Raw genomic sequence first — 144,179 nt, forward strand, 5'->3', positions numbered from 1 at the left:
AAGCCAGCCTAGTCTACAAAGTGAGGTCCAGGACAGCCAGGGCAACATAGAGAAAACCTGTCTCGAAAAAAACAAAAACCAACCAACCAAACAAACAAATCTTTTTCTCTGCGTTGAAGATATTGAAATTATAGATTGGTTTCAGATGTTCAAAAAATCCTTTCAAGCCCTAGTTATTCACCAATTAGAAACTTTTCCCAAACTCCCTCAGCTGACTATGATCATCATCTGTACCTGGACAATGCCCTTGTCACCTGTGGGAATGTGTTGTTTTGCTATCAGTGATACACACACACACACACACACACACACACACACACACACACCTACACACACACATACACACACACATACACACACACATACACACACACACATACACACACACATACACACACATACACACACACATACACACACACACATACATACACACACACACACACATACATAAAATAAGGTGGCCTTGTGGTGCTTTGCACTGGTTGTCAGAGTTCTATTGAGCACAGTGTATGTGTGCTCAATAGATAAGTTTGATTCAATTTATTGTCAGCCATATTAATTCAGTTAGTTGGCATGAGCGTTGCTTACACTAGCTCCCCACCAAGGAGATCTTGGAGTCCCTTCTTCCACATTCATATAAATCCCAATGTTGTGCAATATTTGCTTGAGATCTAGTGCATTCTTTAAAGACTACACTTCTCCTTCTCCCCCTGACCCACCCTGGAACAATTCTACCCTCAGATTACAAGTGAATTTTGAGAATCAAAGCATCATTAGAAAGGGGCTAGATGAGGACATCACTTAGCCATCAGGCACTGTCAATTTCAGCATTCAAAAATGGACCATCTTGGGGCTGGAGAGATGGCTCAGGGGTTAAGAGCACTGACTGCTCTTCCAAAAGTCCTGAGTTCAAATCCCAACAACCACATGGTGGCTCACAACCATCCATAGGAGATCTGATGCCCTCTTCTGGTGTGTCTGAAGACAGCTACAGTGTACTCACATTAAATAAATAAATAAATCTTTTTAAAAAAAAAAGAAAGAAAGAAAGAAATGGACCAGCTTGATAGGTCCAAGAGAACAGGAGTGAAGGAAAGGAAGGGCAATCTTCTCTTTCTTTCTATCTTTCTTTCTTTAATTTTTTTTTTTTTTGGTATTTTTTTTTTGTTGTTGTTGTTGGTTTTGTTTTGTTTTTTCCGAGACAGGGTTTCTCTGTATAGCCCTGGCTGTCCTGGAACTCACTCTGTAGACCAGGCTGGCCTCGAACTCAGAAATCTGCCTGCCTCTGCCTCCCAAGTGCTGGGATTAAAAGCGTGCGCCACCACGGCCTGGCTTTTAATGTTCTTTTTATTGGATATTTTCTTTATTTACATTTCACATGTTACACCCTTTCCCAGTTTCCCCCTCTTCTGGAACCCCCCATCCCATCCACCCTCCCCCTGCTTCTATGAGGTTGTTCCTCCACCCACCCCACTCCCACCTCCCGCCCTCGACTTCCCTACACTGGAGCATCTATCAAGCCTTCACAGGACCCAGGACCTCTCCTCCCATTGATGCCTGACAATCCTCTGCTACAAATGCAGCTGGAGCCATGTGTACCCCTTGGCTGATGGCTTAGTCCCTGGGAGCTCTGGGGGATCTGGTTGGTTGATATTGTCCTTCTTCCTGTGTGGTTGCTTTCAAAGACCAAACGAAGAAGCAGAGCACTTGGACTTGAGTGTGTGCTGTGTTAGCAGCAAAGTAAGATGAACAGGACTCCTTGTGGTCCTGAGTGAGATGTCTTTAGTATCATTTGCTCCATTGAGTTAAATTTAGAATAAAATAATCATTGATAACCACATATTAAATTTGTTAAAGAGAAAACGTCTAGTTTGTTTTTCTGTGCCTGGGTTACCTCACCTAATGTCTAACCATCTACCGGCAAGCTTCAGGGTTTCATTTTTCTTTACAGCTGACTAGCATTCCAAGATGAATTTGCACTACATTTCCATTATGCACTCACTCATCTGCTCAAAGACACCGAGGTTGTTCCCGTTTCCAAGCTATTGTGAACAGAACACCAATGGAACGTGCCGAGCACATGTCTGCGCCTCCTCGTTGGTTATCCAATACAATGTGTGTAACTACCCCAGGCCTGCAAAGCTTGTGACACCATACAAGCAATGTATAGGGCTGTTGCCAAGCTGTGGGGAGAATGCCGAGTGCCCTACTCTATGACTTTCCATCTTATGCCCTTGAGACAAGGTCGCCTACTAAACCCGAAGCTTGCTCTTTTGCCTTGATCCACTGACCAGCAAACCCTAGCAACCTTCTCTTTACCTCCAACAATAGGAGTGAATGTTAGCATTTAGTCTAGGCTCCGCCCCAGTTACCTGGCAACAGCCAGCTGTGCCTGACTCACCATAAAAGGTGCTGCTTGCCCCCTCCTCTCTCTGGCTCTCGCCTCTTGCTCCCGCTCCCTTACCCTCTTCTCACTCCCCTCCCCCTCTCTCTCCTCACTCCCCTCCCCCTCTCTCTCCAGGAGCTCTTGGCTGCTCTTGGCCGGCCTCTACTCCCCTCTCTCCCCTCCTACTCTCTCGACTCCACTCCTCAGGTACCAGTCACACATAGAATAGACTGGTCCCTGGGGGGTGGGGGTGGCGGTGGCGGGCAGTAGCGGTGGCCGTAGGGGCGGGGTGGAGGTGGACCTCAGCATGGGCCCACAGAGGCATCCCCCTTCCCCCACACCTTACTGCGCCTCCAACAAACATTCCTTCTCCGTCTTTTTATAAAACACAACAGCTACAGGCTAGGCATGTGAACATGCCCAGCTTTTCACAAGGGTGCTGGGGCTTGAACTCAGGTCTTGCGGCTAGAAAAGCGAGCGCTGTTATCCACTGAGCCGCCTCCCTACCCCTACACTGTTGTTTTCTTGATATCATTAGCAACGCAAATAGACAGGAGGAATTTATTTTCTTCAAAACTCGAACTAAGAGCATTGGAACTCAGAAATACTTGGCACCCCTGCATAAAAGATGTGTAGTGTCAATTATTTGTTCAGTAAATGGATCTAGAATCCCAGATTAAATTATTCACAGTTTGAGCCAATTAGCTTTTGATTCAATGGCTATATCTTTAATGACAAAGTTATTCCAGGAAAAGTTGGGCACCCACCGGAAAGTTTTTTCTCCCTCAGATTTCCCTGAAGGGTAGATCTTCAGTGAGTCACTCTGTACTTATATTAGCCAATAAAACCACGGTGTGGATCTGCTTCCTGCAGATTTTAATTTGCAGCAACAATAAACTGCAAGTAATGGGCCTTAGGTTAAATGATGGAACATAAAGTTCAAATCAGAACTGGGATAAAAGGTGCCTTGGCAAAAGGTGAGGTAAATGTCATGGGCCACGTGGCCTGAGAAGCCTTCCAGAAACCCTTCTCCCATTGGGTAGCCCGATTAACAGCCCCGCCCCTGGTCTCATCATGTATACTTGCGCTGGAGTTCTTCTGACTAAGATTCCGTGCTCATGGCATCTCCGGGAGAAAGATGGAAACAGGTATTTTGGCATTGCAAAAACGTGGACTTGCCGTTGACTGCCTCCCTTTAAGTTATACTTCGATTCTCCAGTTGTACCAGCTGGGTTTGTGTGTCAACTTGACACAAACTGGAGTTATCACAGAGAAAGGAGCCTCCCTTGAGGAGATGCCTCCATGAGCTCCAGCTGTGAGGCATTTTCTCAATTAGTGATCAAGGGTGGGAGGGTCCATCGTGGGTAGTGCCATCCCTGCACTGGTAGTCAGGGGTTCTGTAAGAAAGCAAGCTGAGCAAGGCAGGGGAAGTAAGCCAGTAAGCGGCATCCCTCCATGGCCTCTGCATCAGCTCTTGCATCCAAGTTCCTGCCCTGTGTTAGTTCCTGTCCTGACTTCCTTTGGCAATCAACAGCAGTGTAGGAGTCTAAACTGAATAAATCCTTTCCTCCCCAACTTGCTTCTTAGATATGATGTTTGTGCAGGAATAGAAACCCTGACTAAGTCAACAGTGTTTAGACTGATTTCCCCCCTTTATCTATTCACAATTTTTGATGTTCTTTTCATTATTATACTTACTAATTTTAAGAAGTTTAAAAGGCAATCTAGTTCAGCTACTACAAAGGCTACTCTCCAAGCTTCTGGTAACTCCTTTGCACGCTCTGGCCTTCATCGACGAGAAGGACAGCAGCCCTGGCTGTTTAGTGAGTGACAAAAATCTACAATCCGCAAATAAGAAGCAACAGCATGAAAGGTAAACAGGACCCAAAGGTAACATAACCAGGAGATAGGCTGGCAATGATAAACATAGAGCTAGTTAGTTATTATCCTTGAATTGTAGGAGGCAACTTCTAGCTAACAACCAGGCTAAACAATACTATGGTAAATCATGTCCCCCTTCATGGATCCAAAGGAATGGGGTCCTGCTCAAGGCTCGAGGGCCCGAGGAGGAGAACAACTGTGCTCCATCAATATGGACTATGAAGGCCAGTGTCCCTGGGTATCCTTTGGTTTTTCTTCTCCTCAGCGTGTTTTCGCTTTTCCCTTGTGCTTTTGGAGTCAGTTTCCCATCTCCATCCACCTAGAACCCGCAGCCAACTCCAGCTTGCTCTGTAGTCCTTGCTGGGTTTTTCTTGATGAGTTGCTTTTGGGTTTTCTTCTGTGTCTCTTCTTATGCTCTTGGAGATATGCTCATGTCTTCTTCTATCATGGAGATAAAGACATGAAAGGGGACTCTAGGCCCCATGACGATGACACAGGCCCACGTGGATTATCCATGGACTCCTTCACAAAATAGTAGTCAGTTCCCAAACAACCTGGCCACTCTTCCCCACTTTCTCCTCCAGAACTTGCCAAACAATTCACTCCACAATTTGTATTTCCCAGCATCGAAGAGGAGCACTGGGTAAGGTCCACAGCCCCGGATTGAGGAAAACAAGACTCTGAACTCAGGAACCTCACAGGGAAGGCAAGTAAGTAAACATGCAGCAGGGTGATGTAAGACCGTTCTCAGGAAAAACCACTGACTCACAAAGGTTTCAAAATGGCTTCTCAGAAGAAGAAATACTTGAGCAAGAAACTGTGTCAAGCCTTGAAGAAGAAATAAAAGTTATCTTATCAAAGATTCAGACTCAGGAAAGGCCAAAAGATAGACAGAGGTTCAGATAAATGGTTTGGAAGAGTCCCAGGAAACTCCTGGAAACTAATCAGTGAAATTGGAGTGAGGGAATTCATGCCTTGTGAAATGCTGGAGAACAAACCAGAAAAATCACATAGACAAGAACATATTCTGAGGCAGTTGGGGCAGGAGATGATGCTATCAGAGTCTCAGAAACATGGTTCTGGCAAGGAACATGGACATGGCTTAGAGGAAATAAATCTGGGTAAAAGGAAAACCATTTTTGTAAATATTTGGGTAATGCAGAAAAGGAGTGAAGAGCACAGCTACGGACTTCAGAGAGAACATAGATTCAGTAAGGATAGAGATAATAAGTACTTTCTGGCAAAAAAACACACCAAGACTATACCTTTAGTTGAACAAGTTGCCTTCATTGTTCATTGCAAGAGGGAGGCTTCTTGTCATGAGGGACTAAGGTGTTTCAAGGAGATTGTAGTAAAAGAAACTTATTTGATGGGGCTGGAGAGATGGCTCAGCGGGTAAGAACACTGACTGTTCTTCCAAAAGGTCATGAGTTCAAATCCTAGCACCCATGTGGTGGCTCACAACCATCCGAAAAGAGAAAAGAGATCTGATGCTTTCTTCTGGTGTCTGAAGACAGTTACAGTGTACTCACATGTAATAAATAAATAAATCTTTAAAAAAAAGAAAAGAAACTTATTTGAGTAATTTGGGACATAGTTTAAGGACATGGGGCAGTTCTATGTTTGGTAATCTCAATAAATCTTACATCTATTAGCTGGAGAGGGGCTGGGCCCATTTTCGTACAGTGAACTTTTTTTTTGGACCCATATTTTTCATAGTTTACATTGTGTAATGACATGGAATGTTTAGTTGTATGTAAGTGACGTAGCAATCAAAAGACAATGATTCCATGAGAATTTCTATTAATTTTTTTAAAGATTTATTTATTTATTTTATGTTAGTACACTGCTGCTGTCTTCAGACACACCAGAAGAGGGCATCTGATCCCATTACAGATGGTTGTGAGCCACCATGTGGTTGGTGGGATTTGAACTCAGGACCTTTGGAAGAGCAGTTGGTGCTCTTAACCACTGAGCCATCTCTCCAGCCCCCTCTATTGACTTTTATTATTAGAATTTTTGGTCAAATGAATCAGATGAAGAAAACCACCAAAGAGAGAGTGGAAGTGAGAGGGAGAGATCACTAGAGCAGGACCGACCCTGTTGGAGATGATGACTTCAGTGGTGCACTGCATATATTATTTGATGCCTTCCTTTAATATGCGTGGGCTAAGATACAAGGAAGCCAAGGAATGTGCTACCTATCTACGGCATCGCTCCAGTCTGTCCAGTGGCTACTGGTCTCCATTTGATTCCCAGGAAATTATTCCTTTTTAGCTCCTATGCTGATGTAAGGCTGAGTCTCGGTTTACTTTCATGACCAGAAGAAATAGTTCAGTGGTGGACACATGACCTATGACATTGACTGTGACTATTAGAACATGCCTTTTGCATTTTCCTCTTTAGTGTGAATAAATAATTTGCTAAGGGCATCTTGAGACCATCAGGGTCTGATATGAAAGCAAACCAACCCCAAGAGAGAAAGTGGAGTGGAAGCTCATCTTGTTTATATAATTTGATCTGGAAGAATAGAACTCACTTGAAGCGAATTTTAACATTGGGATTTTCACTGTAATTACATTTTTCTAATTGAGAAATCTAAGTTCCCTGTTCCATGGTTTATATCATTGTCTCTAAAGCATTCATTGTATTGAATGGGTAGAGGTGTCTGTGGCCAAGCCTGGCAGCCTGAGTTCAATCCCTGGGACCTACTTGATGGAAGAAGCTGTTGAAAGATGACCTCTGGCCTCCATATGCATGTACTCATGCACACATTCATGCATGCACCCTCCAATAAGACGAGATAAATAGAGTATAATAAAAAGAATGATCAGGATAATGGGATCAGACTTAACAGACAGAAGAGCACTTGGCCTATGTCACCAAATGACAGAATCAACCAAGGTGTCCTTCAGCAAGGAACAGATAAGATGTTTTGAATCTTCTGAGGGTCAAAGTCTTACTTACATTTCTATCATATCACGTACTTAATTTAAAATTAAAAATGCCAATCCATTTCAAGTTACATTGTGCTAAATTTTGTGAGACTGTATCTAGACTTCTACCAATGTAACCAGAAACTCAGTCTCTCTCTCTCTTCCTTTCTTTCCCTCCCTCCTTCTCTCCCTTCCTTTGGTCCTTTCCTCCCTCTATGTATGTAGTAAAATGTTTAAGGAAAGCATAAGTGAATTTTTCAGATGGCAAATGCAGAGGAGTTTGTGAGGTAGAAGGCAGTTTGCCAGTCAGCTAATGTGGAGCAATTACAGAAAATTCCCCAGGGCTTTTCTCTGATTCAGTGATTTCCCTGCCTTCAAATGGATTGTATAGCATTTCTGTTTTCCATTGGAGGATCTGCACGCTTACATATTAGCTGAATGTGTTTATATTCCTACCAATGATATATGAGACTCTCCCTTTACCCACATTCTCACTAGCACCTATTGTTCTGTGTCTTTTTTTTTTTTTTGATGTTTTCTTTTTTTTCATTTCTTTTTTTAATTTTAATTTATTTTATTTTCTAAATTCTTTGTTTACAAATGCTTTCCCCTTTCCTGGTTTCCCCTCCCCCCCCCCCCGCCCCACATGTCCCATAAGCCCTCTTCTCTCCACCCATTCTCCAATCACCTCCCTCCTTTTTCTCTGTTCTGGTACTCCCCTACAATGCTGGATCAAGCCTTTCTAGAATCAGGGCCTTCTCCTTACTTCTTCATGGGAGTCATTTGATATGCTAACTGTGTTTTGGGTATTCAGAGCTTCTGGACTAATTAATATCCACTTATCAGTGATTGCATTCCATGTGTATTCTTTTGTGATTGGGTTACCTCACTTAAGATGATATTTTCCAGTTCCAACCATTTGCCTAAAGCTGTGTCTTTTTTTTTAAAACTAGGTTACTAAGTGGGTTGGGTGCTAGCTCCTTAAGATTTTGGTTTGCCTTTTCCTAGCAATTACTAATGCTGAGAATTTTTTGCATATCCCTGTTGACTGTTTGGGTCTTCTTTGGGAGATGTGGGAGACCAAACTGTGGAAAACCAGACCTTCAACAGTTCTCACCTTGAGAGTTCACTGACCTTGCAGTTTACAGCTGAATCACCCCCTTCTTCACACAAGGCTGATCAACTGGTTCTTATCTTGGCTGAACACCTGGGGTTATCTAGGTGGAAACAGCATTCCAGAAAAGCTGCTGGATGCTACAGCCAGCATCTGCCCAGATGACCTTTCCTCCTTCTGTGCTTTTAGCATTCCCCTCAGATAGTGCATTCAAAACCAGGCGTTTTGCTTTTCATTAAAGAGGCTTTGACAAGACACCCTTTTTGCTTGGCCTCGCTCTTCTTTCCCGCCCATTTCTCTTTCAGGCTTGCGTTCCCCTTGGCTCCCTGAATAACTAGGTCCCGCGGGATGGGATAGGGAGAGATGTCTACTTCAGTCATTTACTCTGTTTTAGTTAAGTTACTTTTTACTGATGCTCAGTTTTTGAATTCCTTATTTATTCAGTATATTAACCATTAGTAACATGAACAATTGGCAAATGCTTTCTCCCATTCTGTAGATTGTCCTTTCACTCTGTGTTATTTCATTTGTCATGTGTGATCTTGTTTAATGTAATTCCATTTGTCTGTCTGCCCTTCCTTCCTCCTTTCCTTCTCCATTTTCTACTTTTTCCCCTTGAGAGATAACATTCCACTATATGGCCCAGGCAGGAACTCAGAATCCTCCTGCCTTGGCCTCTTGAGAACATGATGATGATGATGGTGGTGGTGGTGGTGGTGGTGGTGGTGGTGGTGGTGGTGGTAGTGGTGATGATTTTGCCTTTATGATCTTCTAAAATTAAGTTTGCTTATAGTTATGATTGAAGTGTTGTCTGTGTTTTATCATAGTGGTTTCATAGTCTTATGTCTTTCCCATAGTGCTTCAATCCAATTTGAGTTGGATCTTTATATGGTGAGAAATAGGAGTCTGGTTTTATATCCATTTCTCCCAGTACTGAAATCAACAAGCCCATCCTTCTTCAATGCATGTTGTTGTTGTTGTTGTTGTTGCTGCTGCTGCTGCTGCTGCTGCTGCTATTTTTGTGTGTGAGACTGTCAGGCTTCCTATTCTATCCAGTTGATTCCTTGTTGGTTTTTATTCCAGATGCATGCTGTTTGACTCATGATGGCTTTATAGTACGTTTTGAAAATGTCCATTCTACATAAAATGTTGTATAGGGTCAAGGCAATTCCCATCAAAAGACTAGCAATTTTCTTCTATGAAAGTTTTTAAAAATCATGTTTCATTAAAAAAAGAAGAAGAAGAAGAAGAATGCTGAATAGTCAAAGCAAATCCAGTGAAAAGAAGAAAGCTGGAGTTTCCATGATGGCTGACATTGTTTCAATCCCTTTGAAAATATTTTAAAAGCAAATTTCCTTCCCATAGCTGTTATAGAAAAGCATACCCATAAACAGGAAACAGGAACTCAAGCATCTCATAACTGGAAAGTACTCAAGAGAAACCTAGAATCACAGCAAGCATTGGCCTTCGGCTGCATAAAGCTGCCTCAACCTCTCTGTCTTTTTTCAAAAAATCTAAATACCCTATGGTAGAAACTTTGAGAAGATAGAGAAGAGACAAAACCCAATGTGTCGGGGATAGAGAGATGGTTCAGTGGCTAAGAGTACTAACTGCTCTCCCCAGAGTCCTGAGTTCAAATCCCCGGCAACCACAAGATGTCTCACAATCATCTGTAATGAGATCAGATGTCCTCTTCTGGTGTGTCTGAAGACAGCTACAGAGTATTCACATACATGAAATACATAAATAGATCTTTTTTTAAAAAAAAATGTGTCCACCCTGATCTGACATCCCCTTCCCTAACTCCATTTTGGGGCATCCCTGTTGAGATTTAGTCTATTGTTATATATTGTAATGCTAAATTTTATACCCAAAGGTTAGGTCTACTAGTGACTTCTCAAGATTACAAGCTTTTGTTATGCAAACCTTGTTCCTTGATTTAAAACTGTTAAATAAAATTGGCCTCAGCTAAGTACTGGAGAGATTAAAGGTAAGTGGGTTAGGGATGACCAGGTTGGAGGAGGAGAGATGGGGGAGGGGAGAAGGAGGAAGGGGGGGGAGGAAAGGGTGGGCTCTGAGGGGAGAGGAGCAGTGAGCAAGAGACCAGGAAAAACAGCAAGTATCTGGGGAGCAGCAAGGGGAAGGCAGCCAGGCCAGCAGTTAGAGGAGTAGATGAGCAGTGACCCCCAGGAATCATCAGAGCCAAAGACAATAGTCTGAATCTCATTTATTTGTAAACTAGTCTGGGATAAGCTTAAATTGTTCTTACTATACAGCCCCTTTGGAGCAATTATATACGGCTTTGGGAAGAGCATATCTAGACACCTTTTACAAACACAAAACTAGGACCAAGAGAAAGGGAAAATAAGATGGACCAGTTTTATATGGATCAACGTTAAGTTCTATTCAGGTTCTAGGTGTCTGTCTTCCTATTTTTTATAAAGTATTTTAATTTCTTCATAATTGTAATCTAAGTACATGTGCTGTAAAGTACCTACACCAATGCAGATTCTGTGCTGGATAGTTTTAATTTTCAATTTGACACACTGTAGAAACACTTGGAAAGAGATTCTTAGTAAGTAGTCATCTACATCAGGTTGACCTGTAGGCTAGTCTGTGGGGAACTGTCTTGATTGTTAGTTGACTCGGTCTATTGTAGGCAGCACCATTCTCTACACAGGGCATCTTCAATACGAAAGGAGAAAACTAGCTGAGAGTCACTAAGCAAGTATGTGTTTGTTATCGTTCTGTTGTTGACTGTGGATGTGATTTGACCCCATGCTTTTCTTCCTGTTGTTACCTCTCCAAAATGATAGTCTTACTTAAAATTGCAAGCCAAATAAACCCTTTCTTCCCAATGTATCTTGTGTTTGGAGTGCTTTGTCACAACAACACTGATTCCCACTAGGACAGATTCCTACCTCCAAAAACATTTTGTATAAAGTAATAATAAAGGAAATCAATAAAATGTAGATTGGGTGCCCTCTGACTTTTTTAATTAGCCCAAAATGATTTCTACAGATCCTCTTCCCTTTCATGTTTCATCTTTCCTATGCTTTCTCTCCTAGTACTTTGCCTCTTCTGAGGATCACTCCTTATCATCACACTGCCAAGGGCAAGGGTAAAGCTGTGCTCAGCATCCCCCTGTCCTATCAGAACTGTCCATAGAGTCTTCATCTAATACCAAGTGTGAGAATGAGGTTAGGGAAATGCTGTTTATTATCACATTAGTGAAAACAAAAACGACAAAAAATTATTGACCTGGGCACAGATATACACATGAACATTCCAGTGTCCTAAGGATTTCAGAATAGCACAGAAGACTGACAGAATGAGGGTTATCAATAACCAGAAGACAACATGGGCTCCTGCCCATTTGGCGGCTAGTGTTAACAATTCTGCTATCATTAGGCTCACAGAAAAGATGTTCCTGAGGCGTATTAACTATCCATTAATTAATTCCTTCCTTGTATCAACTCCCATCAGTGGCTTCAGTGGATGAAGATAAATTAGTTTTCCTTATCACTGTCCCAAATCTCTTAGGAGATAATGACAGCTAATTGAAGCTATCAGAACAAAAATTAGTCAGCATTCACATCAGCAGATAAGACACCACATTGTCTAGCTTAAGCAGATAAGTAACTAATTAAGATGTGAGACTCTTATCACATTTCCAAAGGAGCCTCACAGAAGGTAGACAGCCTCTTAAGAGTGGTTAGAAGGCTTTGGTGGAACTCTCCACCCCTGCTTCTAGGGAGGGGAAGGGAGGATTTCACTCTCACATTTGCAACAATGGGTTCATGGGGCAGTTAAATACAGAGGCCTTTAAAAATCCCATGTGGGCGGGCAGTGGTGGCGCATGCCTTTAATCCCAGCACTTGGGAGGCAGAGGCAGGCAGATTTCTGAGTTTGAGGCCAGCCGGGTCTACAGAGTGAGGTCCAGGATAGCCAGGGCTACACAGAGAAACCCTGTCTTGAAAAAGAAAAAAAAAAAAAACAAAAACAAAAACAAAAACAAAAACAAAAACAAAAAAACACACGTACTGCTTTGCTGTGTACTTTGAGATGAGTACAGATTCCCAAGAAGTTGCAAAAATTGCTCACAGACATCCTTTCAACCTGTCCACTAGCAGTTCCATCTTACACAAATATGTTACAGATATAAAAGAGGAAAAGTTATGTTGGTATATATGTGTGGGTACAGTTCTGTGTAACTGAATAGGTTCAAAAAAGCCACAACACAATCAGGATACCACACTGCTCCCTTGCTGTAATGAACTCCTCCATTATAGTCATGCCCTCCTTCTCCCCTCCCTTCCCACTAGCAATCATCAATCCATCTTCATTTTACTGTGTTCAAGGCCACATAAGTGGAATCATGTGATCTTTGGGCATTAGATTTTTGTCTCAGCATGTTACCCATGAAACCCTGTCAATGACTCCAGTGTATTAATGGAGTTCCTTCCTATGGCTGAATAGCATTTCATAGAACTGGTGGCCCTGGTGTAGGTGTATTCATTTATCCATGCTTCCGTGTGTGTGTGTGTGTGTGTGTGTGTGTGTGTGTGTGTATGTGTGTGGCCTTTCTTACATCAAGTGACAGGGTGTTGTTTCAAGTTTTGGACTATTACAAGCTAAACGTTTGGGAATATATCTAGGCAGATTCTCTGCCCAGCTTTTAGTGTTGTTCCATTCTGGGAGATTTTCTTCTCTTAAGTGACAATGACTCCTTACATAGCCCCAGTTGGCTTTGAACTCCCTATGTAGGCCAGACTGGCTTTGATCTCCTGATGCTTCTGCCTCAGTCTCCTGAGTCCTAGAATTATTGGTAGGCTGTAACACACAGCCTTATAAAGTTTTTAAAATCACTGTCTTTCTTGACTGAGTTGCTCAGCAGAGCCCAGGCAGCAATGACTCATGCTAATGAATCTTTTGTCATCTTTGGTACCTAAGACATTTTTGAGTAGCTCTTCTCACATAGAAAGAGTGGACAGAAGTATATAATGAGCCCCCATGTCTAACACAGAGTTTCAGTGGCTGTTTTTCTATATACCTCCACCTGTTCTTCCTGCCAACTCTTGTATTTTGAGCTAAATATCCAGATAATATAATTTTACTTGTAAAAATTTCAGTGTATAATTCCAAAAACTAAACTCTTTAAAAAATAACTAAATGTCATTGTCTCCATTCCACATGTTGTCTTCCTTTAGACATGGGAATTAGGAAAAGGCTTGAAAGTCATTAGAAAGGCTTGAAAGTCATTAGAAAGGAGTGAACATCCTTAGTCATCAGGGAAATGCAAATCAAAACAACCCTGAGATTTCACCTCATACTAGTCAGAATGACTGAGATCAAAAACTCAGGTGACAGCAGATGCTGTCAAGGATGTGGAGAAAGAGGAATACTCCTCCATTGCTGGTGGGATGGCAAGCTGGTACAACCACTCTGGATATCAATCTGGTGGTTCCTCAGAAAATTGAAAATAGTTCTACCTGAAGACCCAGCTATACCACTCCTGGGCATATACCCAAATGATGTTCCAACATATAACAAAGACACATGCTACACTATGTTCATAGCAGCCTTATTTTATAATAGCCAGAAGCTGGAAACAACCCAGATGTCTTTCCTTCAATGGAGGAATGGATACAGAAAATGTGGTACATTTACACCATGGAGCACTACACAGCTATTAAAAATAATGACTTCATGAAATTCTCAGGCAAATGGATTGAACTAACCCAGATGTCTTTCCTTCAATGGAGGAATGGATACAGAAAATGTGGTACATTTACACCATGGAGCACTACACAGCTATTAAAAATAATGACTTCATGAAATTCGCAGGCAAATGGATTGAACTAGAAAATATCATCCTGAGTAAGGTAACCCAGTCACAATAGAACACACATGGTAGGTACTCACTGGCAAGTGGATATTAGCCCAAAAGCTCAGAATACCCACAATACAACTCACAGACTATATGAATCTCAAGAAGAAGGAACACCAAAGTGAGGATGCTTCAGTCCTACTTAGAAGGGAGAACAAAATAATCACAGGAGAGAGGGAGGAACCTTGGAGGGAGAAAGGAGGAAGTGGGAAAAAGGGGGACAGGATGAGGTGTGGGAGGAGATGGAGGAGGAGAACAGAGGGTCAGGAAACTGAACTGAGGTATGTAGCAGTAGGGGATGGGGAACTGGCAGTAGCCATTAGAAAGTCCCAGATGCCAGGGAAACAAGAGGTTCCCAGGACCCAACAGGGATGACATTAGCCAAAATACCCAACAAAAGGGAGATAGAACCTGTAGAGACTGGATACGCACCCTCCCCCGCCACCCCCCACCCTCTATCCCCCCACGCCCCGGTTGAGGGATGAGGGCCAATCCACCCATATCAAAAAATTTGACCCGGAATTGTATAGCTGTCCCCTGAGAGGTTCTGCCAGCACCTGACCAATACAGATGCGGATGCTCACAGCCAACAATTGGACTGAACACAGAAACCTGCCCTCCCCGCCCTCCCCCCCCCCCCACCCACCCAATGGAAGAGTTAGGGGAAAAGACAGAAGGAGCTGAGGGGTTTGCAATCCCATAGGAAGAGCAACAATATCAACTAACCGGACACCCAGAGCTTCCAGGGACTAAACCACCACCCAAAGAGTACACATGGAGGGACCCATGGCTCCCGCAGCATACGTACCAGAGGATTGCTTTATCTGGTATCAATGAGAGGAGAGGCCCTTGGTCTTGAGGACGATCCAGCATAGGGGGGTACTGGATCGGTGGGGCGTGGGTGGGTGGGTTGGTAGCACTCTCATAGAGGCAGGCAGAGGGGATGGGTTGGGGGTTTGCGGAGGGAAAACCTGGAAGGGGGACTTTTGAAATGTAAATAAATGAGAGGGGGGTGGGGAGGGGAAGGAAGGAAGAAAGGAAAGAAAGAAGGAAGGAAGGAGTCAAAACAATAGTTATGAACAGTGGGGGAGTAAGGCTTGAATGAAGGGGTCTGGGTCCTGGGGCCCAGAGAATGCCTTTCGGGAAGGAAATGCATCTGGGAGTGCCTGAGCTCAGAGTAGCCCACTCTACAGTATGAAGGTGGTGGTGCTGGGGACCCACAGCGTCTCCCACATAGGCCTAAAGATAATGAGCTGGCAGTCATGCTCACAGAATCCCATAAATTAAAAATAATTTACACTTGATGTGCCCAAATCAATTCAAAGGCTATCTAGAGATTAAAAATTACTTTCATTTTTATTCTTTCTATGTTAAATTTTAAAACACAGAGGAAATTTAGAATGCTACTATATACAACTGGATACCCATCAAGATTAAACCACCAGCATCTAAACATATGTTAGGCCTTATCCAGCTACTTAGTCTCTTATCCCTCTTGGTTTTCTAGCTGCATTTCGTAGAAAATCGTAGGTATCCCCTTGTCCTTTAGCACGGTTGCCTTAAATAGATGCCATAACATTTTTTACTCAATTCCTAAAAGAAAGCATCCTTTTAAAAAATCATCCCTTACTAGTTCAGTTTTAAAGTTAGTAATGTACATGAATATGCAAGCACCTCTGGAGTGTGTTGAATTAGAATCGCTTGGGTACATACCCAAGAACCGTATAGTATAGTTGTTATATGATAGTTCTGGTTTTAGTTTTTTGAGAAACTTCCAGAGAGCATGTGAGGTATCCATCTTCAACTGCGTTCACGTTATTTCTGTAGGGTTTTTTGTTTTGTTTTGTTTTGTTTTGTTTTGTTGTTTTTTTCCCCGAGGACAGGGTTTCTCTGTATAGTGCTGGCTATCCTGTAACTCACTCAGTAGACCAGGCTGGCCTTGAACTCAGAAATCCACCTGCCTCTGCCTCTCAAGTACTGGGATTAAAGGCATGCACCAGCACCACCCAGCTGTTTTTTTTTTTTTTTTTTAAAGATTCATTTATTTTATGTAAGTACACTGCAGCTGTCTTCAGATACCAGAAGAGGGCATCAGATCTCTTTATGGATGGCTGTGAGCCACCATGTGGGTGCTGGGATTTGAACTGATGACCTTCGGGAGAGCCATTGATGCTCTTACCTGCTGAGCCATCTCTCCAGCCTCTCTGTAGAGGTTTTTAAACAAAGACTTCTTTTATGTGTGTGAACAGTTTGTTTGAATATATGCATGTGTAACAGGTCCATGCCTGACGCCCTGGGAGGCCAGATGGTTTCCAGTCACCATGTAGGTACTTGTCTTAGTCACTGTCCTATTCCTGTGAAGAGACATCAAGACTAAGGCAACTCTTATGGAAGGAAGCATTTAATTGGGACCTTGCTTATAGTTCTAGACGTTTAATCCATCATAATCATTGCTGCATGGCAGCATGCAGGCAAATCCTGGAACAGTATGAGAAAGCAACATTCTGACCCACAGGCAGAGAAACCGTGGGCCTCTTGCGGGATTTTGAAACATCAAAGCTTACCCCCAAGAAGGGCTTCCTCCAACAAGGCCACACTCCCAATCCTCCTCAAATAGTGCCACCTCCTGATACTGACTAAGCATTCAAATATATGAACCTATAGGGGCCATTCTTATTTAAACCAACACAGTACTCAAAACCAATCTAGGGCCTTCTGCAAGAGTTCATTTCTGAGAAGAGTGATAGTTCTTTTAGTAGTTACTAACTGTTGTAGCTCATCATCTAGTGGTAGGACCTTGTGAGAACTGTTCTGACCATGGTGGCATGTAAACTGGTATTATCATTGTGTAGGTCTTCTTTAAATGACTATGTTGTTAACAACGTTTCATGGTTTGGTGGTTTGAATGAAACTGACCCCATAGGCCCACAGGGAGTGGCACTATTAGGGGGTGTGGCCTTGCTGGAATAGGTGTGGCTTGTTGGAGGAAGTGGGTTACTTGGGGTAAGCACTGAAGTTTCAGATGCTCAAGCTAGGCCCAGTGTGGCAGTCTCTTTCCTGTTGCCTGCTGATCAAGACAGAACTCTTAGCCTCTTCTCCAGCACTATGTCTGCCTGCATGTCACCATGCTTCCTGCCATGATAATCATGGACCAAACCTCTGAACTGTAAGGCAGCCCCAACTTTTGCTTTCCTGTATAAGAGTTGCCATGGTCATGGTGCCTCTTCACAGCAATAGAAACCCTAAGACACATGGTACATAACAGTTGTTAAGGTATAACTCCTTGTCTTATGTAGAAGACACTATCTTGTAGCTTCTCCCTCATTCTCTGGTTCTTACAGTCTTCCCTTTCCCTCTCACGATCTTCCCTGAACCTCAAGAACAGGGGCTGTGTTTGGATGTATTAGTTGTGTATGAGCACATATAGTCAGTTGCTCTCTGCATTTTGACTAGTTATGAATCTCTGTGATGGTCTCCATCTGCTGCAAAACAAGACTTCCTTGGTGAGGCATGAGAACTACACTTATCTGTGTGTCTATAGATGGGTATTTAGACCTTGATGAATTGTGTCCTTTATTAATTGTAACCTTTAAAAATATCTACTTTCCTTAAGTTTACTCTATCATATATCAGCACTGCAAGACCAGCTGACTTTAACTTCCACTCACTTGATAACTTGATCTCCATCCTTTGACTCAGACTCTTTGGGTGTCCTTAGCAGTGAGGTATGTTTCTTAGAGACAGCAGATAGTTGAAACCAGTTTTTTTTTTTTTTTTTAAATCCTGTCAGTTAGTCTACATCTTGTTATTGATGAGTTGAGATAATTTATATTGGAATTCATTATATAGAGAGATAATTACTAAATCCTATAATTTTCTTATGGAGTTGTCTGGTGAATGCCTCATTTCTCTGCCCTCCTCCCCCTCCCCATCTCCCTACACTGTATCAGAAGTGTGCTGGGTTACTATGTTGGATGATCAAGCCCATGCCCACTCAGTCAATCAATAGGTTCTCCAGTGCAGGAGTGAGGATTAAAAAGAAAAAAGACAGCCGGGCGTGGTGGCGCGTGCCTGTAATCCCAGCACTTGGGAGGCAGAGGCAGGCAGAGGCAGGCAGATTTCTGTGTTCGAGGCCAGCCTGGTCTACAGAGTGAGTTCCAGGTCACAGGACAGCCAGGGCTACACAGAGAAACCCTGTCTCAAAAAAACCAAAAAAACAAAAAAACAAAAAAAACAAAACAAAAAAAAAAAAAAAAAAGAAAAGAGACAAACAGCATTGTGGTACGACCCCAGTCAATTCTGAGACTGAAGGCAGGCTTATTTTTTTCCCAACCCTCTCATATCATTTTAATTACATGCAAGTAATAAGGGCGAGTACTACATTAAGGAACAAGCAAGGCAATAAGCAAAGATCCGTAATTACTCCCAAGGCAGTTCTTTCCAAAGGCTAGCCAGAATCACCAAAATACCCGAGTCCACTTCCTTGTCCAAGCCCAAAATCAGATTCTTGCCAGAAGCCTCCTTTTGTTCCACCCTAAGATTAAGATTCTTACCTAAACTTACTTCTTTGTCATGCTCTAAAGTCAGATTCCTGCCTGAACTTACTTCCCTGTCAGGGCCTAAAGTCAGAATCCCACCTGAAGCCCATTTCCTTATCCTTGGCCAATGTCAGATTATTGCCAAGAGCTCCCCGCCCCCCAAAGGCTCCCACAGTAGCACATGCCAGATTCCTTCCTACTCTTCATTAAGTTATTCCTCTCCTGTTTTATCCTGGGCTTGAATCCATCTTCTTCCTCTATGTATAGACTTCCTTAAGTGTCCTTTGCAGATTGGTGATCTAGAAGCATGTGAGTTTGTGTTTGTCTCACACATCCTCACTTCTCCACGGATTTAAAGAGAGCTTTCCTGAAGAAAACAATTTTGGTCCATAGTCTTGGAGTCTATGGTTCATTTTCCTGGGATTTAGGGCTGCTCATCAGATAGCAGATGCAATTCTCATGTGCCTGCCCTTGTAGGTGATTTAGAGTATATCTCTCAACTGCTGTTAATACCGTTTCTTTATGTTTTCAACATGAATGACTATAACACATCATGAAGAAGTTCTACTCTGGTCACATCTATTCTTGTTTATAACTAACTCTTGTGTTTGAGAGTCCATTACTTTCTCTATAATTGGGAGAATCTCTGCTATAATTTCAATGAATAGATTTTTTTCTAGATCCTTAATTTTTCTATCAGTTTCCCCCCCCCCCACCCCCCCAGACAGGGTTTCTCTGTATAGCTCTGGCTGTCCTGGAACTCACTCTGTAGATCAGGCTGGCCTCGAACTCAGAAATCCAGCTGCCTCTGCCTCCCAAGTGCTAGGATTAAAGGCTTGTGCCACCACCGCCCTGCTCTATCAGTTCCTTCTAACAATAGAATTGATTGGATTCTAATTTACAATTAGAATTGGTGTCTTGATTATATTCCAGAGCCCTTGAACATTGTGGTCAGATTTACTTATTTTTGTTTTATTGATGTTTGAATGTAGTATATCCTCTACCTTGTCCTCCATCTCTTACTCCTTTCTTTCCCCCGTGCTCCTTTCTTCTTTATGCCCTAGATTGAATTCATCGGCTTGTTTGCACCCTCTTTAAGCTACTGGTAGGTTTTGCTAGCAAACTTTATAAACCTTCAGCTGACGTTGCACCTATTTCACCATCTTTGGATTCAAGAGTTAAGGAATTAACAGTTTCACGGGAGGGTTCTTAGAGAGTTACACTGCTGTGCTTTATCATGTTTCTTATGCTTTTGTGTTAAAGTTTTACATCTCTTCAGTGGAATATCGCTCAACTCATTTTAGCTGTATTTGAGTATTTTCCCATTGAGAATCTTTTCCCAGTACCCAGTACCGCTCATTGAGGAAAAGATGAACTCTTGTAACAACAACATCAAACTATGCAATATAAAAATATACCAACGCCAATTAAGTCTACGTAGTATATCACCAGTGACACAAAACAGAAATTGGCAAAACTAATGCGGAGTCTGGTATGCGATAACAGTCTCTTATGGTTAATACTATCATAGATATAGGAGTCAGGGTCTTAGAAAACTGGACTAGAAGCAAGGTTCAGTCAAGAAAGAAAAAAAAAAGAAGAAGAGAGGAGAAGACTAGTATGGAAGGAAAGAAAAATAAACAAGCCATTAGCAAGAAAGAGAAAATTCCTCAGTAATGAGAAAGCTCAAAAATAAAATTAGAAAACAGAAGGAAAATTAAATCAGAAGACATAAGCTTTTTTTTTTTTTTACATCTAATAAGATAAAATCCAAAATATTACTAAAAGTATACTAGGAAAGAACACAGAAACAAGTAGGAAAAAGTAAAAGATTGCCCAGAAATGAAACAAAATGCATAAAAGTTTTAGACAAAGGTGTGAAGAGGAAAAAAATACTTAAAAATATAATAACTCAGGCCGGGCAGTGATGGAGCACACCTTTAATCCCAGCACTTGGGAGGTAGAGGCAGGTGGATTTCTGAGTTCGAGGAGGCTAGCCTGGTCTACAGAGTGAGTTCCAGGACAGCCAGGGCTATACAGAAAAACCCTGTCTCGAAAAAACCAAAAATATAATAATAATAATAATAATAACTCACCAATATTGCTAAACCTATAGTAATGGAGAACAGAAGCAATGGGAGAAGAAAAAAAGAAGACGAGGTGGAGTGGGGGTCTTTCTGTCTCCTGCAAAGATAATGGAGACGATTTACCTTCTAGTATAACACGCTTAATTCTGCCCTTGGGGTAATAGTTGGACAGTTTGCTTTCTGTCTACAGCAAAAGATTAAGTTTTTATTAGCTTGGAACTTTCTAACTGATGTGGCCACCTAAGATTACATTTATGATACCAGTTGGTGGCACCAACTAGATTCCTTTTAAGCCAACAGTATATAAAAATATAAAAGTCATGCTGTTTGTGGAGAATAAATAACATTGTATCAGAGTTTCTCTCAATTTGCTCAGCACCATGGCAAGCGTGGTTAATAAGTTTTACTTTGTAAGCAGCTTTCTAATATTCTCTCCTCTGATACTCGGTGAAGCAGGACCAGCTCTGTCCCCCATCTCCAACTTCAAAGACATTCATTCCTTGGCATGATTCTGGCCTTTCTTTTTCTGCTTCACCTAGTTATTTTCTACTTATTACCTAGTTTGTTATTTTGGGGGGAAGTCATATGGAGCCTCTATATTCTCTCACAAATTCATCAAAGCTGCAATGAATTTTTGTGTATATGATCATGGCTATATGAACATTTTGTACCCCCAATGCGTACAGGCATTTGAGACATGACAACTTCAAGATGGTGTTACTGTGTGCTTGGCACCCTGCTAAATGCTATGTGTGTCTATGAATGCATTGTCGGGACAGCAAAATGCATTTCATTCCCACTTTGCAGATGAGGACGTTAAGGCTTCAGAAAACCTGAACGACTTAGCCAGATACAAAGAGGAGACAGGTAAAAGATGTGACCTCAGGTCAACACATTTATTTACATTATTAGCTTCCAGATCACTGAGCTGCTTTGACTGTGTTATTACCATACACAACTTCCTTCTGAGTCACTGTTTATACATTACAGAATGGATTTTGTTACAAGTCAGAGTAGGAAGTAAGAAAGCAAAGAAAGTCCTTGTACTGGGAGCAGGGCTGGGGAGCTAGGTCTGTTTTCAGTTCTCCTTCACTTTGATTGAGCAACTTACTTTCCCACAACGTCTACAAAACAGGCATTGGGCTGAAGCAGTGTAAGAAGTACTGAGTTTAACGCTGTTTCATAGATTACAGTGTCAGTGGCTCACACAGCAACACAAACAAGCAGAGGTTCAAACAACTCTAGGCTCCCAGTGCTATTTTTCTCTGAGTCATGCTACTCCTCCCTGAACACATGTTTACTAAGGCTCCTCTGTATCAGACTTCAGCAGGGGTACGTTTTCCATTCTGGACTGATTATTGGCTTGCTTTCCTCCCTAACAGTTTGCAACCTTTAAAATGGCCTTTAGATTTAGAGTTCAAGGAGAAAACCTATTCCAAGCCTGGTGTCAGGCACCGAGTGATGTGACCTGCTAGTCAGCAGCTGGTCGCACAGTGGCGATCTGACAATCCTATGGTGCCTTCTGACAAAGAGAGTGACACTCAGATAATACGGGTACAACAGGCGGGGCACAGAGCAGCAGGTTTGAGTCCTGGGGAGAGGACACCTCAGGTTTTCCAGTTATCCCACTACTAGTAATCCGGGAGGCAACTTTTCTAAGATGCCTACGTTTCTACGGAGTGGTGCCTGGGCAGCCAGCCAGCTCCTTGTTTCCTCCATCTCGGCCTTAATCTCTCTTCCGAGTCTACACCTGCGGGGAGACAGATCTCCTAGGGTGACATCTGGCACAAAGAGGGGCAGGACTGGTCTCTGAGTCTTGGGCGGCAGGCTGAATCGGCCGCAACAAGGCCGGCAGGGTCAAGCTTCTCTGGGACTCTAGGGAAAGGCCACAGCTGAGGTTCTGCCACGCTAGGCCTTGTGGGCAGGTCCTGACCAATTACTGTGGGGCATACACGAACTCCAGCCAATCAGCGCCCGTCTTATTCCAGAGTCCCGCCCGCTCTAGCCCAGGTTCCTCGAACCCCGTCCCGGCGCCGACAGTCGCGGCTGTCGCTTTCGCTGCAGCCGCCTCCGGAGCTGACTCGGGCATCCCGGCTCCTGGCTCCCTTCGTTGTCCCCGGTAGCTTTCACTAAGGATGAGTCCCTGCGCGGCCGCGCGCCTGCCCCGCGGAGACCGCCGGCGCACCTTCATCTAGCGACTGGTGAGGGCGGGGGCGACGGCGTCCTGCCAGCCCGGCGGGGGAGCGGGGCCGGGAGCCCGGGGAGGGAACTCGCGGAGGGGGAGGCTGCGAGCTTCGTGCCGCGTGGCACGGGCGGGTGGCCTGGCAGCGCAGCCCCGCTGCCCCTGCCAGCTAATGAATGGCCTTGTCCCGCGAAGTGCTACGTCGTCAAGCTGCCCGACACGCCCTCCAGCGACGTTGCATTTCTAGTTCCGAGGGTTGACTGGTGTCACCTCCCTTGGATCCCTTCCTAGAGGCTCCCAATGTCCCTGAAACCCTCCGTTGAGTTTACAAAGTTTGAGTTTACACGGGCCTTGCTGAGTTTGCAGAAGCAGGTTTCGCTTCAACATTTGCTCCTGGGTGGAAGTGGACAGGGGTTTGTTCTGCAGAGACTGCGATAGAGGGGTCTTTTGTTCATAGCTATCAGGTTGCAAAGGAATTCCGTTCAGAGGGGAAATGGCCAACCCTGATTTAAACCATCTCTAACTCTGTTATCTAACATAGTCATAAAACTTGAGTTGTGTTAGTCAGAGGGGTTCTTTTTCAAGGAGGAGAAGTTGAGTAGCACCTGTTTCCTTTTACCTCGAAGTAGGTAACATTTGAAATAGCTTTTCCCCTAGTAGATAGTGTGGCTACCTCCTTAATAGGCAAATTCGCAAACTTTTTTTTTTTTTTTTTTTTTTTTTGTCAGTTCTCTGTGGAGTTACTTTCATTTGTTTTTATTGTTTTAGAGACCTACTTCACGGTACCTGAGGACAGAACTATTTTTTAAAACGTGTTTTCTAAAAAAATTTTTTTTGCAAAACTTGAGTCATATGGCAGCTTTACAATTTTTCGATTGGATATGTTAATTTCCGTTTTTTCCCTTTTTTAGTAAAACTTGTTTGAAGGGCTTTCAGTGTGATAATTTCATTTTTTAACTTTCAAGATGCTTGTGGATTCTAAAATTCTAGACTGAATGAGTGCACCCATTAAAGGATGTCAGGGTGATTTGCTACTTCCATTGACCCAAACTAGTTTCTTATCACAGGGGAATAATTCTTTACGTCATCCAGAGATGCACTAATTCACTCCCTAAATTTTGGGCAAATTTTCTTTTATGAAAACGAGATAGGTATTGTAATAAAATTCTAGGTCTTTTACACAGAGACTACTTGAGAAAACCATTTGAATGTGATATTAGCAGTACTAAATTATTTAGGATCCTGACATTGTAAGTGCATATTTTAAAAATGGTTTTAGGGCTTATAAAACCTTCTCTTTGATTATGACTCATAATCTGTAGCTTGTAGCATTTAAATTAGTACAGATACAAGTGTTCAGGGGAGGTGTTTTGGTTTTAAAGCGCCCAGTAAGCAATAATTTTGCTGTACTGATTGTGAAGATTATGAAGAAGCATAACATTCTTCCCTTTCCTGTACTGTAATTTAAAATTCTTATACATGGGTAAGGCATATGTATGTCCAAGAGAGGTTGTCATCATTAGCTCACAAAGGAAGAAATGGAGGAATAGAGTTCATGTCACTTGTCTATGGTCTTAGGTATAGCAGTCCAATTTGATGACCTCACATGACAGTTTTCTTGATTGTACTGTATTACATCCTATTGACATTCCTGTTTTGAGAGCACCAACTGATATCCAGACTACTCCTCTCATTGAATTTTAAGTAAGCTACTTGTTTTCTCACAGTAAAGTGAAAGTACTCATATTTATAAGGGAAATAATGAAGTTGAAATGAGATATAGTTAATTTAGATAGTTCTGTATGTACAAGTCCATATGAAAGTATAAAAGATGGTGTTATGTTTTTAAGCATTGAGAAGTACCTTTTAAAAGATTTGGATGAAAGGCGTTTGAAGTAGAAAAGGCCCTGATACAGTATTGATGTTTTTTGACTTGTTTACCAAGATGTCCTATTTTCAACTTTTTTCATTTTTGTTAGATGCTTGTGCTATATGGATGAAATGTCTCATTTAGAACAAGTCAAGAGCTAGATTTTAATCTCATTTTTACAAATGAAAATATTGAAGCTTTGAGAGAATTGAGAGGTGTGCTCAGGGTCCTTAGGGAAGCTTCGAACTTGGGTCATGGTGCTGAGCACTAGCTCTGAGCTCACACCTCATCCCAAAGAGAGACAGAGACTGACCAGGCCACACCCCCAGTGACACACCTCTAACAAGGTCACAGCAACACACTGCCTTATCTCCCAGTCCTTCCCAAACCGTTCAACCAACTGGGGACCAAGCATTCAAGCACAGGACCTTTGGAGCCCATTACCATCCACACCGCCACAGATATGCATGTCTGTCTGGAACTCTTTATTCTTTTTTTTTTTTTTTTAATAATGTGCTTTTTAAAAAGATTTATTTATTTAATGTATGAGTACACTGTAGCTTTCAGACACACCAGAAGAGGGCATAGGATCCCATTACAGAAGGTTGTAAGCCACCATGTAGTTGCTGGAAATTGAACTCAGAACTCTGAAAGAGCCATCAGTGCTCTTAACCTCCAAGCCATTTCTCCAACTGGCCCATCTGAAAATTTACCTGGGCTTTGGGGGGAAAAATATATATATATATAAATTGAATTTCTTACATGCATTTAGTGTGTTTGATTAAACCCACTCCACATTTCTTCCTTTCTAGTTTCTTTCCTTTCCTTCTTACCTCTATTCCCTCCCACTTTAAGAGCGTGTGTGTGTGTGTGTGTATGTTTAAAAAAACCACTTAATGTGGCCAGTATGTACTTGAGAGTGTGGGTAGCCTCTTAGGAGCCATACCCCTGATGAAAACTAACTTTGTCTCTCCATTAGCCATCAGTTAGTTGTTAGTAACTTTTCAGCTAGGGAAGTGACTTCATGACGACCTCTCTGTTCTATGCTAGGATTTTGTCTGGCTTTATCTAATTTAGATCTTGTGCTTGCAGTCAGAGTGGCTGTGAAGTCATATTCCCAACCACCTTGTTGTGTCAAGAAAAACACTTTTGCTGTAGGCTACCTCTGGCTCTTAAATTATTTTATTTCCTCTTCCACACTAATCCTGGAAGGATAGGGTATGATACAGATGTCCCATTTAGGGGTGTGTCCTCCACAGTCTCTTCCTCTGCATGCTGACAAGTGGTGGGTGTCTGTTAATCACCATCCACTGCTAAAAGAAGCTTCTCTGCTAAGGGCTGAGTGATGCACTACCTATGGATATTATCAAGTCCTTAGAAATTAGTTAAGTTCTGTGTCATTTAGCAGAATACTAGTAGATTCTCAGGTAGGACCTGTGACCTACCCAACTATGGGTTCTTGGCCCTCATAATGGTGCTAGATGTGAGTTCTGTCTAATGGAGCAAGACTTAAGTCCAGTCAGAAAGTGTTTACTCTGTGACGTTTGTGATACTTTTGTGTATCCTTGCCAGACTGTTGTTTTAATTCACAAAGTTTACAGTTGGGTAAGACTATTGATTATTGTTTTGTAGTTGTTGTTTCTGGAAGGGGGTTTGGATGTATTAGGGGAGATTAGATTTGTTTTAAAGACAGAATTGCATTCTTAACTATGGATGAATATAAGGCCCTTGACCCCAGGACTCAATGTTGACTGGCTAAAAGCTAAGTTAGCTAGTTATACTTTGCTCAGTTTTCTTCAACATTTCAAATCTGTCATGTATTTTATTTATAACTTATTCGTTCCTTGGTTTAGACTTCTGTGTAGTTTCTTTTTTTTTTTTAACTGCTGTGATGAGACATGATGACTAACACAACTTGTAAAAGAGTTTATTTGGCGCCCTGGTTCCAGAAGGTCAGAGTCCATGAGCATGGCAGAGCTAAAGTGTGGTGGACCGAAATGCTGAGAGCTTACCTCTTCACCTGCAGCTCGGAGGCAGAGAGAGCAGTGGGAATGGCTAGTCTTGAAACTTTAAAGCTGGCCTCCAGATACATGGTTTCTTCACGGCCATACCATCCAAGGTCTAATCTTTCCTAGAAGAGTTCCCAACAACTGGGGACCAAGAATTAAAGACTGTGGCCTTATGGGGCCAGTCTCTTTCAGACCAGTATAGCTTGCCTGCCATTTCTGATTTTCAAACTATTCAGCCATGCTCTCCCCTCTTTTTCTTGCTCCATCACTGACCCAGCAGCTGTGCACTATTACCTTACCCCGCCCTTTAAGATTCTGAACATATGGGCATTGTCTTCTTCCAGTGCCAAGGCTGTCTAATCACTTCTAACCCATCCTGATAGGAAAGAGCAAGAGCAGTGTGGGTTCTGGAGCTTGGAAGAGTAAAAGGAAGGATTTGTTAAATGCCAGGGCTGTTTATTCTTTTCTTTCAGCTTCAAATGAGATTTGACATGAGTGGGATTTTTGGTTTTGTTTCCTTGTTTTTGTTTGTCTTTTGTTTGTTTGCTTTTGTGGGACTGTGTTCCCTTAAAGACTGCAGGTTTTCAGAAACAGCTAGAGTTAGATGCCGAGTTAAAAATCAAGTAGCTCATTGCTTCATCGCTCTTATTTCTAAACGGCGAATCTTAATAGTCAGAATCAAAGAGCCAGCTTAGATGCTAGCCTCTGACTTACTGTGATTTCAAGTGGAAAATAACATATTTGGACTCGTCTATATTATATTATATTATATTATATTATATTATAATATGATACCTGCCTAATGTATATATGTACCAGACTTTCCCCTCTACACACAGTACCTGTCCCTGAAGAGTCTTAGAGTTGCTTCCGCCCCACCCCCCAAAGATCAGATAGTAAGGGAAGGTTTACACACTACATAGCAGGGAAAGTTTTCCTTTTGTTTTCAAAAGTTTATATAGCCTTATTTGTTTGTTTGTTTGTTTGTTTGTTTGTTTGAGACTGGGTTTCTCTGTGTAGCCCTGGCTGTCCTGGAACTCATTCTGAGGACCAGGCTGGCCTTGAACTCAGAAATCTGCCTGCCTCTGCCTCCCAGTGCTGGGATTAAAGACGTGTGCCACCACTGCTTAGACAAGTTTAAATAGCTTTAAGAGTTATATTGAGTCTCGTCATTTCATACTTTGAGATTTCAGTTCAGTTTATACGTTTTGTACACATTGATTATAAAACCCTTTTATGTTTTCATAGTTTCATTTGTTGTCTTTGTCTCTGAGTTGTTTTGATACCCTTAGTTTAATTATTTCTCCTGTAACAAGGGACCTTTCAGGTGAGAAGACTCATTATCCACCATGCTGTAATAGATGAAGCTTCGATTGTTTTGGTAATGGTTAAGGTGCAGTTTTAGTTGGTGGCCATTTGGAAGAGGGTTCTCTTGAAGACAACAAGTTTGCATATCTTTATAGCTTCTGGGGACATAGCATGTAGAATGTAAAAATACAGAAAATAATGAATGAAGATATGGAGATTCTGGAAGAAAAGAGGCCTACATGAAAAGGTGGTGTGTGTGTATGTGTGTATGTGTGTGTGTGTTTTAATGAATTAAGGGCATTTAGATGTGAAGTTCTTATATTGTCAACTACTTCAAGTACTACAAGTTAGATTTGTAACTTTCCTTTTACTTTGTCTCCCTGCAGGTCACCCTCGCAATTATGGCTATTTGAGAGGCTCAGACAGCGTGGAGGGGGAGTTCCCCTCCTAACTCCCCCTTGGTGCTTGACTCTAGGAATAATTTATAAACTGGGATTTTTTTTAAATGAAGAACTTGTATTTGATATGAACTTTATAGAATTATTTATAAATTTTTGATTTAAGTGCCAAAAGATTATACAGAGATATATAGTTTTATATAATTGTTGTGACTACTTAAATTATAGCCCCCAAAGGGCCATCTCTTCTTGATAATTCTTCCTGAATAGTATCTTTGTGTCCTGGCTTTTTTTCACTTTTAAAATTTACTTCGGTGACTATTCTGAAGGAGTAAGCAATAGAAAGCAATTAGGATGGATTCTGCCACCCCCGACTGCACGTCAAAATGTAGATCCCTGAGGCATGCTCTGGATGTCCTTTCTGTGGTGACAAAGGGGAGTGAGAACCAGATCAAGACCTTTCTCTCCAGTTACTGCTACAATGCTGCAACTGTCAAGGATGCCTTTGGCAGGAACGCGCTCCACCTGGTGTCCTCGTGCGGGAAGAAAGGAGTATTAGACTGGCTCATTGAGAGAGGAGTGGATTTGCTGGTGAAGGACAAGGAGTCAGGCTGGACCGCACTGCACAGAAGCATTTTTTATGGACACATCGATTGTGTTTGGTCTTTGTTGAAGGTAGGCATCGTTAGTTTATTTAAACATGCGCTCTTCTTGCTTTTCCTTTTACTGAGAACAGATTTTTCCCCTCACATTATAGTGTCCTGACTATGTCCCTCCTCTCCTTACTCCCCCCACCTCCTCACCTCCTGTCCCATCCACACGCTCCCCCTTTGCGTTTCTGTCAGAAGACAAACAAGCCACACTTTTAATCCCAACACTTGAAGTGAGGCAGAGGCAAGTGGATCTCTGTTAGTTTGAGGCCAGCGTGGTCTACATTATGAGTTCCTGGACAGCTAAGGCTATACAGTGAGATTCTGTCTGAAAAAAATAAACATGTTCTCCTAGATAATGATAAAATATAATAAGATAAAATGAAAACTAACCCATTGCAGTTAGAACAAACAGAAGGAAGCCGGGTGGTGGTGGCACACACCTGTAATTCCAGCACTCTGGGAGGCAGAGGCAGGCGGATTTCTGAGTTCGAGGCCAGCCTGGTCTACAGAGTGAGTTCCCAGACAGCCAGGGCTATACAGAGAAACCCTGTCTCAAAAAACCAAAAAAAAAAAAAAACAAAAAAACCAGAAGGGAAAGAGCCCAAGAAAGGACATAAGAAACAGAGACCTACTCATTTCCACACTCAGCAATCCTATGACAATGCTAAACTAGAAGCCATAATATAGATAGAAGAGAAAATATAAATATAAATGAATAATAATAAAACATTGAGGTGAAAAAGAGTGCAAAGGTGACCCTCTGAGGCGGGGACCCTCCAGTCGTGCTGCTGAATTCACTGTCTGCTGGCCGTCTACTGCTCAGTGTAGCCTGCCCTCAAGAGTGGTTTGTTGCCCCAGTGAGATGCCCTTGGAGAAAACTAAATTGTTACTCGCAGGTGGTTATCAATTAGAGATAGCTCCTGGGTCAGGGCTGGGGCTTGTATCCGATGCTCCTTTAAGCTCTCAGACTCCATCTTGTGCAGGCCGGTGCATGCTGCCTGGGTCTCTCCGAGTTCACTTGCGCGTTGGTCTGCTGTGTTCAGAAGGACCTGTTTCATGTGTCCTCCAGCCCCTCTGGCTCTTACATTCTTTCTGCCTCTTCTTCCGTGAGGTTCACTGAGCCCTGGGGATCTGATGGAGACATCCAGTTTAGAACGGAGTGCTCTGCGGTCTCTCGGTCTCTCTCTCTCTCTCTCTCTCTCTCTCTCTCTCTCTCTCTCTCTCGCTCTCTCTCGCTCTGCACAGTGTCTGGCTGTGGGTCTGCATTTCCTCTTCTCCGCTGCAGGAGGAGGTGTCTCCAGTGATGGCTGAGCAGCCCCTGATCTGCTTCCCCGGCTGGAGTTTAGGCATGTGCTTTTCTTAATCTATTTCATGTTGCATTTTCTAAGAGAGGTTTATATTTGCTTGATACTTTTACTGTTATACCTCATCTTTAGATTTAAAATCCCATATATATTTATTTACACATTTTACGTAAAATTTCAAATTTACATTAAAGGTAACAATATATAATAAGCTATTGTGCAGTTTTATATTATGGGCACTACTATATGCTACTGGGATAAAAAACATTGAACAAAATTTATTTGAACAGAGAATGACTTATGGATTGGACAGCACCCGAAACGAGAGCGAGTCAGTGCGAGAACGTAGCTCAGGGGCAGAAGACTCACCTCACGTTCTAGAGGCTCAGACTCAGGTCCTACCTCCCCTTAGGTCCCCACTCACCCCTCCTCACCCTACAGAGGCTTACGGAGCTGTGTTGGCAGCTTGGGCAGAGTGTTGATTAGTGCCTGTGACTGGTCAGGTCTTCCGTCGGATTTTCTGTTTCCGTTAGTTAGGCTTCTGTGCGCTCACATTTAACTTAACTGTTAAAGTTACTCCAGTGTAACGTAATTCCACTGAAAACACTCGAATAATATCGTTGACTATTTAAAAGACTATTTAAAGGGTACTAGTTATTGAATGTCAGTTATGGGTAGGGATTATGGTTTTGAATAATATACCTACTTATTTAACTGGAGTATTTTTAGTTTAAAAATTTAGTAATTAAAATCAGCTTAATTTATATGAAATTTTTTCACTCAGTAGATTCTATCCAGGTTTCTTATACCTGGATAGAATGTGCATACCCAAATCAGAAAGTGTTTTGAGAAATACCAAGTGTCATCAGACTAATGAATACTGAGTCCGTGCATTCTAAATATATAACTATGCTTTATATAGGCACTATTTTCAAGTTTGTGCAGCCCAGAAAACAAAACAAGTCTTTCTATCCTCAAGCAACATGTAGCTAAATTAGGAATTTATCATTAGTATTTTATGTTTCACTTTGTTTGTTTATTTATTTATTATATGTAAGTACACTGTAGAAGACACCCTAGAAGGGGGCATCAGATCTCATTCATTACAGATGGTTGTAAGCCACCATGTGGTTGCTGGGATTTGAAATCAGGACCTCTGGAAGAACAGCCAGTGCTCTTAAGCTCTGAGCCATCTTTCCAGCCCTGTTTTATTATTTTTTTTAAAGAATTATTTATTTTATGTCAGTGAGTACACTGTAACTGACTTCAGACATATCAGAAGAAGGCATCAGATCTCAACAGAGATGGTTGCAAGCCGTCTGTAATGGAATGTAATTTGTTCTCTCTGCCCCCAGTCTTTGTGAAACTATTCTGGTAAAACTGCCATACACACTTAACACATTCCCTCAGTTAGATGTCACTTTCAAACATGGCTGCTTCCTTCTGCAAACCAGCTTTACCTTCATTCTTAGGAACTAAAGGTGTGTACTAAGGGGATCTGTATTCCCGCCAGGTCACACTGTAATCGGAGCATGTCTGCATTCCACCTGGATCACACAGACCTGGAAGGTCTTGGATGGGATCCCTTGCCAGAGCAGCCATGTTGCTGGAGTAAAATTTCTCTACAATTGATAGTGCAATATCTATTTTCTGTAGCTAAATTGTCTTAAGTGCCCTACTTAAGACGTCTTGGATAAGCTGGGTGGTGGTGGCACACGCCTGTAATCCCAGCGCTCTGGGAGGCAGAGGCAGGAGGATTTGAGTTCGAGGCCTGCCTGGTCTACAGAGTGAGTTCCAGGACAGCCAGGGCTATACAGAGAAACCCTGTCTCGAAAAAACCAAAACCAAAACCAAATCCCCCCCCCCCCCCAAAAAAGACATCTTGGATAAATTTCCAAACATAATTTCAAAACTTTCAGTTATACTTACAAAAGGGAGAGTAGTAGTCCTTCCTCCTGTCTGCCCCACTTCTTTAAGGAGCCTCACTTATCCCCTTTCTCTCCGTGTAGGGAAAGCTAGAGTTCAAGCATCAGCTGACTCCAGTCTTACCCTGTCTTACCTCTGTAACCTCACCTGCAATCATTTCTAATGTGTTGAGCTTTGGAGGGCCCTTCATTTTCTTCTCTCTGAAAGGTTACTAGTCATAAGTCTGCCTTTAGGGCTTCAGTTTAGACAGTTGGGATATGGCCTATAGTTTGGACTTTGCCTGCTTTAGATTTTCACGGTGGTGTGGGATGTGCACTGGCTATGAGAAGCTGGGAAATTGTGCTTTGACCCTCTTGCCCTTAGACTTATTGGTCACTGATAGATAACTAATAGCGAGTGAAGTTTACTGATAAAACTTTTCTACCAAAAAATTCTTCCAAAACTGTTGAGGATTTTCATTGTAAAATACCTGCTCAGCATGTCCTTTCCTGTGGCCTTGCAATTCTCCTGTCAGCGGGAAGGGGTGCAAACAAGAACGAGGCCTCATTGAGGGCCGTCATGTCAGCTCCCTCATGTACACCAGAGTACTTGAGGTGTCACATATTGGCAACAAGACACTATAATCATGAATTCAGGCTTAGTGAATTTGCATCTGCTAAAACTTGAGCTACAGTATTTTTATATCAAATGCCAAAATAAGTTGCTCAGTATATATACACCCACACTGTATGCATTGTCGGTCCTTGATTGTCAAATTCAGGAAACCTTGGCAGAGACTCTGCTGCATAAAGCGTCAATAGAGAGAGCAAGTTTCAGTAGCATGGCTTTGACAACTTTATTCCACAATGTGATGGGATGCCAAAGGCTTTATGTATAGAGGATTCTGCTACATCTGTTGCAGTGTATTTTAAATTGTTTGATTTGTAATATTGGGGTGAACCTAGGGCCTCACACATGATAGGCCAGAACTCCATGGTGAACTATACTTAGTCATTTTTAAATTTGGAGACTGGATTTTGCTCAAGGTGAATTCAAACTTGTAATCCTACTGCCTAGCTCGGATTGCAGTCAGGTTACAACCCTGTGCTATTGGCTTATTATACTGCTGTACTCAAGGGGTAGGAGGAACTTGCTCTGATTTTTCTTACTGTTATGGAAACTTCATCCCAAAGTCAGATGGGTTGAATGACACACTAACTGCAAAATATTTAGAACAAATATCTTTTGCATGTATAGTACCTGCCCATGATGGATGCATTATAGACATTATAGACATTACAGACATGCAGTGAACATGACTGGGCTCCTTTTTTATTGAGTTTTTATACTAATATAGGGAGATAGGCAAAAATAAAATAATTATAGATAGGAAACAGCTTTAAAATATTGTAGTGTTAGGATTTTGCACATAACAGAAACCAGTAGTAGTAACATAAAGCAAAAAGATCTTACGATGATGTCAGACATCTATAGAAGAGACAGCCAGGACTTCCAAGTGACCTTAGACCTATAAACAAAAACTACTTTTCAGACCAATATGGAATAACTATAAACATAATAATTGATCTGAAAGTTATCTTCCTCTAAATCCCAGTAATGTTAGTTTTTACCTTACAGTGTTTAGGACTATACAGTTAAAATTAAAACAGATGTTAGTGTTTTCAGTAGCATTAGTGCTCTGTAATGAAATGATGTATAAAGTCCATCTGTTACCGGTAGAAGACTATCATAAAATTTTCAAGCTCTTAAGGCTACTGTAGACTTAAACACTATTTTGTAAATTACATGTTTGGGGGATATATATGGAGAGAATTATCTTTAATAAGCGACAAAGCCTCTGCTTAACATATGGGTACCTTTAGCATTCAAGACAAATATTTTAGGAAGTAAGGAAGTCCTCAAGGTGGTTCTAAAGAACAAAAATCTAGAGTCTTGTACTTGTTGAGAAGCCACTGCATTGGACCATGCAGATAAATGTTGTCAGTGGAGTCTAGTTAGGGATACATGACAAGCTAAACTGAATTGCCGACTTCCCATTTGTCATGTGTATAGTTTGGAATATTATGCCCCTCAGCCTGCCTTTCTTACTCTTATAAGACCAGGACAGGTGAGATGAAGGAAACGGGCCACTGGCGATCACATTACAGGAGACAAATACTGACTGCTTCTGCCTTTGCTATGAAATCTTTGCAACCCTTACGTTTATAGACATGAAATAGACTATAAAAATCTAGTGGGTCTGTAAATATGCACTACATATATGCACATGTAGGTCCTTCCAGGCCATCAGATATACCTCTTCTGGTTTGTTTAGAGTCACTAACAAAATACTTGAGGTAAATTACCTTATGATGAAGAAATTGGATTTTGGTGTGTTTTTGGAGGTTTCACACCATTTCTCATTGGTCCCATTGCTTGGAGTCTGTGATGGCACAGCACATCATGGCCAGGAGCCTGGGGTGGAGCACTCTCCTCACCTTGTAGTGTTTGCAAAGCAACAAGAGGAAGAAGCTAACACTGTAGCCCCTTCAGTAGGGCAGACAGTGGTGGCAGACTACCTATCGGCCTACCTGTGAGCTGTTCCTTCATCTCCCGCAGTGCCACAGATGGAGACTCGGGGTGTCAGTGGAGAAGTATTTACCTTGAAAATCTGTCGTGTCTACTTCTGATGTAAATGTTACCTTGCGGTTAGAGAAATGGCTCCGCAGTTAGAGTGTATGCTGTACTTTAGGAGACTGGCGTTCATCTCCCAGCATCCATATTGGGTGGCTCACAAGGACTGGTAATTCCAACTCCAGGCGATCTGATGTCCACTTCTATGTCAGTGGATACCTGTTCACACATGCATGCACATGCGCACGTGTGCACACACACACACACACACACACAACACACACACACACACCACACATCCCAAAACCAAAATTTTAGAATGTTATTTCTTTCTTGGTCTATCAATAATTGAGTATTTGATATTTTTTAGTTCTTTTGTATATCAGAGAAAAATGTCTCTGGCTATGAGAGATAATGGTTATTTTCTGTTTTCAGTGTTTATGGGGTTGATCATTTGATTTTGATATTTAAGAGTAGACGCTACTGATTTGGAGTAAATTGATAATATGTACTTCTTTTTCTTAGCATGGTGTTAGCCTGTATATGCAAGATAAAGAAGGATTGTCACCTTTGGATCTTCTCATGAAGGACAGGCCGATTCACGTTGTGTTTAAGGACACTGGTAAGAACAGCTCCACAGGCATAGTCTAGCAAGGTGCAGCTTTGGAAACTCGTATGTTATGTATGTATGTATGCATGTATTCATTTATTTATATAATCTTTTTTTACAGTCCAGACTTTATTCCCCTCCTGGTCCATCCTTTGACTGTTTCATATCCCACACCCCCTTCCTCCCCCCCCCCCATCTCCAAGATAATGTCCCCATCAAACCAGATCTTCCCACTTGAGAGGCCCCAAGTCTCTCAAGGGTTAGGTACATCTTCTCTAACTGAGCCCAGACTGGCAGTCCTCTGCTGTATGTGTGTTGGGGGCCTCAGATCAGCTGGTGTATGGTGCCTGGTTGGTGGCTCAGTGTCTGAGAGATCCCGGGAGTCCAGGTTAGTTGAAAGTACTGGTCTTCCTATAGGGTTACGCCCTCCTCAGCTTCTTGCAGCTTTTCCGTAATTTAACCATATGCGTCAGCAGTTTCTGCCCACTGGTTGGGTGCAAATATCTGCATCTGACTCTTTCAGCTGCTTGTTGGGTCTTTCAGAGGGCAGTCATGATAGGCCCCTGTTTGTAGGCACACCATAGTATCAGTAGTAGTGTCAGGCCTTGGGGCCTCCCCCTGAGCAGGATCCCACTTTGGGCCTGTCACTGGACCTCCTTTTCCTCAGGCTCCTCCATTTTTATTCCTTCAGTTCTTTAGACAGGAACAATTCTGAGTCAGAGGTTTTGACTGGGATGGCAGCCTCCTCCCTCCTTTTGATGCCTGTCTTTCTGCTGGAGGTGGACTCTACAAGTTCCCTCTCCCCACTGTTGGGCATTTCATCTAAGGTCCCTCCCTTTGAGTCCTGAGAGTCTCTCACCTCCCAGGTCTCTGGTACAATCTACAGGGTCTCCAACCTGGAAACTCTTAATAGAATTCTATTCTGATTAAAATATTGAGCATTTGTTTGAATATGTACAAAGAACTTTAACTTTCATGTCTGTTGGGTTTTTTTTTTTTTTGTATTCACAAAGTTTGTTTTGTCTTTTTAAAATTGTATGTCTGTAAGAATTAAAATAGAACCCAAAGGGGTTGGCATTTTATAATTTTCACTAGTTTAAAGTCTTAATGTACTCAGGAAACAGCATCAGCATCTGAAGTTAATGAAAACAAAGAGTAGAAGTAACTATTTTACCCACACCTTTAAAACTTAAAAAAAATTATTTATTTTGTAGGTATCTGTGTGTGAATATGTGTGTCTGAATTTGTGTATGAATGGGCAGGCTTATGTAACAGTACATGTGAGTTCAGAGGGTGGCCCTGGGTGTTGGTTCTGGCCGTTCACTGTGTTTGAGATAGCACCTCTTTTTGTCTGCTGCATCTGCCAGAATAACTGTTCTACAAGCTTCTGGGATTCTCTTGCCTTTGACTCCTATCGCTTTGTGGGAGTCCTAGGATTACAGATGGCTCACTCCATGTCTGGCTTTTACATGGACTCTGGGGATTTGAACTTAGGTCCTTACACTTGTATGACAAGCACATTTGCCCAGTGAACCACCTCCCTGGTCTTACTTGCACATATAGTGTCACTTCTTTTGGTTTCTCTGCCCTCTCAGTTTTGGAAATGTGGATTTACAGGACAGGAGACAAGAACTAAATGGGAGTGCTGCGTAGTTTGTATCTAAGCCAAGTGAGAACAGTCATCACCCCCACACATTCACACTGCATTGTACATGGCACTCAGAGTTTTATCCTACAGTATTTTCAGTCTTCCAGAGTAAAAATGAAGACTTATCCCAGACTTACCTCTGATTAAATTTTATATCAGTTTGTATTAGTCATTGTGATTTTGTGTATCAACAGTGAACTGTGAAGTCTAAGGTCAGGTCTGTGTGTTAACTTAGACCTGTAATCCAGGACTTGGGAAGTGGTGTCGGAGGAAGGAAACCATGGCCATGCTTGTTACATAATGAATTCAGAGGCCGTCCTGCACTCTGGAAAGCCTGCCTCTGTCCCTCAGATCCCTGAAAAAACATTCATGCCTGTATGGTAGCATATAGTACCAGTGATGCTGTGCTCACTTTTATAAACACGGGTATAGTCAGGAGTTTTATATTTAGAGTTTCTTGGAAACAAGGTAGACATGCCAGGTGGTGGTTCCCTGCTGTTACGTGTTAGCTCTCAGTGAGGACTGAGGGAGGACCAAATGCTGTGATTGCTCACATCAGAGCCCGGCTTTAACTATATTCATATTTATACTTTACTGCAGTTGTTCTAAACATGGGAGCTAAATCAGTTTCTATTGAATCATGTTTCAGGTAAACTGATGATTATTATGTATCTATAATTAGGCTAAGTTGTAATTTGCTTAAACCATAACAGTATGAAAAAAATCTTAATTTTTATTTCAGATCCCACAGAAGTCTACACTTGGGGAGATAATACCAACTTCACCCTGGGCCACGGAAGCCAGAATAGCAAACTCCACCCGGAGCTGCTGGACCTGTTCTCCAGGGGCGGGGTGTATGTCAAGCAGGTATTTTCAAGGAGTACCTGGGTACTTTATATTTTATAAGGCAAACTTGAATTTTATAATTTGGATTTTGTACTTTTTTACTCTTTTGAAGGGCTAATGATGCAATCCATTAGGGATTTCCTACTTCCGTTTCTTTCTTTCTTTTTTTTTTTTCTTACTGTATTAGTTTTAGTCCTAATAGGACTGTAAGGTACCCTGGACATACGAAATGTTTGAAAGGTGTGCTAGGGCATTTTTTTTTTTTTTCAAAAGTGCCTGTGTTGCAGTTTGCTGTGTTTTTTTGGTGCATGGTCCTGAATTCCTAAACACGGGTGGGTGTGCACTTTGAGCTGGTAACTTGTGAAGCTTTGCTGAATGTTCTTTGCCCTCTGCCGCGTGAGGTTTACAGACTGCCGCTGTCAGGCTGCACCTGCTCTCCAGTGCTGTGTGTGTGTGTGTGTGTGTGTGTGTGTGTGTGTATGTGTGCTCACCGGCTTTTATGTTACTCTTCAGGGTCATTTTCAGTTGTCTAGGCAGTCTTGTAGAGCATTTCAATTTAACAAGTCTGAAGTCTTATTTTTGCTACTCACCCTGTCCTCATTTTAATGCTAAGATATTTACAGATCACATCATTTAAGTCCATCTTTGTCTTATGTGCCGTGTTAATCTTTCTGTTACTATAAAAAAAAAAAAGAAGCCTGGGATTTATTGAAAGGAGGAAAGATTCATTTTGGATCAAAGTTGTGGAGTCCATGTTTAGTTGGCTGTGTGTCTTGGCTCTGGCGAGCTGTCATAGCCTGTTGGAGTCTGTGGTAGAGGACACTGTTCACCTGACAACACCAGCAAACAGCGAGTGGGAAGGAAAGCCTGCCTTCCCATAGTCCCCTGGAGGGGAGGGCATTCCCGTAAGGATTTTTCACTAATTACTACCAAGCCCCCCCTGCACCCCTTGTTAAGTTTCTGCCACTTTCCAGTGACACCAGCCTGAGGAGCCATTTACACAGGAGCCTATGGAGGACATGCCAGATTCAGGCTTAAAGCCCCCTGCAGGCCCTCTGTAGTAGCTCTTTCTTGGTTAGGTGGGCAGTGAGCGTGACGTCTGACTCTGAGCACTGATCTGTCCCTTGCTGGTATTCATCTCTGGTCCTTGTTGCTACTCATTATTATTATTATTACTATTATTAATTAATTTTTTTCTTTTGATTTGGTTTTCTTGAGACAGGGTTTCTCTGTATAGCCCTGGCTATCCTTGAACTCACTCTGTAGACCAGGCTGGCCTTGAACTCAGAAATCGAACTCAGAGTGCTGGTATTACAGGCATGCGATGCCGCTGCCACCGCTGTATTATTTTGTTTTAAACTAAATAGTTTAGCTGATTCATCCTTGGGAAAATCCAGCCTCAGTAGCTTAGAATGTGAGGGGTTTTGTACTCCATAATGTCATTTGCTTTCTTAGTGTGAGGGTGTGTTTGTGTGTGTCAATTATAGAGACTGTTCAGTTTTCACAGGCTAGGAATAGGAGCTTGTGTAGGAATAGGAAGAGACTAGAGAATGTAAGAATGGTTTGTTGGTTACACAAAAGCTCTCTTTAAACCTCACAGTAGTGAGGTTTAAAGAAACTCACAGTAGTGAAAGGGTGGAAATCATGAGCCTGCTGTCAGAGTCAGTAGTAAACCTGAGGGTTGGCAGAGTAGGAGTGGATGTGTACACTACACAGGCCCTGGGGTAGGCCAGGCTGAGGACACATTCACTGGAGTAGTTCCTCCAGGGCTTCATAGAGGGACAGTTCATTCGTGTTTAGTTTCCTGTCTAGGAGCTCAAAGTGGTAATCCATCCACAGCTTTTAGGTTAGGACAGGGGTTCTCAACCTTCCTAATGCTGTGACCCTTTAACATAGTCCCTCATGTTGTGGTGATCCCCAGCCATAAAATTGTTTTGTTGCTGCTTCATAGCTGTAATTTTGCTCCTGTTACTCTGGTTATCTGACATGTGACCCATAGGTTGAGAACTACTGGTTTAGAGCATTGAAAGCATTGAAAACACACTTCTCCTTTTCTGAGTTTTTACATGGTAGAGCTAGATTTTGTGGCCTTGAGTGGGAAACTTGAGCAAGCAGTGAGGGAATAATGAAACCGTTAAGGGGGGGGACCTACAGTTCGAGTCTATGTGGCGGTCCTGTTGTGTGTGCAGTATAATTAGTTGATTCCTTCTACTTGTTGGTATTAAGTTTAGAACAATACATTAAAAAGCAAAATATTCACAAATGAAAGGAAAGAATATTTGTGAAGTAATTGAGGATCAAAGAGGTTCTATGGGTTCGACAAGCTCTGTGGACAGGTGTGAGGAGGAGAGGATTGTGGTTTCAGGCTGGGAGAAGAACTGGATGGCTTCTTAGTGAGCATAGTTAAGCCGTTGAAAAGAGCTGACTGCACTGTAACACCAAATGAACTGAGTGTCACGGGGCAGAGGGAAGGCATGTCCTAGAGAACTGAGGGGAAAACCATGTCACCATGTGCTAAGTTCTACTATCAAGGATTGTTTAGCAGTGGAATAATAATGAATATATAATTGACCCACATATAAATTTGTTTTGACTCATACAATAATTTTTTTGTTTTATCAATTTTAAGTTTAGAACCTTGGGATTCGATTTTAGACTTTCTTTTATTTGTGGTATTTGTAGTAGAGCTACATGAGTGTTTTATATTACTCTTTTTAGACAGGCATGCTGTGTTTATAGATGTCTGAGTAGTCCGTGGATTTCTGTAGCTCAGCTTAGTTTCTTATTTTCCAAAGGATTAGGACTTTCTGGAGAAGGATTCTAGGGCTTCTTTCTTTTTCACCTGTCTGGACTTAGGAAGGAAGGAGTTAGAGAATTGTAAGGTAGAGCCGTGCCACGCCTCAGTGAGAGCAGTGATACGCGGCCTGTGGGCTGGCCTGTAAGCGCAGGCATGCGCGGAGTGCCTGGGAACTTACACTCTCCACCTTCTGACAATGCAGTCTGCCAGTTTCCCTGTGCTGGCTTCTGGAGGGTGCGAGGGCTCGCTGTGTGGCAGCAGCTGGTGGAGCCTTGGGGCCTGAGAAGGAAAGTGGGAGGGGAAAAACTTGAAAAACACACGGAATTCTTTAAGGCTGTCTAATGATAGTGAAGCTATATTTGATAAAAACAGAGATCAAAAAAGAACATAGTACTCCCCCAGCTGTGCATTAGTCAAATGACTGCTGCCTAAAAATACTCTTGCCACGTTTCTACTGTTTGTTGATCGCATAGAGTCTATATGATAATCTTTGTTCTCCATTTTATACTCTGGTCAGTTTTTGCTGTTTGATGCACCATTAAACTGGAAACAAAGGCCAACTGTTTTGTCATCGAGGCCTGCGAGCGCACACTTAGTGTTTAAGGCCCGCTTAGCTGCTGCTGCTCACCTCCACCCATGTGGATGTGACAGATAGACATGCTAGAAAGCGACGCATTTGTATTTTTATTTTAGAGCACGTACAGAGAATAGTACATTAAATACCCCTAAACCTACTACCTAAATTATACAATTAACAATATTCTACTTTAAAGGATAAAATAAAAGGACTTTTTTCCAGATTGTTTTAATAACATACTTCTGTTTTTCCTTAGGTGGTGCTTTGCAAATTTCATTCTGTGTTTCTGTCCCAGAAAGGGCAGGTGTACACGTGTGGCCATGGTCGTGGAGGACGGCTAGGCCATGGCGACGAGCAGACCTGCTTGGTAATTGAGTCGTTACACAATAGATGTTAGTAAAGCCATGATGAATTAGAAACATCACTTAATTTGTAATCAGTTGTAAGGCCAAAATAATTTACAAAATTAGCAATAGCTTTAAGAAATCTGTTTCCTAGTATATAGCTTACAATGACTTAGATATAAAGTGGAAGTATCTTGAAAATATTTGACCTACAGAAAATACTGAGTAAGGAAATATATATATTTATAATATATATTATATTTATAGTATAATATTTATAAATATAATATAGAATTATATTTAAAATAAATATATTTATATTATATACAAATATAATTTATATGTAAATTATATTTATAATTATGTATAATATATACATAAATATGTATACTATTTATAATACATATTTATATATACACACATATACACATATGCACATATTTAACTATGTATGCGTATGCATATATATAAATTATAGAGTTAAAATTAAAAGTCTGACTAATTATAAAACCCTTTCTCTGGAGAAATAGTTCTTTATTTCCTTAATTTATTTTGTTGAAATATACATGATCTAAAAGAGTGAGCAATATCTTACATAAAATTAGAATGTGAGTTTTTATGTTACTGAAACTTAGTGGTAATTGGGAAAACTTAGTTTATTGCATACCAGGAAAGTCTGATTTGTTTATTTTTCTTTTTTATAAGAAGACATCTAGCGTGTGTATCATCTATTAAAAGAAAGCCACATCATTAGTAACTTACACTGCTTGAGGATTTAGTATACTAATGTTACTTTTAGTAAGTCTCACAGTGGCCCGTGAGCTGCAAGTGCCTCTCTGCATTTTGTGCATTACAGTAGCAGTAAGAAAGGAGTCATTTATTGACCGCTTAGTTTTTCAGATAAGGAAAATGAAGGGAAAAAAGTTAAATTTTGATTGAAATCAAATGGCTTGTAAGTGGCTGAGGGGAGCTTTGAATCTAGGGTAGGTAACTCCGGAGAAACAGGATGACGTATGCTTGCTTATTCCTTCAAGGGAGGCTATATTCATTCCTTTTCTTTCTAAAATCACAAATAGCGAAACGCTCCTTTTTTTTTTCTTTTTCTTTCTTTCTTTTTCTTTCTTTTTCTTTCTTTCAAGACAGGGTTTCTCTGTGTAGCCCTGGCTGTCCTGGAACTCATTCTGTAGACCAGGTTGGCCTCAAACCCAGAAAACCGCCTGCTTCTGCATCCCAAGTTCTGGGATTAAAGGCATGCGCCACCACTGGCTGGCTTCTTTTTTTTTTTTTTTTTTCCTTATTCATGCCTTCTAAATTTGCATCCCGGTACAGTATGGGCTTAAAAATCACTTGAGACTTAACAGGATGACTAAGCAGGTATTGCTAGGCCTGACATTATGAGATTGATATTCAGATTTACAGGAGATCCACAAGTTTTTCTCTGACCTGCACACATGTGCCATGTGATTCGTATACACACACACATACACACACACACACACACACAGAGAACAAATTTTTTTTGTTTTGTTTTTTTGTTTTTTCGAGACAGGGTTTCTCTGTATAGCCCTGGCTGACCTGGAACTCACTCTGTAGACCAGGCTGACCTTGAACTCAGAAATCCGCCTGCTTCTGCCTCCCAAGTGCTGGGATTAAAGGTGTGTGCCACCACCGCCTGGTGAGAACAAAATTTTTAAAAATGTTTTTAAATTCACTTGATTGTTTTATTGGAGTTCCCTACTGTCTTTTACCTATTTTGCTCATGAGCCACGGACATAAGGTCATTAGCTTACCTGCTCTTAGATGAGATGGACACTTAAACTCTAGAAGGTACAGACATACCACTTTGGTTCTGTGTGCGATTTTATATAAATGGCACTGCAGACTATTATAGTAAGGTTAACTTTGTTTTCTAGGTTCCCAGGCTTGTGGAAGGACTGTCTGGTCACAATTGTTCACAAGTGGCAGCTGCTAAGGATCATACTGTTGTGTTAACTGACGATGGATGTGTTTATACATTTGGTCTCAACACATTTCACCAATTAGGAATTATTCCTCCACCTGCTAGTTGTAATGTACCCAGACAGGTAAGCGTATGTTTATAACCAATTAGGTGTTTATTTGCTATAAAACATGGACAAAAGACATACGTTACTGAGTAATTATTTACTTAGTTAACTTCATCTTCAATGATACATACTCTTGATATGACCCATGTGTCCATGGGTCCTAGAACCCTGGCTTGCAGCAGTGAGAGAATGAAGAAAAGAGAGACCGGCACATGCGCAGGAAAGCCTGAATCAAGTGGTAATGTGCTTACCCTGATGAGGGCACCTGTTATCGCCAGCGCCCAGGGCCTCAGCATGTTTGTTCAGTGCAGCAAAGGGAAGGGTTTGGCTGGTCTTGGTGGGAAGTCTTTGTAGGCTACAGTCAGCAGGAGGAAGAGGAAGAAGCTGCAGTTGCTAATCTGTGCACACTCTGGTCAGCCTTGGATGAACACGCATACCCAGGCTCCTGAGGAAAGCTGTGCTTTTCCTGTTGAGTCTCACTCAGGTCAGGCTCCGCTGCTCCCTGGGCCCAAGGCTAGCTAAAGTCATAACTAAAGGGCTGGTCTCCTCTGCGAGGCTGTGGAGGACACTTAGCCAGGGAGGATCGCGCTGTGCTCACTCTGGGCTTCCTGTGCTCTCGACTTCTTTTTCCATAAGAAAAAGAAGCACAAATTCAGCACAAATTCACATTCATTTGAAGTTAAAGATGAAAGCACATCTTGTGCATTTGGGGATTGCTTAGTAAGTTACCACAGAGCTAACTTTCAAAGATTTAAAAAAATTACTTGTGTATGTGTGTGTCTATGTGGATGTGCACCAAAGGGCAGGTATTTTTGGATGTCAGAAGAGTCGGCTAGACTAGGTCACAGTTGGTGTGACCTGCCTGACGTGGTGCTGTGAGCTGAACTCAAGGCCTCTCTCAGAACAAGATGAGCTCTTAGCCCATGAGCCGTTTCACCAGCGGAAGGTTAACTTCAGTAGTTAGAAGCATAAATGACCCTGGTTTGAGTTTTCATTTTTTTTTTTTTTCTATTTTTGGTTCTAGGGATTGAATACAAGATTCTTACAAAGATTTTGACTACCTAAGTTTACTCTCAGCCCTGGATTTTTTTAGTTTGAAACTTAAGTGATTTTATATATATAATTTATTTAATAAATCATTTAATATATTAATAATTAATTAATAATTTAATAAATCATTAAGTATATATTTAATATATATTTAAAATATATATATTTAAAATCAATCAATATAATATATACCTGTGCAAGCAAGGCACTCAAAAAAAAAATAAAGCCTTTGCTTATTTAAATGTGTGTCTATTCAGATGTCACACCTGCTTACCTGAGAGTATGTGGTTCAAAGTCCACCACTCCAGCATGTGCTCACCATCAGAAGGTGCCCATTTCCCAAATACAGCAACCTCGTCCATGGACTTCTCTGATGACTGTGGAGTCCTCCAAATTAAAGCCTGTCAGGCTTGTCACACACATTAAGGCTTACATGTTCAATTTCTTTTTAGTTCAATCCTGTTTCTAGAATCAGTATTGAATTGACATTTTTAGTTAAATTCTGAAGCCTTCTTCTTTCCTCTTCTGGATTGTCAATGGATCAGTAATATCACTCCAGGAGATTTGCATGGAGTGTTTAGCTGGATATTTTCAAAAAGATCTGTGTTCTCTAACTTACTGTCAACTTGTGGGTATTTAGCTCTGTAGAGTTGATAAACAGCTCTGATTTCCTAGGCAGGGGGATCACATAACAGTATTTGCAGACAGTTTAGCAGTGCTGAGGGCTGGAGAGATGAATCAGTGGTTAAGAGCACTGAGTGCTCTTCTGAAGGTCCTGAGTTCAAATCCCAGCAACTACATGGTGGCTCACAACCATCTGTAAAGAGATCTGACGCCCTCTGCTGGCCCCTTCTGGTGTGTCTGAAGACAGCTTAGATACTAATAGCAGTGTTGGGATGGTGAAGCCAGTGACAGCTCTGCTGGGTAGAGTCCAGATATGCATAAGACATTTCCTCATGGAAGAGAGTCATCTGGGCCAGAATGTCAAGCTTGCTGCCATCATGAGACCCTGCCATCTTTTTTTTTTTAAAGAATGGTTGTTTTCTATATTGCTTATTGCTAAAATTTTAATGATTTGGGTTTTATACAATGTTATTTTGGTTTATTAACGCTGATGTCTGGAATTGGCTGCATCACTGTGTTCTGAGGATTTGGGTCTTGTCATGAGGGATGGGATGTGTTAGCAGTTGCTAAGGCAGTAGCAGTGAGGAGGGTGCACTTGGATCTTAGAGAAAATTGCACTAGATTTTATTTAGATATGCAGTCTTTTTAATAAGTTTATCTTATTTAGATACTTGTCATTTTAAATAGATACAGGCAAAATATCTGAAAGGAAGGACTATCATTGGAGTAGCAGCAGGCCGGTTTCATACGGTGCTGTGGGCTCGAGAAGCCGTGTACACACTGGGACTGAATGGTGGACAGTTGGGTAAGACATCTTTTATGGTGATATCCAACGCTACAATATGATCTGAGAATAGGTATTTGATGGTTTGCTTATTTGTGTAAATTTTAGGTTACTTACTGGATCCCAATGGAGAAAAGTGTGTCACAACACCTCGCCAAGTCTCTGCCCTTCATCATAAGGATATTGCTGTGTCTTTGGTAGCTGCAAGTGATGGTGCCACAGTCTGTGTCACCACACGGGGAGATATTTACTTACTTGCAGACTATCAGTGCAAGAAGATGGCAACTAAGTATGTGCATTTCTGGAAAAGAAACTTGTCACTATAAGAACTCTGCTGTAACTGATAGCTGCATGCTATGCTTCGTGAGAAGACAGAATGGAAGGGAAAACTAAGAATGGGTTTTTTTGATTTTTGGTTTTGGACAAGGATTGTAAACTATTATTTTTGAATCATATTTAGCATAAGATATATCCCACAAAATATAGTTTCTCTTTTAAAGTATCTGGGTCACATAACTAGGTTAACCCTCATTCTTGGTTATAACATGATCACTGGTTCATCTATAGGCTTTGATATCTTATGTACTCTTTGTTAAAAAAGGATCATTATCATAAACCCTTTATCCAGGCTCACTCTTTGCATCTCACTGGTGCTGCTTCTCCTTGTCCAGCGTAGTGTGTTGTGTTTAGCATGCTGTAGTAACATCCAGAAGACTAGCTGTTAATTGGGATATCAGAGAATACAGAATCAAATTTAGGCATGAGTACACTTGCCTATTGTAGCTCTCTGCCTTGGACTTAGACACAAACTTAGGATTTCGCCTCTGATTTTATTTAGAGAGATACAGAGTATAGGTGTTTAAAAATAATTGGGACATAATCTTGTGTTTCTGATACATTCAGTTCCTAGTAGTTGATTAACTTGTATCTGATTTGACAGCATTGTATTTGTTTAGGTCCTTCTAAAGTAATTGCCTTTTGTAGTAAATCTTTTTCTCTTCAGACTGATATTTCAGAGTTTTGAGCAATGTTTCTTTCTATTATATTTCATTAGAGTAGATAGTACAAACATGGACATAACATGGCACAATTATAACTGATTCTTTGAAAAGATAACTCTTGGAAACACTGCCTAATTTACAAGGCAATGAGGGATTTAAATGTGGATGCAGCAGATGTGTTCTTGCTCACGTGTGAAGGCCATGGTGAGATGGTGACATCATCACATTGTTAACTGTGGAGCTAGCTCGGAGCTGAATGCACCGACGCCAGCTTACCACATCCTATCTTCCCTAGTCACATTGTTTGCAGGTTGCATTTTAGTTTCAAAATCATGAAAATGTGATCACACCTGTTTCTTAGATTAAATAGGTGTGAGCTGACTTGTGGACTGTTAAGTTGTAGTTTTAATTAGCATTTATAAAACATTTTAAAGTTCCCCCTGAACATATCAAATTGTATAAATATACCTTCCTTCCAGATTTTCAGTAAGAAATTGTTTTGATACAGATGAAAGTATTACATGGTAACTTTGAATAAAACTTTGAAGACTTGTTTTTTTCAAAGCAAGTAGACTTTCTGAGAGGGAAGTCAGTTGGAGAGTGCAGTTGGCAGGTTCTCCAGGGTCCAGACACAGGCAAACAAGTGTGTGGCCAATGGCTGAGCGGTTAGCAGTGGCCGAGACGTTCATGGTGTGCAAGCCTGGCTAGATGTAAGCATTTCTATTTTTTATTTTATTTTATTTTTTTCTGTTAAGATGCAGTTATACTTAGGAGCTGATAGATAGCCTTCCGGAGAATGAAACTCTAAGTGAATGTGTATTTTAGCAAGTAGGGTCTGGGTACTCATGGTGTGAGTGGAGGCTGTGAGAGGAGAGAAAGAGCAGCCTGTGGGGAGGACCAGACGGAGCCTTTCTAGTGTCCCTGGCAGTCATTGTCTGAACAGGCATGTCTATAAAATTAATCATGTGTGCTTTAGAGGATGTTAATTTATGATTTTTCTTTTTCACTCAGACAACTAAACTTGAAAAAGGTTCTTGTCTCTGGAGGCTGTATGGAATACAAAGTTGATCCTGAACATTTGACAGAAAATGGGGGTCAGAAAATATGCATCCTTGCTATGGATGGAGCTGGAAGGGTGAGTAGAGTTTTATGTTAAAGACTAGAAGTGTGATTTACATAGACTGTGGTGATGTGAAGTATAACGCCTGGCTTCCGATGTTGCTGCTGGTACTTCTGCCCTTTTCTGACATCTGGTGGAGCAGAGTTACCAATTAGGCATGCAGAGACACACAGGACTGTCTCTAACCCAATGGTGCCCACTACTGCAGACTGAAGGTTCTTTATTCATAAAATGAAAACAAGAAGTTTGATTTATTTGGTATGTAAACTAAGTATTGATTAACAGTGTTGAAAGGCATAGATAGAAGAAGATGTCAGTTATTTTTCTAACAGTAAATAGGCAGTATATTACAGATTTGGGCTATAACTGAAAGGAGTCTCCCCAGTTATGGTATTCTAGATGTGTACATACAATGTGTATGTGTGCAGAGACTGTGATGCCCTGTATTCTATACATGTATAATCAGTGATGTGCTCTTAGATGTCATTTTTATTCCTTGTGCAAATGTATCAATGCATTTCTTGAAATAAAATTGCTAGTTTTAAATATCTTTACTTTTTAAATGATATGTTCGTGTGAGCACATGCATGCACAAGCACACATACACACAAAGGCTGGGGTGCACTTATGAGGAAGCCAGAGGAAAAGATAGAGGAGCCCCTTCTCTCTGTATGCCATGCAAGCCCTGAGTATTAACCTCAGGGCGCCAGGCTTGGCAGCAAGCAGCGTTACCTGGGAACCCTGTTCACCAGACCTAAAGGTATGTTTACATAAAAATATGCTTAATGCAGGCTCAAAATTATATTATAAATTATAGATTTTTTTTGCATTTAAGTAGTATTGTAAAGCTTAAATATATTTAAATTTAACATGTCCATGTATTATATATTAGTAACACTCATAAAAGTATGCACTATGGCCAGGAAAACAGTTTTCTTATAAAATAATGATATAAACTATTTTGTGAGGTATAGATATGATGCTTCCCATTTTAAAAACTGAACCATCACTTCTGGGCATGTTTGTCGGGATTACAGAGTGCCTCTTCCTCCCTATGAAACACCATAGCCTTTGTATAGTGGTGCATGAAACGCCACAGCCTTTGCACAGTGGTGCTTTCCTGGAGCTCTGGCTGAGGCTGTGCTGTGTGCAGAGTAGACCAAGTGCATCTCGGGCTGCAGAGAAGACCCTTTTTCAACCCCACCCCTCAGAAATAAACAGACACAACAAAATGTAATTGCAAGGCTCCACCTGCTGCTGTGGTCCTAGGTACCAGTTGTAGCCATTACTTACATAGTGAGAGTGTGACCATCTGTGGGAACGACTTTAGCAGGTACCATTTTGTGCTTTAAAAATTGGTTATTTTTAGAAATCATCAGTTTTAACTGGGTATGGTGGAATACTCCTTTAATGCTATTGTACAGGATATTGAGGTGATACTCATGAATTATCAGGCTAGCCTAGATTGTATAGGAAGTGCCTGTCTTAAAACAAGGAAACAGCCACAGGCAGTTGTAAGTTTAGAACGTGACAGGTACCTAGGCAAAAGCACTGTTGCTGTGGACGGATCTGCACAGGGCAGCCCAGCGCCCTCCGCTTACATCCCGTCCACACCGTAGCACTGCTTCCTTGCCATCTCCCAGGACTGCTGGCAGCCATTCAACTGGGTTCTTTATTTAAGATTTTGTTTTAGTTATAATTAAAAGTATATCTTTTTATTCCTGAGAGTGGGTTGGATTGAATTTAGTAATTATCTGACATTATGTATTGGCTCTAACATTTTAGTGTACTACATTATTCCAGCAGGACTGTTTGCCCCAAGTAAGTCATGTGGGAAATAGCACCTCCTTTGGAGGAATGCGACTGTCACCTATTTTAATACGTGATGTGGCATAATCTATTTTCCAAAAAGGTGTCCATCCAACATTGTCTTGATTTTTTGTAGTATCTCTCTTCTCTGTGGAAAAGTAACCATGGAAACATACAAGCTAAGGCTCTTATTCTGACAATACTGCTTTCAGTTCAAGTGTGCTTGTTCTGATGCTGTGTGCTTTATGCTCTGGTTTCCTCACAGGTATTTTGCTGGAGATCGCTCAGCAGTTCTCTGAAGCAGTGCCGATGGGCCTATCCTCGCCAGGTGTCAATCTCCGATATTGCTTTAAATAGAAATGAAATTCTGTTTGTCACACAGGATGGGGAAGGATTTAAAGGGAAGTGGTTTGAAGACAAAAGAAAGAATTCTGAAAAGAAAGGTCAGTTAGTATGACTGCACTTAAGTACCCTAGCCAGCTTTTGATGTGTTGGGCACTGCTCAGCTGACTCTGTGCTGTGTGTTTGCCTTTGTGGTTAGTTCCGTGCCTGTTTACCATAGACTGTAAAGTCACTCATGGCACAGGGCGCGGTGTCCCTCTCTGTCATTAGCATTTAGTGTATTCTTTGGCATTGTGGTCCTTCATTCTGTCCTCTCGAGTCACTGACTTACTTGTTACATGCTTACAGTATATCTTAAGAACATTTATGATTGCTCAGAGTTATAAATGCATCAAAATTATAAAACATAAAATGAAGAGCTTTGCCTAATGTTGATTTGTTTGTTTGTTTTTTATAGATGACTCAAGTCTGTAAACATACAAGGTGTATTGACTATGCAAAAATGTGGGCCTCAAAGCTTACAGAGCAAAAAGATACTTTACTTCCAGTCCTGGGACAGATAACTAATATGAGTGCACATGAGTTTAAGAGCACAGGAATGGGAGCAATGGAGTGTTAGAGGCAGCGTAGTGAAGCCCAGGAGCCTGAAGTGGACTCCGTTTGAGAGTGTGACCAGAGCATGGCTCTGTCTTGTAAGAAGACTTGCAAATCTTCAGAGTTTTACATCATTCCCTTAGTGGTCTGACAGAATTCGTGATCCCATGCTTGCTGAGCTGAGTCTCCGGGTTTCCTGTGCTAGTCACTGGCTGTCCTGGAGACTCTATACCATCCCCTGCATTTAGCAGTTGCCACACCATGCTATTCCTATCTTAATTATTTTAAAGATTTATTAACTTAATTTATATATAGGAGTACACTGTTGCTGTCTTTAGACACACCAGAAAGGGTATCAGATCCCATTATAGATGGTTTGGAGCCACCATGTGGTTGCTGGGATTTGAACTCAGGATCTCTGGAAGAGTAGTCAGTGAGTGCTCTTAACCACTGAGCCATCTCTCTAGTCCATCTTAATTTTATTTTAATCATTCCTCCCCCCCCCCCCCCCCCGATTGATTGTAACAATCCCAATCTATACCGTCTTTATTATTTCTGTTAATTTAATAGTCTTTGTATCTATTTTCTCATTTAAATTTTTTTCTACTGTAGCCAGAAAATTATTTTATAGGTGCCATGTCTACATGGAAACATTTTATACTTTGTTTTTATAGAATGATTTTGACTAGTTATTTGTCATATTTTATTTTTATTGCATGTTCTCATTACTCTTTTGAGGATAGGGACATTTTGTCCTGACTCAGTAGTAGCACAGTGTGGGTATTTGGGCTTAGTGCCTGCAAGAGAATGGAGGGAGCGTGTGGTGACACTTAGGTTCATATGGAGTTAATATAGGTAGGCATGCCATTCTGAAAGCTAGCTTTGGCTGCAGTGTGGAAGGTGTGTTTGTTGGAAGAAGAATTATGTCTAATACTGAAAATTCTCTGTGTGCGTAGTAAGTACACATTTCGTAATGCTGTATTGAAGATGGAGGGGATCTAAATTCTTCAGAAGAACTTCATGTGTATGAAAGATACTTTTATGTTTTCAAGTCATTTTTATTCCAGTTGCTCTAATTTCATTGCAGCCTTGATTAATGATAGTTCATTTATTTTCTTTTTAGCAGACATTTTACCAAACCTCCATCATTCCTCATCAGATGTGTCTTGTGTCTCTGATACAAATAGTATGTATGAAAGAATTCGACTTGAGAAACTTCCTTTTGCCCATAGAGCTGTTAGTGTCAGCACAGATCCAAGTGGGTGCAACTTTGCAATCCTACAGTCAGACCCTAAAACAAGGTATAATTGTCTTTAATATGTTCTGTTTCTAGAAGGAATAATCATTAGACCTTCTTTTGTTTTCAGTAGCTCCTGATGCATATTTAATTGAGGAGCTGTTACCAAGATCTGTAGAGACCTTCAGTAAATGAGTATGTTACAAGGGCAATCACTGGGGATAGTGTATCTTCCCCTAGTTTATACCTGATTTTGAAAACATTGAAGACAAATGTATATGCCCACATAGGGTCTGTCTTTCATCCATGCTATACTTGAGGGCCTCAGGTTCTGAAGAATGTATTATAAATGCTTATTAGGTAGTGTGTAAACCTTTCTAACTTTTGAATATGATAGCTGACGAAAAAGAGGTGGTCTGGTCACATATTGGGTAGAGCCCCAGTGAAATAGGAGAGAGGAGAGAAACATCAGGGGCATTGTCAAAGAGGGAGGAGGACCTAGAAGTTGGTGACCAACCATTCTGGTTTGCCCAGGTCCCCAACTTAGCACTGAAAGGATCTCGAGCTGGAAACCTTAGAGCAAGAGCATTAATCACTTGCCTTGGTAGGGTGCCCTGTGGACGGACAGGGCGTGATTACAAGCATGCAGCACTCGGGTGTAGCCTGTTTGTGTATATATTCAGTCGGTAACTATGACCTTAGTTTTATTTGCTTAGTTCCTGGGGTTTTTTTTGTTTTTTGTTTTTTTTTGCTTTTTTTCCACTTCTAAAAACTAAGTTATGGGAGAAAGGAAAAACTTGGGAACTTTTCTTGTTTATATTGTTTTCAATTATGTTTAACCCTATACAAAAATGAATAGAAAAACACTGAAGATTGACAGAATATTTAACATATTTGGGTGATATTCTTGTATTTTACAAAATGCCACAATTGAATGTTTCTAAGTTCAATTTAAGTAAACTGTTTCTTTTCAAGGGAATCAGCTCTGATCCATTTCCTTGTTCTCTTCATAATAGTGATTATCCTTGCTTCATTTCCAGCCTGTATGAAATTCCAGTTGTGTCTTCATCATCCTTTTTTGAAGAATTTGGCAAGCTCCTGAGGGAGGCAGATGAAATGGACAACTTCCACGACGTGACCTTTCAAGTTGGCAGTAGAGTCTTCCCTGCACATAAATACATTTTGGCTGTGCGCTCTGACTTCTTCCAGAAGTTGTTTCTTTCAGATGGCTCTTCTTTAGAACTGACGGATGTTTACCGGAAGGACGAAGATGCTGCTGGCTGCCATCTCTTTGTGGTGGAGAAAGTTCATCCTGACTTGTTCGAATACCTCTTGCAGTTCATGTATACAGATACCTGTGACTTCTTAACTCATGGCTTCAAACCAGGGATGATATCAAACAAAAAGGCAGAAGACTGTAAGGGCTCCCCAGATTCTCCTCTGCACGCTGTGAATTGCCATGTGGATGATAAACCGAAGTCAGCATTTGAGGTGTACAGAAGCAACCAGGCTCGCACACTTAGTGAACGGCAGAAGAGCAAGCCCAGATCTTCTAAGAAGGGGAAAGGTGTTGGGGAAGATGATCCTGTAAGGATGCTGCAAAATGTTGCAAAGAAATTTGGCCTCAGTAATTTGAGTAGCAGGTACAGTTCCTCATCCTGGGCTCCTGGGCGTGCCTCTTCAGCCCTGCTTTGAGCATTGTCACCTCTCGTGTTTCCTGTCACTCTCCTGCCTTCCCTTCTCACTGTCTCTGGGCTAGCAGCTGCACATGGGTGCTACCTTTCCCTCACTGCCACTTTCTGGCAGTTATCACTAAGGGACTTCCTCATTTACCTGAAAGAACAGAAAGGTTGCTGATGGTTTCGGTGCTGTGGGGGAGTGTGTGACAGGAAGAGTGGAAGTCATGTTGTGTGCTGGAAAGGTCTCTGGTCTCAGACCTGCACAGGGTATGCCTTGTTGTTCTGCTCACTCTGGCCGGGGCATGTTTCTATGGACCTCAGTTTCTCAGTATGGAAAGTGCTTGTGTTGTTGATGAAGGCCGGCCATGGAGTTATGTAAAGTGCCACAGCCACTGTCGTCATGAGTCGGTATTAGCATTCTCTTTCCCTTACAAGGCTGCCATGTGAAACTGCGTGTGCTAGTATAACCTGCCATAGGTTGGCCCAGGAAGGGGCGTGTGTGGTGATGCCTGTTGGAATATAAAGAGACTGTGTTGTAGCTTTCATTTGTGCCTTCTCAATAATGGTATTAAGCATATTTTAAATACTAATTAAAACTATGACTTACTGTGGCTTGGAATGCGGTTTCTTGTTACTTTCTAGGAGATGATATAGCTGCATTTAACTGTAAGCTGCCAGATTTTATTGTGTGCTGTCTTAGGAGAACACCGTATTCACCTTTTATTAATTTGTATTTTTCCTTGATAGGTTAGATGGAGTCAGATTTGAAAATGGAAAAATTAATGTTATTGCGAAGAAAACTGGTAATAAATTGAAGCTAAGTCAGAAAAAATGGTAAGTTTGTAAATGAGGATCAGCATTGCATAGTTAGGTTTTTGGTTCCCAAGATGGAAGTAGAGCTCTTTGCAGCGCTCGTGAGAAGGGAGCCACCCAACACCCGCGTGCTTCCGCTACCCTTGGAGGGGATGGGGTTCTTGGGCAAAAAGCAGTCACTGCTCAAGTCAGTGAAGGAGGTCCTTCCTTCTGTTTTATTGAGAGGAAGACGGATTGTAACTGTTGCTTTTTCTTCAGTTTTGAATCTTAAAAGTAGGAGTTTATGACAACCTCCTCCCCCATCAGGCTATAGTTTCATTATAAGGATAAGGGTTTTTGCTTTTCCCAAGAATAAATATTCTATATACATTGTTAACATTGTGTTAGATACTTTATAGGTGATAAGTCTTAGAGGAAGAGAAACTGATTTTTTTTTTTTTTTGTAGATTACTTGGCATGCAGTAGGTTGTTCAAATAAGAGAATTAAAGAGTTTTGAGTGTGCTACTGACTGTCACTAGTACCTTGCCTGCAATACAAGAGAAAATCAAATGGAAGGTTTTAAAGTTTAGATTCAGTTTCCTTTTCAATAAAAATCAAAAATGATTTGGCTGTTACTGTTTTCATGAGCTAGTGAGGGCTGAGTTACATGCATATCCATACTTTATTCCTGCCAGCATTTGACTAAGATTAAAGTTGAGCCCAAATCCTTGGGCTTTTCCTCCTTCTCTGCAAATATGCAAGAGATTGATCTTTGATTGAACTCTCTTTTTCAGTTCGTTTCTGTGTGATGTTACCATGAAGTCTGTGGATGGAAAGGAATTCCCCTGTCATAAGTGTGTGCTCTGTGCAAGACTTGGTAGGTGGTGTCTGAGCTGCTGCTGAGTACTTTGTCGGCTTCTGCGGCCCTGTTCTGACTGCACTGTTTCTCTTGCAGAGTATTTCCACAGCATGCTTAGCAGAGCGTGGATTGAGGTGAGCTGTGAGGGCTGTGTGGCCGCCGCAGAGAACGGGCTAGACACTCAGAAATCCAGAACTGGGACTTTTTATTTTGGATTATCTCTCTAATTCATTTGTGTTAAAGTATATGTATTCAAGTTTGGTAGAAAACACCAACATTTGGAAGTTAAAATAGTTGCTATAAAGCTGATTAAAATTCAGTCTTAACATTATTGAGACACACAATAGTACTGTCCTGTGTGTCTTCTTTGTCTTCTGAAATGTTGTGTCCCCTTTTCATGTTACATTTTAAATTAAATGTCTTATTTCAGATTTGTGTTTTATAAATTCTTTCAAGGGTCTTTGGTGTGATTTCCTGTCTGCAGATTTCATAGTAGTAACCCAGCTTAGAATATGGTAGTATTTTATTGTTTCAGATTAATGAGTTTATTCTGTCTTGTGTGTTTATAGGCCTCCAGTTGTGCAGCTCTAGAAATGCCAATCCAGTCTGAGATTCTGAAAGTTATTTTGGACTACCTCTACACCGATGAAGCTGTGGTGATAAAAGGTAATAATAGAGTGACACAGTCCCCACAAATCATCGATTCCTCTTGAAATGAACTATCACTGGAGGCTTCATTTAAAATCAGTAACAGATTATTATGAATAGTAATCAAGCAGAAAAGTTACATTTTTGTGACACTGAGTTATTCCTTTTAGAATTATGTGTCATGGTTAAAATTAGTGTTAGAAATTTCATCTCTCTAGATACCTCTGATTAATAGCAGACAAATTATGGAATTTTCCGTTTCCAATAATGCATCAACAGTGAAACGACTGTATTGGAGGGACTTTCACGAAGGAACTGATTTGTACATATTTTCAGGTGGAACTCATACTTTAAATGTCCTCTTTCATTGGCCGAAGTTCTGAGTGAGCCTTGGGGTTTATATGCTTTTAGTTTCAAGGCTCAGGTTACACTGAGGATATTTTAAAGTGAAAAGACCTTGTCTGCTTTCAAGAAATTCCAGTCTAGTGGGCAATCAAACAGTGTAAGAAAACAAGTATAGTTACGCAGGGCACTTCTCTGAAAGTAGATGCGTTTGTGAAGTACCATCTGCATAAGGAAATCTGGGTGGGCTTTGGTAGGTAGGAAGTGTTCCTCTGACAGCAAGGCTGAAGATTTGTATACTTGAGTGTAATTGAAACTTTAAGACATATTTACTGTATACATTTAAAATAATGCATATATTTTAAGAGAAATATATATATATATATATATATATATATATATATATATATATATACACACACACACACACATATATTTCTTTTTCAAGATTGAGATTTCATACCTAATATTTTGCACATTTCAAAAGAACATACCTGTTACCTGTTAAAATTTAAAATTGTGGGCTGGAGAGATGCCTCAGTGGTTAAGAGCATTGATTGCTCTTCCAGAGGTCCTGAGTTCAATTCCTAGCAACCACATGGTGGCTCACAACCATCCGTAATAGCCCTCTTCTGGTGTGTCCAAACAAATAAATTAAAAAAAAATTTAAAATTGTGTCCCTGTCACCATTTTCAAATTGCACAATATTTTCACCTGTAAGAAAAACCTGCTCTTTTAACTGTAATAATGAGTGTAAGGCATGGCATGTACTTCTGTAGTTTTGTCAAAACAATTTTCAGAATTCTTTTTGCCACTATTTTAAATGATAATTTTATAAATGTGTGTGTGTGTGTGTGTGTGTGTGTGTAGTATAACTGTGTAGGTCAGAGGTAAAAATCAGGTGTCTTTCCTTGTTTTTCTTTCTTTTTTTTTTCCCCTGTTGTTTCGAGACAGGGTTTTTCTGTGTAGCCCTGGCTGTCCTGGAACTCACTCTTTAGACCAGGCTGGCCTTGAACTCAGAAATCTGCCTGCCTCTGCTTCCCAGGTGCTGGGATTAAAGGCGTGCGCCACCATCACCTGGCTATTTCCTTGTTTTTCTGCTTAATTTTTTTGTTAATATTTTTGATATATATCTGTATCGTGCGCGTGTGTGTGTGTGTCTGCGTCTGCCTGTGTATATTGTGTGTATGCAGGTACCCATGGAGGCCAAACGAGGGTGTCGGATAACCTGGTACTGGAGGTCAGGATAAATTAGTGGAGTTGGCTTTCTTCCATCTTGTGGGTCTTGAGGATGAACTCAGGACGTCATGCTTGGTGGCCGTGGTTTTACCATCTGAGCCACTTTGCCAGCCCTTGCTTGCTATTTTTTTAAAAAGTGATTTTTTTTCATTGTTTTTTTTGGGGGGAGGATTATTTTTATAGTCCCCTTCTACCTATTTCTTTGTGATATTGTCATATTTTTACATAATATTGTGTGCCCATCATCACAGCTCTATTATAACTCTATACCTTTTTGAAAACTGTGTCACCAAGGGGGAAATACATTTCTACTCATGTTGGTTGATGTGTAGTTATGTTTATGGTGTTCTGCCTTTTGTTTTTAATTTAATTTAAGATGTCTTATTTTTGAGGGTTTTGTGCCTGTGTACTGTGAAGTATGAACACATACAGCTCTATTCAGCTCTGCTCCTCTCCCCCAGCTACTCCTCTGAGCTCCTGATTCTCCCTTTCAATAATATTGACATTTAGTTTTTTCCGTTTTTTTTTTTTTTTTTGAAAGACCATAATTGATATTTCCCATAGGAGGTGTGTGGGGTTCCACGGGAGCAGGGAGCCTGGACTATTTATTAGTTTTAGGAATATTTCTCAATGAAATGGGAAATTACAAACAAGTCACACATTCTGGTAGCCTTCCACACAGAAGTATTCACTTCAGGTTTATCATTTCATGGTCCCATTGTGAGAATGTCTGAGCAGTATGGTGAGTCGTTAGTGGCAGTTGTCAACCTGACAGAAACTGGACTTAACTGGGAGAGTGATGGACCTCTGGACACATATGGCTGTGGGGATTATCCTGATTATGTCTTCCTATGGAGATGGGAAGACCCTGGAAGAACCGTCTGCTGTGGATGGAACCATTCCCTGCCTGGGGCCCTGGATCGTGTGATTAGAATGGGTGGGACTGCACAGCTTCCGCTGCTGTCTTCTCACTGTGGCCGCTGTGTAACCACATGCTCCTGATGCCCTGACCCCCGCAATGATAAGCTGTGAATTTGCTGTGAGCTGGAATCCACTCTTTCTTGCTGAATTGCTTTAGGGTTTTTTTTTTTTTTTTTCATAGTAATAGGTGGTGGATTTTTCCTAGTTGTCCACCTAAGAGGTAGAGTTATTTTGATGTGTTCACAATTTGTTGCAGTTATCATTCTGACAGGTAGAAAAGAATCATAAGCCTTTTTACCATGATGTCTTAAAAAACGGAATAACAGTAATTTTTTTTCTTTTTCTTTTTTTAGAGTCTCAAAACGTGGATTTTGTTTGTAGTGTTCTTGTAGTGGCTGATCAGCTTCTCATAACTAGGTTAAAGGAGATGTGTGAAGTAGCACTGACTGAAAGCCGTGAGTACTTTAACAGTAGAATTTTAGTGTGTTTCCAGATTAACCTAATGATATTATAGTATATTGACTTTGTTGTATTAGCTTTATTATTCCATTTAAAGTGAAACACCATTGTTTAGTGTGTGTGCCTTTAAAAAAAAGTCACGACAGTTGGGCATGGTGACACATACCTTCAGTCCCAGCACTTGGAAGGCAGAGACATGTGAATCTTTGTGAGTTGGAGGCTAGCCTGGTCTACATATTGAGCTCCAGGCTAGAGCTCCTGGTTTACATAGTGTTCCAGAACTGCATAGTGAGACCGTGCATCAAAAACAACAAATGAAAACAAAAATAGCAAGGCATTTAGATTATTACATGTTGTCATTTCTAAACACATTTCTTTCCTCAGAAATAATTGAAAATATATACACCTTAGATTTAACAAGTATTTTAATTAATATGCCATGAAGTCCTAAATAACGAAGGTGATTCCAGTGTGTCTGTGGATTTCAGTATTGAATGGTCTTGGTTGCATTTCTTTGTTCTTTCTTTTTACTAACCTATTTCCATTTGCTGGAAATTTTTTGAATTCTTCCCTTAGCTTAATTCAACAAAATCCATGGACTCTTTTCTTTCAAATATTTACTGTTTTGTTTTTTTTTTTTTTGTTTTGTTTTTGTTTTTTTAAAGTCGATTGCTTGGTTGTTTTCCTGAGCACTCATCTTAGAAATCAAATATTAATTTTCATTTGTGGTTTGCTTGTTGCATCCCGACTCTTCAGGCTGTGGGACTGGCCACATGCTTTTCCTTTTTCTACTGTTTGGATCCTGCTGTCACTGTTCACACTGGCCAGTGCCGAGGAACTTTTAAGTGTCCTTTTTTTACTTTCTTCATTTGGATAACTTTGTGCATCCCAATATGAAAGTTGCAATTTTCATAACCTGATGTGTAAACATAGTTTTGTATTTTCATTTCAAGGCTGCTTTGGAAAATATGAAAAGAGTTGTCAATTTTTTTTTTTTTTTTTTTTTTGAGAGCTGTGAGCTGTCTGCTCCTTGGTTAGAATAGGAAAACAGCCCAGATTTTCTTTCCACAAGCAAGAAAAGATGCTGCAGCAGAGGGCTTCCATGGCATGGGTATTTCCATTGGCTCAGGGGTCTCTGCTGACCTCCGGGTTGTCTTTCTTTGCCATATCATTCTTTACTGGTGAATACATTCCCAGCAGAAGGGTCCCATGGGAGCCTGTTTACTTAGCATTGCACATGTCATTCTCAACTAAACACTTCAGGGAAAGCTTCTCTGTGCTCTGCTTTGCTCTGTGAGATGATTCCATCATTTGCAGTTTTAGCTTAGAGGGAGCAGAGACTTAATGACTGGGATTGCAACTTTTGGCAGAGTTTAGGGGAGAAAGAAGAAAGAAATGGGAGAAGACATCTTTGTTCTTCTGTTGGCTGGAACTCTGTATGAATAAGATAGTGAGAACTTTAGGTAGCTATAGCTATGAGCACATAGACTATTCCTAGAGGGTTTCTAGTAAAACAGCACTTCATGTAGAACATTTACTTGACGTTACTAGGCCTGGGCTCTTTCTGCGTTGGCACGAGCAATACCACAGTAAGATTAGTAGGGGTATTCTTGTATGTACAGACTAGTCAGCATTTAGAGTTAATTTATCAGTTTCTCCGACATGTAATGCCTGGGTTAGTTTGCTCTTGTTGGTTCCAAAACAAGGTCTTGTGTGTTCTAGACTTGGGGATGCACTGCAGTCCTGCCTCAGCCTCATGCATGCTGGGATTGCAGGGTATACACCACCTTTATTTTTCAGCGTTAGAGAAAGATTAACTACTCTACTATCTGAATGAAAAGGAAAGTAGTTTACTGGTGAAAGTGAAAACTCTTCAGGGCTGTTGGAAAGAAGAGTAACAGCTCTTACATATTAGCTTTCAGCTAACATTAATTCCCCTTCTCTATTTTGTTTTCTCTAAATTTTTTGTGTGTGCAAGCTTATTTTGTTGCCCCAGAATGAGTCAGTTAAAATGAGTTTGGCATTCTGTAATGAAACTCATTTTTATATTTACCTCAGCATTCATTTTTTTTTTTTTGTTTTCTTGTTTTCAATGTTGAAATCTTGTAAAGTTAGAAATGCAAGTATTTCTCTTATTAAAGTAATTCATCTTCATCTAATTTTGCAAATCTCCCTTGTCTGTAGTTACCCTTAAGAATGCTGCTATGCTGCTGGAGTTTGCAGCGATGTACAGTGCTGAGCAGTTGAAACTCTCCTGTTTACAGTTCATAGGCCTGAACATGGCAGCTTTACTTGAAGCAAGGTTGGTGGGTTCCTGTGCTGTATGGCTTGAACAAGCAGGTGTTTATATTAAATAAAAGACGAACTTGGACTTTAAAAGTGAATTGTGTGTTTACCTGGATGGAAGGAATTTGACAAATGCTAAGGAGCCAGGGCTTTCATTATTAGAGGGACCAGGGAAACTTCAGTGTTTCTAACAGTGATTTAAAACTTGTTTTTTGTTGAGACAGCTTTATAGGAGTAGACAAACATAACTTTTTATGTAATTCTTCATCAGATATATGTTTGCTAAGAGTGAAAACAGCATATGTAAATATGAGAAGGAAGCTGTCTCAAAATATACATAACATTACAAGCTAATGTAAATAATTATGCTACAGTTGTTGAAAACTGATGTGATACAGATTTGCATATAAAAGTTGTTTTCTACTAGTTGTGGAAATAGCTTCAAAAACAACAATTTATATGTGCATGTATTCATACACATTATGTATGTATAAAACAACTATATAGATAAATATGTATGCATACATAAAAATGGATGTAAACCTTGTCTTAGATTTAATCATTGATGATTTAAGTATCTGTTGGAACCTTTGACATCTTGAATATAGTTGATGTAATCCAAACATCATTTTATACTTGAAGATGTTGAGCCTCAGGATCAGAGTGAGCTACTCACGGTCAGGAGGTGATTGAGAGCAGTGATAATGCCAGGTGGAACCTGGATATCTGATGCATAATCCAGGGTGCTGTCACCACAGTACTCCTCAGACAAGCATTAGAGTTTGTGGGAAATGAAGATTGAGAAATGAGCACTTGCTTCAGTTTTATCAAGATATTTGTAGAATTATGTTTGCTGTTACCTGAAATGTATAATACAACTACAGCTATTTCCAAAAGGAATTTTAATTGTTAGTATATATAAACTTGAGTAAGAACTTTGTTCCTTATTTGACAATTTGAAATAAACATGCTTAAAAATCTTTATAGCTGCTAAATCATTTAAGTCTTAAGATTTCTTTTTCTTGTTTTTCAGGTCTCTTGATGTTTTAAGTGAGGATGTTTTGAAGGATCTTTCCATATTTTACCGAAAAATGGTAGGATATTTGTTTCCTCAGTGCAGATTCCTCTGTATAGCGTATTAGACCCGATTGACAATGGAATATGGAATAAATTCATAATGAATGCAAATGTATTATCTTTTAGAAATTGGAACATAAAGTCCCACAGAAAAGTGCAAATATCAAAACTGAAGACATGGTGAAATGAACCTATCTCTTAAGATTTCTATATAATGAAGTCTCTGTTTGAGAGTTGTCTTTACAAAGGTCAGGGCGGTCCAGAGCATTGGCTCACACACCTCCTGGGAAATGGATCAGTCTGCACTAGGACAGAGCAGAGCTGCTCTCAAACCCTTTATCTCCAGCAAATTTTATGTAATAGTGCTTTTTAATTACTCTATTTGAAATATTCTTTTCCCATTCTACTTTGTGAATCATCAGGCATCCTATATGGTTTCTAGTTAATGTTGCCATCTCACATTATAAGTGGTATTATCAGCTTTACAAAGTGCTCTCTTTCATACTTTAGATTCCAGCAATGGAGAGAAGAGTCATTACGCCGTACCAAGATGGACCAGATATTAGCCATATGCAAGTAGAAGATGGAGAGGTCTTTTTTAAAGAAGAAATAAGCATGGAACCAAATTTCTCGTAAGCTCTGCTGTCTTTTTTTCTTTCCCTCTTTCTCTTCTTTCTTATATCGTTGGACACCTGATACTTTTAATATTAGTATTATAAATTGAGAAGTTCTGATATAGGAAGTATGAATGTGCAATTTTAGTTTTGATATAATGCAGAGTAATCACACATAATTGATATTGTGTGATAATTGATATTGTTTTAGATTGTAAATCTAAAACGTTCAACATGTAAGTTTAAGAATACTGTATGTAGCCTTCAGAGAGACATACAGTTTAGTTAAGTGCATGTGTCTTAATGATCTGCAAACCTCCTGAAGTTATGATAAAGACATTTGAAGCGGCAAGCAGCTGCACTACAGCCTGAAGAACAGGAACGTGCCAGCTGTGGTCAGGAGGTGAGACTGGCGTTGGGATTTGGAACCTTGCCGCTCCGTGGTAATGACAATACAAATTGACACAGTTCTGGAAGTGCTTGGCAGTTATAGTAGCCAGGCTCATGAATATTAGAACAAGTGGATTCCATCCCTTTCTGGAGTCCTGTTTGGCTGAATGATTGTCCTCCTCCATCTTGCTTGAAGATTACAGGTTTGTACTTGGGAGATTGGACAAGAGCGGGTCCAGTGAGTAGTAATGTAGTAACCATAGATGGGTTGGTATTTTTTTCTTCTTCTTCTTCTTCTTGTTCTTCTTCTTCTTGTTCTTCTTGTTCTTCTTGTTCTTCTTGTTCTTCTTGTTCTTCTTGTTCTTCTTGTTCTTCTTGTTCTTCTTCTTCTTCTTCTTGTTCTTCTTGTTCTTCTTGTTCTTCTTGTTCTTGTTCTTCTTCTTCTTCTTCTTCTTCTTCTTCTTCTTGTTCTTCTTGTTCTTCTTGTTCTTCTTGTTCTTCTTGTTCTTGTTCTTGTTCTTCTTCTTCTTCTTCTTCTTCTTCTTCTTCTTCTTCTTCTTCTTCTTCTTCTTCTTCTTCTTCTTCTTCTTCTTGTTCTTGTTCTTCTTCTTCTTCTTCTTCTTGTTCTTGTTCTTCTTGTTCTGGTTCTGGTTTTGGTTTTTTTGAGACAGTGTTTCTCTGTATAGCCCTGGCTGTCTTGGAACTCACTCTATAGACCAGGCTGGCCTGGAATTCAGAAATCCCTGCCTCACAGAGGGCTGGGATTACTGGCGTGCGCCACCATCTCCCGGCTTGGTATCTTCTTAGTGTCCTCTCTGTAGACCCTGACTGCTTCAGTCGATGGTGACTACCTTTTGGTTACATTAGCTTTTTGGTATTATAAAAAAATCCCAGAGAAAAACAAGTTAAAGGTGAAGGTCTTAGCATCCAGTACCGCATCTGGCTGGTTGGTCTGCAGAGTATCACAGCAGTGCTGGTAGAGCAGGGCTGCTCACCTCATTAGGCCCAGGAGCGAGAACAGCCGCGTAAATGTTGTTTTTACTATTTTAAAGCTTCACCTCATACCAAGGCAGTCCATCTTAATCCCCTAGACTAATCTGGCTACCTCCCAGCTGTGATCTCAATCATACCTGCAATTAGGCCTTCCATTTTTCTGCTGAACTCTCAAGAACTCTTTCCTCCTTACTCCTCATGGCAGATCTGAATCTTTCTTCCTCTGTCTCTCCTTCCTCTCCTTGGAGGAAATCCTGCCCTATTCTCCCTTCTGCCCAGCCATTGGGTTATCAGCATTTATTGACAAAGGAGAGAATAAATACTAAGAATTGTTTATACAAACTTTAGACAGGAGATTCTTGACATAAGCGTTAAAATGCTGTGTCTGCAGAGAAATTAGCATTGCAATAACACAAGGATATCCTTTACATAGAGTACAAAAACATCATTCCTACAATAGGGCCAGGATGCGATATACACTTCCATGAATACCCCAGTGGTCTTATTTATCCTTCTGAATAGTTCATTACAGTGTGATAAATTTGTAAATTCATTGGTGAAGTTGAACTTATTATCCAGGGTTTTCCTGTGACCCTACTTTTGAGCCTTACTCCATCTGGGATCACTTTGAATATGTGAGTCTGTGGGAGGACAGATCCCCATTTCATACTGAGACCCCCAAAAGTGATATTTGACGGTCCTTCATCAAAATGTGTTTTCTAACAATTTTAGCAATCTCTACATAGAATACCTAATTAGTATTATAGGATCACATTAGTTACACAATTATTTATTTCTGGGGGACAAATAACTTGGTAGTGTGAAGTCTTTGGGTGTGAAGGTCATTTACTCTAGACAACTGTATACCTCAATTATTCTTGAGTTCCTGAAATATTCTTTTGATTACTTTCTAAACTCTTTTTCAGATGTGTGATATCATTTTGAACAATGAAATTTAGACATATTCATAAATGTATATAACACATGATATTGAAATTATAAAATCTTTAAACATTGAGTTAACTCATATAACTGCCACAAAATGGAGTGTTCAAAGCTGGCTTGTATGATGTAGTATATAATGAGATGGTAGACATTTCATTAAAATAAGAAAGTTGTTGCCACTCACAGATCCCTTTACTGATTCATAGTACTTAATTCACTCAAATGCTCTAAAAAACTACCATAAGGGCTGGGAAGATCGCTCCATGGGAATGAAGACTACTGTACAGCACTCAGCTCATGGTTAAATCCCAAATCTGGCCATCTGCCTATAAGTCCTGCAGCACTGGGAGGTGAGACATAGGAGGATCTCTGGGGCTTGCTGGCCAACCAGGCTGCAGGCTCAAGGCAGGGGGCTGGGGTGTTGATGCGATATGACGTAGAAGGTGGTTGGAGCAGGACCTCCAATGCCCTCACAAGCATACATTACATGCACACGCACTGATGTGTTTCTTTTTGAAGATTATAGTTCATTTAACTGTTGAGTGTTGTGCCATTTTGCTTTCTAAAGGCTTTATTGTGAGTAGAGGAGGCTCAGCCCAGCTTGACAACAGTTTTCCTTATCATGGCCAGGATGTCGTTCAGCTCTCGTCACTTCCTTTTGGTACAGATGTGTGTCCTCATTCTTGTCTTTGTGAACTTGACATCCCCTTGCCCTTGGAGTCCTTGAGCAGCTTTGTAGCATGCTGCATATGTGTGACTAGGCCCACATCTTAGATCAAGTGTGCTTGGTGTTCTTGGAGAAGTGTCTGTGGAAGTGGGTGTGTCTCAACCTGCTTGTGTTCTCTGTCACTTGGTAGCCTTTGTAATGACTCTTGGTGACATGGTCACCCAGAACTCTCAGAGCTGCTCTTTAGTGGCTTTGTAGCCACTACTAGGTTCTTTTAACTTCCATGGCAGTGCTGGCACTAAAGCAAGGAATAGATGACACTAATGTACCAACTAGTAAGGTTAGTGATTTGCCCAGGTCTTCCTGGTGCCTGCGTATCCTTACGTGGTTTCTGTTTGACCAAACTCTTTTCATCTGTTGATTGTACCTTTGATTTCCTAGGGAAACTATGTTCAAGAAGGCGAAAACAAGAGCTAAAAAGAAGCCACGGAAGCGTTCAGACAGTTCAGGAGGCTACAATCTTTCAGATGTTCTCCAGAGTCCACCGTCCGCAGGTCAGTGTGTTTTAGCATCCTTTTGGTCTGTGTGGAGGCCAAGAGGACAACTTCGAGGCGTGATTTCTTTCCTTCAGCACTATGTGGGTCTAGATATCAAGTTCAGGTCATCGTGCTTGGTGGCAAGAACCCTTACTTGCTGCTGCATCTACCAGACTTATTTTGAAAATCTTTACTTACTGAAACTGTAAAAGATGCATGCAGGCACACACATGTGCACACACACAAGTTATGAACACCTTTATAATCTATTTAGAGTCACTGTGAATTGCCACATTGTTAATTTTCTTCCTTCTGTCTAAAACACACTTTTCTTTGTGTGGTTCTAGGGACTGACTCTGAGCCACATTCATGTCAGGCCAGTGTTTCCTGTTGTGTCTTCATAGAAACACAGTTGCTTATTGCCTACTTGGCTCTCTAAACATTCCACATACACTGGGCATACTGATGAAGCTGTTTGTAGCTGACCCACGTGGAATACTTTGCAGATGTGATGTTCTCATAAATATGACTCTCTTAGCACTGTCGTCTAAACCCAATACCAGTATCAGATGTTTGACACAGTTGGTTGCCTTTATCTAGCGTTAGATTCTGTATCCAGATTTCCAGGACTACTCGGAGTGTTTTTAGAGCTGTTTTAGCCACTAAGGTGTCTGTTGCTCTATGAAGATTTCATACTGCCTTTGCTGGTTAGTTTCTCTTAGCTAAGTTTCCCTTGCTTTTTGTTTGTAGAGATTACCATATGGCTAGTGAGGTGGTAGGTATGTTAGCATGTGGCAGTCAGGCATAGTACCTTATTTTTTATCACAGCATTCACAGACAACCTGCCCGATATATTGCCTTGTGTCCCTTGGGAAAAAGTGGCTTTTATCCAAGGCAAAGAAAGAATTTTTTCTTTATTTTTATTTTTATTTTTATTTTACAAATAAGGTACTTGATATTTGCTACAAGTGAAGGAAATAATACCAAGAATAATTAGTTTAAGTAACACAAAAGATACTTTTTAAAAGAGAGATTATTTGCCTAGGTTGACTACAAAGCATTGAAGGTAGATCTAGAGATGAGAATGACACATCTTGGGGTGTTTTCAAGTATAAAAGTCTGTGATTTTGAATTCTCTGTTCAGTACATTAACTCTAGTCTAAGGACAAAGCATAAGTGTTGATAAAAGCTTGGCTGAATGGACAGTTGTGAAACTGGGGGTCTTTCAGCTATCATGACTTAAAGAAGTAGATACTTGATTTGATTTAAGTAGTATGATTCACTTAAGTATGTGTGCATATGTGTGTGCATAAGTGTATGTGTGCTTGTGAGTGTGTATATATGAGTGTGAGAGTGTGTTTATGTGTGAGTATGAGTAAATGAGTGTGTGTGTACTTGAGTCTTGGAGTCTCATGGGCTAGGGAGTTGCTCAGTAGATAAAAGCATTAGCTGCGCAAGTAAGGTCCTGAGTTTGAATTCTCTCAGAACCACCATAAATGCTGGATGCATAGTGGGAACATAAATAATCCTAGTGCACCTGTTGGGAGATGGGAGTCAGACAGAGAGATCCACTGAATCACACAGCTATCTAGCCTGGCCTGGTAGACGTAGTAGGAAAACAGTTAAGAGATTCTATTTCAAACAAGATGCACAGTGAGGGCTGACCCCCATGAGGTTATCATACCTGATCTGATCTTAACACCTCTGTTATGTGTTCACACACACACACACACACACACACACACACACACACACACACACACATATATCCTGTCTTGACATTTCAAAGTTGGAGGAGATTTGTGAAGAAATACATTATGCCCCTTACTTTAAACTTCAGGAAATAAACCTGGAAAAGTTATGATATCTGCAGTGATGACAAATGAATGGCATTTGCTCTTTTGAATCTGGTTCCATATATGCTCTGGTGTTGCATGATTTCTGTGGCCCAAGCAGATAATGATGAAAGAGTGAAACTTAACTGGAGACCAAAAGGAAAATTGAGTACCAGGCAGATTTCACCAAAAAGAGTTGTGTGGAGATCTAACTTGGATGCTAATCCTTAAAGTTAGAGAAGTGGTCTAGACAAAGTGTTTTGTTTTGACCAAAAATAACTGATTGCTGTGATAATTATTCATTTAATTCTCTTGATTTTCATGGGTTTTGAAAGCATACAGTTTTAAGTATAATTTCTGAAATAAAAATTTGTTTCAAATAAATACATGATAGTAAGGAAAATGAATGTTATTGCCATGGTTTTTTTTTTTTTTTGAAGATTTACTTATTTATTTTATGTATATGAGTACACTGTCGCTGTCTTCAGACACATCAGAAGAGGGCATTGGAAGTGCTTGCGGGAAATTGAACTCAGGACCTCTGGAAAAGCAGTCAGTGCTCTTAAACTCAGCCTTCTCTCCAGCCCCATCAAATTCTTACTAATGGCAATTTCTTTAAAAGAACAATACTTCTGAGCATATAAGAGACAGCACCCTTGATGTATTTAAATTAGCTTTTACAGCTCACTTAAGGTCTACATCATCAAGGATCTTTTTTGTTTTGTTTTGTTTTGTTTTTGTTTTTTTGGATTTGGTTTTTTCACAGGGTTTCTCTGTGTAGCCCTGGCTGTCCTGGAACTCACTCTGTAGACCAGGCTGGCCTCAAACCACCTGCCTCTGCCTCCCAGAGTGCTGGGATTACAGGCGTGTGCCACCACCGCCCAGCATCAAGGATCTTTTGACACTTTATTTAGGCTCTAATAAATTCAAGATGTGTGAATTATCACCTGAAATCAAGTAGCAGTTTACTGTATATTATGTTTGTGGTGAACCCTGACACTAGGGATTTCAGACGCAGGCATTTAGGTCATCTCAGTGACAGAATTTTTACAGAAAACAAACTGACCAGCTCTCCACTAGGGGTCAGTAGGAGCCTGTGCTCATGGGCTGTCTGCTGCGACAGGGACCCTGAGATGCTTCCTCTTCACAGGGGAGCCATTGTCTCCTTGCTGAGCACAGTGACTTCTATGCAGGGAGACTGCTGAAAAGGGACAGGCAGGGCCTGTGTTGGTGTGAAGCCCATCATCTCTTCCCCCATCTTACCTTTCCAGAGGAAGGAGGTTAATCTGCTCTTCAAAGCAGATCTTTTTTTTTAATTAGATATTTTCTTTATTTATATTTCAAATATTATCCCATTTCCTGGTTTCCCCCCTGAATCCCCCTATTCCTTCCCCATTCCCCTCCTTCTATGAGGGTGCTCCCCACCCACCCACCCACCTACTTCTTTTAAAGCAGATCTTACGGAGCTCTGTGTCATTGAGTCTTATTGATTAGTTATTAGGTACTTAGGATGAATAAACAGTTATGTTAGAATCTCTTTCATATTGATCTTTCACTTAACCAATGTCTTTGTCACCTTAGTTTAAATAGTGCATGCTGATGCGGTGTGTGAAATTTAAGTTTTATTACCATGTGGATCAGGAAACTTTTTGCTTTCCCTTTAGTTCACTGAGTGTAACACATCTGCTTAATATGTCTGTGGTTAAAGTTTATTTATTTTATTTTATATTTTAGGATTACTTAAGTCTGCAAAGACCAATTCTGTGGAGTCTCTTCCAGAATTGTTGACCTCAGACTCTGAAGGCAGCTATGCAGGAGTGGGTAGTCCCAGAGACCTCCAGTCGCCTGACTTTACAGCAGGCTTTCACCCGGATAAGGCTGAGGTTGGTCCGCAAGCCTTGCTCTCTTACCTTCATGTAGAGCTGCTCACATTTTACCTTCATTTTCATTACATTTTGTTAAACTTTGAAATACTCCCCTAGTGTTAACAAAAGTAATATGTATAAGGTTAGTATTTTCCCTGTATTGTGTAATTATTTTAATTGTAGAAATTTTAATGTAGTTTGAATCCTTTATGAACTTCATTCTAATCTTTTTGCAGGTAAAATATATTGATATAAATAATATAGTATTATTGAATATACATTGAAAAGTATATTTGCAGCAAAAATTCAGAAATATTTCAGAAAATGCTTATTCAAATGAATTTTCAGAAAAAATGATTTTAAAAGTAAGACTGCTTTCAAATTCCCGTGTCTCTCTTTCATGGTGTTCACTGGAGCACAAGCAGCCAGAGAGCTGTTGCTCTGCTCTGGCTGGCTTCAGTGCGGGGCTCCTCTGCTTAGCGCTGGATGGAGGCTTCCCTAGATGCCCTTGAATTCCTGCTCTGTGCTTGTTCCCCACAGGAAGGAATACAGCTACAGCTTTAGAAACTGAGGCATCCCTACAACTTTGGCCGCATTCATAAAACATATTGGAGCATCTAGAAATTTTTTTGTTGTACAAACATGATCACCCGGCTATACCTACAATTTCTGAGACTATAAAGTTATTCTTCTTACAGAAAGTTCAAGTTTAATATAGAAATTTGAGGGAAATTGTTGTTCTCATCAGGTTAATTTGAAGGACAGTTGAGGTGTAAGGATGTAGAAGCTGTGAGAATACATGACTGTCTTTTTACAGTCCCTGTGCCATTTCAAACCATTCTGAGCCTTTCATACTAGCAATGACATTAGGACCCCTCAGAACTGTCAATAGTATTTTACTGCTACTCATCAAGTAAATTATAAGAAATTTGTACCAAATTTTCAAATCTAAAGTTAATTTTACTTCTAAAATACCGATTTTAATATTGCTGCTTCATATCTTATATGTACTACTTTTATTTTAATTTTGTTTGCTGTTTGTCTAAGTAGAAGTTGAATGTGTGCATTTCTGTTCCTGTGTCCACAGTAGCTAGCTAGTTGTAAGTGATGAGTGTGAGGCCTCCTAAGCCGTGGGCATGGAGACACAGAAGTTGACTGTACTAGCTGGCTAAGTGTCACCGACCATCCTTGCTAAGCTAACCATCCTTGCTAAGCTACGCAGCCTGGTGCCTGCTGTTAACTGCTACTTTGTCTCCTGTTTCCTCACAGGGGAAAGCTAAGCCCTTTGTGAATGGTGCACCTCCTGCATGTCCTAGGGAAGATCTAAAACCATGGGAAAAATCACCAAGGACTCAGTCTGCCCCTCAGCTCATCCCCAGTAACCGAGTGGACGCGGCAGGCTCTTCCAGTTGGGTGGCTGGCTCTTGCAGGTAGGATATTCTCTTCTTTTTTTAAAATTTATTTCATTGAAGTATCTTTTTTCATACACTATATTTTGGTCACACTTTCCCTCCCTGATCTCCTCCCAGATCCTCCCCACCACTGCACTTGTCCAACTCTGCACCTTCCTTCTTTCTCTTTTAGAAAACAAACAGGCAAAAACTGACCAAACAAAATTATCACCAGAATTAAAACAAAAACAAACCCTCCACAGGAACTGTACAATAGACACACACGCGCACACACACACACACACACACACACAAAATCAGGAAAAAAAGCCCAAACAAAGCAATATGAGACAATGTTATTGACTTCATTTTGTGTTGGTCATCTATGCCTGGGTATGGGTCTACCCTTAAGAGTGATCTGTTTCCCCAGTGAGACTTTACTGGTAAAAACTGATTTTTCATTTGTAAGCAGTTATAAATTAGAGACAGCATCTGGGTTAAGGGCAGGAGCTCATGTCCGCTTCCCTATCTCAGTGTTGGGACCACATCAGGCTTAGACCTATGCAGGCCCTGTGCATGCTGAGAGTCTCTGAACTCACCTGGGCATCAGTCCTGTTGTGTCTAGAAGACACTGTTTCCTTAATGTCCCCCATCCTGTTGAGCTCTTAAAATATCTCTGCCTTCTCTCCCACATACTTCTCACAGCCTGAAGGGACAGGGGTTTGATTAAAATATACCATTTAAGAGTGTGTTCCGGAGCCTTCTCTGTTCAGTGTCCGGCTGTGGACCTGTGTATGTGTTCCCATCTCCTGCAGGGTGGAGGAAGCGTCTCTGATGGCTGAGTGCGACGCTGTCCTATGGGTATAGCTGAATGCCATTAGCAGTCATTGCTCTGTTCATTTAGCAGAACAGCAGCAGAGCCTATGGCCTCTCTTGTCTGATGTTTTTGGCTTCTCAAGCAGTGTCAGGCATGGGTTCCATTCTATGGAGTGGGCCTTAAGTCCACTCAGGAGTTTGTAGTGGAGGACAGGAAAGAAAGTGAAAATCGACCTGAGTCCCAGCCTGGTGCGGCCATTGCAGCGGGTGGGATTTTCATTCTTTTCTGTCTCTGAAAGAGTACTACTCTTTTTTTTAGCCAAATGAATATAATAAAGAATACAAATTTATCCTAATACACAGAAAATTATCTACATGTGTTAAAATTGCTAACCATCTATAATAGGTCCAGCAAATAGGTAATTCGTTGTGATCTCATCAGTGATACATAATTTCTGTGAACACCTAGAGCCCTCTTGTAATTGTTTTGGTAAACATTTACAGAACAGCTGGTGTGAAGCCAACAGTGAGGCTGGCTCTCTGCTTCCATGTACGTTCACAGTGTGTTTAGCTCACAGACTTCTCAGGTTTAGTGTGTGCACCAGAAATTCTACACCATTGCCTAGTGAGAATAGTGCACAGATTTTTATTTTTTAAAAGAGTTTTTAATACTGGTATTTTCATAATAATTATTTTTAATTTATATTGTTATTCTTTTGAGAATCACAGACACATTGTTTGCACTGCTCCCCGCCAACTCCTGTCTTCCCTCAAATTCACCTCTTCATTTGTAATTGATATTTCTTCATATTTACATATATGCACAGACATACATACACATATACACACACATTAATGAATTCCTTTAGTGTGCCTCATATGTACAAATTAAATATTTGGGATTGGATAGCCTATTAGGGAGCTTGTCTATAGGGTAAACTGATTATTTTTCTCTGCGACCATTGATTGCCTATAGCATCTTCATCTGTGGGAGGGGCTTCCTGAAAGTCCCTCTATGTTGACATGTCTCCTGGTAGTATCATTATGCAGACTGTGCTTAAGACAGCCTTAGTGTTAGGATTTCATGGGAATAGCTTCCCTGCCATGACTAGCTGGAGAATTTCTTAGTGAAAGAAAGTAAATGATACAGCACCCTTTAATATGTAATAATGCAAAGTATTCTTAGTTATACCAGAAACTGATCCAGAGATTATAGATGTTTTTATCCTTAAACTGCAGCCCCCCACCCCTAGGGTCTCCAGTATTGTTGAACACTCCCATATTTTCTGAAAAGTGCCTATTTTTGTTAATAGATGGTAGTGATGATTTTATTTCCTTTTTAAAAATAAAATGATTGTCAAACTTCATTTATCTGGAAGGATAAGAAGTTAACTAGAGTCTTAGTGAGTTCTTTTGCCTAACGTGACCCAGGACTCCTGTTGTCTGGCTTTTTGTTTTGTTAGTAGAATAATTTCAGGGTTATCACTCAGCTTAAAGAGCTTTAAAGTATTTAGTTGTTATAGGCATCTATGGGAATAAATTCTTTTGAGGGTGGTTGAAGCTAACAAAATGAATCTAATTATTACTTAGACTATAAATTAGTTCTTACCAGTCTTACATATAATTATGGGTTCAGTTAAGTTTGATGTTGGGTGTATAGGTAACGAATGCTTTATTACTTTCTTTTATGTCTTTTAGTCCTGTGAGTCCTCCCGTGGATTTTAGAACCATCATGGAAACAGAAGAAAACAGACAGAAATATGGCGCAGCACCAAAGTCAAACTTAGGGTTGGTGAAAAAAAAAACAAAACCCTTCAGACCAAAAAAGATCATGTTGTATTGTATTTCCGTCCTACAGAATTGGGATGATATTGTAGATCTGTTATTTTTGTGCATTTGATATAATAGGTATAAGCCTTCTTCCAGCTAACAGCCTCAGTACTGTTTGCTAGCCATGTGCTAATGTTGGTCAGGCGGATGCACTAGTGCATTTGCGTATAGTGTGACACACTGGAGAACAGTCACCGTGGAAGTGGCTGTTGGATGTCTTATTTCTGAGAAATGCATAATACATGTAATATATAATACTTGCCTGATACAAGTTCCATTCTGGGGCTCATGTTTAACCATTGTTGATAAACTGACATTTTAACTGTTGAAACTTAATAGGAAACATGTTAGGGTAACTTTAAGCACAGATTAATTCTGAGTGGTTTGTTTCTAGTATAATTTCTTAGGAAACCAAGATTTTTCAGAAACAGTGAAGCCAGTAGAAGTAATTGATTTACTCTAATTTAATTTTTAGAAAAATTATTTCTCATGGAATCAAACTTTCTCAGAAGCAGCGGAAAATGATTGCACTGACCACCAAAGAAAACAATTCAGGAACAAACAGCATGGAACCCATTCTGACAGCTCCTTCAAAGTCCCCCAAGCCAGTGAATGCATGGTATGCCCTGGTCTTTACAACTGTAGAGGCCTCGCCTTGGCTTCAGTGGTGGTTCTTGGCCTCTGCGTTTCCCCTGCATGTGTTTCTAAAGTCTTTTTAAATATTTCATTCCCGTTGTCTTTAAACTTAAATGTTGGAACTTGTGTAATACAGCTTTTAAAAAAGTTTTACTGTTAATTTTAGATGTATTAACAGACATCATGGTTTCAAGTGAATGTTGACATTCTACTCTGTTGTCAATCTTGCCAGTCTGTAGTTTTTGGTTTTTTGAGACAGGGTTTCTCTGTGTAGCCCTGGCTGTCCTGGAACTCACTCTGTAGACCAGGCTGGCCTTGAACTCAGAAATCCTCCTGCCTCTGCCTCCCAAGTGCTGGGATTAAAGGCATGCGCCACCACTGCCTGGCTCAGTCTGTAGTTTCTGTTGAAAATAATTTAGTGTTTCATTCTCAGATAAGAAATGAGCACTAAAATTTCACAAAAGTGAACTTGATGTTTAGTATTTGCTCACTTTGTCCTTCTGCATGCATGCTTGGTTGTCTCGCATGGCACAGTGGAGGCAGCGCTCAGTTGTCCGGGCAGCGCTGCCCACTCTGTTTTATCGTTGGAGTTTGTACCATCACGGTCTTCCATGAAGGCCACCGGAGTAGGAGTCATCTCCAAAGATGAGCAGTGTGAAATGTTTTCTTGCTACCTTTCCAGTTTCTTTTGTGGAAACTCATGTCATAATGCTTGGAATGCAGTTGAAGAGAAAGGTCCATGGATAGTGGGAGGTGCAAGGGGGGCCAGGAGGCTCCTGGGTCACAGTGTCACAGTGGTCTGGGGCTTCTGTCCTGCCTGCCTGTTGTTCTGTTCCTGGAAGTGAAAGACTTGTGTTGTTTGTTTTCCCCACCACTGAAAGTGTAAATTATTTTGGAGAGACTAGCAGACTGTCGATTTTGTTCTGAACATCACCTTGTAGATCTAAGTCATTGCCTGTCAAAGCACCGGGAGCTGAAACATGGTCAGTGGGAAAGGAAGCGAAGGGACAGCAAGTGGGAGAAGCCAGCTCAGAGCTGTTGAAGGTTGGCCGTGGGACTGGCACAGCACGGAGTGCTTTACTCTACACACAGCATGGGTGACCATGCTGGATGCTGCAGTCTGAGAGGATAAGTTAAATATGATGATCCTCTGAGCTGAATAATGTGGATTTTACTGTGTATCAGTTGACTTATTTTAAAAAGCTAGCAGTAAACAAGGAAAGGGAGTTTTAGGCTTTTTCCTGGCAATGTCTTTCTTGGCCCCTGTGTTCTGTGGTCTGCCTCATTTTCTGCGGTGCCTTTTTATAGTGTTCAAGACCCAGATACTATGATAGATCCATCTCCTCTGTAAGTGTTCTCCCATTTGGTATGTATGCGGCAGTGATCAACGTATACACGCTAAGAATGCCCACATTGTCATTACTTCCAATAACTACATCTTGGTAACGATCTTGTTAGCTGTCATAAATGAATGGCTGAACATGTTTTAAACATTTTAAAGTATAATACTACAAAGTAATGAAACCATGTAGATGTATCTTATAATATATTGATAAAGGAAGTCCAAAAAATCATAATGTCTGATTCATAAAACAAACATCAAAACTAGCATGTGATTGACACTGCTATTTATTTCCATTTTGCTGTTGCAAAAATGAACCATAGTCAGTGCTGTGGTTCATTTTTATGTCTTGCTGAATTAGTTGGTTGGTTATTTTGCTTTTGTGCTCTGGTTGGAAATCCCGCTTGCCTGTGTGTGTATAACTGATAATGCATGCCTTGCAGACTCCCGTTGGGAGCCACATATGTTGGTGATCCCTTTGGTGTCCTTCTCATCTCCAGAGATCTTAGTTTTTTTTTTTTTAATTCGATATATTTTTATTTGCATTTCAAATGATTTCCCCTTTTCTAGCCCCCCCCTCCCCGAAAGTCTCGTAAACCCCCTTCTCTCCCCCTGTCCTCCCACCCACCCCTTCCCACTTCCCCGTTCTGGTTTTGCTGAATACTGCTTCACTGAGTCTTTCCAGAACAAGGGGCCACTCCTCCGTTCTTCTTGTACCTCATTTGATGTGTAGATTATGTTTTGGGTATTCCAGTTTTCTAGGTTAATATCCACTTATTAGTGAGTGCATACCATGATTCACCTTTTGAGTCTGGGTTACCTCACTTAGTATGATGTTCTCTAGCTCCATCCATTTGCCTAAGAATTTCATGAATTCATTGTTTCTAATGGCTGAATAGTACTCCATTGTGTAGATATACCACATTTTTTGCATCCACTCTTCTGTTGAGGGATACCTGGGTTCTTTCCAGCATCTAGCAATTATAAATAGGGCTGCTATGAACATAGTAGAGCATGTATCCTTATTACATGGTGGGGAATCCTCTGGGTATATGCCCAGGAGTGGTATAGCAGGATCTTCTGGAAGTGAGGTGCCCAGTTTTCAGAGGAACCGCCAGACTGATTTCCAGAGTGGTTGTACCAATTTGCAACCCCACCAGCAGTGGAGGAGTGTTCGAGATCTTAGTTTTCTAATGAGCAACTTCTGTCTCTGCTGACAAGGTCTCTGTGTTAGGTGCTAGCATTCTGGAAGCTGTTCAGGATAAAGAGGTTTCTGTGGGTACTTGGTTCACATGGTTTATCATTTCAAAATCAGTCTTGGAACATAGCACACAGCTTATTCCTGTTTCCCTTTGACTTGCGACTTCAGCTTTACCTTGCGCTAAGGTAGGTGACTTCCGGCACCACAGCCACACCACCAAAAATCTGGTCTCTGGCGTGGCTCCAGCAGACAGGACTCGTGGGTTTTTTTCCCTGTCCTGTCAGTTTTGTCTTCTTGGGAGCTCACACCAGTTGTCCCTGTAGCTGTCTACTGCAAAGCTGTGCTGGCCTCAGGCTGCTGTGACTTAATAGCTGTGGATTTAACAACTTTATTCTGATTATTTTCTGTTTACTTTATATGGGATTTTAGGGGAAAGTAATCAAGTATTTGAAACCTCAGATTTTGATGTTCAGATTTAGTGAACTCTTTCCTAGTAATCATTAGCATCGTGAGCTAAGCCCCAGGCGGACGGCACTGTCTTCCTAAATGCACAGGGAATCCACTATTGCTTGTTAAGGAGAATTCTAGGAATATGGGGAGAAAATGTCACTAAGTTTGACAGAAACATGACGATATTTTCTTTGAAAAATAATTATGCCATGATAAAATATAAATGATATTTATTATGCATTCTTCTCTATAAAAATGCAACTGAAAAACTGATGAGTAAACAAATCAGTGATTAATTTCATATCTTAAGATATCAAAAGACCATTTAAATAACCGACCAAATAGAGATTATTTTGACTTCTAAATGGAAGCGGTGTCTGGTTTATGCTTAATGTTCTTTTATCATTTTATATGCAAGACTTTAGACTTTTAGAGATGTTTTCTCTTAAAGATTTTTTTCTTTTGTGCTAGAGATTGAACCTAGGGCTTGAGGTGTGCAAGGCAAGTGCTCTACCACTGAGCTGTACTCCTGCGCTGCCTCAGGGTCCTCCAGACCCCCTTCCTGTGAAATTCTTTAGGATACATGTTTGCTCTTATTTGTACTCATTAAACACTAAACTGAAATAACTTTTAAGGATGTACATTTAAGTATATATATATATTTAGATACCTATATAGGATAATATACATAGTATATGATTATAATAGGCAGTGAGGTTATATGCATTTTATCTTATTGGCACAGACGGGAAAACGTTTCTTAGAAACGTAAAGAATACATTGTATAAAATAGCTAATAATCGGTTTTTAGGAGCTTTGAGGTACATTGAATACAAGTTAAAATAAATATTACTATTTGTTGAGTGGTTTTCTCCGATAAATTTAAAGCTTAATAAATTTGAACTTCAGACAAAAACCCCCAGAGAATTTGCTGTTTTTTATATTATAATCCTTAGTTTTGTACAGAATGCATACTTAAAAAGGACAACATTTCGCATAATACATAATTTTACGTAATATAGGACTTATACAGTGAAACATGTGTAATGTACGGTGACTATTCTGAGACACAATTCTGTATACACACTAATTGAAAAATAATTGGCAGAGTTTAAATTATATTCTAGTTTAGAAAAGTAGAAAATCCAAAATTAGCATTTTAATTTGTAGGCTATCTTTACAGAATGTATTATGGCGGTGGTTCTTTTTAGCTACTTATATTTTATTATCTGTAGAATCATGTAATTAAACTTTACATTTGTGGATGTTTTCATATTTGTCTTTATATTAATGTTAAATTTGCAGTTAATTAAAACACATATTAGCCTGCTAGATTTTACACCGTGGTTGTGGAAGTGTTTTTACTAGTCTGTTCACATATGCATGCACTAACTCCATATACATTCCCAAGATATAGTTGGACCCTTTACTACCTACAATTGGGTGTGTCGATGGAAAATACTACCTATCGTGGGGCTTTGCATTAGAGTGAAGTTCCAGCCAGTTGAATTTTAAAAGTGATGCGAAACACTGAATGTATGTGGGATCTGGGCACGTTTAATTTTCAGATGTTTTACTTGGAGAAATATATTTTTCACTTCTTGTGGAAAATGTATGGTCTTTGTGGTTTGGCTTGATGTCTGAATATAAATTCCTTTGAGCTAGTTTATGTAAAATAATTGGAGTTATTTAACCTTTTTCACCTCGAAATTTTATTCATTAAATTTGCTGAGATGAAGGAACAAAATCCTGACTAATTTTTGTATGGATATAAATGTCTGCAGATATTTCTCCATAAAGTTTCTGTGGCTTTTAAGATAGAAAATAGCCAAAGCCCAAGTTCGGAAAGTAAAATTGTGGGAAACGAGACACTGTTTTAAATCTGGGCATACACAGTGGAAAGGCATGGCTTGCTTAGACTGCCGCGTTAGCTGCTTTATAGGTGGATTCTGTGCACAGCTAATGAGTGTGTGAGTTTACGATATTCTGTAGTTGTTATTATTTTTAAGGAGTTTTATCCCAAACAAAGAACTGTTTTTCTCTGGAAAGAACTTGGCAGAGTGTATGCTGTTGACTACATATGGTAATTCCTAAGTTCAAAAGTGAATCCGACAGCCCGTGCTTTCTTAGCCTTGCAGTGTTCCTGCATTTAGGGAAGTGAGCTGCTTGTCTGGCAGGAGGAACTGCAGCAGTGTCCCGGTCACCCGTGGTCTCTGCCCATCACGCTCTCCTTACCTTCAGATAAGGGCCCCAAGCAACCGAAGGTGGTTCTTCCAAACAAACTTTCAACACAGATACCTTCATAGAAAATGGTTCTGATACAAATTTGTAAAGAATTTGTTTTGTCTCCTGTTACTTGAGATTTTACTTAGAATCAGTGACCTTAAATGTGGAGAAGGTCTTCCAATGAAGGGACATGCTGCTGGCCGTGGTGCGGCCGGATGATTCTCTCAGGCCTGGGGCCTCTTGCCTCCGCTGCAGCCACACGACGAGTCTCGCCTGCCAGCACTGAAGTCAGGAACGATTAACTCTCAGGCTTTGCCCAGAAGTGTATATTTTTATCTCTTCCATGTCTACAGAAATATTGTCAAAAATTAATACATTATAAAAAGATGAAGACTGATGGGGTTTTGCTGGTAATTGTCTTAAATCTCTAGAGTAATTTGAGGATTGACAATTTAGTATTTTCTGAATTGTGAGTATACTAAGTCTTAGGGTTTCTTTCAACAGTGTTTATAATGTTCAGTGTACAAATCTTATAGTATTCCTAAGTATTTTGTTTGTTTTGCCTCCGTTGACCCTGTTATATAGTTTTTCTATGGGATTTCTTCATCTTGCCATCTTAATATGATGAGTTGTATTGATTGACTTTTTTGAGGTGTTTTTAATATTTCTGTAATAAATCGCTCTTTTTAATTGTATATTGTTGTTTGTGTAATCACTGGATATTACTGTCCTCTCAGAACATTCTCACTGGAATATTCTCTTTAATCGCGGTCCACTCTTGTCCCAGAGCTAGTGATTGGTAATTTCCTTTTTTACTGGCAGATTAGTTTTAACTATTCTAGAATGCAATACAATTGAAATATATGTAATTATAATATAATATGTAATTTCAGTAGAAATTCAGTAGAGTTGAAAATTTGGTGCATTTTCTGGTGGTTTGCTCTTAGCTCATTCTCTAGGTTTCTTTCTCTTTGGTACATGAGAACTTATTCTTTGATTAAATATTTTTTACCATGTAGATCATGTGGATTGCCACACTTACTCCAGTGGGTTCCTCATTACCTGTGAGATTCCTGTGGCTCCCTGTAGCGTCTGTTGTTCCATGGCGTATTCCCTACAAAGCAGCCTTAGTGGTTACTGTCTGGGTCAGGGATCCTGGCTGGGTGCCTTTGGCCCCCACCTAACACAGTCAAGGCCTGTTAATGGCTTCAAAGCTTCCCTTGGAGATGTAGGCCAGGCTGACATGTTTCTTTTTCTTGGTGTGCTAATGATTTCTTTTACTCTTTCTGAAAAGAGCTAGCCATGTTGTCATATTGTGACATACTCCTCTGTCTCCTCTCAAGCCCCCGCCCTGCCAACATTCGATTTCTGGCTTTGGTATCTGGCTCAGGGCCTCTTGCCTGCTAGACAGGATATACCCCTGAGCTAAGTGTGCTGAACCTGACTCTTTCTTTTATCTTTAAGGCAGATGTTTAGTTTGCCTAGGGGTGTTTTTCTTTGCACTTGTCTTTTAGGTTTGGGGTTGCTAACATTTTAATCTTAAGATGTATGTCTCCTGTCAGTGTGGACAGACTCTGGCCATTGTCTGATTGACAGTCTGGTCATCATCGCTCTGCTGCTGCTGCTGCTGCTGGTGGTGGTGGTTTTTAAATGTTTTTGTTTAAAAATCTATGTGATCAGTTTTCACATTTTTTTCATTCTTTGATAATTTTATACTCTATATTGTCCCCTTGTATGCATGCCCCTTTACAAAGGGTTTTAACATGATCTTTGCTTTTTTCTGCAGGGCATCTCTACACGCACCTTCATCTAGGTCATTCCGGGATTTTTTACTAGAAGAAAAAAAACCTGTTACTGGCCATGGTTCAGGAGATCATGTCAAAAAAGCTTGTTTTAAAGGAACTGAAAACTCTCCATCCCTAAATGTTGCGAGGTAATAAATTTAAAACTAATATGTTTTCTACTTTAAAATACTCTGATGATTTCATGTTCTAACATGATGTTAAAAGTATATAAAGCAGATATTCTAGCTTCTTGTACATTTTAGTAAAAATTAACAAGTCCATTTCCTCTTTCTCTCTTTTCATTCTTCCTTTTGATAACAGCTTTGGAGACATTTGAATATAATAAGTGGTATACTAATAAATTAATAACAAACTGTGTTGAAGCCACAGTTTAGAGCTTTGGAGTATGTCTATACCCATTACACGGTCACATACTCAGAGGAATGAACATAATCACCACTCCCAGAGTTTCTTCCTCGTGCCCCTTTTCGCTACCAGTTATCCACTGATTTTTGACAGTGTAGAGCTGGTATAATTTAGAATTTTGTGTCAGTGGAGCATGTAGTATGTGTCCTTTTATAAAGTCTGACCTTTCCTACTGTAACTACTTGGAACCCCTCCATGGCATGCATCAACACTTGATTCCACTTAGCTCGCTGAAGCATGTCTCACACTGCTTTTCTACTGCAGCCCACCTCCATGGACTTGTTATTAAACTTTGAGTGTTTCTTGTTTTAATTCAAGTTATTTTATTTATTTAGTTTTTGATTTTTTAGTAAGGATCTCATAACCCAAGCTAGTCTGGGACTTCTTTGGTGTTCTTTTTTTTTTTCTTTCTTTTTTTTTTTTTTTTTTTTTACATTTCAAACGATTTCCCCTTTTCTGGCTTCCCACTCCCCGAAAGTCCCATAAGCCCTCTCCCCTCCCCCTGTTCGCCCACTTCCCTGTTCTGGTATTGCCCTATACTGCTACATTGAGTCTTTCCATAACCAGGGGCCACTCCTCTGTTCTTCTTGGACATCTTTTTATGTGTGAATTATGTTTTGAGTATTCCAATTTTCTAGGCTAATATCTACTTATTAGTGAGATACCGTGATTGATCGTTTGAGACTGGGTTACCTCACTTAGCATGATGTTCTCCAGCTCCATCCATTTGTCTAAGAATTTTATGAATTCATTGTTTTTAATGGCTGAATAGTACTCCATTGTGTATATATACCACATTTTTTGTATCCATTCCTCCGTTGAGGGATACCTGGGTTCTTTCCAGCTTCTGGCTCTTATAAATAGGGCTGCTATGAACATAGTCGAGCACGTATCCTTATTACATGTTGGGGAATACTCTGGGTATATGCCCAGGAGTGGTATAGCAGGATCCTCTGTAAGTGATTTGCCCAGATTTCTGAGGAACCGCCAGACTGATTTCCAGAGTGGTTGTATCAGTTTGCAACCCCACCAGCAGTGGAGGAGTGTTCCTCTTTCTCCACATCTTCGCCAACACCTGGTGTTTTCCTGAGTTTTTAATCTTAGCCATTCTGACTGGTGTAAGGTGAAATCTCAGGGTTATTTTGATTTGCATTTCCCTAATGACTAATGAAGTTGAGCATTTTTTAAGATGCTTCTCAGCCATCTGAAGTTCTTTGGGTGAAAATTCTTTGTTTAGCTCTGTACCCCATTTTTTAATAAGGGTTATTTGGTTTTCTGGGGTCTAACTTCTTGAGTTCTTTGTATATACTGGATATTAGCTCCCTCTGTCAGATATAGGGTTGGTGAAGATCTTTTCCCAATTTGTTGGTTGCCGATTTGTCCTTTTGATGGTGTCCTTTGCCTTACAGAAACTTTGTAATTTTATGAGGTCCCAATTTGTCAATTCTTAATCTTAGAGCATAAGCTATTATTGGTGTTCTGTTCAGGAACTTTCCCCCTGTACCGATGTCCTCAAGGGTCTTTCCCAGTTTCTTTTCTGTTAGCTTCAGAGTGTCTGGCTTTATGTGGAGGTCCTTGATCCATTTGGAGTTGAGCTTAGTACAAGGAGATAAGAATGGATCAATTCGCATTCTTCTGCATGCTGACTTCCAATTGAACCAGCTCCATTTGTTGAAAAGGCTATCTTTTTTCCACTGGATGTTTTCAGCCCCTTTGTCGAGGATCAAGTGGCCATAGGTGTGTGGGTTCATTTCCGGATCTTCAATCCTATTCCATTGATCCGCCTGCCTGTCACTGTACCAATACCATGCAGTTTTTAACACTATTGCTCTGTAGTATTGCTTGAGGTCCGGGATACTGATTCCCCCAGAATTTCTCTTGTTGTTGAGAATAGTTTTAGCTATCCTGAGTTTTTTGTTATTCCAGATGAATTTGAGAATTGCTCTTTCTAACTCTGTGAAGAATTGAGTTGGGATTTTGATGGGTATTGCGTTGAATCTGTATATTGCTTTTGGCCAAATGGTCATTTTAACTATATTAATCCTGCCAATCCATGAGCATGGGGAATTTTTCCATTTTCTGAGGTCTTCTTCCATTTCCTTCTTCAGAGACTTAAAGTTCTTGTCATACAGATCCTTAACTTGTTTTGTCAGAGTCACACCAAGGTCCTTTATATTGTTTGCAGCTATTGTGAAGAGTGCCATTTCCCTAATTTCTTTCTCAGCCTGCTTATCCTTTAAGTATAGGAAGGCTACTGATTTGCTTGAGTTGATTTTATAACCTGCCACTTTGCTGAAGTTGTTTATCAGCTATAGGAGTTCTCTGGTGGAGTTTTTTGGGTCACTTAAGTATACTATCATATCATCTGCAAATAGTGATAGTTTGACTTCTTCCTTTCCAATTTGTATCCCTTTGACCTCCTTATGTTGTCTAATTGCCTGAGCTAGTACCTCAAGTACAATATTGAAAAGATACGGAGAGAGGGGGCAGCCTTGTCTAGTCCCTGATTTTAGTGGGGTTGCTTCAAGTTTCTCTCCATTTAGTTTGATGCTGGCTACCAGTTTGCTGTATATTGTTTTTACTATGTTTAGGTATGGGCCTTGAATTCCTGTTCTTTCCAAGACTTTAAGCATGAAAGGATGCTGAATTTTGTCATGCTTTTTCAGTATCCAGTGAAATGACCATGTGGTTTTGTTCTTTGAGTTTGTTTATGTAGTGGATTGCATTGATGGATTTCCGTATATTGAGCCAACCCTGCATCCCTGGGATAAAGCCTACTTGATCATGGTGGATGATCATTTTTATATGTTCTTGGATTCGGTTGGCAAGAATTTTATTGAGTAGTTTTGCATCGATGTTCATAAGGGAAATTGGTCTGAAGTTCTCTTTCTTTGTTGGATCTTTGTGTGGCTTTGGTATCAGCGTAATTGTGGCTTCGTAGAAGGAGTTGGGTAGTGTTCCTTCTGTTTCTATTTTGTGGAATAGTTTGAAGAGTATTGGTGTTAGGTCTTCTTTGAAGGTCTGATAAAATTCTGCACTGAAAGCATCAGGTCCCGTGCTTTTTTTGGTTGGAAGACTTTCTATGACCCCTTCTATTTCTTTAGAGGTTTTCTTTGGTGTTCTTAACCTTGGGATCCTCCAAACTTGGCTTCCTATATGCTGGATTACAAGTACGTACTGCCTAAATCAGTTATTGTAGGAACTTTTTATACTGATTTTAAAAGACAATTCATGATTTAAATGCCTACATAAAACATGAAGATTTAACAAACTTTAGTAGCATCATTTTAATTTAATTGCCCTTTCCATTTTGGCATGTAATTGATTTTTCATTTTGAGACAGGGTCTTTTATAGTCCAAGCTGGCTGGCCTTAAACTTAGTACGTGTGTATCTGAAGATGACTTTGAATTCCTGATCTTCCTGCCTTTGCCTCCCAAGTACAGGGATTTTAGGCCTATGCTCTCACCTTGGCCTCTTAATTGTACTTGCAAATGAACATTCCTGATTGGTAGAAGGCTGGTAATAGGAAAAAGCTTTAGGTTGGTTGGATTAACATGTATACCATCCCAGAATGTTGAGGGGGAAGAGGGCTTCAGTTGTGAACAGATTAGTGTTTTATATAATAACAAACACTATTTCCAATTTTTTCTTCCTATAAATCCATTTTTAGGAAGTCCTAGTAGGTGTGTTGACTCAGGCCTGCCATCCATTGTCGGAGAGGCTGGGGGAGGATGTGGAAGCCAGCCTGGACTGTGTAGTGTGTCTGGTGAAATAATGATCTCCCACTTCTCTTTCTTGTTTATTCACATCATGCCCCACCTGTCTCATAAGAGCTGTCAGCTCCCACTTGGTTTCATCCTAGATTCTGCTTTATTACTAAACTAAGGCAGACTGGCTGACATTGATGGTGCCTGTGATGGGACTGCTCATACTAGACCTGCAAGTGTGGGTCATTTTCTCATTTGATTTTCTAGACTTTCTATACTATTTGTATTGGGAGCGGATGTCTTGGTATCAGATAATATACCGTAGACTACTTTCTTATATGTTATCATATTGTATGTATAGAAAACATACAATAGATTACCTTCATATGTGGTCCTCTTGTTAGGAGCAGTTGTCTTCATAATTTACACATAAACCCTAAGTCAAACAAACTGTAGACATTCCATAAACAATCCCTCTGTTCTTCATTCCTTCCTAAGTAGTGCTTGCTAGTCTGTTTTTTCTCAGTAACACACTGTCATGAGGACACAACGTTAGTTTTAGCTCTTGAATGTTTAATATATACACTAAACTTTGTAACCAAGGCTCCGCCCCCCACCCCCCTTCACACCCCCCTTCACACCCTCTGGACTTTTACTCTAGGTATAAGAGTGGGTGGCTCTGTGCTTGGTTGTCTTCCTCGCTTCACTGCATCAAACTGTTGTATTCTCTTTTACAAATACAGGACTTAGGCCTTTGGAATAAAAGCTAGAATTCTTAATATGGCCTTCAAGATCTACATAGCCTGGCTTTTGTCAACTTCTTTTCTTTTGTCTTAGGAATTAATCCATGTATTATGTTGTCTTTGACTTTTTGTTCAGAACCTTCCTCTTAACCTTTTATTCCAACTTTTCATAGTCTTTCAGTTGTGTAGTTTAGAGTCATTATACTTACTTTAGTAAGTCGGATTCTGGTTACAACATATTTCTGCCATGCTTCTGTATCATGCTTAGAATTGCTGCTAGTAAATCTTTTGCTTTTTTTTTTTTTTTTTTTTTTTAACCAGGATTTTACTGTATAGTTCTGGCTGGCCTAGAATTTGCTATGTAAACCAGGCTGGTCTCAAATTTAGAGAGCCACCTGCCTTCCCTTCCCTTAGGGCTGGGATTAGAGGTGTGAGAACCACACCTGGCACTTAGTACCTGCACTGCATCTGTTTTCATCTCAGATGAGAGAATACAGCATCTCCACAGCCAGAATGATGTTTCTGTTAGCTAGGCATGGCATACACATGCTTAAAATGGGCATTTAATGAGTATTTGGTGATTGACTGAATAAAGAAATTACAATTGTAACTCCTTTTCAGGTAATATTTGTTTTGAATATAGTGAATTTTATTGGGTCTCTCTGATATACAAACTTGAAAGTATAAAAATTAAGTTTATTTTTATAATATTTTACATTTTAAATTCTAGCAGTATACATTGGAATTTTAATTTTTCACTATGTTGCTATTGGTCACGAAACTAAGAAAATCTTGAAGATCTGTGGTTTGCTAGTTTGGTCACTAGAGTGTGCTGTCACATTGGGACTACACTGAGAAGTCTCTGCAGTCCTATGACTTCGGAAGGCTGAGGTGAAAGATCATGTCTCAGTAACTTGATGGTTAGAATGGGAACTAATTTTTAAATCTATTGCTCTCATTGAAAAGGATAGGAAAAAAAAAGCATAGATTGTGTTTCATGCTTTTTTTTTAATCATAGAAAACATGTAATTCATCAGTAAATTTGTTTTTTAAAGAGGACATATAAAATCCTTTAGGCAAACAAAATATGTACCAAATTAATGGAAGGAATGGTAGGAACACAGCATTGTATTGGCTTCTGATGGGCATATGGAAAAATACAATATGCAGGCTCAGCCCGTGATGGATTTGCAGTCTTGTTAATAAATAGAAATATGTATCCAGACACTAAATGGCCCTGCCAGAGAGAAGTGACAAGTCAAGAGCAGTGCAGAGAAATTCTTTGTGAAGGAAGTCTCCTGCTAGGTGCATAGAAGAGCAGGAACGTCAGCTGCTGCGGCCGTGACTGCCCTGTTCTAATGTGTGACCGTGGGACAGCAGAGAAACAGGTCAGGACACTATTGATGATCCTCCTTGTTGTCACACACTTTGGAATGTGGACTAAGAATTTTAAAGAAGAAATGAAAAACTAGGAGAAAGGGAAGCATAAACAGGAAGTAGTGAGCAAAGAGCAGAAAGACAGGAATGCTGGTGGACCTCAGGGCTCAAGGGTCAGGACTCAGCTGAGGAACGGCTACACAGCACACTCTTGTCTTGATTGTAGGCAGTGTGACTGAAAAAAATATTATTATTTTTTTGCCCCTGAGGCATTGGCAAGCAAAAAGGCAGTGTTATGAGGGGACGCTAAGATGCAGAGTGGATGGACTTGTGCTATTTCTTTTAGCTCTTTGTCCCTTGCCTGTTTTTTTTTTCATTTTTCTTTCACCTAAATAACTCTAGCTCTGGACTGGGAATGTGAGCTATGTTTCTAATCACCATAGAAAATTCTTTCAGGAAAGAGTTACTATTGGAGTTATATTAATTCTAATATTATGTAAATTTAAAAAATAAAACTAGTATAAAATCTTATAAATTAAATGATATTGTCTAGGCAAAAATAGCTTAATTCTTTTCACATCTAACTTTGACAGTACTTTTCAACTCTTTAAAAATAATTTATATAATGTTTGGTATATTTTTCTTTTTCAGAAGATTAATTGTATACAACCTGTATATTAGAATGTCTGGTTTTGTTTTTAGAATCTGAAGCTTAATAAGTTTATATTAGTTGAAAGTTTAGAACTCTTAAAAAATTCTAGCTATTTTATTCATTAGCTTTCCTGTACTTTATGATGAAATTTTGATGACTCCTTGTTGTTTGGATAAAGAAATGATTAATATAATTATCCATTAAGATTATTAGTGGAAAGAGTTGTGGGATTATAATCTTAAAAAACAGATTTTTGTGTTGTCATTTAAAAAGTTTTTTGGGACTTGCTAGCCAAGATCTCCATTGTGTTAAATCTACAATGCCCAGATTGATGTTTCAATGAATTTTGAAGTCCTTCTTCAATTTCATCATATATGAAATAAGGGTCATACAAACCCATTGAGGCTTATTTGTGATCTCATATATCACAGTCCTTCCTAAAATAGAACAGTTATTTTTAAAGCTTTAGTTTGCATTGATCTAGTAGACCCTGGGTTTGAAAACTCCTCAGACTGTTAATTTAGTTTTGCTAGTCTATAACATACCATTTTCAGTCATTTATTAGCTAATATTAATTGTGGAAATAACAGGTTTCTTTCATATATAGCTGCGTGTACTCTGGTTATACCAATGCTTTGTTCTTCTTTAATAATTTGTAACTACTGATTTAGCTGTACTTAATCTAACAACTAAGTAGTTATCAAGTCTACAGTATTTGTGTATTGTTGAAAGTGTTGATACATTTTAGTTGGTTCCCAGAACCACCTAGATAACTTTCTGAAGTGTGGTTGTCGATGAGCTGTTCCTAGTAGGTTTGGCATTTGAATACTTGGTCCCCTCGTGGGGATACTGTTTGTGGAGGCTTATGAAGTTTGTCCTTGCTGGAGGAGTGTGTCACTGGAGGCAAACTTTGAGAGAGATGTGGGCCATTTCCAGCGCACCCTGCTTTCTGTTTGTGAGAGAAGCTGTGAGCTCCTAGCTTGCTGTTCCAGCCACTGAGCACACTGCCCCTGCTCTGCCGGCATGGACTCTTAAACCTTTAAATCTAGACAAAAATGTAACATAAATGAAAATACTCTATATTCTGATGGATTTAACTTGGATGGAGACCAAACACAACTTCTCTCAGCAAAGTCCTTTGGGAAGGTCTTGTAAACCAGGTTTAGAGACCAGAGGAATGCTATGGTGTTAAAACACAGTAAAAGACAAACTTACCATGTTTGTTACTTTTATATTGCTATGACAAAATGCCACAACCACGGCAATTTACAGAAGGGTTTATTTGGACTTACGGTTTCATATCAGAAACTCTTAATAGATCTTCTGTTCTATTCTATTCTTTCATCTGGATCATATTGCAGTATGCTAGCTGCCCAGAAAATATGAATGCTAATTATTCACACAAGCCTCTGTACTTCTCATATATGCCTGATTGCCATACATAATGATACATGAACATCATTAGAAAAGGACTGCTTCTCATACTTTCCCTGTACGGTTCAAGTCTCTGCAGATTTCTTTGTCTGGTTGTACTTGTTAAGCTAGGCTTGACCACACAGTCATCTGTCTCCTGAGTTGGAGCTCACAATTCTGCTGTATCTATTAGTAAGAAGCTTTACTGATACTGCTGAAATCCTTAATCCTGATGTTTGGAATTTGTTTTACAGATATTCAACTCATGGAACTCCAGGACTAGAAAGCAATCATGTTTCAGATTTTCCTCTTCTAGACAGTCCCAAGTAAGCTTGGTTGGTTCCCCACAGGCCTCGAATCCTCAGCTGGTGCTTCACCTCGGTGGACGCAAATGTGTATTAGGAAGTGGATAATTGTGTAGTTGAAGTTATTAGAATGTAATGTTTCAATACTCTCTGTCCTAAAGTAAGACTTTACCTAATACACCTTATTTCCTAAACTTGACCTGCACCCTTCTTTAAGAGAAATGACAATTCTCCTTCCTGGTGTACTCACTCACCATTCTCTAATTTCCGAAGAGTGTCCCTGTCGCATTATGTGATAGTCCCTGGGTCGGGGAAACAGCACTGCTAAGTAGTGTTTCATAGGAATGTTTACATGCCAAACCCGGAGGCCGTGAGTGAGAGTCACTGTTGTTGCTCTTACAGTCCCTGGCTGTCTTCGTCCCTGGCGGCTTCTCCCGCTGTCGCTCCAGTCACGTTTGCATCCATCGTAGAAGAAGAGCGGCAACAAGAAGCGGCGCTCCTCAGGAGCCGGGAGAAGCCCTTGGCTCTCATTCAGGTGAGCCACCTGCTTGCTCAGCTCGCTCTGAGAACTGTTACGTTCTAACCTTTGACATTCGCTGTTGTTTGGTTTTGAAGCAGTGTCTAACTCTGTAGCCGAGGCTGGCCTCTAACTCACGGCACACTGATTCCTTCTGCCTTCCAAATGTATTATTGTTGTACACAGAATTCAAATTCAACCTGACTTTTGGCACATGCTGGACACTACTTCTCTCCTACCTATAGGAACGACCCTTATCAATATTCTTTGTTCCACACCTCTCAACCTGCCCTCAGCTTTAGTTGCTCAGTCCCAGCTAACACCGCCAACCTCCCACCTGTGAGAGCCTCCCACCTGAAGGAACCTCCCAGGATCTCACATGGCTGGTCCCCCTTTCCCCCTTAGAAGCATGGCGAACTCTGTCTCCTTATGGCTGTTTTCCTCCAGGGACCCGAAAGTCCCGCCTATTCCTTCCCCCCAGCAATTGGCCTATGGCTTCTTTACTGACAGATCAAAAACCAATTGGGGGCCAGAGCGAGGCTGATGGTCCTGAACTTTGGGGAGGATGCGTAACAGGTTCAGGCTGATGAAGACCATGTTTTCTGTGCACTCGTTGGGTTCGGTGTAGAAGATGTAGCCGATCGAAAGGCTGTAAAAGGGGCTTGTAAAGGACAGCAAGGCAGCGCACCAGAGCCCGGGGTTTCCCCCTTCTGTTCGATTAAAAAATGGACTCCAGCTGGGTGTGCCTCCTCCTCTACCTCTGGTCTTGTGTGGCTCCCCTGGTCCTCACAGGTCAGGACTTCAGCTGAGCCCAGAGTCAAGGACACTGCTATTTTTCGTTTCATCAACTAGTATTAAGTGAATGCTTTGCAGATTTGGCTGTATTCAGGTTTATAGCAAAAGGCAAGATTGAATAATGCTTGATGCAGAATCTGAGCTCTCATATACATATACATTGGTAAGGCTATAGCACAAAGGGAACATTTTTTGAGTTTTAACACCAACTACAGTTGTGCTGTGAAGAGAATTCTTTATAAAGACCCGTAGATTCCTACAGCTTTCGTTTAAGTTGTAAGTTAGAAGACTGTTGGATATTTAAGGCTATCTTTACTATATAGTCTCCTTAAAACCCCCAAAGGGATGCATTAATCCACATTTCCCTTCTTCAGAGGTGTAGTATTCTGGTTCTTGGCAAGGAATTATGTATGTAGGTCCTTCCCCAGAAATGCAGCTGCTCATGAGGCTGAGAGAAGGCTATTGAGTTCCCTTACTTACTTTTTATACCACACTGATGCTGCTTGATAGAGGTCTGTGGCTTTGTCAGATGTGTCACCCCAGTAAATGCTTTGTAGATCTGATTAAAATGGAAAGCTCACTTGAGAAACATTACAGTCTTATGTGATGATCTTGTTATGAGTGTCTAAAAGTCAAAGACATATCATCTTATTACATTTGCAACATAAAAGTACTTAAAAAAAAACAATTGAGGAACAGGACCTTAGCATCAGAACCACCCCTACATATTATTGGTGTGTTACCACACCCACCTTATTCATAGGTCTGTAGAAAATTGTTTGTTATGTATGTATGTATGTATGTATGTATTTCAGTGATTGGCTTTGGGCAGCTGATTAAGTCTGCTAAACTAAAATATAAATGCATGTAAAACTAGACTGAACCATCCATTAACTTAAATAATTAATTGAAGACACTTGGGATAATTAATTTGAACTAGCACATTGTGATCAGGTTTCTATTTTTAGTATTGGCAGTGCTTTGTGCTCTTTGATGTTCTAAAAATAGCCAAAGAGTTTGATGATGTTTCCTGGTCTTCTCAGCTTCTCCTTGAGCTCCAGGATTATAGACAACAGGGACCTTCTTTGTTTTAACTTAGGAAAAAGTAGGCTTATTTGAGAGGCGGAAGATGTCACAGTCACATCTGAAGGAATACAGACACAGAAAAGACAAGCCTCATAACACCTCATGGGGGAACTGCAGGCAGGATGGAGCCCAGCAATGCACTTCTGTGCAGTTCCTGTTCCCTGCAATTTAAGATTCAAATTGAGGGCCGGCAGATGGCTCAACAGCTTAGAGCTTGTATTCTCTTCCAGAGGACCTGGGTTTGGGTTTTGACACTTACATAAGTTGCCTCACAATCTCCTTTATCTTGAGTACTAGGAATTCAGAGATTGTCTTGTGGCCTCCAAGGACATTGGACACATGAGTCATATAGTCATGCATTCACACTCACACACATACACATACACAAACACACACACACACACACACATGAGTCACGCATTCACACTCACACACATGCACTCATACACATAAAAATTGTAAGAAGAGATTCAAATTAAAGTGAAAACAGGTATCTGATTGTTCTTGCTCAGGCTCGAGGTTTCTAACAAGGCCAGGGGTTTCTGATTCATTTCTGCAGTGTTGTGTCTGTGTGACATTTCAGTTGCTGCACCGGAAACCAGAAGAACACTACTGCATCCTGCTAACCTGTTCTAGTTAAAACGAGGCGGATCTTTTCTTTCTCCCCAGGTTGAGGAGCATGCAATACAAGACTTGCTGGTGTTCTATGAGGCGTTTGGCAACCCCGATGAGTTTGTCGTCGTCGAAAGGACACCACAGGGGCCTCTGGCAGTGCCCATGTGGAACAAGCGTGGATGCTAGCTTGCTGGCTCACTGGAGAGGATCCTGCTCCCAGCTGCGGTCCCTCCACCCACATGAAGACATCGCCATCGCACGTGCAAGCGTTCTTACAGATTTGTTAGCACATTATTCTAGTCAGAGCAAGAATGGATATGATTTCTTCCCGTAGTTTATAATGTTTGTATGACTAATGAGAGATTTATCAGAATTGTGATTTTAGAACTTTCATGTGAAAATATGTCAGGAAAAATGTTAGGCTAAGGTTGTTTGGATTGTTTCTTCTAAATTACCTAAGGAAAATATGAGTGAAATGTAAAGTTTAGGAATAATTCATTGAAAATAAGTTTTTTACTTGAGAATATGGGGTGATTTAGAAGAGCTTGCCACATATGTTTTTAAAATAAGACATTGATGAACTGAAGACAGGAGCCTCAATCATTACTTCTGATTCCCTGATGGCCAGAATGTTCTGTTTGCCTGAGTAGATGTGTGTCTGCTGTTGCTTTGTCACTGGGCTGTTAATTTCTTAGGCCTCTTTACAGTTGCTGGACAGTTTATGATCATAGCTTCTGTGGGAGATTTGGATTCATGGATTTTTTTGTTGGGCTGCTGGGATAGTAACAAGAGAGGATAGGCATATGAATACCTAATTGTGAAAGAATCAGTTTCTTAAGGTGTTAAGTTTTTCTAAAACAAGCATAAGATTACTGAATAGTTTACCAGAGTGGTTGTTTATAGTTTCTTTTTAGTGGATGTAATCAGAATTTCTGTGAGCCTGGATTATATGTATACATGGAAATTTTGATTATTTTCTTTATAGTATGCTGTTTTGGTTTTGAATATTTAAAATTAAAGGAAAAACCAATTTTAAAATGTGTGCTTCAGTCTGTAGACCAAATGAGAAAGTTACTGCTTAAGTTCTGGGAAAGAATCCCTGGAGATAGGTTGGCAGCTTGACTTGAGCTGATGGGAAACTGGTCAAAAGTAACTAACTCAGTGTTTCAGTTCAGTTCCACTCACAAGCAGCAGACATGTAAGCCAACGTGCAACAAAAGTAATGCCGATCTGCTTGACTTCTAATGTGTGTTTGACTTCATATATAGCACTAGCCACCCGGAGGGAAGAATTTCTAGCTATCCGTAATTATTTCCCCTAATGTGCCACACTAGTGGCCGGTTGTATATTTTTACTCTGCTAAAAATTCCATATAAATATAGAATATAAAGTTTTATATTTGGGTAATTAGAGTAATTAGAGAAAAAAGTGGATCTTACAATGTCTTTGTGATGTCAGTAAAGAAGCTTTCCAAAGTCCTTAGCTTGTTGGCAGGGTTGATACTCTGAAGACATTGTAAAGGGCAGTTTTCTTCTTGTCCTCCATTCTGTCTGTGAAGGACCCTCAAGAGTCCCTGTGGCAGTTGGACAACAGTGTGAGCTGGGGCTGACAGCATAGGGCGCTTGTCCTTCCTTTATAAACCATGACCAGATTGCTTGTCCGGTGTGGTCTAATTTATGTAGTGAGCTACTGTAGAAAATTTCATATGAGAAGAAATATTTCTGCAAGAAAAGTGAAAGCTAAGCCCTGCTATAAACTTTAGTTTTTTCTTGAATGAATCCATGAAGGTGACAGCTGATGTTGCCTTGAAAACCCGGGAGGATGATGGGAGTTTTCTCTAACAGTACCTTCTTCCTGTAGTCATCTCTAGCTGCATAGCTTCAAGAACCAATAGAACTGAAGAAAATCTGTGCGCCATCAATTCATGTGATCATTAGGATAGAGAGGCCCTTTAAGGCTCACCTAGACAAGGGCGGAGTCTAGAAAGGTGATGCTGTGTGAAGGAGAACCAGCAGGAGAATGTGTTAAGATGTGCAACCAAGAAACTACACGTCACATCAAGTAAATTTGATGACTAATTTGTTGACTAATTCAGTCTTTGACTTTTTGAAAAATTCTGCTTTGTGTGGGAACAACAACCTGATCTGGAGGCCAGCCATGGGTGGGCATCTTGTCTGTAGGACATGGAGATATATATATCTCATGAGTGACTGAGGTTGATGGCTCTTTCTTAAAATTGTAGATATAAAGAAGCCCTATTGGTTTTCCTTTATATATAGAAGAAAGTGAAGTCCAGAAAGTGACCAATGAGAAGGTTGTCTTCTCTCTTTGTAGTATGCTTCCTCTTCAACTACAGCAGGCTGTGTCTTTGAAACTGTCATCTCTCTGTAACAGTTCACCAAGGAAAATAAATAGAAAAGACTATTTTTATATATAGTAATAAAAAGCTTGTAGTCTAGATACTTCAGGTTTGTTAATACAGAGATGCTTTCAGGATAACATAGAGCTGTCTTCCAAGGAGAAGTTGGAAACAGTGATTGGAGACATGTTGAGGTCCAGGTGTCCTTTCTTAAGGTAATGTCAAGCTGTGCCGGATGTCAAAGCCACTGCCTTGGTTCTACATGTGTTATCCACCTGTGCGTTTTCCAAGCTGTTTCTCTGCTTCCTGGCCAGCCATTGACTTGTGTTGAAGCAGGAGCCTCCCATTCCCATTTCCTTGTATGAGAGGTAGTCATCCGCCCAAATCAGGCTGAACCCATGGGTCACGCCTAGCCTTTTCCTCATTGGTTATGCCTCCCCCACACTTGGTGGTCCTCCTGCATCTGTCCTGTGTTTTCCTTATTGCCCCTACTGTGTTTGTCTGTAATCCATGCCATCTACCTAATCTGCCCTGTGTTTTCCTTATTGCCTCTACTGTGTTTGCTGTTTAAAACAAGCTCAAACCTTTGCTCTCAGGATCCATTTACCATCCTTTTTACAATGTTTACTTATTTGTAAATGTGTTTTGTCTGTACACTGTTCGTTCCCCACAAAGGCCAGGAGGGGGCACCAGAGCCCTGGAACTGGAGTTGCAGATATTTCTGAACAGCCATTTGGGTGCTAGGACTCAAAGACAAATACATCTGGCTCCTGTTTTCCCTGTTCTGTAGTGGTTTTTCAGCTAATGTTTGAAGATGTTTTCCCCTGATGTTCTGACCTGGAATTCTTACTGTATGCTGGGCAAACAGGGTCCTGCAAAGCATCTAATTGAAAAAAAGACACATCTTCAGCCTTTTGTCTTCTCAGTAGTCAACAGCACCCCAAAATGCAACCTGTTCCTGGAACTAGACTTTTTATTTGTTAGCTTCTTGTGTCTTGTGCCTTGAACTGTTATAGGAGGTCTCCGTTTTAGTACTTTATGTATGTGTATAAGGTATTTTAGGAAGCTTCTGCATCAGGAGGTTTCTTATGACTGTGGGAAAGTCTTTAGTGTTACTTATTCCTCCTTGTTTCCCTCTTCTACTCTGTCCTCCCATCCCCCACTCCAATTTATCCCTTCCTCCTTTGTAAGTAATTCCTCCTTTAACCTCTTATATCTCTCCTCCCTTGAAAGCCCCTGTCTACCCTTCTTAGTAATTTCCTGACCTCTGTGTGTATTCTGTTGCAGTTCATATGTGATATGGGAATAGCCTGTGAGGACACGAAGAGAGAAATACCAACATTTTCAGTTCCTAATGAAGTCTACTTGACTGGCCAGCCGCTCACTTTAAGGCAGTGATTCTCAGCCTCCTAATGCCGCAAATTTTTAATACAGTTCCTCATTTTGTGGTGACTCCCAACTGTAAAATTATTTCCATTGCTACTTTATAACTAATTTTGTTACTGTTATGAATCATAAGGTAGCTTTCTGTGTTTTCTGATGGCCTTCCAACCCTGTGAAGAGGTTGTCTGAGGTTGAGAACAAAACCAGTGCCCCTGTATCTCTCCGTAGCTAGATCTAGAACTTCAGCGCGGGGGTTTCTAACTCCTGGGAAAGGACAGCCCCGGGACACGGACCTGCAACTTGAAAAGGACTGCTTCTGAAAAAACAAACAGCAGCAAAAATTAAAAGTAAAATAAAGAATCAGGAGAAGAAAGCACAATGTATAATACAAACAAAATAAAAATATGAAATAGAAAAGCACCTACATAAAACTACACACGTCTGACACCGCTAAATGCTTTAGCTCAGCCCTGTGGGTTCTTGTCTATTTTAGCCATGCTCTCTGTCCAGGTTGTGTATACTATATGGATTGACAAATCTGGAATTCTGCCTCCCCTGTGCTGGGATTACAGGCATTCACCAGGATGTCTGGGTCCTTTGAATGCACTTTGTAAACTAAAAGTGCACAAAGTTTTGCTAAAATAGGGGATCCTCTTAGTCATTATCTCAATTGTTTGTTAATTTTACATTTGAGACAAAATCTGTTTCTAAGGTGTGTGTCCCTGTCCTTGAATAAGTCCTGTATAGATTTTGAAAATAAGTTTAAAACAAATTACTAGACATCCCAGTAAAAAACATTCAGTTCATGATCCTAGTATTTCTCTCATTTTCAGATCAGCAAAAAGGAAATAATAAATTGGAAAGAAAACATGAATTTTCCTTTTTCTTCAAATAGAAACCTCCATGACACACTCAGGGTTTCTCAGTCCTTTGTGCTATTGCTATAAAACAGAACCCTGCCCTTGATTCACTGTCCAGTCATGGTGGAGAACTTTTAGGGAAAGAATGGCTTACAGTATGTCCCAGTGAGATGTGTGCCCATATCTGTACTCTTTAGCGAATTTTCATTATCGCTTTCTTTATTTAAATTCCAGAGTGTGGAATTCACAGGGAAAGGGGGGTTGAGGGTCTGATGCTCACATTGGACTTAGGAGAAAGTAAACACTTAAATAGTGGAGTTAAAGGAGGCACTAGGACTTCAAGGAAACCAAAATCCTAGGTATGTGTTAAACATTCACTTTGTACTTTTGTATTTTTCAGGTTAGTAAGACATGCAAAGTGAAAGTCGGGATTATTAAGAGTTTTTTGTTCCCTTTGATATTATTTGCCCTCAGACTCTATGATCATCAGAGTTCAAAGGCAACTATATACTTTATGCAATATATATAGCACATATTAAATAATTAAGTACAAATGTGTATATGTAACTGAATTGCATGCATAATTTTACAAAGTTCGATTAGGGTTTCTTTCATTAGCACCATGCTCTCATGCTATGTAGTAAACCATTTACTACTGAATTCAAATAATTTATCCTGTAGTGCCCTTCAATTCAGAAATAGTTTACAAAAATAGCAAATATTTTAAAGCAGCAGTTTCTGTGTTGTGTAGGGCTCGCTCCTTAAAATGGACTGCTGATTATGAAGAAGAGTGATTTTTTTTAATCTAAAAAGCTCCAATAATATGCAAATGCAACTCCTCCGTTTGACTTGCGTATTGGGGTGGGGGGAGTCCTCTGGGAGATTATTCTGGATCACCCTAACATTAAAATTAGATATGGAAGCAATGAAGCGAGTCAAAACAGTAATATTGTAGGCTTAGATATTTTAAAAACCTACTTTTAATAAGGATTTTCAGACGCTTCGCCCCACTTGCCTTCTGGTTCACTTGTCCAAAGGTGGTGGGGGGCAGGAAGATGGTAAACAGGGTAAGGGGATGTGGCCCTGTTTAGAAGTAGTTCTTTGGAGGCCATTTCAATCTCCGTTATCAGGACACCAGCAGTCCAGTTCAGTAGTGTCAGGATGCCAGACACAAAGCAACAGCAGTGGCACGATGCAGCAGCAACAGCCAGGCCTCCCCCAAATGACAGGAATAAGTCAACAACCAGGAAACATCAAAGGTCAGCAAAGACTGGAGACCAGGGAAACTACTGCAAAGCTAGCTATGCAAGCGTGCAGTCACTGTCCATTGAGTTCTGTTGATACTCTTTAAACATCGTGTGTCTGTCCACTGGTCTTGCCTCAGCAAAATACCATGTGAGTCTGCGTCACATGATGCTTCCAGAAACTTCCACTTTATTAATACTTTTGCCTCTCAAAGGTCTGGGTTTCATGTGACCAACAGGTGCATTTTGAGGATTTTTCCTAGAGAAACAAAAGTTTATACTCACACAACTTGAACATGGATGTTCTTTGATTCTGTTGTAATAGAAAAATACCGGAAGTTATCCTCTTCAGCCTAAATCACTTGTGTTGTAGGTGATCCTGAGAAGTGTCACTTCTGAGACAGAGAACTAGTCCTTGAATTCCTTTGATGTACAATAATAATTCCTACTTGACCAGAGTATGAACTGCTGCTGGTTTATGTAAGGAGCGTGGTGGTTGGTAAAGCAGAGATTACACATGCAGCTACTGTAATTCTTCAGCGGAGCAAGCCTGGAAGAGCAGCATATGTGAGAGCACAGAGCACAGCTGCTGTGTAAGGGAAAACAGTCTGCTCTCTCTTGTATTAAAATACAAATTTGCCTTGGTCCATGATTATCCTTTAATTGTTATAAAAGTCCTGCTGAGCGCACATAAGTTTCATGTCTACCCATTCCCCAGTGGCTTCAGAAGGCATTCTTATGGTTCCCTTATCAAACACTTGGAAATGCATCCTTAGTTTCTTCTAAGGGGAGAAAATGGCCATCAAAGAATTGCCTAAAAACCAAAAGAAAGAAAACAATCATTAAAAAATTGCAGCAGTGAAAGGCTTCATTCTAAGTATGAATAAACCCCAGGCTCTAAGTACTCTCTCTTTCTCCCTTTCTCCCTCCCTCCTTTCCCCCCCCCCTCTCTCACACACACACACACACACACCCACCACCACTACCAGCAACAACAATCACAAAGATAAATCTATAAAAGCAACTTGGTTTCAAAATAGGGGAAAACCAACTGCTATCTCACCATATGAGGCCGTAGAGTTGGCAGGTAAGTTCATGAAAACATGTTCTTTAGCTGGTAGAAAAATAACAATTGAAACCACAATGGCCTATCATTGCATACCTACTGCTGTGGCTAACTAAACCAAGAAATAATGAGAACGGGAGGTTGCAATGGCAGAAGGCATATATGGAGGGACAAGGAGATGAGTGGGTTTGGGGTTCACAATGTAAAAATCACAATGAATCAAAAAACAAATGACAATAACAAAACAGTGGAAACGTCAAGTGTTGTAATGTACCTGGAAGAACTGGGTTTCTTATTTGCTGTTGGGAATGAAAACAGCCACTCTGGAAAACTGTCCCTGGAACCAGCAGTTGCACCTGAGTATTTTTCCTAGAGAAAAAAGTTTATACATAACATAAAACCTGTATACGGATGTTCTTAGATTAGCTGTGATAGGAAAGTACTGGAAGCTACCCAGCTCGCCCTCAACATATGTCCCTCGAATTGTAGGTGGATTGTTTTCAGCCCTTCTTACTGTTTCCTTATGTGGCCTGAGGAGGAGAGTGACATCTGGGATAGAAAGATTCCCTGCATCGCTCTAGCTGCCCAGCAAACATTGGTGCATAAACAATGAAAAGAAATGAGCTGTTGGCACATGACTCCTACCTCAAGAGAGCTCAAGTGCTCTAGGCCTGCTGAAAAAGAAAGTCAACATATATACAAAAATATTGTATATATACATATGTATTAAATACATGTGTATGTATTTAATACATACATAATACATACATTGTATTAAAATAACAAATTAAGGTTGTAAAGGATAACAGATTAGTAGTTGCCAGGGGACAGGTGTCAGGTACAGCAGGGGTCAAAATACAAAGTAACCATTGAAAAGAGATGAAATGGTAGTCTGTCTGTATTGCACAGGCGGTTGCATGTAAACACATATTACATAAAAGTGCTCTAAAATGAGTATAAGTTTACCAATGAAGAGATTAAAGCAAATAATAGACTCAACACTTTCCTGGTTTGATTTTGCATGGACATACACAAAATCTTTGATGTGCTGTAGTTCTACTTAGGATGTTACTGGTAGAGGAAGTTAGTGGATGGTTGTCTGGGACTATAGTATTTTGCATCTTTCTGTGAGACTATAGTTATTTCAAACTAAAAAGGTCGTTTAGTTTGTTGTTTAAAAAAATAAATGAAATAATAATGATTGTTGTTCCATCTTGTTTGTGGGCTACATAGTCCTTCAGGTTTTGAGGACATCACAGTACAAAGGCTAAGATCTTGGAATCCTACAGCCAGTGAGTGTCATGTGCATACATTTGATGAGAGCACCAAGGACAGGAATCATTCTCGATATTGGTTGGCAAGAATCATCAAGGCCCATCTCTACTAATACCTGTCTTTGTAGGCAGAGAACTTAACTGCACAAAGGAACTAATGGAAAACATCAAAGGGTGACCTAAGCAGAGACCCAGCCTTGAAAACAAGGCCGCTCTGAAGGAACAGATGAGTGAACCTAGGGTTAGGCAGTGTCTTCAGCTTCTGTTGCGGCCATAAAAGCCATGAGCAAAAGCAATTTGGGAAGGAAAGGGCTTATTTCATCTTACACTTCCACTGAGGTAAGTTTAAGGCAGGAACTCAAGGTAGGAACCTGCAGGCAGGAATTGAAGCAGAAGCCATGGCAGAGTGAAGCCTACTGCACTTATGGTCAGCCAGCTTTCTTAGCCCTCCCAGGGCCACTTGTCAGGGGCGGCACCGCCTCAGTGGCTGGGCTTTCTCAGAGCACTAATCGCAAACGTGCTAGACCAGCCTACAGGTCAGTCTCATGGAGACATGTTCTCAGGTGTGGTTCCCTCTTCCTGTGTCAGGTTGCTCTGCATCTCTTCCATGTGTTTCCAGTTAATATGGAACTGCAAAGTTTTGTTCTTCTTTATATAGCAAAGCTACTGGTTTACTAAGAAATGTAAAGGTATATTTGAGTGGAATCAAACCATATTTAGTGAGTAAAGTTTCTCTCTCTCTCTCTCTCTCTCTCTCTCTCTCTCTCTCTCTCTCTCTCTCTCTCTCTCTCTGTGTGTGTGTGTGTGTGTGTGTATGCAGTTGTTGCTATTGCATGTCAATGTTGTTCATGGTCACTATGCATGCTTTTTCTTGCAAGAAGAAAAAAACTTTTGAAACAAGTAACCCTCCAGCCCAAGCTATGGTAATATATTTAAATACGAGATCTTAAATTCTTTCTAACCAAGTATCTCTTTCATTCCTTTGTCAGACACTGAAAGCAGAGTGAATTGTTTTTGTCTTCATCCCTTCTTGTATCCCAAGATTCAGGAGATGAGTGGCAGCCGAAGTGTGTCTAGTGTGTCTAGTGGACCTTTGCCCCCCATTAAGTGTGAGCATGTGAGCAGATGTTGATCTCTGTCTTCAGAGTCCCGTCCTTTCTACCTTGGACTCACACAGAAACAGCGCTTTATTATTCTACATAGCTGGAACTCAGGCATCTATTCTGACTTCAGTATTAGAATAGCTAGTACCCAGCTCCCCTTGGTTGCATGGCACAAATGCCAAGGAGAAATATTTCCACAGGAGGATACATGTCCAGATAGTTCTGTCCTTATCATGTGACTAGGAAGGAGAGAAAGGAGAGAATTCAGGAGCAGGACCTAGAGGTAGTATTCTTGCTGTCACAATGAAAAGAGCCACTAAATAGTTATGACAGTCAGTTCTGTTCTGTAAACCTATCCTGATGCAATCCTATAATTTTTCAGCCTCCTCTTTTCCCTATGGTGAGACTACATCTGTAAAGTCCACCTCAGATGGACGAAGCATGCAATCGCATTGCTTTTCCCGGAAAGCACCCATTGGGATAGTTTGTAAGTAGATGCAGGCTGTGCAAATGCTGTGGGGCATTTACCTTTCTACCCGGAGATAAAACTCTGATTAACAGTCATTTTCCTTGCAGTATTCATTAACTTCTGCATAAACACTATTTCACCATGTTAGGTTGATGTAGGACACTGCCAAAGTGCATATCTTCATTAAACTGGACACCGTGAATAAAAAAGCCAAACAGTGTGAACAGATTTAAGAAGAAATTCACTTGCTGGTGAATTAGGAGTCTTGAATTTGGCATTTATTTCATGAACATTTCCATCAGTATATAATTCTGTGATCATAGATATCACAATGGCTATATCTGTCTTAACAATGACACTGATGACTAATATAAAGGCCAGGATATTAATTAGTATGAATTTCAGAGGAAGATTCTGATGAGTCACATAGCGAACCAGGGTTGCTTTAGTCCATTTCTGTTCCCATAATAGAATCCCCAAGAGTGGCACAAAGAGCGTAAGCTTAGCAACCTCGTGGTTCTGGAGGCAGAGAAGCCCAGGATCTGGGGATGCCCCTCTGGTGAGGGCTTCCTGCTGGATGGTAAAGTGATGGAGGGCATCACAGGGTAAGGCAGAGCGGGTGAGCCAGAAACGAACCCACTCATATAAGGAAGCCACTCCTGCAGTAAGCCATTCATCTCTGTCTTCAAGACAGAGCCCGCAGGATCCAGGCATCTGCCCCAGCACCCCGCCCCACCCTGCCAGTATCACTGCACAAGGAAGCAAGCTTAATTTCTAACTAGTGATCCAGCATTGCAAGTTGCTGTCAGAAAAACTGAAATTTTTACCCTGATAGAAAAGATAATTGCTGTTTGTTTGTTTTTAATTTAAAAGAGAATATTTTTAGTATATGTGCTGCTGAAGTGAGCACAAAGAGAATATTTTTAAGAGTGGTATCTAGTTTTTTTTTTTGCTTGGCATTGATGGGCCTGTTTCATGGCTTGCCTACAAATGTCTAAAATAGCTCAGTGACTGAGTATGCATGGTCAGGTTTTGCTAACCACGGCATGTTTTAGCTAAAGAGAACATATGAGCTCTGTTTGCACTCTGGAAATCAGCAAGAAATCCCAATCAAGCTGTTTTGAACATTGAATAAAGCTTTTCAAGCTCTGGGGGGAAACTGCTCGATGGTTAAGAGTGCTTGCTGCTTTTGAGGAAGCCTGGAGCTTGATTTTCAGCACTCCATGAGGTGGCTTACAGCTGACTGCATGGCACCTCCTGCCCCAGGAGATTTAATGCCCAAAGACACCCACACACAAGCAGACTACGTACATATAAGTAAGAATAAAGTAAATCTTTTAAAAAATTGTCTAACAATCAGACGGGTGATGAACTGCTTTGTTAACATGTCTCCATTGAGATAACCTTTACTTGATTAAATCCACCCAGCAGATTGTTTACAATGAGCAGTTCAGTTCTTAGGATGGAAAAGTGTGGGGCCCTTTGGTTTGGTTATCTAACACCATCTTCATTATTGTCATAGAGGTGATTGCATTCGATAGACGATTTTGTGTAGTTGATCTTGTGCCCCAAATGCCTTTCACTGCAAGGTAATATAATGCATAAGACCAAACAGTGGTTTGCCTTCCCCAGAATGCACACACACTAGGTTTCAACAAATGCTTGACTTCTTAGGAAAGTATCCTTAGATGGAAAGGCTCAAAAGGTTCTGAGGATGGGACATGCCTCAGTAATACCTAACATGGAGGAAAACATCATAAATCCCAGGAACCTTAATGTTCTTTGTTCTGGTAGTGAGGACTGAGTGTGTGTGTGTGTGTGTATGTGTGTGTGTGTGTGTGTGTGTGTGTGTGTGTGTGTGTTTTGCTGTGTTAATTATGCCATATCATTAATGCTGTGGTTTAAGAAGAGGCCATCTTGACACCTAAAGTGATCTCTGATGTAGCACTTCAGGACCTCCTACCAAGAACCAGTTTCCTCCTCTAGGCCTTTACGGTACCTTCCATAAACTACCAAGTAAGTGGAAGCAATGTTAGCCTGTCCATACAACATAGCTTCCTGGGTGAGAATTTTTTTTCTTAAAGGAAATAGCTTCCTTTTGCTCTTTCTCTTTTTCCCTCCACACCCCTCAACCTCGAAGAAGGAGTTATAAAAATAGGTCATTTGGAGTCTCAATGATTTAGAGGCTCCTCTGCTTTGGACATAAAAGAACCAAAGACTTCTCAGTTCCTCTGAGGTACCACTGATGGGGGCTCCCGGGGACCTGTGCACCTGTTGTCTTATAGAAGGGCTGTAGAAACTTGAGTTTGGTCATCGTCTTCTGAGCTCCATTGTAAAGCAAGAGAAGGTCACTCAAACCTAAAAAAGGAGCACTAGCCCTTCTTGCACTTGTAGCCTCTTGTGAACACAGAATCCAAGGCATCCTTCCTGGCATGCTCGAAATAGCATCCAATTCTTTGGCTATTTCTAGATGAAGTGAAAAACGGTGGTAAGCAGCAGTATTGTCACCATACAAACCCAGGACATATGGGAAAAGTTAAAGATGTGGTTTGCCTGTGGGTTATAATGAATGCGGGCAAGATGCTCAGTCACCAGTTGTGCAGAGTGCTAATGTTTGGGCTTCTAACTGGAACTCTTTCTGGGACTTGCTTTAACTTGCTTTCTAATTTCTTAAAATAGTTTTAGAGCCTATAGTTGAGATATGGATAGCAATGGTGACAATATTGACTTTGCTTTTTTAAAAACCACATCAAAAATTAAAGTTGACTAACACTCAAGCATTAAATGGGACAGACTCACAGCACGTCAATATATATTCCCATTGGATTTGTGTATATGTGTGGGGCAGGTTTTCGATGTTTTCTGTTAGTTTTTGTTAGGAAGGGGCTATCACCTTATTTATACTCTTGCATGGTGAACCTCTAGAAAGGCAATTCTAGCCACCCCAGAAGCCACTTAAGCTGTGATTCTGTGGGGGACATTTTTCTGTCCCTCTTTCCTTAAAGGATAACTGCGCGAGCCAGTATCTCTGGGACTTTTCACGAGCTAGTGAGCATTTACTTCTAGTGTGAGCCATTTGGAAGTACTAGTGAGCCCCCACCCCTGACATCCTGGATAGCACATCTTTACCACTTGCATCATGAGATTTTTTTTTCTGCAAGTGAATCCCTTTCTTTCTTTCCCCACCCCCATAGAAGGAGTTATAAAAATAGGTGACTCTATTTGGTAAGGGAATCACATACTATTTTCAAGACTGAGACATCCTGTGCGAAACAGATTTCATTAAAGAGCCTGAAATGACAGGGATGGTTTAGATTTCGCATTGGAGAGGGAATGGATGCTGCCTCTAGGTATCATACAAGTAAAATGATCCCAGATGTTTTATCTGATGCCAGCTGTGCAACCTTCTGGATACATCATCCCCTGCATACATACACTCAGAGGGTTTACTGCAGTGGGCCCTTTCTGCTTCAGAAGACAAGCAACCGTGACAGTACCACCATCCCAGGAGGAGCAGTTCCCTCATGCCTTGTCCATCACAGCGGCAGGCTTAGTGTGATCCAGACCAGTAAACTGCCCACTGGGACCACGGTTCCCTGAGAACTCTACCCATTCATTCCTACTTATTTTCCTTGGGACCTAGTGAGTCATCCTTTGTGCCGTTGTATGCTGGTTGTGTGATTCATTCCAGGCTTTTTCGCTTCCCCAGTCTCAGAGCAATGGCTCATTCGGAGGAACAGCAAGCTCATCTGTTAAATGTCATGGTTCACAACATTGCACTTCGTCAGAACCCCGCGCCTACTTCGCTGGGGATTAGTGTAGTTAAGTAAGAAGATGACAAAAGAAATTGCTTTTGTGTGGGTGAGACTATCCAGGCCTCTCAGGCCTCCCAGGCACTTATTTTAAGACAATAACTTTCAGAGCTCTTTATGGTGATGACATTGTCAGCCTTTATAATTTTATTCCCTTTGCTTTTATCAAGAGACATATGTGCCTCAAATGCGGATCGTGAAATCAGCATCCTCTTAGTTTGCCCTCAGAACAAATGTGATTAGTGGGTCTTCCCATTTCCTGATAGCCACCTCTCTCCTTCCCTTCTCCTTCTTCCCCTCCCTCTCCTCTTTCCCCTCCCTTTCCATCCCTACCCATTTTTCTCCCTTCCCTGCCCTCTCTCTTCACTCCTTTCAGATTTTCTTTTCTTTTTTCTTTGTACATTTTGGAGCTAGCAAATTGCTTCTCCTTGTGTGCTCTTTAAAATTTATGACAAAATAGTTTTTCCACAAGAAGTATTGCTAGTTCCATCAGAGAGAGAGAGAGGAAAAAAAAGATTCCTCTAGTATACTGAGGGATGATGGAGTTCATCTTCTCTGGAGCTATTAAAGAAGCTAATAGCGGTTGTTTCTATCCAAGGAACAGAAAAAGACCAGAAATGTCTTATGGCTGCTTCTGCTGGAGAGGGTAGCATGGCTGCCTCCTTCCTGGGCCAGGACTCCTAATGGCCAGGCTGGCTGGGCTCCTCAGGCTGGGTTGAGTTTTCTCAGCAAAGCAAAGGAAATATTTCTCCAGTTGCTTTATTTAATCACACTTATTTTTCAGAACAAGTTTTAGTTACTATTTCTTTTTTTAACAGGGGTCAGATTCAACTTTTCCTAGATTAGGAAATAGATTATAAAATATGTTTCTGGGTCATAAAAACAAAAACAAAAATAAAAACAAAACAAAACAACAAAACAAACTCCCACCTCACTGTAGGGTGATGATGCTGAGGCCCAAATGCATGGAAAGTTTAGGGAAAATGCGGACAGAAGACAATTTCATCTTGTCACCCACAGTCACCCAAAGCACAGAAAGGCCTTGTCATCTGCTCAACGGTCACCTTGAGTACAGAAACGCTTTCCCAGAGAGATCCTGCCTGAGCCGTCACTGCTGAGGGATAAGAGGCCATTCCAGCAGCTGTGGCCCAGAGACCCAAAGAAATGGCATGCTTTTCCTGTGTGTTTTAAATTAGCTTCATCAAGCTATAAATATTTTTAGTAATTTCTAAAAAATGAAATATTTCTGTCTACACCAGAACCATGTTGCACAACCCAAATTAATTTCTTATGGAAGTGAGCACTGAGGAAAGGCATGGCGGTGTTTCCGACTCTGGCTAGCCAGATTAGCATCACTTACAACCGGTGTTATTTGGTGCGCTGCTGAGGCTACTTACGTTTTTTTTTTTTTCTGGTTTTTATTTTTATTTATTTATTTATTTATTTATTTATTTTTATTTATTTATTTATTTATTTATTTATTTAGTCAACTTGACACAATCTGTAGTCATCTGGGAAGAGAGGACTTTACTGAGAAACTGCCTCCATCAGGTTGGCCTGTAGGCAAGTCGAGGGCATTTACTTGATTAATCATGGATATGAGAGGGCCCAGCCCATTGTGGGTGATGCTACTCCTGGACTCCTAGTCGGAACTTGTAGACAAATGTAGGCTATGGAAGAGCAATCCTGTAAGCAGCCTTCCTGCATGGCCTCGCTTCAGTTCCTGTCTCCAGGTTCCTGCTTGAGTGCCTGCTCTGTCTGCCTTCACAACAGACTTTAAGCTGTGAGATATAAGAACCTCTTTTGTGCCCAGGAGCTTTTGGTAATGATGTTTACCACAGAAAAGTTACAACAACATTTGCTCTGAGAATTTCTCAGGTATGAAATCCAAATTCCTGTTCACGGATTCTAATGATTTCTGTTGAACACAAGAGCCTCAGAGTGCCCAGTCCTTAGGCAAGCCTCCTCGTGAGCTGCAAGTCAGACTCATGATGCCTCATTTCAAGGAGTTTTTTCTCTACATAGCATCATTTCTGTCTTCTTCTCATGTTTGTGCTTCCATGTTTGATGTTTGATAACACCAGTGGAAATACTTTATTCCCAAGAAACTTTTCTGAAGAGATCTAAGAAATACCTACCTATTCATCTCCATGACCTCTCTTTTCACCGAGTAAACAACACGAACTAGGTATACAGTCCACCATGGTGTTCACTGGAGAGCCATCCAGATGTTCTTAGAACATCAGACAGCTCCAAATAGCACTTGGGGCTAAAGTGCTATAAAGTTTGAGTGGGTGGGGACAAAACCACAGCTGTTACCGGATGTTTAAATCTGTTTCTAGTTAGGGTGTGGCTCAGCCCTTAGCATATACCTTTAATCCCTCAGGCTAGAATACCTACACACCCTGCGTACTCAATTTTAATCCCAAACAATGAAGGTAAAGTTAGTTTGTAGAAGGAAGCACCCATGTTTGACAGACCCCGATATACCACTCCTGGGCATATACCCAGAGGATTCCCCAGCATGTAATAAGGATACGTGCTCCACTATGTTCATAGCAGCCCTATTTATAATAGTCAGGAGCTGGAAAGAACCCAGATGTCCCTCAACAGAGGAATGGATACAGAAAATGCGGTATATATACAAAATGGAATACTATTCAGCCATTAGAAACAATTAATTCTTGAAATTCTTAGACAAATGGATGGAACTGGAGAACATCAACCTAAGTGAGGTAACCCCGTCTTAAAAGAACACTCATGGTAAGCACTCACTGATAAATGGATATTAGCCTAGAAGTTTGGAATACCCAAGACACAATCCACTTATCAAATGATGCCCAAGAAGAAGGAAGGAGTGACCCTGGTTCAGGAAAGGCTCAGTGCAGCAGTGTAGGGGAATACAAGGACAGGGTAGTGGGAAGGGGTGGATGGGGGAACAGGGGAGGGAAGAAGGCTTATGGGACTTTTGGGGAGGGGGTAAAGGAAAGGAAAAATCACTTGAAAATGTAAATAAAGAATATATTGAATAAAAAAAAGAAGGTGATGTCAAATTGAGGGAGAGACAAAGGGATAAATCTGAAAAAGATTTGACAGAATAGGATATGCCCAGCTCTCATGAGAAGAGAGGGGAAAGGAAGCTGCAGACAGTACAGGCAGAGAGCACGGTACAGGAATACAGTCGAGGTCGTGGAGAGCAGCTCAGCAGAATTGAGACAGAGAGTAGAGCAGGACAGAAGGGGAGAAGGAGGCAACTTTACCCCAGGAGAGTTTTACAGAGACAGATGGAGAGAGAACAAGCTAGACACAGGTAAAGACAGAACCAGCAAAAGACTGGGAGGGGGCCAGAAGATTAGAAAGGATTGCTAGAGTTGGTTTGAGGCCAAGCAGAGCGACTGAGGGGCTGAGAGAAAAGCCAGATTGAATAAGTCATCTGGGGGGAGGAGTCTGATCCAGAACAGCTGAGTTAAACACGCCAGTCGGAGCCCAGAAAGAACTAGAAAACTAGAAGGGGTGAGCTTATTCAGCAGTAAGTCTCAGAGCCTGAAAACATTCTAGGCTCCATAAGATTGTACAGAGGCCACAAGCTTCCAGGAGTAGGCCTAGGTTAGCAGACTGAGGAGATTGTCCCCAAGAAGACAATTACATCAGGTGCAAAAAAGATACTTTTACACATATACTAATAGCTTCCTTCCCTTGCACCTTCCTTTAACTTCTTTCTTTCTTTCTTTCTTTCTTTCTTTCTTTCTTTCTTTCTTTCTTTCTTTCTTTCTTTCTTTCTTTCTTTCTTTCTTTCTTTCTTTCTTTCTTTCTTTTCTTTTCTTTTCTTTCTTTCTTGAGACAGGGTTTCTCTATGTTACCCTGGTTGTCCTGAACTCACTTGGTAGACCGGGGTGGCCTTCAACTCAAGAGTTCTGCCTGCCTCTGCCTCCAGAGTTGTGGAATTAAAGGCATGCACCATCGTGCCTGACTTGACTTCTACTATCTCTTAAGCATAAAGTAAGAAATGATGAAGAAAATATGAGCTAAAAACTGGAGTTTTTGAGATGAACAAACTTGAGGGAGAAAGATTGTTGTGAGCTGAGGGTGTTTTTTTGTTTTAGACTTTGGAATCATTTTTAATGTTAAAACTGGAGTGTTTGTTAACCAGAATTCTGTTAATGCCTTTGCAGTGTTACCTGGTTATCATCCTTTATATCCAGAGTCAAGACAACCAAATGTTATAGGGCTGCTACTACTCAATAATTCTGTTATCTGCTTGGTCCCAAAGTGGATAGGAAGGGTGCAAGCAGAAACGGCTTACAGAACTATAAATTCTACCATATTCAGATGACTACTGTTTTATTATTCATTGAGTTGTTTCTTGCATTATGATGGAGACAGCCAGCAGAAGTTTCACAATCCTGTTCTTTTAGTTCTAATGATTACAGAGAACACATGGCTGTAAAATTGGGGTGAAAAAGTGGGCTGGGTGTGGAAATTCAGAGTTAGCATCAGCACAAGGAAATGTAGAAAGCTTGAAAGACTTGGGAGAAAATGGCTGACAGATATGCAAGGCCTGGCTTAGTATGACAGCGAGGTTTCCCCTCAGGAAGCAAGGTGACCAGAAGTGACAGGATGTGGAGATGAGTATATATCAACCCTGATTTTAGTGTTGGAACTGGGTCTACACTTACATGGCTCCAAACACTGCATAATTAAAATAGCTCAAATCAGAACTTTCTAATTTCTATTTCTTATTCCACAAACGTATCTCTTGACTATATTTCTCTTTTCCAATAGTGGCATCCACTCAAAGAAACTCAGTTACTCAAAGGAAAAAAAAAGGAAAAAAAAAAAACCTCAGTGTAATTCTTAGTTCTTTTTTTATTTGCTACTTCTTCAACCACAATATATGTCAATCTACTTCCCAAATATATCCCAGAGACGTCTCTCTTTGTCTCCATTGTTACCACTTGTCTACCTCAAATAGAAGGTTAAGCCGATGTTTTAATGTTTTAATGACATAATCCTAATTCTCTGTTCTCTTTTGAAAACAAAAATAGGAAATGACCATTATAATATGAGACTGCGAGGCTTCTGGGCTCTGGGCACCTGAGGATGCCTTAGTGCCTTCTGATTTCCATCCCTGGAGCCTTGAAAGAAACAAAGCCCCTGAGAAATCTCTTCTTGACACAGGAAAGAGACGAAAGTATGATGTTTAGTAGCTTTGGACATGATAGACTTTCTCCTGTGCTGGTGGTAGGGCTTATGAGTTAGACTGAATGTTTATGAGTCTCTGGAGGAGTATTCTTTATTTCTTCCCCATTTCTTCCTCCCCCACGGCCCATAAAACTATCTTTAAGCAGGGGACCGCAGGACACAATTTCTATGCTACTATCATTTTCCAGAGTGGGACTTCCATTTGGGAACACTTGTGGAGGGAAGAATACCAAGATAACACTTTCTCAGTCTCTGGGGAATTCAGCTTAGAGGTGATGAAAGATCAGAGCTATTTTCTTTTCTTATTCCTTCTTGTAGATGGGACGATAGTGGAATTTTGTTAAGCGTTCCTTTGCTATGAAAGAGACAGTCTTTTCTCCAATATGAGCCTTGGCTCCGGGTTGACAGTCAAATGAGTGTAGCTGTGTGGGTTGATCACTGAGTTTTTGATGCTGCTTCATTGGTCCAGGAGGCTGAGCCCTATGCTGTTCTGTTCTTATGGTTCTATAGGGTAATTTAAATCCAGGGGTATGAGAGCAGCAGTGTCGCTGTCCTTGCATACAGTTGTGTTGGCTATTCAGGGATCGTACATGTGTCACTATGCAGTTTTGACTTGCATTTAACTTGATGGCTGAAGATGATAAACATTTTTCATGTATTTAACCCTTTGAGAATCATCTGTCCATTTTTTTTTTTTTTGTCAGGGTTCAGGGTTCCTACTGTTGTGATAGCACACCGTAGCCAAAAATAACTTGAGGAGGAAAGGTTTTATTTTGGCATACAACTCTCAGAGCTCACTCCATCACTGAGAAGAGTAAGAGTAGGAACTGAGGGCAGGAATGCTGCTCACTGGCTTGCTAAGTCTGCCTTTTTATAAATCCCAGACCTCAAACCCAGGGTGCGCTGGGACCACGCATAGCAATTACTAATCAAGAAAAGGCCCTACAGACTTCCCTACAGCCTGATCTTGTGGAGACATCTACTCTGCTGAGAGTCCCTGCTCTCAGATGGCGCTTCCTGTGTCAAGTTGCCATAAAACTAGCCAGCACACCTCTTTTGTGGATCTATTAATTTGACTCTCTGGTTTGGGAAGGTTTTTGAGTTCTTCATCTGGTATAAATTTTAACCACCATCCGGATGTGCAGCTGACAAAGAACTCTCTTCCATTTGTAGGCATCTTCACTTGGTTTATTAGTTCCTGTACAACCTTTAAGAAAATTATGGCTTATGTGGAGACCTTGAAATATTTTTATGAATCATTTTCACTTTCAGGCTTTGCATTAATGTCTTTGATGTGTTTTGATTTTGGTTTTGGCAATTACCCCCTCAGAATGGCTATCATTAAGAAAACAAAAAAAACAAATTCTAGTCAAGATGTTGGGGAAAGGGGACATTTACTGGGGATACTGTGGGGCATGTAAATTTGTCTAGTCACTATGGCAATTGATATGTAGGCTCCCTCAAGAACTTAAAAACTAAAATAGGGCCACCATGCGATTCTGCTATATCCCTCTTGGGTTGCTAACCTCAAGAGTCTAAAAATACTACAGAGGCACTTGTTTGTGTTTTTGTACCACTACTCAAATTATAAATCAGACTAGATGTTCATCAGCTTGATAAGGAAAGTGCTGCATATACACTCAATGGTATTTTAATTAGTTATGATAAAGAGTCAGTTATGTGATTTGAAGTAAAGTAAGTAGAACTGGAGATCATTATTTTAAGCAAAATTCAGAAAGGAAAAAACCCACATTTTCTCATATGTTGATTTTAGATACGCATGAATATATTTATTTTCCTTCCCTGTATCTGTTTCTCTGCATGAGTTTCTATGTCTGTCTGTCTGCTTGCCTGCCTGTCTGTCTATCTGTGTGTATGTGTACATGTGTGTGTGTGCATTTGTATGTAACAATAATAATTAAAGAGGATATCTTAAATTTAAGCAAGTAGGAATGAATATGGTTAAAGTATGTGATACCTTGCCTGAAAATGTCTAAGGAACTCATCACTTTGTACAGTAGATATAAATAATACAAAAACTACCAAAAAGGATTATATTTATTTCAATTTAATATAGTTAAAAACTCTTTTTCAGAAAGAATTTAAGATACATTCCACTTTAATTTCAACTCTAATGAAACTGAAGCTATTTTGTTTGTTTGTTTGTTTGCTTATCTGTTTGAGACAGAGTCCTATTACACACCCTTGGCTGGTCTGGGCCTTACTATGTAAGCCAGACTACCTACAACCTTATATGGACTCATCTGTCTATGCATCACAATTCCCACCTAACCTGGCATGAAGCCTACTTTTAAGAGGACGCTGCCTCAGGGAAAGTAAGCAAACCTTCCTAAAGTGGATTAACAATCAAGAATGTATAAATAGTACAATTGTAAATTGCTTCATACCTGAAGAACTTAAAGTATTTTAAAGAATCCCTAAATGTTTTAAACAAAAATTTTAAAAAATGTGACATGTAAAAAATAGACAAGAGTTTTACCAAGTCAGTCCCGCATTTCTAGGAACATGCATGCTTTCATTATTCCTGAATCCAAAATAATTTGAACATACTTTTTATTTGTTTAATTAAGACTGCAATTAGTAAATACATGGGTTTTATGTTGACATTCTGAGAAACTATATTAAAAGCTTACTCATTCCTGTATTGGCAATTATAATTTTGTTGTTGTTTGTGTGCATAAGTTATTCTGATGACATTTTCTGAAATTCTTTATAGAACACAAGATAATAGAGTAAAATCTACAGAGTATAAACTCCTAGACAGTGGCTTTGCAACCAGGAAATCAGTAGCTTTAGTATAGATGTGGTATATGGGACTCATAGACCCTGAAGATGGACAAGATGCTGGGAAACCAATTCAAATTAAAATAATCTCTAAATTCTGGTCATCAACGAAGTGATACATGTTAGACTTTACTGAGATACTAGAGAAGATAACAGATCTAGTGATGGCAGAGGAGAGCAGAAGTTCTAGTTTGGGCATCTCACATTGGGGTATGAAATATATAACTCTGGAAATGATGTGTGGGATAATGGCTAGCTCTCCCTCCATTCTTTCTTTCTCATCGCCATGCGTGGCACTTGTCATACTTGGAGGACTCTGGCTGCCAACATGGAGAAAAACAGGTTTAATGGTTGTGTGTTGCAAGATATTTCCTATCCATTCACATTGAGGCAGTGAGAGGCCAGTGATTGGAGGGGAGAGAGGAGGAGGAGCTAAGAGAGGTGAGGGGCAGAAAGAGCCTGGGTGGACCAGATGAGCAGAGCAGAGCGGGAGAACACAGATATCAAGATGGCTTCAGACATATTTCTAGTGTTTTGGAGAGGTTAAAAATATTGGGATAGATCTGCCATCTTCACTCCCGGATGGTTCAGGCAGGCAACACCAGGTACACAGAGACAACCTGAGTATAACATTTCTTGGGGGCAAGGCACACCAGGGCTCCAATGGCACCCAAGAGTAGGGCAGCCCATCAGCAATCTGTGCCAGGGGAAACCCAGTCATCCAGTGGTGCAGAAATAGCCTTATAGACCCACAGGAGGTTTAAGCACCAGCCAGTGGCAACAGGATCAATTAACGCCAAAGATAACCAGATGGCAAAAGGCAAATGCAGGAATATAACTAACAGAAATCAAGACAATATGGCAGCATCTGAACCCAATTCTCTGACAACAGTATGTCCTGGATACCCCAGCACACCAGGAAAACATGATTTGGATTTAAAATCGTTTATCATGATGCTATTAGAGGATTACAAGAAGGACATAAATATATCTCTTAAAGAAATGCAGGAGAAGATGAATAAGGTAGAAACCCTTACAAAGGAAACACAAAAATCACTTAAAAATATTCAGGAGAATATGGGTCAACAGATAAAAACCAATAAAGAGGAAATGCAAATATCACTCAAAGAAATACAGGAGAACTTGGGTCACCAGGTAGAAGTCATGAAAGAGGAAACACAAAAATCTCTTAAAGAACTATAGGAAAACACAAACAAGTGAAGGAACTGAGCAAAACCATCCAGGATCTTAAAAGAGAAGTAGAAATGACTAAGAAATCACAAAGGGAGATGACATTGGAGATAGAAAACCTTGGGAAGAAATCAGGGACCATAGATGCAAATACAACAACAGAATACAAGAGATAGAAGAAAGAATCTCAGATGCCGAAGATACCATAGAAACCATGGACTCAACAGTCAAAGAAAATGTAAAATGCACAAAGCTTGTAACGCAAAACATCCAGGAAATCCAGGACACAATGAGAAGACCAAACCTAAGGATTATATGGATAGATGAGAGTGAAGATTTACAACTTAAAAGGCCAGCAAAACAACAACAACAACAACAACAACAAAACCACAAAATTATGGAAGAAAACTTCCCTAACCTAAAGAGAGAGATACCCATGAATATACAAGAAGCCTACAGAACTCCAAACAGACTGGACCAGAAAAGAAATACCTCCTATCACATAATATTCAAAACGGCAAATGTACTAAACAAAGAATATTAAAAGCAGTAAGAGAAAAAGGCCAAGTAACTATCAGAATTATACCAGACTTCTCACCAGAGACCATGAAAGCTAGACGATCCTGGGCAGATCTTGTACAGACCCTAAGAGAATATGAATGCCAGCCAAAACTACTATACCTAGCAAAACTCTCAATCACCATAGATAGAGAAAGCAAGATATTCCATGATAAAACCAAATTTACACAATATCTTTCCACAAACCCAGCCCTACAAAGGATAATTGGAAAACACCAATACAAGGAGGAAAACTACACCTTGAAAAAAGCAAGATAGTAACCTTCTTTCATCAAACCCAAAAGAAGATAACCACGCAAATATAAAAATAACATCAAAAATAACAGGAAGTAATAATCACTTTTCCTTAATATCTCTTAACATCAATGGACTCAATTCCCCAATAAAAAGACATAGATGAACAGACTGGATACAACATAAACAGGACCCTACATTTTGCTGCATACAGGAAACACACCTCAGTGTCAAAGACAAACATTACCTCAGAATAAAAGGCTGGAAAACAATTTTACAAGCAAATGGTCTCAGGAAACAAGCTGGAGTTGCCATTCTAATATCAGATAAAATTGACTTTCAACTTAAAGTCATCCAAAGAGAAACAGAAGGACACTTTTTACTGGTCAAAGGAAAAATCCACCAAGAAGAACTCTCCATTCTGAACATCTATGCTCCAAATGCAAGGGCACTCTCATTCATAAAAGAAACTTTACTAAAGCTCAAAGCACACATTGCACCTTACACAATAATTGTGGGTGACTTCAACACTCCACTCTCCTCAATGGACTGATCTGGAAAACAGAAACTAAACAGGGACACAGTGAAACTAATTGAAACTTTGAACCAATTGGATATAACAGTTATAGATAGAACATTTCATCCTAAAGCAAAAGAATATACCTTTTTCTCAGCAACTCATGGTACCTTCTCCAAAATCGACCATATAATTGGTCACAAGACAGACCTCAACAAATATAAGAAGATCAAACTAATCCCATGCCTTCTATCAGATCACTATGGAGTAAGAGTAGTCTTCAATAGCAACAAAAACAACAGAAAGCCTACATACACATGGAAACTGAACAATACTCTACTCAATGATGCCTTGGTGAAGGAAGAAATAAAGAAAGAAATCAAAGACTTTTCAGAATTTAATGAAAATGAAGGCACAACATACCCAAATCTATGGGACACAATGAAAGCAGTGCTAAGAGGAAAACTCATAGCCCTGAGTGCCTCCAAAAAGAAACTGGAGAGAGCATGCACTAGCAGTTTAATGGCACACCTGAAATCCCTGGAACAAAAACAAGCTTATTCACCCAAGAGGAGTAGAAGACAGGAAATCATCAGACTCAGGGCTGAAATCAATCAAGTAGAAACAAAGAGAACTATACACAGAATCAACAAAATCAGGAGCTGATTCTTTGAGAAAATCAACAAGATAGATAAATCTTTAGCCAGACTAACCAGAGGGCACAGAGACAGTATCCAAATTAACAAAATTAGAAATAAAAGTGAGATATAACAACAGAAACTGAGAAAATTCAAAAAATCATCAGATCCTACTACAAAAGCCTATACTCAACACAGCTGGAAAATCTGGAAGAAATGGACAATTTCCTACACAGATACCAAATACCAAAATTAAATCAGGATCAAATGGATCATCTAAACAATCCCATAACCCCTATAGAAATAGAAGGGGTCATAGAAAGTCTTCTAACCAAAAAAAAAAAAAAAAAAAAAAAAAAAAAAAAAAAAAAAACCAAAAAAAAAAAAAAACCCACCACAGTACCAGATCGTTTTAGTGCAGAATTCTATCAGACCTTCAGAGAAGATCTCCTAACACCAATACTCTTCAAACCATTCCACAAAATAGAAACAGAAGGAACACCACCCAACTTGTTCTATGAAGCCACAATTAGACACTAAATTAAGGATGAGACTAAGAGTGTAAATGAATACAGAGATTGAAAGAAGTTAATCTCCCAATGCAATGATATCATTGAGTGTCACTGGGGTCAGGGGCAGGTACCATGAGCAGTGGGAGCTTGTCTTGGAACTGATGGGAAAAACAAGAGGAAATAAGAAATAATTGCAAAAGTGGCATCCTGTATTGGGTTCCCCAAGACTGATAAGAGAGTTTCCAGAGAGACAGAGACTTTCTTCATGGGTAACAGGGAAGTAGGGAAGACTATTTTATTTTCTGAGTAATGAGTGAGAGAAACATCTTTGCCAAGATATAGGAAAGGATATGGAACTGTCTCAGATGTCCATCAACAGATGACTAGATAAAGAACGTGTATTACAGATATACAATGGATTTTATTCAAACGTAAGAATGAAATGGTAATTTTCAGAAAAAATTATGGAAATAGAGTTGATTGTATTAAATGGAATAAGCCAGTCTCAGACAAATAACACATTTTCTCATATGTACAATCTAGATTATAACAAAGTAAGTACTGAAAATAAAAGAGAGATGATTTGAGAAAAGGAAGGAAACCAGAAAGAAGTAGGAGGAGCCAGAAGAGAACAACACGGGGTCGACATTGTCAGAGTACATTATATATTTATACATTATATATTTGTGTAAGACATCACAGTCAAGTCTTTGTCTATTCAATGAATATACACTCTTTTTTAAAAGTCCTTATATCATTTTCCTTCTATAGAGCAGAAATGATGTTATTTTTTAGGATCTTGGGAAATTTTATATTATCATCATGAGTTTATAAAACTCTTTGGAGTAAATTTCTCTACCAAATTCTAAAGATTGGCTAAGATGTATTGTGAGCATTTTGCTCTGCATAAACGGGGATGGAGAAGCAAGGGTAGCTGTTTCTTGTGCTGCAAGTTCAGGGACTAGGACACTGGATGCGAATTCTCTTAAAGCTAGTTTTAGCCAAAAGGAAATTTATTTTATTTTATTTTCCCTAAATGAAGAAAAGCCGAGGACACATACATCATTTTTCTTCTGACTCAGAGGATCTATTCACTACAACTGAATTTACATCTGGATTCACCATCGACGCTGTCCTTAGCTTTGCTTGCTTGCTCTTCTTTCTTTCTTTCTTTCTTTCTTTCTTTCTTTCTTTCTTTCTTTCTTTCTTTCTTTCTTTCTTTCTTTCTTTCTTCCTTCCTTCCTTCCTTCCTTTCACTTATTTTATAATTTGTTTTATTTATAATGATTTACTTATTATATATATATATATATTTAAGTACACTGTTGCTGTCTTTAGACACACACCAGAAGAGTGCATTGGATCTCATTACAGATGGTTGTGAGCCATCATGTGGTTGTTGGGAATTGAACTCAGGACCTCTGGATGAGCAGTCAGTGCTCTTAATCGCTGAGCTATCTCTCCAGCCCACCCCCTTTTAGATTTATTTTTTATTATTATTATTATTATTATATTTAAGTATACTGTAGCTGTCTTTAGACACACCAGAAGAGGGTTTCAGATCTCATTACAGATGATTGTGAGCCACCATGTGGTTGTTGGGATTTGAACTTAGGACCTTTGGGAAGGCAGTCAGTGCTCTTACCTGCTTAGCCATCTCACCAGCCTACCTTTTCTATTTTTATGACATTTCCTCAAGTTCTTTGATTATAAAACCTTTGTCAAGAGTTGGAAAAATAATTATAACACTCACCCAATGTTATAACAAAATAATATATTTCCTCTAAAACCAGATGATGGGTAAAATATCTATTCTAATTCTTTGAATGGTTTTATAATGAGCATCAAGTTGAGAAACTAGATGATATTTCAAGATGATCAGTTGTGACTTCTAGTTAGAATGTAGTGGGAGGCTCTTATTACAATTCAGTTGCAGACTTTAGCTAACAGATAAATCCAAGCTAATTAGAGTATTATGAAACCATGTGGAGGAGGAAAGCGTGGGCTATTGTTTTGTGAATGCGATACTGTGTTTGTATTCATTTTAGATAATGCAAAAATAACTTGCTTTGCATAAAGCCACCTGGGGACTCAAATTGCAGCTTCTTTGGTGTGTGGCTTCACTGAAGAGCCAGATGGTCCCCAAGCCTGCCTTCAGAACTGCCTTCAAGTCCTGATAAGAACAAAAGATACTCTTCATTTGTGCGACTTTTTTGGAGGGTGGTGGTGGGGATGGGATCCTTTACTTTTACATTGCCTTTCTCTATATAATACATGACAGGAAAAACATAATCCTTGTAAATTAAAGTTCTTAATTTACAGAGAAAAAGTAGACACTAATTTAACATGCTTTTTCAATCAGCATGATTCCTTTGCAGTGAAGTTGAATTTTAATTTTCTTAATTTACTTTTTTCCATTGTTTTTTTTTTACTTATTTATTCACTTTACACCTCAATCGCAGCCTCCTCTCCTCCCAGTCCCCTCCCCCACAGCCCCCTCCCATTCCCCTCCCCTTCTCCTCTTAGAAGGGGGAGAATCCCAGTGGGCACCAACCCAGCCTGGCACATCTGAGGCCGGACAAGGCAGTCAGGTGATTATTAAATCCAGGTCATTTCCATCCAGCCAAGGAAGCTTTGGCAGAACTGAGAATAATAATACTCAGTTATTGTGTTAATGTGTTCAGAGGCTGCTTCATAAAAGAATAAAATTACACATTGAAAGTACCTTGCCGATACTTAATTAAAACAAGTCTGCCTATTAATATAGTTATTTGAAGTTACAAAAATGCATATGACATACATGTATAATTTGTAACAAACTGAGTAAGAAATATATTTATGATTTAAATAATAAACATATGATTTATTATATATTATTTCTAGGTACCTAATTTTAAATCCAAACACAGTTCTTATATAACCATGTATGCTATTTATACATTTCTGTATATTTTAATTATAAAATAGTATGTATATTATATTTCAATATAAACATGTATGTGTATACATACATACATACATACATACATACATACATATATTATGCTGCTGTTTGTGGGTTTTGGAGCCAGGGTCAATGCATAACAGCCCAGGACTGGCCTGTCAGAGTGAGTTCTTCTAGAACTTAGAACACACAGGTCAGTGATGGAGGCTGAGGTTCCAGGGATTCCATGCTCATAAGGAGAGCTCTGAGGGCATTTTAATTATTTTCTATTGTTGGCAAAACATCATGGCAAAAAAAGCAACTTGTAAAGGAAAGGATTTATTTTGTTTTATCCTTCCAGGTAGTATTTCATTACTGAGGAGAGCTAAGGCAGGAATCTAGACGCAGAGATAGAAGCAGAGGCTTTCTGAATTGCTCTCTATGAATGTCTTTGCCTTTCTTATAGCACCCAGGACCACATTCCCAGTAGTGGCACTAGGTATGATGGGCTAGGCCCTCCCATATAAAACATTAACATGGAGAAAACACTCTACAGACATGCCCACAGGCCAATCTAACAGATGAACTTCCTCAGTTGAGGTTCCCTCTTCCCAGGTGACAAACCCTAACCAGCACAGATGAGCTACCCTCTTGGGTTTTCCAACTCATGCTGAATGAGTTGCAGGCTTCAGCAGATCTGTGCTTGGGTCGCATCAGTTGCTGAAACAGTGACAATACACACTAACAATGCATTTGCTGCAAACCTGGACTAAGAGTGCCATCTAAGACTGAAATATTAGATATTGACTCTCAGGGCAACTTGAGTAGAATTTCTGGAAAGAAAGGCACAACCGAAGCCTGAATATGAAGATAGAAATAAACATCTAACTTTCAATTCTGTGAAAATGTTGCACGCAGAGTTTTCAGGAAACCATGACCTCACCCAGTGGTAAAATTGAGGCACCAAAAATTGACCAGATTATAACGTGTGGCTGGCCTTGGCTGGAGAGTTTAAATCAAGTTTTTTTTTTTTAAAAGTTATTGCCATTTTCTCCTTCATAGCACTTCTACCATGATGTGGCTTTAACTGAAGAAGAGGGAGGGACAATCCAGAAAGACAGGGGGAAATAGGGAAAAAATAACACTAAGATGCTTGAAACACATACATAATGCACACATATGGAACTGTCAATATATGATATTGTCATAGATTATACTATATATACATACACACACATATATATATACATATATACATACATATACATATATACACATGCATATATACATACACACATATCAATATATGTATATAATATTCTGCCCAAGAGTTGTACACTATCTAACAAAAATTCCTAATACTAGGCATGAGAAACCTCCTTTCAAGTTGTTGGTCCCAGGAGTCCAAGAGACTTCCAAAACAATATATATTATTGCTGCTGCTCTTGGTTGCCCTCCAGAACTTGAAGGTAAGCTCCTATTGCTGAGCATACCATGTACTTTGGACATAGGACTTGGGATATTTGAGCTAGAATGGGCTGGAAAGCCTCCCCCACTAAAGAACTAACTTTTATTGTATGGCTACAATATGAAAGCTGGTAAAGAGGAAAGGAAGTCCTACCAGTTGTGACATCTACAGAACCAACAATGAACAGCGTGGCAAGGTATCCCTAAAGATGCAATAGTGGCACTTAGATCCTGGCGTTAACCAATAGCTATCTAATAGGACTCAATTCCTGGATAATAGGGTAATGGAGGGACTCATGTCTGCTACTTTAAGCACTAGCTAACTGCTTCTGGTTAGTGAGACCGTGGATCTTTTTTCTTTTATTCGATAAATTTTTTATTTACATTTCAAATGATTTCCCCTTTTCTGGCTCCCCACTCCCTGAAAGTTCCATAAGCCCTCTTTCCTCCCCCTATTCCCCCATCCAACCCTTCCCACTTCCCTGTTCTGGTATTCCTCTATACTGCTGCACTGAGTCTTTCCAGAATCAGGGGCCACTCCTCCGTTCCTCTTGGACATCATTTAATATGTGGATTATGTCTTGGGTATTCCACATTTCTAGGATAATATCCACTTATCAGTGAATACATACCATGATTGATCTTTTGCAAGATGGTACAACCACTTTGGAAATCAGTCTGGTGGTTCCTCAGAAATCTGGACATGACACTTCGGGAGGACCCTGCTATACCACTCCTGGGCATATACCCAGAGGATTCCCCGGCATGCAATAAGGACACATGCTCCACTGTGTTCATAGCAGCCCTGTTTGTAATAGCTAGAAGCTGGAAAGAACCCTGGTGTCTGGAGGAATGGATACAAAAAAATGTGGTATATTTACACAATGGAGTACTATTCAGCCATCAAAAACAATGAGTTCATGAAATTCTTGGACAAATGGATGGATCTGGAGAACATCATACTAAGTGAGGCAACCCAGTCTCAAGAGACCATGGATCTTAAAGGAGAAACTATTGCTGCCACTTTCCTGAAGCAGTATAATTTCTACGTGCATTCTAAAATATGGATCCTTACGCTCACAGATAAGTATAGATCCCATCCCTCATCAAATAAGTTTATTTTACAGCAGACAGAGACAATGATAGAAAACTACATTGGTGCATAAATGCAGAGAATGATTGGCAGTGGGGTGCCCAGCCCTAAATGATTATCTGCAACACAACTCCCACACCTAAAGCTGGAAGAGGTTTAGGAAGAGGAGGGCATAGGGAGATGGCAGGAGCCAGAGATTGTGCTCTTCCTTTCTCATTCTGATGCCCTAAGATACTGAGCCTTAGTCAAGAGGAAGCTCAAGGGTGTGGTCAGGAGAACAGAATCTGCTTGTGGCCCCAGTGAACTGTTAATGCAAATTCTTAGATGCTGCTTGTTCTGCCACGGAGAAATAGCTTAGGCTTTCTATTAGTAATGATACAGCAAATTCACTCAAATATTCATGATTCTGAAAGGCTTACAAAGTCTCAGCCAGTGGGACTGTTTATGGTCCGTAAGACTCCAAGAAGAAGAGCATTGATGAGGCTGTGCAATATGTTTTGCTTTGGCTCAGTACTTATTGCATCATGGACCAAATTTATAGGAAAGACAATTGCCACAAGAATCAATGGATCATATATCAAAAAAATTAATACATACTTTTTCTAATTTGTGTGCTTTGGAGGTTAAAAAACAAACCAATCACTTTGAAAGCCAGCCTCTGTTCCCTTTCTGCTGCACACCCTCCTCCCCATGCCTTGCAGCCCACATGCGCATGCGTGCTTCCCTCTGCGTCCCACGGCAGCACTTCCACATGCAGACATGTTCTGTGATGGAAATACTGTTTTTCCTCTTATAGGGTGAAGTTCCTGTGTGTGATGTTCAGGATGAGGACCAGAGAGCCTCTCAGCCATTTACTTCTGCAGCCAGCTATGGAGGAGTAGACCGGAGTCTCCATTTCAAAATAGTAAAGCTTTGTTCGGATAAAATTCGCATAACCATAAGCCTTTAAGCTTAGCTTAAAGATTATTTAAGCTATGACTTGCATTAGATTTTTCAATTAAAAAGCTATTATGAAAAGTTGAAAATTTCACACAAATATAATAGGCATAAAAGTCAGAAGAACCCGACCCTGGAGAGAACTGTTGCCCCCACCTTGCATGTTCTGTGTAGTTTTCTCTCCTTTGTCTGCTTCAAGCAGTTATGGCCATAAGGAATACAGGAAGTATCATGAATGAAATAGAGGTGTCCAGCTAAGTGTGCGTTTCAGATAAACAATAAAGGCCCCTTTAGTGTTGGTGCATGCCAAAGATTATGTCACATTTATGACAGAACTGTTTTCATTGTTTATTGGAAATCCAAATTGAACTGAACTGGAGTTCAATGGTTAAACCTGGCAAGTCTAAGTGGCCGCTTATCACAGCGATATTTTTGAAACTACAAAACAAAACAAAAATGTAAACCCTTGGTTCCCTGTGGCAACTTTCTTTAGTTCGTTCTGTACAGCTGTGAGTGAAGAATTGGAACTAATCTGGGTGCTTTGCAAACAAACATGAATGAAAGTGTTTCAAAAGTGGTGGAGCCTTCAGCTCCTTTGGGTCTTCCTGCCCTCCTGAAAACATTTAAGATGAGTGAGTACCAACAACGCCCAGAGCCAGCAAGCCAGAGGCACTGTTGAGGTTATAGTTTCAGGTGGCCAAGAATTTGCTAAAATATCGATGAGGTAATCCAGGAGACAGACCTCTTACCTTCCAGCTTGCGGCTGGTACGGTGCAGGAGCTGCATCTGCCTGGAAGGACATGGGTAGGTGCGTGTGCCCACTCTATCTGATCAGAATCTCATTGACAAGGGGTGGGGGATGGATGTTCTCCAGCCAAAAAGTTGAGCAAGTTTCTCTGCCTGCCTATATTTCTGATAGTCTGAGTGGATCGCCTCCGATGAAACCGCACTGCTGTTACTTTTCCAAAGGATTCTTTCTCTGTGCTCTTTTTGCTATCAGGACACCTGCATGAGTGGAGGGCTCTGTCACTAGAGGGCTTTGGCTGTGTCAAGGGGTAGAGAAAGAGCAACTGGGGTTGGGGTGACTACTCAGATAAGACAATGGGAACACATCCTGGTGTTTCTAGGTCATAGTTGTGCTTGTCAGGGTACTGATGTCACTTTAGCAACTGTAATAACTTTCTGGGGGAAGATGATAGTCAACTGGATTTCTAAGATTTGTTAAGGAAGAGTTTTCTAATAAAACGTTCAAGGCTACTTTTCTTCTGGTCTTTTCTTGTCCAGAGTCAGTGCAAGGAGATGCTGTTACCATGGGAACAGTGGCCTTTTGCTAATTTTCAAGGCCAAGAGAACTGCCCATACAGTAGGAGAGATAAGACACAACTACAAAGGGACGTATTCTCTTTTCTTCTCTTCTGACTTCTACTCAAAGGACAAGATAGATATTCTTAGGACCTTGGGAATAAACTCTCATTGACACGTGGCATTTAGGAGGAGAGGGACCGTCTCCTGCTTGTTGTGGCTTCTCTTTAGCCTTGAAACTGAAGGGTACCCAGATAGTTGTGTACATTCCTTTAAAATGTCATCGGTCTGGAGAAGACCTATTATTAAACCATTGACCTGCTTTTGTCCATCTGCTGGCCAACCTCAAGGTCATGCCTAATTAAAGAGATCCTTTTCCTGTCTGGGAAGTGATTCAAAAGAAAATTCCTTCCGCGGATGGGTCTCCCCGGCTTTTACTACCTGATCAGGGTCAGGAGTAATCCTGCTCTCTTCCAGTGGGATGGGGACTGTTGGAAGAAAAACAATAAGAGTCTCAGTACTTGCCCTCAGGGAGCACATCTGGTTAAGAAAACAGACTGTGGTAAAGTGGTTTCAGGTTCAGAGTATTAGCAAAGTCCAGATGTGGAGATGGAAGTCTAAGGGCTTTCTATGTTGGGAGTGGTGTGAGGCAGTTTGCTGGGAGAGATGATAGTAACATCAAGTCTAGGCATTTAGTGCTGTGGTAGAACACCTGCCCAGTGTTAGCAAGGCCCAGGGTTCCAGACCCAGGACCCCAAAGGCAAACCACACTACTGGAGGCCAAACGATCTGTAGGAGTGAGCTAAGTAGCAATGCTCTTGAGAACACTGGTGACATGGGATCAGGGATCAGGTGGTAGTATGTTTCAGAAATGCAAATCAGTGTATCTGGGTTTTGGAGCAAAGAGTAAATAAGAGGCTAGGTCCAGGAAGAGGAGAGTGGGAAAGATCTTGAAGGGCTTGTGATCTTTGTATTGGGATCCCTGAAGAGTTTATGAATATCCAGATTGTATTTAGATTTCAGAAAAATAACATTTGCAGTAGCAACAATTAAAAAACTAGAGAGGGTTGAACAGAGACCAGAAGACTAGTTAGAAGCAAGAAACAAAGGCGATGATGACTAGGGCAGATGCACATGCTGTTTATAGCAACAGAATTTGGGAGCAAACAGGTCGGGAGAGGCAAGCCAAATAACTCCCAAGTTACTCATTTGTGACATTGATGGACGCTGATTTTGTTCACAAGGAGAGAACAGAAGGGTGAAGTGACTTGAGTTAGAACTTTAACATCTAGGATTATCATGTGTGAAATATTGAAGTAAGTCTTCAAAATTAGAGTGAAGGCTGAATGAGTCAGTGAGTTTGCAAATCAGGAGCATTTTAAAAATGAGATATTCTATTAGTCAGATATTACCTTTTTTTTTGAGTCTGGGATCTCCCTCAGTGTTTAGGAGTTTAATAATGAGATATTCTATTAGTCAGATATTACATTTTTTTGAGTCTGGGATCTCCCTCAGTGTTTAGGAGTTTAATAGGCAGGAGCAGGCTCCAGTATAAACAAACTTTCCTGTTTGTTTATTTTTGTTTTCATTTTTGTTTTGAGACAATAGCCCCAGCTGTCCTGGAACTCATTTTGTGTACTAGGTTGGCATGAACTCTCTCTCCTCTCTCTCTCTCTCTCTCTCTCTCTCTCTCTCTCTCTCTCTCTCACACACACACACACACACACACACACACACACACCCCTGCTATGGCATGGATGTGGAAAAAAGACAACAACTTGGGAGAATTGGTTGCTTTCTTGACTATGTGGGTCCTGGGGTTTCCACTCAGGTTGGTAGCTGACGCCTTTACCTATTGAGCCATCTAATTAACCCTCAGTATATAAATTTTAATATTGCTTTATATGACATTTAAAAGATATAGATTTTTACACATCCATATTTCTTATTTTTAATATTTCATTATGGTCACAATTCAGGAAAATAGTAAAACTAGTAACAATTTACTTTATATCAGAGGATGTCAGCTAAATGGCCTTTCTGAGGCCAGAATAACTACCTTAAAGTTATTCTGGCCTGCTGTGACTCCTGTCACAACGGGGTCTCTTACATCACAGTTTTACATTGCATAACCAGCCGCACCCTCTTTCCTGGAGCTGGCAAACATGGATGCCTTAAGAGTTTTCTAGCCTGAAGGTAACAGAACCACATAAGATAAGAGTACAGTGTGCTTGTCAAGTGGAACCAGAAAAGTTCCCATTTTGTTGCAAAGTCCACCCTTCATTTCTGCTTGTTTTATACATTGTAAAAAAAAATTGCATGCTTCCAGAAAGGATTTCAGTTACCTGGATAATGTCTGTCTTTCTCTGCCGATGCAAATACAGCAGTACACTGTCCTCCATGGGGTTCTTCAGCGAAGGCCCTAGAAATGGGTTCCATTAGAAGGATAAGAAAAGCACATGGTACTTCGAGATTACTGTCCCCTTTCTTATGTCAAGAAGCTGTGATTGGGCAGGTGAAGTGGCTCAGGGGGGAAAAACTTGCTGGATGAGCCTGGAGACCTGGGCTTAATCTCTAGAAGCCACACGAAGGAGAAAGGAGAGAAACTATTACTTGAAGTTGGCCTTTGACTTCCAGTAAGACTATGGTACCCACACATGGATACACACACACACACACACACACATGTGCACACACATGCACACACATGCACGCATGTACACGATGATGATGATGATGATGATGAAAGAAGCTCTTGATTGCCCAGCCTGTTGCTAACCTTTAATTGTCTCCACTATACCGTGGATAAATCCTTAGATACTCTCTGAAGGCCTTTCAGGGTGTCCCTTAAGGGCTGGCCACCCACTCTGTCATCTGCTGAACTGGCGGTCAGGTCCCACCTCTCTCTGTGTCTGGCCTCTCTGGGGATACCTCTTGGGTTGCAGATCCTACTCTTCAGTCTTTCAGTTCACTTCTGAACTTCTAGCCCTGGGCAGACCATCTTTACCTCACATGTTTCTATATTCCTGGAAACCCTGCCTAGGCCAGGAGCCATGGCCTCACTAGTAGGTATTCCAGGAAGGGAGTGGCCCTTGGGTCTTATGACATCGCTTTATCTTCAGGTGTGTTTAGAAATCTGACTAAATATTGGTCTTGAGTTTTGGAATAGGCTACTTTCCTATTTCCTTGACATTGTTTATCATTTAGCTTATCTCTAACTTCTGCTCATAGATAGCAGTACAAATACATTTCCTCACAAAAACCAGTTCAATTTTGATAATTTATCATAATTAGCATGATTATAAACAAATTTGTAAATTCTTAAGAATCCTTTTGAATTAGAATCCTTTCTTCTGCCCAAGCCCCGAATATGTCTATTTTATCCTTTTTTTAAACCATTGCTTTTATTTTGTGACCTCAGTTCAATGTCATATCTTCTTTTGAACTGAACTCTTTTAATCGCCTTATCTTCTCTGCCTTGGGACCCATATGCAAATACTCATCCTGATACACCATCAGACATTTAATGTCTAAAGAGACCCCTCTAAATTTTCAGGAGAATTCTCCAACCACACTGCCAGAAGTCTCAGAAGTAAGACATCAGTCCCTGTGTACCTGGCAGGTCCTTGTGAACAGTGGACTGGTGTTGGATTGGAGTCTGTCAGAAAGCGGTGACTCTGGCTTGTGCAGCAGGCATTACGTGTACTGATTAAAACCACTGTCTCCCATCAGGATGAGATTTAGAAGAATAAACTTTCTGTGCAACTGTTTTAAACTACATTTCTACCTAGGGCTGTGTGGATTCTCCCCAAAATTATTAAAATACATCCTTGGTATTGAGGCTCCTCTCCTACGTGAAGTCCATAACATCTGTGACCAAGACGTGGAAGTGGCCTGCATCTGGAATAGCATGCTGGCTAGCTTTATGTCAATTTGATACAAGCTAGAGTCATTTTGAAAGAGGGATCCTCTGTTGAAGAATGCCCCCAGCAGACTGGCCTGTGCACAAGCCTGTGGTGCATTTTCTTGATTGATGATTAATGATTGATGTGGGAAGGTCCAGGACACGATGGGTAGTACCACCCCTGGGCTGTCGTCCTGTGTTAAAAGAAAGCAGGCTGAGCAAACTATGAGGAGCAAGCCACTAAGCAGCATTCCTCCATGGCCTGTGCTTCATTTCCTGTCTCCAGGTTCCTACCCAGCTTGAGCTTCTGTGTGGCTTCCCTCGGAGACAAATTGTTATCCCAAGTGTAAGTGGAATAAGCCCTTTCCTCCCAAATTGCTTTTGGTCATGGTGTTTATCACAACAATAGAAACCACAACTTATGCAACTATCTGAAATGAGAATACATCACAAGAGTCTTTATATGGTTTTGTGCTGTGTAATGTCTGTTTACTCTTAGTCCCGGTTTGCAGGTCTCATTCAACTTTTCGTGCTCCACGGCTCAGAGTTTCAGAGAAACCCATACCACGAACGGTGTATCCAGAAGTCAAAGCACGCTCTCTGGAGTTTGACTTGGGCTCTTTGGCCCAGTGAACCATGTTCAACCAACCTTAGAATGCCTTCCGTCTTCTCCAAGTGATTCCAGTTTCCTTTCTTCTACTTTGCATATTCTGACACAGTCCATTCATCAGAGAAGACAGATTCTACTGCATGTTAACCACACATTTGATTCTACTCAAATCTGAAGAAGAGTGTGTCTTTTATTTTCCAATACACATTTTCAAATATATCTGGTTTAACAGATGTCCTTGGTTTTTTACAAGTCAATGCAGGAGGTCATGGGAAGGAGGAACCCACACAGTTGAATGAATTGGTGCCGGAGAGCAGCCTGCATCATATATATACACACACAAAGCCTTCCTGTGAAGGTTTGTGTGCATCTAGCACCTCAGTTCTCACAGCCAAGGAAGCCCAAATCAGAGCGTTAGCATTAGCACCCTGACTCGGAATTGTTCTTTGAACATTCCTGGACTTACTCTGGGGTTTCCTGCTACTCAGGAAATGCCCAGGGAAAGAATCCAGGTGAGCTGAGTGGGACCCTCTCTCCCTAGCAGAGCATCCCTGCTCACATGGCCTTGATATTGTGTTCCAGGAAAGGGCCAATTGCCGCATTTACACCGGAAACTTCTAGCACAGCAGGTGCAGAGTCTGTGAGGTGTTAAGATTATTTTTCAGTGTTCTCATTTACTCTCTTTGCTGGCAAGACATTACTAAAATGTGAGCACTTTAGTATATCTGGAAAAACCAGACTCTCTATAGTAGCACCTTCTTTCAGAGGATATGTTGTATGGACCTCATGAGATTAAGTAGGAAATATCCATTGCATGGTTTGCCTCCACAAGCCTCAGGTTCCTCACCTCCATCCTGTAGGATTCGGAATTCATGTTTTTCCTTTCGTCTCGGATTTCTGGAAGGGAAGTCAATTTTGATATCTATTCAGTACCACAGTAGAGTCAGGGTCAGCATGCCCCTAGTGGAAATTTCCAGGCTCGACCTTTGGCAATAACTTATCCAGAACCTACTGAGTCTCCTTGCAGTCAACTACTTAGGCTGAACTATTGGAAAACTGTTATTCCATTTAGAAGCACAGTGGAACAGTTTTGCTTCTGAAAGCTCAGTTTTTGCATTTAACTTGTGATAGTCTTTCTTAGTTTAGGCTTGTCTCTCTTAGCAGTTTTGCTACTTGACACTCTGTATTTAATTTATCTTCATATTTCACTGTATGCCTTCTTGAATATTTGGAAATAATAAGCAAATCATTGTCAAAAGTAAAGACAGCACCCCCCACACTCTATATTCTTGCAGAAGTGGACTAGGGCCCTCTTGTACTTTGCTACAGGATTCCCTTCGTTTGAAAAGCCTTTCTGTCCTCAGTCACCAAGATCCTGACACACTCACAGCAAAGGTCATAGGCTAGCCAAAGCTTGTCTGGAATGGCCATCTTTATCTGGCACTGAGGTCAGGAAAAGTACCTGGGCCTCCCATTGGGTGTGAGTCATGAGAGATTCTGAAGTCATTTAGTACTAAGAATGTCTATACTGGGAAGATGGCTTAGTGGGTAAAGTATTCGATGCTTAAACGTGAGGACTGGTGTTCGAATTCTTAGCATCCACATAAAAACTGGCGTGACAAGATGTACCTGTAATCCCAGGACAGAGGAGGAGACAGGTGGAGTCCTGGGGAGTGGGGCAGGTGAAATGGAGAGCTACAGGGTCAGTGAGAGACTCTGTAACAAAAATAAGGTAAGGAGAGACTGAGGAAGAGATGCAGCGTTGTTGACTGACCTCTGGCCCTACAGGGATGTGTACAGGCATGTGTATATACTGGCAGACACACACACAGACACACAGACACATACAGACACACACACACACAGATACACACACACAAACACACACACACATCCACACGAGAAAGAGAGATGGGGGAGGGGAAGGAGGAGAGACAAACAGATGACAGATAGCAGACAGATATAACTTCTATCATAGGATTCAGTTATAGGGAAACACTCCAAATTTTATGATGGAACAAAATCCAAGCGCATAGACCAATAAAAAAAAAAAAGGCAAAGCTGCTTTGGAAACAGGTGTGGGTTCGATTGGCTCTCTTCCTATCAGCAGTGGGACTGGTTAGTGCCACTAACCACAGCTGCGCTGTAGTTCTCAGGTCACTCAGCTCTGTAAATGAAAGAACAGCTAGTGATTGATTGGCTTTGGCTCAAATGATCAGAACCACATCAGCTGAGACATGCAGGGCTTCATCGTCTCAAGCACAAACAAATCTAGACTCAGCCTTTCTTCTTGGCTACCATTAGCTCAACCTCTCTGCCTCAGGTTTGTAAGATAGTTCCTATATTACCAAACATGTGAAGAAGAAGACATGTAAAAGGAAAGGAGAGGAGGCCAACTGAATTCATTTCTCTTACACAGTTTCCTAGCAAGCCACCTGATAACAGACACTTATTGATTACACTTGTGTCATTTGACCATCTAGAGTTAGAGTAAAAAGGGAAGCCGGGAAACTGTGTGTGTGCTTGCAGGGTTTAGCCTGGATATTTTACTTCCCTTGTACAAAGGTAAGTCCCCATTAGTAAGACAGAGGGCGAAGGAGATACCGTGAACTCAGGCCTTCTATAGAGAAAAACACACTTCCTGGGGGATATGGAAATAAGAACACAGAATCTTTTCTCAACTTTCTGGGTTCCTCTATAGCTGTCTTCAGACACACCAGATGAGGACATCGGATCCCATTACAGATGGTTGTGAGCCACCATGTGGTTGCTGGGAATTGAACTCAGGACCTCAGGAAGAGGAGGGCTCTTAACTGATGAGCCATCATCTCTCTAGCCCCCTGGATCAGTGTTCTATTGCTGTGAAGATGTACAATGACAATGGCAACTCTTGCAAAAATGAATTTAATCGGGACTATATGGGGTATGTGTGTGCGTGCAGTGTTTTGGTGGCATTCTGTATTTGAATGCTAAAGACTGGTTGTCCTTATGAGGAAATTTTCATGCATGCCAGCTTTTGTTGTTTGAACCTTGCTCCCCAAGTTAATTGGTCAATAAAAGGCTAACACCTGTGATTAGGCAATAGAAAGAGGTAGGCGGGTTTTCAGTTATCTGGCTGGGTAGTGCAGGCAGAGACAGAAGAAAAGAAGAAAGGACTCAGGAGAGGAGGAGGCTACCATGGGAGGAAATGGACCATGAGCCATGAGAAACAGCAAGTAACAAGGAACATATGCTTGGGATGGAAGTTAGAATAGCTCCAAAATCTGCTCAAACTAGGCTTGCAGCTTGTAAATAAAAATACCTGCACTGTATGTCTTTTATTCAAACTAGATAGAATTTATAATTCCATTTACAGGGCTGATTTATAGTTCAGGTATAGTCTATAATACTACAGGAAGCATGCTGACACCCAGGCAGACAGCAGGAACAGAGAGATAGATATTGGGTCGGGTCTGGCTCAAACTTTTGAAATCTCAAAGCTGGTTCCCAGTGTCATACTTCCTCAATGCCATACCCACTCAAACAAGGCCACACCTCTAAATCTCTCTTAAGTAGTACCACTCATTGATGAGTCTATGGGAGAAAACTACCACATTTTGTAGCTCAGTTTTTGCATCTTTCTTTCTTTCTTTCTTTCTTTCTTTCTTTCTTTCTTTCTTTCTTTCTTTCTTTCTTTCTTTCTTTCTTTCTTTCTTTCTTTCTTTCTATAGGTCACCTAGTTAGAAAGTGTCAGACCTGGGATTTTTTTTTAAAGATTTATTTATTTTTTATTTATATGAGTACACTGCACTGTCTGCAGACACACACCAGAAGAGTGCATTGGATCCCATTACAGACAGTTGTGAACCACCATGTGTTGGGAATTGAACTCAGGACCTCTGGAAGAACAGCCAGTGCTCTTAACTGCTGAGCCATCTCTCCATCCCTCTTTCTTTCTTTCTTTCTTTCTTTCTTTCTTTCTTTCTTTCTTTCTTTCTTTCTTTCTTTCTTTCTTTCTTTCTTTCTTTCTTTCTTTCTTTCTTTCTTTCTTTCTTGTTTCTTTCCTCCTTTCTCTCTCTCTCTCTCTCTTTCTTTCTTTCTTTCTTTCTTTCTTTCTTTCTTTCTTTCCTCCTCCTTTCTTTCCTTCCTTTCTTTCTTTTCTCCTTTCTTTCTTCCCTCCTTTCTTTCTTTTTTCTTTTCTCCTTTCTCTCTCTCTCTCTCTCTCTCTCTCTCTCTCTCTCTCTCTCTCCCCCTCTCTCTCTCTTTCTACATGCTGAATATAGAAAAATAACCAGGTAATATCATTTTAAACTATATCCCTTCACATAAAAAGTTTTTTCTTAGTTAATTTTTAAAGTTCCCACAGCTAAATGGTATAGAAAGCAGTGAGGTTTCTCACATAATATTTAAACTTTGATAATCATTTGCTTTTCTTTCAAGCAAAAAATATATTTGTGTTTAGTATAGAGGAGACAGCTGGTTCATGAAGCACTGTGGACACTGCTTAGTTTCAAGTCCCTGGGCAGCCTAGGCTGGATGGAGACCTGCTTAGGGACTGCAGTACTTTACACTGACAGGTTACCCTGGACGATACCATCTCTAGGTTTTGAATTCTGTAGGTGCCCATGAGCCATGGGTAGAGTTAGGGACTCTCTAAGAGAAAATCACATCTGATATTCAACGTTTCATTCCCACCCAGACCCTCTAAGAATGTCTTTCCATCCCTATAGTTATCCTTCAAACGAAGCCTGTTGGATCAAGCACCCCAGAGACAAGCGCATCTGAGTGAGTGTGTCTCAGGAAGTATGATCAGAGGAATAGAACAGTATTCTGGATCTGTGAATTATAAGATTGCTTCTCAGCCTTTCTGACAACCTTGTAAGTGTAGGCATCAGAAACATGATGGTTGACTCCGTAGTGCCCTGCAGTAAAAACAGTAGTGAGAAACAAACCTCTTGTCTTTATTACAACCATCCATATTTTTTTCAAAGTGCTTTAGTTTATTTCTAGCTTGACCACAATCTTTGTAGTGATGGTTTCTGACAGTGTTTATGGTTAGAGCAAATCATCGCTGATTTTCCTATAGGAGCCATAATCATCTTAACAGTAGATGCCTCTACGTGATCTTAGTTACATGAAAAGGGAAGAGAAAGGAAGCTATGCTTTCTAGCACATTCCAGCCCTTACATTTTGCTTCTAGAAAATCTTAATTCTCATTTAGGCTGTGATCGTTAGAATGCTCTGTTTTATGGAGAAAGGGTGTCTCTATGCAGTCCTGGCTGTCTCCACCTCCCTATCCACCCAACTTCATGTTCTTTCTACTGTTCCTTTCATCCTTTTCAAAAACAAAAGAGAAAAAAAGTAAAACAAACAAATGAAGGAAGACCCAACAAGACAATAACTACACAAACAAACAAACAAAACAGCAATAACAAAACCCAAACCAAACTAAAACCAAAACCAACCAAGCAAACCAAAAACAGCTGCTCCCCGTTTCTTTGTTGGTAATCTACTAGAATGTGGTTTATATGCCCAGCATCACCCCATTGGAGAAAACTGGCTTTGCCTTTCCCAGTAGGTATCAATTGCAAATAGCTCCTTTGTTAGGACTAGGGGAGTGCTACCCAAGTCCTATCTCAAAGCTAGACTGTTTTTGTGTTAAGCCTGACTGAGTGCCATTGATTATTTTGTAGACACTTGGAGCTTGTGGGTGTAACTTTACAAAGATAAGGAGAGAAGAAATTCAAGGTGGCTGTATTCTCACACCATCAGGATTATGGGGTTGGTGGTATGCACAATGAGGGAGCACTGAACTGGCACAAGAAATTGCACACACTACAGCAACAGAGGTATGACAAGAGAATAGATCAGGAGGAGGGAAGCATCAATGCCAACGAGCAGGCGATTACCATTGCCCTTGATCATTCACCAGAACTAGACGGTAAGGTAAGGTTGTTGCTGAGGATATATTCACTCTGGATACAGGAAACAGAGACACTCCCCTGGGACTGGTCTGGTAGCTTCCTCCCTGAGAGCTGGCTTTCATAGTGCTGGGTGCAGGGGTGGGGGAAGACATCAATGGTCGGTCTTTCCTACCTATGTACCCTGTAGACTATACTACCAACATGCCAGGAAAGATGTGCCCACTGTTATGATACTGCCAAGAATATTTTGTGGTTAACAAACTGCTTTCCAGTTGTATTTGATACTTGCTCATTGGGACAGATTATGTATCTGGTACTATAAATTTGCTCAAAAGATTATGAATGGAGCAGTCACAGGCTCTAGGAGAGATTGTATTACTGATGAGTAGCAGAGTGGATGCACAGCCAAATTTCACCCTAAATATGTATAATTAGATCCACAGACTACTACTTATCTTAGCTTGAATTAGAGAAGCTTCTGTTGCAGAGAGTGATAGAAAATGCAGAGACTCCAAACGGTCCAAGTTCTGGGAATAAGTAACTATGGAGATATCAGCTCTAAACAAGATATCAGGTCATCCACCCCCTATATCTAAACAATACCAGGAAAGAGGTAGCCAAAACATCTAAGAGCTAGAGGATACATAAACTGTTGCTGTCTTCACACGAACCTCCTTATATATACACAGGTGCACAGACAGCCAGACAGACACACATATAACATGACACTAGACATGGGGATAAGATCAGGTCTTGTCTGAAAGAAGAAAGGAATCAGCAGGAGCTGGGGAGGAATACATGAGAGTATGGGCATGAGTGTGGACACAGTACGTTTTAAACATGTATGTAACAGTCAACAAAGGTTAACACATGAAAGAAACCTGTTGATAAAAAGACTGGTATGCTGTACTGTTTCCAGAATAATCTTTTGCTTTTCAATGAATGAATTTAAGTATACAGTAAGTCAAAATGAAAAAAAAAAAACAATAACAAGCAATAGTTGGATGTAGACAGACATAGATACATAGGTAGGTAGGTAGGTAGGTAGCTAGACAGGCAGATAGACAGATAGAAAAGTGCTATCAAATTGTGCTCAAAATATCCAGCAGAAATGGACTAGAGAAGCCTCCTTGTGCCTGCAGCTGGAGAGAGTCTAAGACAAGATAGAATGTCTCTTCAGATGATGGGGCCAAGCCAACAACAAGCAAACAAATAAACTGCAGAAAGGTTACACCTTCAAATCGGGAGCTTACACACAGCAGAAGCTGTCTGAGGCTAGCCCATTAAGGTGTAGTTCTCACTGAGGGTCCCAGGCACATCAGTGTCCCCACAGACGGAGCTTCCAGATAGCAGTGAGAAAAGGTCACCCTGTAGATTCCCGGGCTTGCACCCAGAAGAAATTGCCCGGGAAAGCGGGGGTGGGGATGGGGGTGGGGGTGGGGGCAATCCGACATAGTCCTCGCTGAGCTTCCTCCGTGGCGGAACCACCCGTGGCTGAACTCTCAGCGTCCCTTTCCCACTGCGGACACTTTTATAACATGGGATAAACAACGGTAACATCTTTTGGAAATTGTTCACTTTCCAGCTGTGTTCAGGGACATGGTGTTTTGACTCGGGCGATTTTATCCTTCCTATTGGACACTTAGGGGAGGTGGCCCGTCTCTGGACAAGGGGGCCTTGGAAGGCTCTTTGAACTAAGCATTGGGTCTGAACTAGAAAGAGGGCAACAACTCTGCTTTCAGAGCCTGCTCTCGGTGAGCTCAAACAGCATGTGAACATTGAACATGGACACCACTGGAAACCCTTCCCAGCAGGCTTACACATAAGGGACAGGTCTCATGCAAGGAAAGTGCATACACACACATGTGGGAGAAGGTGCGTACTCCATAAGTGACCTATAAAGGGCCATGACTCCTGTGGACCAGGACCTTTGAAGCCAGGACCTTTCCTAGCTCTCTATCCTGCTTCGCTCAAGAGTGTTCAAGAAACTGCTTCAATTCCTACCACTATTTACAGCCCCTGGTTGGACTATTTTGTTCTGAGACATCAAGCACTAAGTCCACAGCCCTCAGCAGATACTCTCTGGACTTCTATCAAGGTCTGGATTAATACACAAGTGATCTTAGTTCCAAACCTTCTTTATTAATACCTAATCCCATGTTTTGTTTTATATGAATAAGCTCTACCTCCTTGAGATAGAACAAAATGATATAACTAAAGATGTTTCTAAAACCATTAAGTAGTTAGGTTACCCCAATAGGTACTGAGAAAAAGCATGCTGGACATTTCCCATCTAAAAGAAATGCAGGGACAAAAATGGAGCAGAGACTGAAGGGAAGCCGGGCCAGTGGCTGGCTCAGCTTGGGATCCATCCCATGGGCACCTGTACCAAACCCTGACACTATTACTGATGCTATGTTGTCCTTGCAGACAGGAACATAGCATGGCTGTTTCTTGAGAGGATCTACTGGCAGCTGACTGAGATGAATGCCGATACTTAGAGCCAACCATTGAACTGAGGTTGGGGACCCTTACGGAAGAGTTAGGGCAAGGACTGAAGAAGCTGAAGGGGATGGCAACCCTGCAGGAAGACCAACAGTGTTAACTAACCGGGAACCATGGGAGCTCCAGGAGATTAAGTCACCAACCAAAGATCATACACTGGTTGGTCTGAGGTCCCAGTACATATGAACCAGAGGACTGCCTTGCCTGGCCTCAGTAGGAGAGGATGCATCTAATTCTGTAGAGATTTGATGCCCCAAGGAAGAGGGATTCCTGGAGCGGTACCCAGGAAGGAGGCACCTTCTCAGAGGCAAAGGAGAGGAGAATGGGATGAAACATTCAGGGAGGGGACCAGGATGGGAGACAAGGAGGGGGGCAACATCTGGAATATAAATAAGTAAAATAATTAATAATGAAGACATGCATCATTCTTGATGATACTTATACAAATTCTACTCTAATATATTGTTCAGCCTTAAGGAAATAATTAACAGATATTGTGGATTCCAGTTATCCCTTAATCTTTTCAAAATTGAACAGGATGTGCATGAGGACCACAGGATACTTTTATTTTTTCCATAATTTTAGTATCTAGGAAAGTTATAAAATTTTATGGAAAACGAAGGGGGTCACATACCAAGTTTTAACTAAAATTTATGACAAGAATGAAATAGTTGCAAAACCTCAGTTTTGGCACAGTAACCTAAAACCATTATTTTTTCTAATAACTCACAGTCTTCATAGAACACAGTTTTATGTAGTTCATAGACTAGTGTCTTTGAGAAAGAGGGTAGCTTAGACATCTCTTTGTCCCAAGGACTCCGTACTTGGAGCTCTAGGCCCCAGAGGGCCCATATTGGGAGGAGATGCTGACATTCTGAGCTTTATTGGGAGCTCCTAGGGCATCGATGGGACTCTCTCTAGAACGGGAGTAAGAAAGGACTTGAGAGATTTCAAAGTAGTTCCTACAAAAGCAGGCTGTCAACACCAAGCACAGTTACTGAATGGCTTGATGGTTTTCTGCCTGGACATATGACCTCTCCTCTCCTTTTTTTTTTTTTTTTTATTTGATATAATTTATTTACATTTCAAACGATTTCCCCTTTTCTAGCCCCCCCCCCACTCCCCGAAAGTCCCGTAAGCCCCCTTCTCTTCCCCTGTCCTTCCTCCCACCCCTTCCCAGTTCCCCGTTCTGGTTTTGCCAAATACTGTTTCTCCTATGTGAATTACCTTTTGTGATTCATCTACAGTCCTTAGAAAAGTTGGCACCATGCTTTGGACCTCCAAACTATAAGAAGAACAAACTTTTTCTTTACAACATAGACTGTTTCAGAAAGTTTGTCAGAATAGAACAACAACCAAAAAAAAAAAACAATAAAAGATATGTAAAAAATTATAATGTGTGCTATTACACATTCTCTATACTATTATATCAGAATTTCCCTTACTCTAAAATAGTATTTTGTCCAGAATTAATTAATAATTTTCTATCTTTGGAAGTTACTTAAAATTCAGTCTAGTCCAACCTCAAGTATAAACCTTTGTTTTCAAATATAACCAGTCTTATAACCTTCTTATCTCTTATATAATTTATATTATCTTCAGAGCTTGAACCTCGCGAATACTGAGATTAGTTGGGCTGCCATGATGCACATTAAGTGATAAAACACAGTGGGGAAAATACTACAAAGTTCTGCACCTCACTTATCGAACACCATACATATCTAATTTTGTGATTTGGTAGCACAAAATGACTATCTGTGTAAGAAGTCCTCTTACCTGTCATCATGTTCTAGAGCTAATATGGAGAAGGAGCTGTGTCCTTGAGTTCATGATAGTCTGATCCTCTTGCTTTTTAGATACACTTGCTTCTGATGAATACTGGAGCCAGGCCTTTCAGGATTCTCGTTCTCTTCCCATCACCAGGGAAAATATTAAAAGAGATAAATTACTCTTGCAGTTAGCCTCTAGGTGACAAATGACACCCATTTCCTCTCTGCTCTGCTAAACATACCAAGTCCCACCCAACCCTCCTTGGCTGGTCTCTGAGGCTTCCTTAGTGAAAGATCTAGACTCTAAGTCCTGAGCTTTTCAGTTTGGCTTCCTATGGGTAAGTGTATTTATTACCAGAATCCTAAGTTGTCAAGGGAGGGATAAGGAAAGGCCAGGCAGGTCTCCTAGCTGTACCCACTCACCCAGAGGCAGAGGCAGTTACATCCTGGCATTTGGAGAAATTCTTGTTAGATCCTCTGGGTGGACCTCTGTCCCCCTTTAGGATCCAAAACTTTGAATGACAGTTTTGGGAATTGTGAGGAGGGGCAGAGATGAGAGAACAACATCTAATGGGACTCTAAGAAGTCTTACTGAGCCAGGCTGGTGGTGGCGCACACCTGTAATCCCAGCACTTGGGAGGCAGAGGCAGGCAGACTTCTGAGTTCAAGGCCAGCCTGGTCTACAGAGTGAGTTCCAGGAAAGCCAGGGCTACACAGAGAAACCCTGTCTTGGGGGAAAAAAAAAAGAAGTCTTACTGAACTTAAATTAATTAAGCCTTTGCTTAATTAATGCATCTTTCCAAACCTATGGAAGTCTTCATTTGCTTAGTTAGTATTCTGGGATACAAGGAACTATGGTATTAAATAACAAAATATGATTAAACAAACTCTTTGTCAGGTTGAGATGAAAAACCTCAGAAGGAAGAAAATCACCTTGAATACAATTCTTGGTTTTATAATGGGCTCTGCAAGTGATGTCACCAACTCTAAGGCTCCTTGTGCTGTGTTGAGTGTGACATTAGGCTGTCAGTGCGCCTGTCATAATGAGCACATGTTGAGCTCTGATCATGTTCAGAACCTCTGGAGGCTGTGGCAGGGCTGGGTCTCCCCACAATCTGTGATGGAGCAGGTGTCCATTTTAGGCTTCTCAAAGTTTTGCTGCCAGGCCCCTCTCTGCCCTCTCCCCTCCATGGTCCCAGCCAACTGATCACCTGCATCCTCTCATAGTACAGTCTCTCAGTTTTCCTCATTGGACTGCAAGGATGCACATGTATGTCTGCAGAGTTAGTTGGAAAAGCCAAATGTCTAGAATGTTGCCAATATTATACAATAAGGGGTAGAATTCAGCAAACTCCTTGCTGGAATAGTTTAAAACTTACTCTCTCTATTTTCTATTATTTACTTATGTAATAGTCACACAACTTTAATGCAGCAGCAAGTCAGGACACCTCTCTGCCATTTCACCGACAGGGCTTCACCAAGGTGCTCTTTAGCTCAGTGTGCTAATTTATCCAAAGCAGTCTCAGGTTCCTTTTCAGGTCCACTTAGGCTAAATATTTGAGCTCAACTGACACAGCTTCTCTCTAGGGAAGGCAAGCCTAGTGGTTCAGTTTGGTTCCTTTAGAACGGAGTTACCACCAACTTTGACTTTTCAGAAATCACCCTGAAAGACCTCACTGTACTCCACATGGAAACCTCTAATTCCACACTGTATCTCTGAAAGACATTGAAAGGAAAAGGCTCTAGTCTCAGCTTGAATAAATGGGTTCACCTTAGACAGCACGTGGCATCAAGTCTGTCAAGCAGTCCCCAGGATGATTTCTAAATAAGGTTACAGAGCCAACATGTTCTCTTAGCACTGAATGGTTGGTTTGGAAATTTGGGCTCTAAATTTGTAGAGGAAATAAAGACAAGTAAGAAAAGGGCTGCCAGGTATATTGAACAAACATTATGGTTAAAACATATTAAAACAGTTATTTTTATCTTTATAAATGACAAATTATATATATATATATATATATGATATTTGGAAAAGTCTATTGTTCAACAATAAATCAAGTTAACTCATGTGCTTTACCATATCTATTATTTTGCAGTGAGAACACAAAACTCTAATATGACACATGGCTATAAACTATAGTCACAGTGTTATAGGATAGACACTGAGTTTATTACTATATAAATAGAACCCCGTGACCTTTGACCAGTTTGACTAATGTCTTCCTCAACCTCTCCTATCTATCACTCTGCTCCCGGATTCTCTTACTATAACTCTTCTAGTTCCAAAAACATGGTTTGAATGAGAATGCTCATGTATTTGAATTTTTGATGCCCAGTTGGTGGAAGTGTTTAGGAAGGAGTGGGGGTTGGAAGAGATGTGTCCCTGGGGACAGCTTTGAAATTTCAAAAGCACATGGCAGGCCATTCTCAATGTTGTCGGCTCATGTCTCAGGATGTAAGCTCTCACTACTGCCAGTGCCGTTTCTGTCTGCCATTATCCCCACCATGAGA

The 144,179-nt window shown here is 40.5% G+C and overlaps 1 protein-coding gene across 2 annotated transcripts; it reads left to right on the plus strand.

Annotated features, from left to right (window-relative positions):
- The first annotated feature begins 22,845 nt into the window (after positions 1-22,845).
- Ibtk (inhibitor of Bruton tyrosine kinase) lies at positions 22,846-95,046 on the plus strand. Of its 2 annotated transcripts, none has more exons than XM_052187720.1 (29): positions 22,846-23,036; positions 28,591-29,277; positions 35,624-35,720; positions 38,099-38,223; positions 41,833-41,943; positions 43,834-44,004; positions 46,348-46,465; positions 46,553-46,733; positions 48,457-48,580; positions 50,640-50,817; positions 52,434-52,611; positions 53,588-54,190; positions 54,974-55,060; positions 55,814-55,896; positions 55,975-56,012; positions 56,448-56,544; positions 59,382-59,483; positions 61,672-61,789; positions 62,807-62,867; positions 63,361-63,482; positions 66,901-67,013; positions 70,565-70,713; positions 71,965-72,125; positions 74,601-74,690; positions 75,208-75,351; positions 82,374-82,520; positions 90,945-91,016; positions 91,398-91,530; positions 94,063-95,046. In XM_052187720.1, exons 2-29 carry the CDS (start codon positions 28,957-28,959, stop codon positions 94,192-94,194), a joined length of 4,056 nt encoding a protein of 1,351 aa, XP_052043680.1. In that variant the 5' UTR covers positions 22,846-23,036; positions 28,591-28,956; the 3' UTR covers positions 94,195-95,046. The 2 variants fall into 2 exon arrangements, with proteins under 2 accessions (XP_052043680.1, XP_052043681.1); XM_052187721.1 differs by having other exon boundaries at positions 52,437-52,611.
- Positions 95,047-144,179: the final 49,133 nt, after the last annotated feature.

The sequence above is a fragment of the Apodemus sylvaticus genome, chromosome 7 (assembly GCF_947179515.1).
Source record: "Apodemus sylvaticus chromosome 7, mApoSyl1.1, whole genome shotgun sequence".
NCBI lineage: Eukaryota > Metazoa > Chordata > Mammalia > Rodentia > Muridae > Apodemus > Apodemus sylvaticus.

Coding starts and splice junctions, on each gene's coding strand:
- Ibtk (XM_052187720.1), top strand. CDS start 28,957: ATGGATTCTGCCACCCCCGACTGCACGTCAAAATGTAGATCCCTGAGG. Junction 50,818..52,433: donor AAAGAATTCTGAAAAGAAAG/GTCAGTTAGTAT, acceptor TTTTCTTTTTAG/CAGACATTTTACCAAACCTC. Junction 91,531..94,062: donor AGCCCTTGGCTCTCATTCAG/GTGAGCCACCTG, acceptor CTTTCTCCCCAG/GTTGAGGAGCATGCAATACA.